The sequence below is a fragment of the Thermobia domestica genome, chromosome 13, assembly GCF_964235325.1.
Source record: "Thermobia domestica chromosome 13, izTheDome1.hap1.1, whole genome shotgun sequence".
Classification (NCBI taxonomy): Eukaryota; Metazoa; Arthropoda; class Insecta; order Zygentoma; family Lepismatidae; genus Thermobia; species Thermobia domestica.
In genome coordinates, this window is record NC_137466.1 from 179,776,769 (window position 1) to 179,884,495 (window position 107,727).

Consider the following 107,727-nt stretch of genomic DNA (forward strand, 5'->3'; position numbering starts at 1 on the left):
AAAGAAGGGCCAGTCAATGAAGAGTGTTCTGTGAGAAGACAGAAGCTCTCCAGTAGCCAGGTTGGGGAAAATCATAGTGACTGGTACAGCAGTTTGAACATTAGTTCCAGGCCTGGTCAGAGTGACTTTAATGGCTGAAATACCGCGGGGTGGAAGGCAACGAGAAACCACCACTCTATTTGTCCCTAGTGTGCTGAGGGCAAAAAGAGAACATATGTACAATGGTCTTTCGCAGGTCAAAATATAGTTCCGGAGGGAAAAAAATCCCCATTCGTATCTCCGAGAGGGAGACATTGTGGGAAGTACTAGTAAATGAAAAAGTAACTATGTGAGGAAGATAGGCAGAGAAAGAAAGACAAGCAAGAACAGCAAAGATCTAGGATAGGGACATGGGACATAGTACATACTATGTGAGACTTGAGCTTTTCGGTAGAAAGCCGTTCTGAGAAGTGTGAATGTAAGGTGAAGTGAAGTGAAGTAGTCTGTCTGTAATTATTTTTTCGTAGATAATTGATATTACAGAAAGAAGAGATATTGATTGGCTTACAAGAGGATACATGATCTTTAAGGCCAGGCTACAGGGAAGTAAATGAGAAAGTCTTGAAAAAATGAACAGATATCTGAATCACACCTTCAATAGACATTTAGACATTTAAAAATATATTAGCATCTTATAACTTGGTCATATTTGACCCTTAAAATGTAGGTAGTCAAAACGAGAGTAATAGGTTAGGGTTTCTGAAGTGATACAAACTAATACATGACACCAGGGATAGCATTAATTCATATAAATCCACAAGTCACACTGAAGACGCACGAAACACAGTAACTATTGTTGATGGACGTGAAGTCAATTGTTCTATTGAAACATATATTTATACTGGTAACGAAGCACAAGTACAGACTTAGCAGTAGTACAAAATAACTGAGTAATTAATCGGCTGTAGCAAAATACTGTATTTGATTTACAAAGTGGAGCAGCTCCACATTAAGACGATTCCTTTAGTAGAAGCCCTTGTTCGATTACGTACTGGCAAAATCACGTCTTGCGTTTAGTAGTAACTGGCTAAACTAAGAAGTAAGATTGTCATGACAAACCAAGTTGAAATTTTCGTGAGCATTTATTTTTACGTAACAGAAATGAAGATATCTTACTGAAGAGAAGAGTTTCAGTTTGGGAGAATCAAGACGTAAGTCCTTTATCGTAATAAATGATCACGACGAGTCACATTTAGAGTTAAAATCCGGAGTGATGACTCTCAAGATTCTCCTCGAATCGTTCTCGGAAATTAGTTTTAAATGAAACTAGTATTCATACCACTCATGTAAAATAATATCCGGAAATAATATCTATCAATAGGACTAGCCCATATATTCCATCTATAATGCAGTAGTAGAGATGAATACAAAAAGATGTGTAACGATTGTGTTTTATTAGGTAACTTATATTAACATAAATCGATTTTGTGTTATTGGCAGTAATGAAGACTTTTACGGGTGTTATTATTTCTTACGTATTCCTGTTACAATAAGAACCGTTTTTCTTGTAAACGAAAGGTAATTAGAGGTTAAGAGAGAAGTTGTGGTATATAATAGACTGATACAAATGTCAAAGAAATTGAGCCGATATAAATGTAAAAGTGGATATAGCTTATCCTTAGAGTAAACGAATAAATAACTGTGCATTTTACTATGATTCTCTGTGTCAATATTGAAACGGATGTGAATAGCGTGTAGTCAGAGATAGAAGAAAAATATCAAGCACAAAATGTGAGTTATCTTTGTGGGGTTAGTTTTCAACATCCTATTTGATAGAATAGGCACACTGATAGTTCAATTCTGATCATTTATGGAGCGAACCCGACGCCAAACGGTAGTCATAGATCTACCACGGGCACGAAGAATGCGAAATTATTTAAGATTCTTAGCAGCTGGGTGCCGATTAAAAGTGGAAAGAGCTCGCCGTCGAATACCAGAATAGCTTCACGGATTTCCGCAGACTACCATGTACTTATCGTCGTGAACCATCGCCTTCGTATTCTGGAATGGAAACAAGAACAATGTCAATCACAATCTTCTCGAACAAATCTACAGCAGCAAATATGGGCAAATGATAAGAAGGAGAACTGACAGCTCTCGAAATGTTGGCCAATCAACTCGCTTCAAGTTAAAGCTGGGAAGATGCAATAGATTAGTAATAGAAAGGCTGAACTGTTTCCATGGGAACAATTATGGCATAAGGAGTACTGTTTACACTTGATTTTCTTCATATTTGATGAACAGGAAACAACTTGTATAAATATCGAGATTTCAAAATAATTGACTTGTAAGGTATCAGTAATCTCCGGGTACTATTAACTAGAGTATTCTCCAAGAGTTCATTTTAGGTTATATTCTTTTCTTAATATCTATAAACGATTTACATTAATTTATGGATTACAATTGTATAGTTTTATTTGGAGATGACCTTAATATTTTAGTAAAAAGAAATACAATTTCGTAATTCAAAAGTTTAAACTAACTCTTAGAAAGACTCACATTGTGGACATCAAGTAACAATTTAGAAATAAATGTACAAGAATCTAAAGTTTTATATTTACATGTGAGACCCAGATTGTTGAGAACACGGTCCATAGAGAATGATGATTTAATATTAAATTACTCGTGTCATCTAACTTCATTATTCTCGATACACTTGTATAAGAAGAACAGATTATAAAGCTGAATAATAAACTATATATTTATACAAGGTGGTATCGTGGCGGACATAAGTCTGACGAGGTAATGGCGACTGCTTTGAAACAAATGCAGAGTATAAGAAGTAAATCTGTCATATCTGTAGTTTCGTGTGGGGAAGAAACAAACTTATGAACTAAAGGTTTAAGAACAACTCATGTTATTAATATAAACTTTGCCGAAGATTATTAACTTATATTATGATAAAAGAAATACGAAAGATTTTTTGAAACGAAGAAAAATAACACAACTTTGCAAGCGGAGACAAAGAAACCTAACCTAACCAGACTAAAGACGAATAATTTACAGCGTAGTGATCGTGGTTCAGTGGTCAAGGCGCGTGGCCAGCAGTAATCTGGAGGTTCTTGGGTCAAATTCACGTCGGGCAACTTTTTTTTTATTTATTTATTTATTTTTTTTAATACTTTAGGAATTTTGATAACGATTGATCGGCGATGACATACGTTTTATTATATTCAAAGATTTGAATACTCAGATGTTTCAATACCTGAACCATCAAATCTTCAGGAATAATAATAATTATTATCTCGTAGAAGATTAAAAATTAGAAACTTATTATCGCTCAGGTCATACCATTACAAGCAGAAACGTGATATTAGGCAAAACATATTTCGGTTTTGTTTAATGTTGCCCACGAGGAATTTCTCATCTCGATTCTAAAACCAAACAAAATCGGCATGAGGCTTAATATTTTACATTCGAGACGGGACAAGGCTCTCAAATTATCGTCTCGCTTTGGACATAAGAATCGAGACGAGACGAAAAGTATCGTAAACATTTCTCGAAATAGTGTATGGCATCTTTAAGTAACAATTACTCTGTAGACTGAATCTTATACGTTATTTTGTTACTTTGTATTTCAGAGCTCACTGAGTTATGGTCTGTGTATAGATTTTTATGGCAAAGCTTTTATAATTACATCTGCATATTCTACTAGTTAGTTACCCTGCTCCCGCCGAGTGAACGTTGTGATGGACAATCACCGTGTGCGTGGGTTTTCTCGAGGTTCTCCCGTTTCCTCCCACTTTCTTCATTCCACCATTTCATTCATTTCTCATCTTCAGCGTCTCCTTTAGCCTAACCGGCATAACCGTGGGACGTAAAACTCAAAAATTTCATTTCATTTTCTACAAGTTAGTTTATTATATGCCTTACTGTTCAATGATATTCAGTTATTTTTATTACAGTTATTTTCCTTAAAACGTACAGTAGAATACTTTCTACATGAAACTTTAGGGGAAAGCTTTCGTTTAAATGTGGGTAGTTGCAGAGGTGTCTCTTGAAGGTATGGAACCCCTTCCCCGAAACCCCTACGTTTAAGTAAGTTTTGCCAAATTTTAGGTCAACTTTAAAACTTTTAATACCACTATTATTATTATTATTATTATTATTATTATTATTATTATTATTATTATTATTATTATTACTGAAGCGTTGTTAATTTAATAGTTCACCCTGTTCCACTCAGCTCCTGCCTAGTGGGCATTGTGCTGAACAAACATCGTGTATGTAGGTTTTCTCCGGGTTCCGCTTCCTCCCACTTTCTTTATTCCAACATTTCTTTCATTCTCATCATCGACGTCTTCTGTAGCTTAGCCGGCATAATCAATACTTAAAAACAAATTTTCTTACGGCTCTTGTGAGTTCAGTATCTCTACTTTCTACATGAAATTTGCCTGGAAACTTTCCATTTAACATTTAGCTAGTTGTAGGGACGTATGCAGAGGGTATGTCCTGATGGTCCTGACACTTCTCTCCAATCCCGACAATTTTGTAACTTTTGCCTAAGGCTAGGGGCGATTTTACAGATTTTAATACAATGTGTCCTCATATGGAATTTGTCTTCTATATTATTATTATTATTATTATTATTACTAAATGTTTGAGACCTTAATATTACGTTCTATTTCAATGCAAATAAACATACTGAAGTTAAGAAAAATGAAAAGAAATATTTTGTACCCTCTATAAGGATGAATTGCCTTATAGGAGATACTTTGAAAGGAAAAGAGGGAGGAAAAGAAGGTGTCAGCTACTGGACAATATGAAAATCGAATCTTCGGATGCCTTAGCAGAAACTAAGTAGGATTTGTATTCATCACGATACGTAGTAACAGCCTTTCTTTGGGTAAAATACATTGGATTATGTATGCGTTATATTGATATTTTAACAAAATATACAAACAAATATATATATATATAAAGAATAGTTCCTATTTACCAATTTTGGTTGAACGAATATATGAAACGTGTTGAAAATGGCGAACGAAAATAATAATATTTCTAGTAAGAGTATAAGAACTTAGTAACAATTCCACAGTGACGTTTCGGACAAATTTATGACTCATACTAGGCCTGAAGGATGACCCGTTTATATGCATGGATTGTTTGCGAAACACGCGAAGTTTTCAGACAGGAATCGAGATTGTAGATTGTGATGTTACGTTGTTAGTTTTCCCCCTGTGACATGGGCGCCCGAAGGCGGGAGCAGGGTGGGGCCCGGAGCCCCTTCTGACTCACAAAAATGTATACGTAATATAGAAAATCACGTATATTAAATACCAGACTTAATATAGCAACGATGGAGATGGGCACCCTTGTAGAAAATTTTCTTCGGGCGCCCCTGCCTGTGAAGGAAGTCGTTTCAACTTAACGAGAGAAATTGACTTTTTTTTCATGTTATTATACACCAGAAATATCAACATTCTAAATTAGAAAATTTTTCTGAATATCCTCATAGGGAATCGAACCGCGGACCCCTAACTCACTAAATGAATGTTCAAGCCACTACCCTAACACTGCTCTTTTAAGTAAGAGTCAAGAAACACTCGTCTATGTAGCAAATTGCAAACGTTTATAATTCTAATATTTTATTAACGATGAAACACTGATTTCGGTCATGATAAAGTACTATATTCCTGAGAATTCAAGTTTAAATTTTAAAAAAAGACCGGAAGTATTTCCGTAACTTATCTAACGGAACATGGACCAACTGAGTTATTAATAAAAATGTTAAAGCTATAGTATATGCGTTTTTTTTTTTTTTTTTTTTTTTGCGGATGGCGGTACAGACAATTTTCAAGAATTTTTCAATACGAGGATTATTTAAAATGTTAAAATTTTGCGCTTATTTCTTACGGTACTGTCAATAGTTTCATACAATATAAGATCTTGAGAAACTTCGAAAAAGTATCTCTTAACTTGATATCTCCTAGTGTGTTTGGAATCTCTTCGAAAAAGTCATGGCTAGTCTTTTCGATATTAGTCGTTGTTAACGTGTTTCTAACACGAAAGTTAGCATCTTGCGCTAGTCGAATTCCAGTCTTGGGAAGTAACGTAACGCAAGTAACGCGTTACTTTTCAAGTAACGTTTCCTAGTGACGCGTTACATTTTTTGCAAAGTAACTGTAACGGTAACGCGTTACAAATTTTTAAGTAACGTACCTAGTTTGCGATAGTTTTTTCGCGTTACTTTTCGGTAAAATATATGTACCGGTATATTTTTTCCCTGTAAGTGAATTTCTTAGAATGGAGCATGAACTACGTATGTCAGTGACCGACAGTCACTGATACACTGAGAAACAGATAAGTTCGTAGTGCCACTTGCTGTTTTTGGAAGATGAGGGCAGCTTCAGAGAAATCACGTGTACTGTTTGCAAGCACCTGGAAGATTTTGTCCTAGATTTTAACAACTCCAAATCAATACATTCAGTGAGTGAACTAGGAGTGCAATGATACCGGTAGTCTATTTTACTTTGATTGGTATTGTTTTTATAAAGATGGAGAACGAAAATACTTTACCGTTCGAACACTTGAAAGAATACTTTTCCTTAAGAGCTAAGGATGATGGTGGACAGAATTTAAAAGTAAAGTGTCTGAAGTGCCCCGGCGGAAAATATTTATCAACTATGATGCCATAATTAAGGATATACAGTAAGGGTTAATATGAATAAACTGTGTTCTGATGAGCAGGCCTACTTTATTACTAGAAAATAGTTTACTGATGGTATGTAATATTGGAGTTCTTTCAGATCAGTTTGCTTATCCTAGAGTCCCGTTGATTATAGAGTTTGAAACCTGCTTTAAAAAGCATGTATCGATTTGAGAGTTAATGGCAAGGTTTGATTGATCCCCAGTTCATGTGTTCTCATTTTATTAGTTGTAGTGTAATGTTTCTCTATATTATGTATTTTTAATTTTACATAACAACATTGTTATTATTATATAATTAGTTTAGCAGAATAATAATAAGCAACCATTTTTTCCTAACGCACAAGGATGAGCACGAGTAAAGCTAAAACTCGATTAGACTCGAATTCAAGTCGAGTTTCGAGTCAAGTCAGAGGTAATATTCTCGAGGGTCCGGATTAACTGAGCCGAGGGCTCTAGCCGAAGGTTGGATGAGGTGTTGGCTCGGCTCACTTCTCGGTTCGGGTCGATAGTGAATGAGCTGTGAGCTGAGCTGCTCGAGTCGTTGACAATTCTAAACCCGGGCGGAGCAGTTTTGAAGATATTTGGACAGTGCCCTATAACTTTTAACAGTGTTTGGCTCGAGTCCGAATATTCAGCCTAGACCCTCAACCCAAATTCAGAAGCTCGTGAACAATGTCCTTGACTCCTAGACTTCACGACTACCGAGGTTGGTAATCAACTAATTTTTTATTATTCAAATACAAACCGCCTATCTTTCATGTTTATATACAGTGTTTTTATAATTAATAATAATAATAATAAAAGTTGTAGTAGTAGTAGTGTCATTGATAATTAATATATTGTCTATGTAATAGGCTCGACTCGACTCGAAACTCGACCCCAATTCAAGTCGAGTTGGAGAAAATTTTTCGAGCCGAGTTCTCCGGTCGAGCTCAAATATGTCTGTTTCTAGTCGAATCGAGTTTCAAAGAATCGAGCTCGTGCCCATCCCTACGAGTAACGCAGAATGGCATTTTATCAACGTTATATAAAAATGTTCATATATCAAGTAAAAATTTGTCCTTGCATTTACATAAAGCGATTCAGAACGTGCAATAATAATAATAATAATAATAATAATAATAATAATAATAATAATAATAGCGGTAGTAATAGTAGTACGGAAAATTGAAGTAATATTTTTTCCACATATTTCAAGTTTCGGACCTAAAAGTAACGCGTTACTTTCGAAATAAAGTAGCAGTTACTTTTTGGGGGCAAGTAACGCGTTACTAACTCGTTACATTTTAAGAGAAAGTAAAGTAACTTGTAACGCGTTACATTTTTACTAGTAACTTACCCAACACTGTCGAATTCTTAGTACTACATTGAAAACGACTCAGCTTAGGGTCCAATATGTCAAGATGGTTCAGGTTGGCAACCATGTAACCAGATTGGAAAAAAGTTAAAACGATTTAAAAATTTTGTGCCCTATGCATAGCCGTTCTGACGCGTGATTAGTGCCATACTAAAGAGTTCGACTAACATATGTTTCCTGCAGTGATCAGGCCTTTAGTATGATGGTCGTAAAAATGACTCTGCATAAGGCCCTTTAACTTTAAATCCTACTGGAAAAGATTATTAGGAAGACATAGGTGCACATGAGAGGACAATATTCAGATGGATTTCACAGAAATAGGAATATAAAGTAGGAACTGGATCCAGCTGGTTAAGGACAGAAGTCAGGGGAAAGTTTTTGTGAAAGACATTGAATTTCGGGGTTCCAAGGCCATAGAGTTAGCAAGTTAAATTCAAAACAGGCAAATAAATGAAATGAATGTGCCCGATGGACTATCGTAGCGAGCCATGGGCGCCATTTCGTAAAAGTTTTCTCAAAATTTTGTATACTACAACGCAAAAAAGTTCAAAAAGCCACTATAGATGTTATCCCGATTATTCTACGCTCGCATGTTCCAGTCTTTATCAGCAGTGCTCTCCCTATTTTCAGCCCAATCAATTAGGGTTTGCAACGAAAAGAGGATGTGAAGCAATTATTCATTCAACTCGAACTTTTATCAAGAACCATGAAAATTCACAGCACGTCATTCTCAAAATAGACTATAAAAATGCCTTTAATACAGTGGAACGTGATAACATGTTAAGTAAAATAAAGCAACAGCTCCCTGCCACCTCCCCTTTTTTCTGGCAAAGCTATGCTTGTCCGTCAATGCTATTTTTTGGAGAGAAAACAATACTGTCCCAGGTCGGTTGCCAACAAGGAGATCCCGCTGTACCAATGCTTTTCAGCTTATCAATCCATCCTATAGTTCGCAAATTATCGTCTGAACTAAACTTATTTTATCTGGAAGATGGTACTTTGGGTGGTTCCCCACAATCCGTCTTTCAGGATGTGAATATTTTATTAGCAGAGTCTAAACGGATTGGTTTGGAAGTTAATCCTTCTAAATGTGAACTGTTTTCACATCTGGAAAAGTGGACCCCACTAGTGTATCACAATTTCAACAGTTTCTTTCTGGTCTTCGAACAGTTAATGCGAACCAGTTATTTCTTCTAGGTGCTCCACTGCATGAAACAGGTTACGAAATAGCTTTCAATGAGCACCTAAATCAGCTTAAAACTGTTATTGAACGGTTAAAAATTTTACCATCTCACTTGGCATATTTCCTTCTAAAACTTGTATGAGTATACCAAAGTTACAATATTTTCTTCGAACTACTACAACATGGTATATGCCATCTCTACTTCTCCAAATGGATGCCTGTCTGAAAAGAGCGTTAGAGTCTATCGTAAATATATCTATGAATCAAATACAATGGACACAACCTAGTCTTCCAATTCGTTTCGGAGGTTTGAACATCCGCAGAGTCTCCGACCTCAGTCTTCCAACTTTTGTTTCCTCGTGTTATGGGGTGAGACCACTCATCTCCAACATTCTTTAACATTCCCGTTGATGATGTGGTCATTCATCACTTGATAGAGCAATTGACGTATGGAAGTTCTTATTTGGACAAGATATACCATACACATTGGAAGTACAGAAAAGCTGGGACAAAATAATCTTAAAATCAATTATTGAACAAGAGTTATTTTTGGATAATGTATTTGATATAGCTCGCTTTAAGGCCTTACAAGAAAAAGAATTGGCGCATGGTTGCAATCAATTCCATCGAGGAATAGTGGAACTTTCATGGATAACAATTCTATTCGTCTTTGTATTGCTCTACGCTTTGGCATGAACATATGTAAAAAATTTACATGCATTTGTCGGGAGCAAGTCAATGAAAAGTGTTTGCATCCATTGAGCTGTCCCAAAAGCGCAGGCAGTGTCCCGTCACGCTGAATTAAATGATATCCTAAAGCCTGCTTTGGCCAGCATATAGTGACGTCAATTTTAGAACCATCAGGTTTATCAAAAGATGATGGGAAAAGACCAGATGGCATCACGTTAATCCCCTGGGAAAATGAGCAATGTCTAGTATGGGATGTCACTTGTGTTGATACTTTTACAGCTTCTCAGATCGTATCAACATCTAAGGAAGCTGGAAGTGCGGCAGAAACAGTGTGCAGACGAAAACATTTAAAATATAATTGCTTAAAAGAGGACCATTTTTTCATTCCCTTTGCTGTTGAAACAATGGGTGTTTTCAGCAAAGAGGTAAAGTTGTTATTTTTTAAAATTTAAATTAGGATCGTAAAAATATGCATTCATATGTTCCATGGATCGATTGAATTAGTTTCAATATCCTTCAAGGTGATTGATAAACTGATGTTACAACGACTTATCAAGAATAGTCGTTAACCTGGTTCGTTTGATATGCAAATCTTAAGTGGTAGTAATCCTTTAGCATGTAAAAATTAGCTTCAATAATTATATACGATTATTCTCACCTTTACTATTAGAATCATAAAGTCGGTGAACGGTGTTAAAAATGGTTTATTAGTTGATATACTTTATAATATCTTTTCCTTAAAACTGTCAAGCACACAAACTTGCTGACTAGGTATCCATAAACATGTACATAGCAACAACTATCCCATAATAATATTTTACATATCTTAAAAACATTCTTCTGTTATTATTAAATTAACATTCTATCAAGTATAGTGCACATGTATGAGCACTTTCTGCCCAAGGTACAGGTAATTATTATTCAATCCAAAGTATTTTGTTATATAAAATGTCGCCCGACAAATGGACTGAATATAAAAGTCATGAGTGCATGGCTTTTATCTTCAAGAACCACTGGTCCGTTTACAATAGTGTTCTTACATTGCATATGTCCATCACATTTTGATCGCACCTCGTATATCCCTTCATTACATTTCCTATATATATAGATATATTTATAACAACTCTTACACTTCATCAATACTTATTTTTAATTACATTAATTATATTTATTTCATTATTATTCATTACATTATTACTATATTTTCTTATTAAAAATATCGTCGCTCATTTACTTAATCGTTGAAGGGTGCGAATTCAAAAATCGTAAAGGACAAACATGAGTTACAAATAGTCAGGGCGCATTATATAATAAATTAGATGTTTTAAAATAAACATTGGATTCCTAAGGTATCAAAACATAGAAGAATCTCATTCAAGATAGTCGTTGAATAATTAGTTTTATAGAATGGATCTTATTCTTAACATAATCTTTGACAATTAAGTTTTCAACACAAATCAATCTAATATAAATAATCTTTGCTTTTAATCATTTATGAATTAAATTATAATTCTTACATATATTAAAAACATTTGAGAATTATCCTTGATTAATGAGAATTAAAGAGAATTAAATTGAATAAAAATAAAATAAATGTTCATGAAAATCTATAGCTGATATGGGTTTAACCAAATTTCATTAACGGTAATCAGGTTACATTCGTACTTGCATACGATTCTAATAAAGTACATTGTACTGCGCAATCATGATTAGGTTCCACAATATGTTGTACATGTATTTCATCGTGATTCTGATTTTGATATGAAATGCCATCTCTTGTTCTCCAATTACGTCTATCCACGTAGTTCGTTGTATTCCTGTAATTTCGCTCAGTATTTCGATTGTTTTTATATCTACTGCTGTTGGGTGATCTGACATCATGATTACCATGATTAGTTAGGTTAGGCGGATTCCCTACATAACTTTGTCTATTTTGCTCATTTTGATTGCTAGAATATACTCGGCTTAGGTTAGGTTTCGTATTATTCACACTTCGGATATCTAAATGCCGAACAGGCACCAAATGATCAGAATTATTCTTATTTTTACCCATTCCTGCTTGTTGATTCATGGCATGGTATTGAGTTTCATAGCATTGGACAAGCATTAATAAATGGTTGAAACTCATACACTGTGTGGAAAATAAGATCTGTTGTAACTTAAATGGAAGCAAATTTCGAATCGATGCTATTATTCTCGATTCCGATTGCAATGGATTAACAACCTTTAATTCGTTGTATGTATTGACAACAAATTCTACAACAGATTTATGCAATCGAGGATTGAAGTGTTGATTTCGAATGGTGGCATCTCTATTCGCAAGCAAAAAGTCATTTTCATAATTTGCGATCAATGCCGCTTTGAATTCTTCATATGTACTGATGTGATCACCAGGGGCGGACTGGCAACCATAGGGCCCACCCTGCTAAACTGAAATGAGGGCCCACTGTATAAAAATGTAAAAAATGTACTTGGCATTCTTCATATGTATTACAGTGGACTCTTCAAATTATCCAAAATTCGAATTATCCAACAACATTCATTTTCACATATGTAACAACAAACAAACCAAAGTACTGTGCATCAAAAATATATTCATATGGTGTAGACTTTACCCTTAAAGCAGAATATTATTTGCGTGATCGAATACCTCAAACTAACAAACGACATTGACTCCACATAATTCAAACTACGTGTACAATGAAAAATATATTTACGTACAACACTACAACATACATTGAATATAGCCCAAACAATTAAACACCAGAAACAATTTGAATATTCTATTCTCACTTTTAAGAAGTCGTAAACCTAATTTCCTTAAATTTGATTGTTTTTGTAAAGTCAATAAATCTTGAATTTCATGTATTGTGTGGAATACGATATTAATAACATTTGGTTGACTTTATCAATAATTCATCTTAAATTTTCAACCAATTCTGAAACAAGATGAGATTAGCACACGTTCTCTATCTTTACTTCTTCCTCAACTCACCTTCATCTTTATAATTACGTAGATTTTCTATTTATCTTTTGTATTACTCTTCCCTATGGCTGCATCCGAATAACAGAAAACACGCTAAAACTGTATTTCTCTCTTTACATCTGTCCAATATTAAAAATTTTCAACTGTATTTACTTCGAATTATCCAAAACATAGGTTCAAAAGTTCGATTTATCCACGATTTTTTACTATTGTTTTCAATACAGTTTTCAAGGGGAATGGACTTCTGTTCGAATTATTCAATATTTCGAATTATCCAAGTTTGAATTAACGAGACTCCACTGTACATATAAAAGTCCTTCTTCGAACCCACAAATAGTATCCCATATATTCATACAAAAGCAAAACATTAATTACAAAAAATCTGAAGTAGGAACATTTTAATAGTAACTCATACAGTGTGCAATTGGTATTATTATTTTTTATTGGCATTATCATATCAAGCCTGATCAGACCCGTTTGAAAGTACTACGCGGCAGCAAACAATTCAGTTAATTTCGTGTTCGCCTGTTAAAGTTGTGTAATTTCAAGTAAAATTAGCCATAAAAGATAAGCTACAATTGACTGAAATCATCCAAAGACATGGTGTATACATTATAATTTATGAACATCTTAGACAGAAAAACAAAAAAATACCTGGCAACTGTCCTGCAGTACTCGAATGGGTTACATCACGGTCATTTGTTTCTTGGGACTTAACAGATTCAAATAGCCTACGTTGTTTTGGGTCATGTGTAGCTTTTGTAAATCACATCTTCGTTTGTGTTCTCGCTTTTTAGCACCACTTTTATATTTTTTCTTTACAGTAATCTTACAATCACTCCTACCATCCCTACTGACAAAACCACATCTATCTTTCACGACAAACGACACGTAACTGGTGTTCTAATAATTGAATTGCTGCTATCGGATTTGCTCTTCGATGTAATATACAAATAAAACACGAGCCGAGGGCAGCAACTTCATAGTAATTGTTTGAGGTTTGTATAAAACAATCGTTGATGGTGGCGACTAATTTCTTTTCGCTTTACCGCACTGAAAAAAAAAAAACGAAGCCTGATCCGATTTCTTTCTTCGAAGCTTGGTCTGAGGACAATGCAGTTCAAAAGCGTTCCGGCTCCACCTCCACTTTCCACAATAACAATATCTACGAAACTATTGTTTCTTTAAAATATCGCCACTCGCCGGCTTGTAAAGGGACCGGAGTAGGCAATGGTATCCAAATCCAATAACAGTCTGAAATCTACTGTGTTTCTTATATTTAAAAAAGTAGTAGTTAACGTGCTCGTTTTTAACAGCTGCTGTATCACAAACCCCGCAATGTTTTAAGGGCCTGATTGTTTCATAGAGGAACCTTTTCAAGTCGATAAACGTGAAGAAGAATAAGGTCTGTTCATGAAAGTTTAACTTTCTTTTTATGCAAAACACAAGTTTACGGGAGTTACCCTGCCATATTTTTGATGCTGGTAGGTTTAATTGAGCACATCTTTTTAAAATTGGTGGAGGGGGCCCACCTGTTTGGGGGGCCCACCCTGCATTTGCAGGGTAGCAGGGTGGGCCAGTCCGCCCCTGGTGATCACGTACTGCTTTAAACCATAATGAACAAGGTGGGAGTAATACGTGAGGGATTAATTTCATATATTGTGATCTATCTATACACATAATATTGCACTCGTCCTGGAATTTTTCTAAGAAAGAAGTAGCATTCTCGTTACACTTACCACTGAATTTACTCATAGCCCGTATTTCACTCATCTTAACACTTAACTTTACCTTCCTTTTATCATTCCGTGTACTTATTGGGTGATAGTTCCTATCGATGACGTGATGTGTCGTTACACCATCTATGTTTCGCCCATCTGTACCCTTCGGATAACTTTCTTCCAATATAATATCCTCATCAGACCCCGGCGAAGGTGAGTTCATCACTGGTGAGTGGGGAACCTCCAAGCGATCACTACCCAAGTTATTACGGTATGTGTTGTCCTTAACCTGTAGCGTTCTAATCTCTTCCTGTATAGTAGCTAACAATTGCGTATTTACACGTATATTGTTAGAATTGTTGATGACCTGGATCTTTTGCTGTTGAACGGAAGATTCTATTACTTCTAAATCTTTTTTTACAGCACTGATTTCTTGGTTTTGGTGATTGTGCTTCTCCTGACAATCTTCGGATATTCTTTTTAACCTTTCCTCGAACTGTGAGGATATGTCATTCACCACCTGGACAATTGTCTGCTTCGTTTCATCTGACTTCTGTTCTATCCGTCTACTTAATTCTTCATATTGCTTGTTAGATTCGTCAAACTTCTGTTCCATTCGTCTACTTAATTCTTCATATTGTTTGTTAGATTCGTCGAACTTCTGTTCCATTTGTCTACTTAATTCTTCATATTGCTTGTTAGATTCATCAGACTTCTGTTCTATTCGTCTACTTAATTCTTCATATTGCTTGTTAGATTCATCAGACTTCTGTTCTATGGTCTACTTTATCTCGGTAGACATCTGAATCAATTGTCGCTGTAAAGCTAACAAGATTCGGTCTTCCGATGTCAATCCTGGTGTTACACTAGTTTCACCGTTGTCACTATTATTTGATTCATGCTCCATTGTTTCATTGTCCATTTTTCTTACAATTATTCTACCACTTCTCAGTATGGTCAAATTTGTATTCATTAACTTAATTATAAAAGTAAATTCACCCTTACTTTTGCTTCGGGACGTGAATTTACAGTATTTCCCGGGTGAGGTAAACCAAAATTTTTACAACGACTTATCAAGAATAGTCGTTAACCTGGTTCGTTTGATGATATGCAAATCTTAAGTGGTAGTAATCCTTTAGCATGTAAAAATTAGCTTCAATAATTATATACGATTATTCTCACCTTTACTATTAGAATCATAAAGTCGGTGAACGGTGTTAAAAATGGTTTATTAGTTGATATACTTTATAATATCTTTTCCTTAAAACTGTCAAGCACACAAACTTGCTGACTAGGTATCCATAAACATGTACATAGCAACAACTATCCCATAATAATATTTTACATATCTTAAAAACATTCTTCTTCTGTTATTATTAAATTAACATTCTATCAAGTATAGTGCACATGTATGAGCACTTTCTGCCCAAGGTACAGGTAATTATTACTCAATCCAAAGTATTTTGTTATAATGTTCACTAATATCCTAAATACTTACAAATTTATTTATAAATGTATTAATTTTATGTATTGTTGCTACTGTAGCTATTCCAATTCTAATAATATCAGAAAGTTAATTGTATATATAGCTTACTAATGTTTCACGATAATTGCAGGATATATATTAAGATACATCTATTGTGTAATTTGTAATTTCGATTAAATAATATTATCGACAATAAATGAAAATAAATAAAAAAAATCCTATCCTAATCCTAACTATATGTAAAACTGCATGAACTGGCATAAATTAAAGGGATACATCCGGTTTAAATGGAAACTTGTAATTTGGCATGATTGTAGCTCTCCGGGACTGACCCCCTTTAATTTTTAGGGTGTATAAAGCTGGGGATGAAGGATTTCCCCATGCTATTGAAATTAATCTTTTTTATGGACCTATAATCTCATGTTTTAGGTACTTGAAATTAGATTAAGAACTAGAAATTCGGTATGCTCGTACGTATTCATTAGTATTACATAAGTAAATCAGTAAAAATAAAACTTTACAACTTTAGAGTGGTATAATGGGGAACTGAAAAATCTTCTCCATGTTATTTACATGGGGCACCTTTTACACCCTAAAATTATTGGGCACTTCCTGTAGAACTACAATGATTAACCCTTTCCGGATCCTGGCTTTTTGGGCTATTTTTTAGACTTTCAGTCAAGCAGCTACTGAATCGACACTATTTATCCTAGGATCATGGTTCATACCTCATTCTCTTCAGAATAGAGCTGGCTTTCAAATGGTACCACTTGCATGCTCATACCATATACCAGAAGCGGGAAAAATGTCAAAGTGAAAGTTTCGGAGGGAAATTTTTTCTCGAACTTTGGCCCCCTGGACCCCCCTGTGTCAACGTAGCAATATAAAAAAATCTGAGAAATAGTACTTGGTATACTGAATGTGTGTGCCAAATTTCAAGTTTCTATCTTGAATAGTAAGGGAGGGAGAAATTTTATCAAAATTTCCCACCATGCCCCAAATTACCACAAAACACTATGATCTCAGGGAAAAAAATTCCTGAGACATCTCTAATTACCCTAGGGTCATGTGTCGCCCATATTCTCTTCAGAATGGAACTGCCTTTCAGACGGTATGACTCACGTGTCTCCATCATGTATGTGAGGCGGGGAAATCCTGAAAAACGATTTTTTTGGTCTAAAAATCCCTTTTTTCAGTTTTTCCCCCTCTGGACCCCCCTGTTTTAACGCAGAGATCTGAAAAAAATCTGATAAATACTACTAGGTAGGCTGAATGTTTGTGCACAATTTCAATCTTCTAGGTACAAAAGTAAGCCCGCCAAAAAAAATATACCCACCATGTCCCATTTTTCCCTATATAGAAGTATATTTTTCAAAAAATCCCTGAGACGTCGCTAATTACCCTAGGACAATGATTCGACCGTCATTCTCTTCAGAATGGAACTGCCTTTCAGACGGTATGACTCATATGTCCCCATCATGTATGTGAGGCGGGAAAATGACGAGAAACGGGATTTTGGGGGGTAAAAATATCCATTTTTCCCCCTTTGCCCCTCTGGTTCCCCCCCTGTTTTAGCACTGACATCGGAACAAAAAATCTGGTAAATACTACTCGGCGTTCTGAATGTTTGTGCAAAATTTCAATCTTCTACGTTGAAAAATAAGCCCGCCAAAAAATATTGAACATAGGCTTAGAAAATGAGAAAATAAATTTTTGACTTATGACGTCATCACCTCCTATGTCTGGACGCAGGAAGGTCTGAAACCATACGTATAATGTCTTCTACAAAGCCTCTGGACTTGGAAAACAAAACAAAAAAAACGGACGAAAAAGCTCAAATAGAAGAGAAATAACGCAATGTACCATGAAAAACGCGTATGGTACAAAATTGTACCATAGGATCCCCAAAGGGTTAAATTTGACATGATTGTAGCTTTTCGGGACTAACCCACAGGAAAATTGCCAAAAGTGAATATTTTAAAGTTTTATGGGGTCTAAACATAGGCGGCGGCAGTTGCCCCCCCACTTTTTTGAAGTGACCACTTAACTCTTAAATTATATTATCTATTTTTCGGTGATAGGCTAGAATCTTCATTATTGGATTTAAAAAGTACCAAAAAAGCTTTTTACTTTTTTCCCCTCAAGCCTGTAGGCATTGTAGAACACGTTACATATGCTTTCACGCCTTTCTGCGTCGAGACGTAGAGTGTGACGACTTCATAACTTTAAAAAAATAATTTTTATGACCTTTTTATTACTTTTGCAGGGCTTACGTTTGCACCTAGAAGATTAAAATTTTGCACACACATTCAGTGCACCCCTTAATATTTTCTAGATTCTTTTCAGATTTCTGCGATAAAACAGGGGGTCCAGAGAAACAGAAAGGTTAAAAAAATCTTTTTAACAATTTTTTCGCGATTTTCCCTCCCCAGATACATGATGGAGACGTGAATGGTACCGTTTGAAAGGCTGTTCTCTTCTAAAAAGAATGATGTACGAACCATGATCCTAGTATAAATAGGGATGTCTCAGGGAATTTTTACCTGAGATCCTTTTTTATAAAGGAATCTGGAATATTGTGGAGATATTATTTTTGGCGGGCTTACTTTTGCACCTAGAAGATTGAAATTTTGTACACATTTAGTACAACCCTTAGTATTTTTCAGATTTGTTTCAGATCTCTGCGTTGAAACAGAGGGGCAAAAAAAGTACAAAGAAGGAATATTTTTAAAACAAATAATCCATTTTTTCATGATTTTTCTCACCTCAGGTACACTCATGTCCAAAATGATGGTCACATATCTATAACTGTCTTCTTGTAAGAATATGATTTGATAATAATTTTGCAGGGTACTTTTAATACTGATACTATGTGTATAATCGGGAAATGTATATTTGTGGTAAATTTCATAGGAAAAGAATTATAAATACGAAAATTAGAATGAGTAAAACAAAATATTGCTAAATAGATGTAACCAATTAAAGTTCGGGCGGCCATTTATATGTAACCGCCTGGAGTTCTGGTCGCTGTTCGTGGTTCTACCAATATGTATTCTCCTGAGACTGGAACTTACCTGGACAGGACGATGAAGGACCTCTCCAAGAAGAGTTACAAACTGTTTCCTAATCGCTCGTCGGTCTCAATAATGAGATGAGCATTAGGCACCGAGAGGTTCGGGTGTCTCGTCTCGAAGACCTCACGGACGATCAGACGGTCATCTAGACCATAACGCACACAAACATCACTCATACAAACAACGAAAACACACTGGATTAAATGACACTATACTTATTTATTAGAACACTATCAAATATATATATAAAAAAAATAAAATAGCGAAGAGGAATGAACACAACACTGGACACTGAATATGTAAAATAATTTTCGTCACTGAAATCCCACTTTGCCTTTTCAGCGCGCGATAGCCTTTTAAATATATAGGATTATAATTCGGATTTCACAGTAAATGCTTTTCGCACACCATCGACGCACTTGGGGGTTAGCACTGGGGAAAAGTTGTGTGGATCGTCCCACGATGAATCCAATTGCTGCGCCGAAACATCCTGAGGCGTAAAGATGCGTCTTCAGCTAATAAAACAAGAAATTCTCCAAAGTAGAATGCTGATGTTGGAGGGCGCGTGTATAACATTTTAAACGCACAAGGTCTGCGGACCTGAGACTTCACTAGTTGGGGCTAGCCGTAAGAAAACGTCCTTCACGGCTAAATAGCTTGTGCTCCTTAACAAAAAGTCATATCTGAAGCTCGACGCGAGATGCGTGGTTACGGCTTCCAGACCTGGAGTCAAACTCCCGGAGCATCAAAACTCAAGGTACGGGTTGCAATGATCAACTAAAAGTGTTGGCAGTTCATTTCAAAAATCACTCAGTTAACTCACCTGTATGCACATACAAACAGAATACGGAAAACAATTTATGTTAATTTTAGTCAACTGCCTATAATGCACTAGACACGGCGATAACTCTGGCGTGAGAAAGTACAGATAACGAGCTGGAATACAACGCAGTTGGTGCCACTTTGGTCACTTGAATACCTGTTCTGGTCTGGTCTGCTCTAATCTATTGCAATGTTTCATAAGCGATTAAAGAAAACAATTCAGTTCCAATTAACTATAGAATATATACTGTGCATATAATAAGTCAGGAAGAAACACTGAAATGGTTAGTCATTCGCTGAAATGTTCTCACCAAATTTAAATATATAAATGAAAAAACGATGAAAGACTTCTTTGTCCAATTGTGTGGGAAAGAAGCAATTCTCACCAAAGAAAGAATGTGCGTTGCAGAATAAAGTACAAATTGAAAATAATGATCACTGTCTTTACGATATATACAGAGTGTCCACAAAAAATCCTTATATAACCTGGTAGCGGTTATATAGACAACAAAGTTTTATTTTCGTTTTATTGTTCTTATTACTGCTCTTTTGACATGAAATTTGATAGATACATGTATTAGCTGATTACACAGATGCTAACATTATAAGAAATACAGGGCGAATTCGTTATCAAATTATAATCCTACAACAACAAATTTATAGACATACGACAATAATTTGGACATGAGTATACATGATGGAGACATGTCAGTGCTACCGTTTGAAAGTATGTTATATTCTGAAGGGAATGATGTACGAACAATGATCATAGGATAAATAAGGATGTCTCAGGAAAATTTTATATTACATCCGGGTCATCTGGGGCATTGTGGGAATGTTCTTAGCTCATTGGTAAACATTTTCCCGCGCTTAGTTTTCAAGATAGAAGCTTGAAATTTTTTATACACATTTAGTACACCCCTTCGTATTTTTCAGTTGATTTTGAGTTCTGTGCGTTAACAAAGGGGGTCCAGAGGGGATCAAAGTTTGAAAAAATCAGAAAAAATCCAGATTTCCCTCAAAATTTCACGCTAAAAAAGCCATAATTTAAAATGGTTAATGTATATTGGAAATGTAAAGTTTTCGCATATATTACTGGTTCATAGAAAAAAATGGTACCATATAATATTTGTCGTTGCGTAAGTATGTGTATTGGTTATTTGTCTTCCCGTGGAGTTAAGGCAGCTACAGGAATTGCGTTTTAATTGCAATTCAAAGGAATTAATATTACAATTGCGTCGTAGCATATGCTTGTAGTATTTACTGTCTTTCATTTTCTAAGAGTAATAACATACATTTAATAGCAAGTGTGGAATGAAAAATATAAGTTGTTCATTAATATCCAGTTTCAATACAACTTCTACAAAACAAGCCTCATTATTCATTAGTTTGATTAATAATATCCTTTCTAATTATTTGTTTTACAAGGATGTTGTTAAATAATCTGATCACACAATTTTCCAGACAGAATTTTAAGATGTTCATGAGCAAGGAATCAAGGGTTAGTACTATGTGCGTTGCTCTTGTAAATTTACTTAATTAAATATGAAACACTATATACGGTATTTTAACTGAAAAAGATAGTATCCTATTAGTTATACAACCTTTCATCAAACAGTGTTATACTGCTTGTAGACGATCCAAGAAAGCTTGAACAAGAGTCTTGTTCAAGACCATTCAAGACTATTTGATGAAAAAGACGTCAGCACTGACGTCATTTCTGTCTTGAATTCAATAGTTTCGTTCGAGGAATTTCGTTTCGGTCCTCTTCTAAACAATCCAATTCAAGAACGTTCAATAGCCAATGAGCGTTCGAGTTGAGTGCAGGAAAATACGAAAGAACTATGATGGCGTCGAGACAGAACGGCAGGTGTTGAATAAATATATTTTCATTACTCTCTTCTATAATTATCTTATGTTCAAACTGTGCTTATAATAATAAACAAAGTCTAATATTTGCGCTGGAAGATATTGTTAGTATTTTTGTTGATAATGTACACGATTTATGTAGTTACAGTGCTTGCATGCCCATAACAATTGTTGAATTTTGTGGCAATGATATAAGTGTTAATTTGAGAATTTAATATACAAGAATATCGGGTGTAGATTAGAAAGAAGAGTCCATCAAATAAAAAACATATATCTGACTTTTCTTGCTTCAATCAGACGTTTTGTACTGTTATCAATCTGGGATAATTAAAAAATAATCGCGGGTACAGATTGATTATATGCTCGCAAACTGAAGTACCGTGGAAATGATTACATGTTATCCTATCATAAGATTACAATTATTTTATTACGGAATGCATACGTAGCATTTCAGAAGTTATTTCTTACGATAGGATTTGCTTTTATGTATGCAGGTTAATTTTACGAGGTCTTTCCCGTAATTTACAAATGCGCATCCAGACATATACCACATATACGAAAGTGAAAATAAAAAAACACTAAAATCGAGAATGCTATTTAACAGAACCACGGCAGGAACATACAAAGGGGACCACGCGAGAGCACGACCGTAGAGAGCAGGCGTAATCGATGGAGGTTATACTGCAAGAAACATAAGAATAAGAATAGTGCAACAAACCCTTCACATCGTATTCACTCATTTGAACTTAACTATAGCCCTTGTAATGATTTGATACTCGTAACATTGAACTTCTAAACATAAAATACTTGTTTCCTACATTATACAGTAGGGTGTATCGAAATTTTTTTTTTCGAAATCCGGCTACGGCTAGTGCGGATTTTTGGCCAAATGCCATCAATAAAACGTATAAAAAATCCCAGCTCGATCCGACAACTCCTTCTGCTGCCGAGTCGAGCCCAAATATTAGTGAAATCGAAAAAAGTAAAATCCTACTAAATTTCGTAAAAAGGAAGAAGAAAGCACTAAATTTCTTTCCTGACAAACAAAATATATGAGCGTTAAAATTACTTTATCGCTTTCAATAAAACAAAGGAGGTTTCTGTATGCAACTAAAGAGAATTCTGCAGCTCTTCGTTTATTTCCAATTGCGGAGAATAAGTTTAGGAAATAATCCAGGATTCACCACGTGGAGGTGGCTGCATATCGAGTCACACCCGCCCACCCGTCGCGTTCATATTTTTCTTAGTCAATTGCTAGTCATGTAGGAGGTCTTTGTAGCAAATTTCGGCATTTGCTTCCGTGATTTCAGAGTAGCTAAAACGAATTTGTGTCGTTCTTCAGGGCTTCGAACAGCCGATGCAGCCTCAGTGACGAGTTTTACCATTCGTTCAACACTTTGTGTATGACAAGGAAAGTATTTTATGTCCTCATTTGCAAAGGCAGAACTTCTAATGTTCTCACGTAGAACTTTAGTACGTATATTCTTTGTCAGTGGTGGCTCCGTTAATTTACAGTTTGACCAATCGATGACTTCTACGTATGATGGGGCGTCAAATCTAATTTCTAGAGGAACAGAAAATTCTCGAATGGCATTGGTTTTACACAATGTTGTTCTAGCTTTGAGTATTCTTCTCCAACCTAATTGCCTTTTGACAGCATCAGGATCCGAAATCACTGACAAGAGTAGATTCTCTGGATGGCTAAACCAGGCATTTCTCTTGATGACGGGGTCAATAATGTTTCTTGTAACTTCGTCCAGACAGCGGGAAGACGTTATCAACTTCCATAAATGGCGTGGTCCTTCCACGATAGATGGTTCGTTCTTAATTGAAAACCAAACGAATGCGTAGACTTTCATGATGTAAACAACTATGCGCACAAGATTGTCGGATGTCTTACTGGTTGATACATAAAGACGCAATGTTCTATTCGCAAGGGTTAACCACCTTGCTTGATGCAGTTTTCCTATACTTCTTTCTGCTAAACCTTGAGGACAATCTCCTGAAGATATTGCCTTGCAAATGTCAAGAAGATACTGTTGATCACTGCTTAGACTGCTGCTTTCTTCCAGCTTCAAATCAGAGATCCAGCGTACTGAAATGGGTTCAAAACGTGTGATGGCTTTAGTTTCACAATTTTGAAGCAATGTTCCAACTGGACCCGCGTAGGTATTTGGTCCTGTACTCTTTCCGTCGAGGTACTGGAATAAGTATCTAAGTGGAAGTTCGTTGATGTGGAACATGCAAACAACTCTTTGGAGAGGCCTGTTCAAAGAGTTTTCACAAAGGGACATGGCACCATTCTTGAGGCCGCAGTTTTTTGGAGTACCATCCCCGCCAATAACACTGAGATTTGCGAGATCAATGTCCTTTTTACGGCAATAATTGAGCATTGCTTTTTGAATGCAGTCTCCTGATCCTGATTCTGAAGTGACGTGCCCCAGATACTCTGATCCAGGCTCTTCAACTAACACATGTTCCTCTTTTTTCACAACACGTCTAACACTTTTTTTTTCTTTTCTAAGGTCAAAGTTCGGTCTTGTCTACCATCAAAATACAAAGCTCTTATTCTTTTTTCTTTGAGAGCTGCATCAGCGTCGGCTAAAATGTTTCTAGCTAAAGCCCTTTTTTGTCTTTGAATTTTGCTGGCATCTATCACACTATCTGTATTTTTTGAGGTGACCATTCCGACGTCTTCTAAGAGGGAAAAGGCTAGAAGGGCCGCGTGTCTTGTTGATTTCTTAGTCCTGTATACTGTAGTACAAAAGGTGGGTAGTTGCAACTTCTGCTGAACAGCAGATTCAGGCGATGTTTTGAAATATTTTGGTGGCTGGTACTCCTCATCTGTACTTGAGTCCTTGTCTTCCACCGCTTCTTTTTCGCATTCCACTTCTTCTGGATCAAAGCTTTAAGCTGATTGTGCTTGATCTGTCCTCTTACCTATTGATCTTTGTCGCTGAAGCTTTCGTCCTAACCTCTTGATACGTCGTTTGAATTCCTGATGATCCAAGTTTCCTATAACCACTTTTCTTGTGGTTTTTTGATCTAGAAGAAAAGGCACCTCTAGCACTGGCACTTTTCTTCATTTTTCGTAGTTACAGACAAGAGGATCGGATCACTTACAAAAGGCTATATCAAACAAAGTATTTTTGGCAGACTGTTGAAAATCAGCAATTCGTTGTGCACAAGTTTGGAAACCGGACTTTGCTCACTTTTGCAAGTCACGGACAATAGTATGATACTTCAATATCATTGCAACAATCCTTCTGACACTGAGAATTGCTTCGCCGCTGATTGAGGCGTAATCCCAAATTTCTACAATCTTCCTGGCGACGATAGAAGATAAATCCTTTGTTGAAGGCTCTTTCCGGGATCCCGAAATTCTTTTTTTTTTTTTCTTTTCGCTCCCATAGGTATTGTCTCAATACATCTTCAACTGTAGGTAGCTGTGTTCTACCGAATTCCTTGAGTGTTCCAATAATGCTATTCCCAACGTCAGACCGTAACAAACTTGTCGATGCCATAACGTCAGGCAGTAGCGTAGCCAGGATGTATGTTTTGAGGGGGGGGGGGGCAAGTGCTGTTATAGGTACACATAGAAAAATTACAAACAAAAAAATATATAAACATAAAAATATATAAAAAATTACAAACATCAAAGTACCAAAGTACATTGTCGGAGTTCTTTGGCGGGCCCGGCCCCTCTGCCCCGCTTCCCTACGCCACTGACGTCAGGGTATCTGTCACTCTCTTCCTAATAAAATGTACTTAACACAACTGAAACACTGTTCTCACTTCTGCACACAGCACTCCACACGAAAACAAATTTTTAGTTAAAATTCCCTGCAGCACTAATAAATAACTCAAGCAGCAACAATCACATTCAACAGAGATGGTTGACTACTGGCGACTGATAAGACCGATCCTTTCAGCTGGGCAAGTACAGGAGAAGATGCGTTCGGGGTGGAGGGGCAGTTGACCTAGTGCGATAAGCAGATGCATAAGGCATTGGGAGCAAATTATTTATACTATTACTGCTCTTAGAATTTAGCACTAAAGTGTTTTCTTCGTTATTCAAGAGACTTCAATAATTTTATATTAAAATTTAAATGTACGATACGCCAGAAAATCAGTGCCTGTTTACAAATAATTAACTAGGTTTTAATGCTTGTGGTGCACAGAAATAACCGTAATAAATTTGTTTTATGTATTTATTTGTCCTTTCCAATGCTATTTCAATAATTTAAACGACCGAAAAATATAAGAAATTAAAAAAAAATATTTTTTGGAAAATCAGTTGAAAAGTGAATCTTTTGTTAATTTTTGTAATATTTGGGCTCTACTCGACAGCAGAAGGAGTTGTCTGATAGAGTTGAGATTTTTTATATGTTTTATTGATGCCATTTGGCCAAAAATCCGCACTAGCCATAACCGAATTTCGAAAAAAAGTTGTTTTTTTTCGATACACCTTATTATACAGGCATGTTCCGACAGTGGAAATTATTATTCCAGTCCTCTTTCAGACACACCGATACATTTTAACAGTAAAATTACTATTTGTTTGACGGGTTATTCTTAACCACTACCAAATATGGGATAGGTTTGTGAAGAAAGTGTGATGCAGATATGGGAGGTAAGTCCAGTGGCTGAAAAAAATATGTAATCATTGCTCCGTTTGGTTTTTGTGCGTTTTCAGGGTTTTCTCTAAACAGTCTTCGATGGCATAGCATAAATAATATCTAAAAGTAGTCATTGGCTCGTGATACAATTTTGGGAAACAGTTCGATTTTTTCTTTTTGAGTGTGATTCTGCCAGCACTACGCCATTTAAAAAATCAGATTTTTAAAAAGCTTAGTATAGGGATTTTATATCTAAGCAGCACTTTACTCTTAAAACTTAAGCCAACCTAACGCGCATTTAATGTAAAAGGAGCAAAATACTTAGTGAAAATTCGAAGGGAGTTGCTACAAAATCAATTGACCTGTTTTCTAAATGATTTAGTATACCGGTAATCTATTAAATTCCAAATGCTTGCAGAAAGTTAGGAAAGATATGCTAATATTGTATCTATTCGTACGCAGGTCTGAACTAAATCAGTTGGCAGTTTCGCTTTCATTTGTTTTCATAGTTTCAGTCACTTGTTTTGGCCTGCCACCTATCAACAAGCATATAAAACATGATTCAATATCTCTATAGGCGGATTTTCATGCCCGCGTTAGAACGGAAGCATCACATGTAGCGTATTCACCGTAAATTATTTTCGTTTTCATACATCCGTGCGTGTATTGCGCCAAATTACTACTCCCTAGCTAATGCGCATGCGTAAAATAGAAAGTTTGCGACTTCCGCCATGTTAGTCAGTGAATACAATAGTGTACGCGCGCTACTTCCGTCAGAATTGAACAAATTTCTACTCTGACGCGAGTGTAGCGCGCCATCTCCGATGCGTGATTTCATTGGCTGTTTAGCACAATCGCTCGCAACTCACGGAGGTAAAGGACACATGAAAATCCGCCTTATGATCGGTAAAAGTTGTTTCAAGACCATTTGAGACTTTCGTTCAAGTGTCTTGAACAATAATCCTTTGAACGTGTAAATTAGAGGTATTGAATGGTCTTGTTCAAGCTTTCTTGGATCGCTTTCTACAAGAAGCATTAGAAACAACCAGAAACACTAATATTGATATATACATATTCAGATCCTATCTTGTCCCCACACTTTTAACATCCCATCGCTGCCACTGGGTCTAAAGGGGGATGAAGAATTTCCCCATGTTATTTAACTGGGTCTTTTTTTGGACCCAAAATCTCATGTTTTAGGCTCTTGGAATTAGAATAAAAACTAGAAATTCGGTATGCTTGTACGTTTTCGTTAGTATTACTTAAGTAAATCAGTAGAAATAAAAATTTCCAACTTTAGAGCGATTTATGGAGAACTGAAAAATATTTCCCACGTTATTTAAATAGGACGTCTTCTACACTCCAAAATGTTCAGGCACTTCCGACAGGATTACAATGATGAAATCTGGTATGATTGTAGCTTTCCCGAACTAACCTACAGGAAAATTGCCAAAAGTGATTTTTTTTTTAATTAAACGGTTTAAAGAGCGATGAAGAAATCCCCCATGTTATTTAAATATTCATTTTCTTGGGATACAAAATCTTATCTTTTAGATAGTTAAAATAGGAAAAGAAAGTTAAATTCGGTAGAATTGTAGGTTGAAGAGATGCGAGGCCGTAGACCGAACAATGGCGAGGGTGTGGGGGTGAAGCTCCTAGCTGTAAAAATTTAGGAAATATGAAAAGCAAATGCACGAATTTCACTGTTGATGCAAAGGCTGATACGTAAGAGATCCGAAGCCGAATGCTGAGGAAACGGAAGGGGCTTGGGGCGGAGCCTCCAGCTACTTGTAAATTAAAACTGAAGTTTTGCCGCGTTGACGCAAACCATTACGGAATAAGACAACACTGACTTTGGACTATAATTGGTCTCTGTAGTGTTAAAATTACATACCGTTCTTGACAACACTGAAGCAAGAATTTGTCGCTGTGTTGTGTTAGAAGGTTGATAGAGATTTTAAGAGATAAATAAATTTGTTGCATATGGGTGAAATGTTTCTGATGTAAGTACAACAACTTTATTATGTTAAAAATTTTGTTAATTTCACTTTAATTGCAGTTTTCGTTTCATGTGAAATGAAGCTATTGACGAACTCTAGTAGGTTTACGTAGCTCGTCGCCGCCATAATGGCTGATCCAAGGAAAGGGATTGAGTTTGTCAGTGGGTAAGTCAAACATTTAATTACGTATTTCTTACGTCTGTTTTGAAGGTTTATCATTGATTTAGGGTGATTGTTTTTGATGTCTAAGTATATGAAATAATGTCTGTTAGAAGATAATACGTGTCTACCTTCATAGTGTTTATACCGGCTGTGTTTATATTGGATACCCTATTTTAAGCAAACACCGATATTCATGTATGTGTGAACATTCGTCGTACAGTGTTTACGGAGTTAAATTCAGAGGATTGATGGCCAAAACCTGAGATACGGAGAATTGGTTAAATAAAGTAATTTGCTCTATGCTCCAAATTGAAATATACTTAGGGTGACCAGATTTTTTTAAATCCAAAAGAGTATATATATATATAAAAAAAAAATTGACAGTAAGTATAAAGACGAGATGAATTACAGTATATTATCCAATGCGCATGCAAATGAGTCAAATACTTCACCATCATTCATACTTCTGCGACGATCTTGCTTTCTTGATTAAGTTAATGTCATCCTTTATTGCCAGTCTGAACTCTTCACAGGTCATGCTTACATTAAACTTCACTTTCATCATTTGTTCCAGTGTCGACACTGTGAGTTGACTTTTTTCCTCGCTCCAGTAAGTGTTAATAGCATTGAAGAGCCTCTCACAATCAACATTAGTGCCCGGTAAAGTAAACAAGAATTGCATGAGTGGCACAATCACTTTTAAATTTGACCCAGCCCGCCCTAAATCTTTGTACATTATTTTCCATTTGCCCATCATTGTCTCTCTTTTCTCTCCCCATTGTTCAAGGTGTTCTTTAACACATCTGGGTATTTTCAATAAGTGTCAAAAACATCATTATCACTGAATTCCAACGAACTGTCTACATGTTTTACCTGCTCATAGAAATATGCAAACGACTCCTGAAATTCTTCATAGGTAACTGATGTGTCAAGTAGTAAATATTTCATCTTATTTACTTCTCCGAAAAAACGTTGTGACTACATCTCTAAGTATGTTATCACTTCAAAGTAAAACCTTGACACTGAGTAGGCATATTCCTCTTTTATATTCCCTTCTTTTACAAGTTTCGTAAGTAAATTTCTAGCAGAAAACGGAAAAAAGTTTTGTTCAATTCTATCTTTGTATTTCCTCAGAAGTTCAAAATATTCAACAGAAACTTCAGTCGCTGTTATATCCTCCCTTTCAATTTTTGTAATTGTTTCAGTGAACAAGATTAGCTGAGCATGCAGGAAATACAGCCACAACTCACTTGTTTCGTCTCGAAAGAAATTGACTATAGCTATTGGAGCATTTTCATCACTCAAAAAGTACCCCTTAAGTGGTTCATATTGACGTATAATTTTTTCTACACATGGAAGCAGAGACAAGAATCCCGTCTTTGAGTGATACAAAAGACCCTCATAATGACAGCCAATGAACTCACAAAAGGTTTTCAAATTTTCTGTCCTTACAGTAAAAATACTGAAATGGTTGTATATTTTAAAAACCAAATTCTCAACATCGATCGGTATTACTCTCGAACACGCCACAGAAATTCCATTGTGAAGGATATGAGCCCCACACCCAATAGGCAAAACACTTTTCTTCAACCTGCACTCTAGTTCGCTATGCACGTTTCCTGTTGTTTTATTTTTTATGCTTCCAAAATTTACTGGTGCATTATCAGCTACAAAACCGATGACCTTATTTTCCAAACAAAACTGACGTAATGTACCCATTAATACATTCGACACAGTTTCCGAGGTTTCATTTGACATGCTATGAATTTTTAGAAGACATGTTTTTACATTAATATCAGTATCTACTTCACAGTACCGCACTAAAATAGGCATGAGTTTGGTTGCTTTACGATTGGAAGCATCACAAGCAACAACAACGAAAGGAGCCTTTTTTAACACTATTACTTAAAATGTTTTCTGACCACACTCCCACCACATTTGTTAACAAAGCCTCCGTTTTCGTTCTCGCACATGCAAATTTTTTATTCACTGTTGATTTCAAAAGTTTGCTAGTGCAGTCCATGCTTCTAAAAGAGTTGTTTAACATTATGGTATGACCACACAAGTTCTAGTCGAATTAAATCTAGCTCTTCTGAAGATTCTGTGGTGAAAAAAACTATCCAACTTACCTGCTTCGGAAGTTGATGAACATTCAGTGTGCAACTTAGATTTTATACGTTGTTGTATATCATATTTACCTTTAATTTTTATAGAGAACTCCTTCTTACATACCATGCACCATGCTTTGTAAACATCGTTACTGCGGGCCCTTTCAATGCAAGGATAGCTTATTTCAAACGCTTGATTATACTGACATTTTCCTCGCGACATTGTTAATAAAATAAATCCTTCCAATCCTCGAATAATATAATTGATTGAGTGTACGTGCGCACGTTAATTAGAATAATAATCACTGCGCGATTCCCACTATCAAAAACTGACTCACTTTGAAGGGAAAACAAAACCCCGTGCCATGAACTGTACGAATACCAGATATAAATTCCTAAAATATATATCATTCCAGGTACTCAATCAATTTAATTAACAATTTAATAATTAAAACGTTGAAAGTTTGGATAAATCTATCACTTTAATTTTGCCGTCTTTACTATAGTTTTAGTACTAACTAATAAAAACAGTTTAGTTATATTATATATTTTTTCTTTTGCAAAAAGAAAATCTGGCAAACCTACAATGCAACGAGGACGAGAAACGCAGCACAGCGCAGCGGGTCTGCTACTACGAAGTACTAAACAGTACTGTCAAAGTTTTTACAGGGAAAAAAAAATGCGATTTTCAACGGCAAAAAGCATTAAACGTTTAAGTGAAATTGAAAATGCCATAAAAGAGTATAATTCGATATTTTTGCGAAGAAAAAAGAGTATAGAGTATATGAACCTCGAAAAGAGTATAATACTCTTAAAAAGAGTATGTCTGGTCACCCTAAATATACTATAATCGTTATCAATGGAGAACACACTGGCAAGAGAATCGAAAATTTATGGGTGAAGTCATACTTAAAGAAAAATGTGTAAGAGAAATCGTCAGTTTATAATGCACAAATCAGAAAAATACATAAACATAAAACTATGAATATTATTACATTATTCGGTTTAATTTTACAATGGCCGCTTCAATTGGTATACTCAGAAATGAGAAATTACACTATTCATTTTATAAAAATGGATCAAAACTTCCCTAAACTTAAGCTAACCCGTTCCTACCCCTACCCTATTTATCCCCATCTTACTATTCCCTCCCCTACTCTGCTATACACTTCTAAAGCTGCCCTACTTATCGATGCGCAGCTGGAGCGTGTACGGTATTGTAAAATTTAGCCCGTTATTCTCTTATTATACTACAATCGTAAGCTTGCTGAAAGCATAACTTACATGACTGCAAATAGCGTTCGTTCTTGCGCCTTCGGGATCTTGGTTTGTGTCTTTTCCCCGCTTCCCTGATGTAAAAGTCCTGTCAACACGAACAATATAAGACTCTTTGTGTGAGAGAGAGACACTATATTCACTTAAGTTTAATATCTGAAAGGGGCCGCGGTGGCTTAGTGGTAGAGTGTTCACCTTTTACACATGGAGTCAGGTTTTTTCGGGATTCTTTCAGTTTCTTCATTTCACCCATTTTCATGATTATTGTCTCCTTTAGTCTACCCGGCATAAACGTGGAACATAAGCTAGGAATATTTCTTTTTTTGTTTGTTTGTTTGTTTTCTTTATCTTCTGAGAAAAACTAGCTTTTTTTTCCGTTGATGCAAGAATATTAAGTATGTAAAAATTATAATATATTAACCTATATCAAGAAAAAAAGCAGCACCTATAAGGGACTCTATATTGTTAATGTCAACAGGACTTTCACGTTCTTAGTATATAAAAAAGAATTGCGAAATCTTCAATTCTTTGGTAAATAAATCGACCTAAAATTATTCTGCATAAATATGCAGTTTATCAAGAGGTATCATACTCTTGCAGCATATATTCATAACGTGATCCTTTTTTCATTTGAGTGACAATCTGGTGAACAAGGCTATGCCACAGAATAAGTGATAAAAAACTGCAAGGAAATATCATATATCTGGTGAACAAGGAAATCAACGAAGTGTTTCACTTACCTCTTAATAAACTGATTTAAAATGTGTCATGATCTTCCCTTTAAGTAAGTATTTCACACATGTATTTACTTAAAGACTGAAATTGACGCCTTTTAAATCAGATTATTAAAATGATAAGTGGAAACACTAACTCCGTGGGTTGCATCTGTAACATCTGTACTGGATGTTGAATTGAGAACATTGATTTGAGTTGACTGAAACTTTTCTCTCCATATATCCGATTCGGACTATTGTCGTATCTGTCCCGTTTACTTTATTTCGTAACTACCAAAATTTTATGTCGAGGAGATGTGGTAAAAATGACACTACAACGTTTCATAAATACTTTATTATGAAATGCGATTAAAGTAGCTCCTTTGGTCCACACCATATAGTGTAAATATGACAATTACTTTTGTATTATTTTGTTGCGGACAATAGATACTAACATTAGCATCTGGACGAGAAATGTACCCCACATGTATAAAGGCACACGCGCTAAGTCTAATGAAATGGGGCATCTATCAACTAATCTCGAATTGTAAACTTTGTTTTCTATTGGGAGGCGTTACATTAGAACCTCGTGATTCAGTAAAATGCACAAAGGCTATTAGAGAGAACCGTGTCAAGTGAAGAAATGAAATATTTAGAGTGACGTGGTCAACTATTGCAGGAACTTAACTTCAACTATTTATCCCAAAATAATCTGTTTTAATTTTGACAAATACCATAATAATTTTATATTACTTCTATATTATTTGCTTAAATTAAGAAAATCGGGGCATTGCTGCTGCATCGCCGGACCACACGAAAATCGGAAAAAAGGGGGAATACTATTTAGTTTCTCCCTTAAAATACTAGCTTATGATCCTGGCACACTTGGTAGTAATTATTGTTCGAAATACAGTGTGGACGTATGGCATAAAACTAGTGCACAAACACGAACTAAAACTTGTGCTAGGTGGCCACTGTAAAGCATGAATGCTATCTAACGAAGTCAGGGCAGGAGCACAGAAGGAAGGACCAAACCTTAGCGAGAGGTTGCGTCTGTAGAGAGCAGGCGCGCCACCTGCGGTGGGTATACGCACAAATGTGAATAATAGAAAAACCCTTTATATGTTATAAAATGCATGGCTTGTGTTGGTCATTCAAAATGAACTAGATTAGGTTTGCTTAGATGTTCCTCTTCTTTTCTGTAGTTTAAATTCGTTTCTACAATTACGACAAGCTGTTCGCGTGTTTGGTTGACCATGCTTTTTACACAATTTCAACAACTGACACTCCTTATTTTTGAATCGATTAAAAAAACAGAAGATATGTGACAATCTTGTAATTTCCGCACTACGTTTCCTATAAATCATAATAATTGTACCTTTCCGTCAGATAGTTCCTTCCTCCTCCACATATAATGCCGCTTACATCAAATATAAGTAACAACTATTTTCTTAACTTAAACTATTGCTCTCACCTGACTTTCACTCACTCTTCATCACAAACCCAAATAAATTCTCTAATTGATCTGGTATTTTTTTTTCCAAAATTGGTCCGACGATACGGCAGTTAACCCAAAATCTGGAACCCCTGTAAGAGTTTTATTTTAACTCCCAGTTGCCATTATTGCACTATCGGTGGAGATATTATGGTAAAGTCCCCAACCTTGTATTGTATTACATTGCACCAACTTTTGAGCAGTGATATTGCAGCTAGGCTTGTTTTAGCCATTTAAAATTGTATTTTAAAAAGTTCTCTATATCTGTTCACAAGGGAAAAAGAAATGAAATCTTTAAGTTTTGCATCCAACGATTATGCCGGCTAGGCTAAAGAAGACGCTGATGATAAAAAATGAATAAAATGGTGGAATAAAAAAGGTAGGAGGAAACGGAAGAGCCCCGAGGAAACCCATGCACACGGTGTTGGTCCACGGGAGTTGGGATCGAACCAAGGATCCCATGCACCAGAGTGAACGCTCTACCACTGAGCCACCGCGGCCCCTATTTACAAGAAAGTTATAAATAAAAATGACTGTTACATTTTATTTCTTCAGAAACAAGTAAGCAATGTAAATATGAAAACTTACGAATAGACTTTGAACTCTTAAGCCTCCATTTATTTAAAACATTTACAATCCCTGCATGTTTTGGAAAATGTAAATACTCTACATTGTTGAGTGGAAATCTGAGTCCGGATTCGTTGGAAACTAACATCTTTATACATAAAAGACCATGACCTCCTTCGTTGCTAAGCGGTTAGTGTACACGCCTTTGGCGTGGGCCACCCGGTTTCGATTTTCGGCGGGAGTTTATATGGTTCAGATTCCACGTTAAACTGTAGGTCCACGTCTCATATAGCCTCGCTGCTGAAAGGGACACTAAACTATAGAGTCAAATCAAATAGAAACCTATTTCTACATTTTCCCGGCCAATGTTATTGTCTTTTATTACAAATGGTCATGTCCATTTAGGGGAGGAGAGCGAGAAATAATCAGCTTCACCACATCAATATCGAAAAGGACGTTCCCATCGGTTATAGATTCTTTTGATTTTAAAAATTTAATGCTTTAAAGTCTTCCATAAATTGCAGTTTATTTTCTTTCCTTCCTGTTTCTGTAATTATGTCCGGTATTGTTAATATCTCTTTTTCATTTTTAAACATTTCTCATTATTTTCCCATTCAACTTAAATAATTTTCTTAATTTTTTTGGCGCAGCCATTCTTCATCGTTTTTTATCGACCTTTTTAAATCAGACTCCTCTACACGCACACAAAAGAGAATATTCTGGTATACTTTGATAAAACATTAGTCTTGATACTGTGGTTAGTTAAAGAGCACTTGCCTCTTGTGTGAGGAACACCTGGTTCAATTCCATGTTAATGTGACGGGTACACATCATCTTGAATTCGGTTTCCCCAGGGTTGTTTCTTTCATTTCACTTTTTCATCATTATTTGGGTTCGATTCCAAGTAGGAGTCCATGTGATTCGAATCCCATTAAAGTGTCGCTCCACGTCTTCTATAGCTTCGCTGCTGAACGGAACGCTAAATTCTTAATCCATTCATAGCTTTAAGCATATATGTCATGTCTGCGAAATGTTAAAGTAAATATTTTATTTGCAAAGATACTATTAATAACGTGATGAATGCATTAGAGTAGTTTTATCTTGTATATCGAATTTTTATGATTAGCTCATGCGCTTTCATTGCTCTTTGACACTTTCTTCAGGGACGCCTGAAACTTACTAAACTGAATGTATTGTTAAGGTTCCACCCTTTGAAGTCCTCCTAAAAAAAAAAGTAGATAATGTAACTCCTCAAAAACTATAGTAAACTTTCTACGTTTTGGGAAAACTTGTGTAGATCCTATTTCAGGTGTGCCCTCGGGAAATATGCGAAACATTCTTCGGTCCTACCCCTGCCTCTCTCTGATGGAGGAAACCCTTCCTTTGTTTAGAGGAAAGAAGTGAATGACCTCAGCTGTGTTGTCAATTTGTCATTCATTCGTTTGATCTTGACGAGTGAAGATCGTAGGCCACTTAGAATGGCTAACAAGACAGAGCACAGTGAAATCCGTGATGTAATTCGTTGTGTCAACGCTTCCGCATCGAACAATTGAAAGATCTTGTCCGCAGCAACTTGTCCCTTCTCTTTCGAGGGAGGTACGGAAAACAAACATCGACAGCAGTGCCATAAGGGGCACGCTTGAAATAGGCTCTAGTACAGTTAATATCAGCATTGGTCTGAGATGTGTATCCTTCCTTTGAGTAAAACGGCAAACAGAAGGATAAAAATCTAAGATTAGTAAGATACATTATTAGTCGCATTACAAACGTTTTCCCAAAAAGTAAATATTTTACTATAGTTTTTGAGGAGTGATATTACGTACTTTTTTTCTCAGAAATTTTCCACGGAAAAGGAGGAATCTTAATGCATCCAGTTTAGTAATTTTTAGGCGTCACCGAAGAAAGTGTCAGAGAATATTGAAATCGTATGAGCTAATCATAAAGATTCGAGATAAAAGATTGTTCTTATTTGAATTATGTATTTTATATCAATCAGTAAATATAATAAATGCGTAGTTTTGCGGGAAGCAGTTTTTGTTGTGACGTCTGTACGAAACACAAATGAATTATGAAATAAGAGCAAGCAGGATCATTGATTTGATGGGCATCGATCAAGCTACCATACACTTCAAGAGTGAACGCTGATATTACTAACCCGTTTTGGTATCTGTAGGATACAAAAAGATAACACGGAATTGACACTAATCAACCTTTGTTGATTAGTGAACCTTCAATTTACCGTTTAAATAAATTCATTAAAATGAAACCATTTTCTATCTTCGTTTCAGTTTTGTTCATTTACTTATGTGATAAATGAATCTCGATCAGTAGATTAGCAGAATGTTCAAGTTTGTCAAGTATAGTTGAGTTGAATGTCATCGTGTTGGTATAATATGATAAATGTAGCAAATAACCGATTTTATGCAACACGGTTTCTTCCATAGGTGTGAATTCACGTTTGATTTGGGTCTCAATAGGAACGTCAACTTCGAGGCTATTTGTCTCCCGTTACCATCAGCCTAGTTGAGTAGGCGTATGCAGTTAATATTTCCATTATTTAACCTTCCAACATACATGTTTCATTGCATCAACTTAATGTTCATTTTTAGTTGAGCAATGAGCAGTGATCTTTGAATATTACTTGATTGTTGGTCAACAACAAAATAAAACTCGCATTGGAGTCGCAAAACTTGCGAAATATTATGCCTGTCTTGTACTAAAAGAACCTCAACCAACAACGGATTGCTGCCTTTGCAGGGTAAACCGTAAATATCTAATGACTAGCATTGGAAACAGTTTTGCGTCGTCGTTTTGTCAATTGTGTTTCTCAGCTTGTATGATAATTAGAGGTGAGTGAAAAGTACCTATATTACAATCAATATAGCTTACGTCGTGTGCTTTTTTGATTCGAACTCGGGGCTACCAAGCTAATACGTTAACTGTCGCTTCTCAGTTTTGGAAACGAAGGATTTTTCGAATTCAGTCTTTCGTTCATTTGAATGTCAGCTGTTCACTCTTAACTTTGTTTATAATGTTTTTGCTCGTCGAACTAAATTAAGCAAATTCGGTTGCATTATAGATAAGTACTAATCGTCTTGTTGATGAGGAATGAGGTATACCACTTGAAACCCGTCATGTTAAATCGTAACGGAGCAGTTTTTCGTAGTGTTTGTTTTGTACTTACTTTGTCTTCATTGGAAGGGAGAATTTGATAAGCATGGGTAGAAAGAAAAAGAACAGTCGTTTGCTTGTAAATGCAAATAAAGAAGATTGGCGGAGTTACCGAGAGATTCTTTATTCAGAAGATAAGCTTGTACATGGTAAGTATTACTTTGTGTGCTCCGTTCTGAGCATTATTCCTACTAGACAAAATGCAAATAAGCTTACAGAGATTAAGCAGGTTTATATTCCATATAGTAACAGCTAGTAAAATGTGTTTTAGCTGTACCAGTTCATTGCTGTTAGATATAGATATATATATACTTCGTAAATAGAAGCGTTCGAAAGTATCTTTGACAGAGTAAACTTGGTTCAATATGTAATTGAATTCTGTTATAGAAAGAATTAGTCCGATTAATGTGGGAAATCAGACAAGGTATATGCTTTTGTCAGTATTTGGAATAACGTACAGGTATTTGTGCTTGCGGGCTGTATCGTCTCTGTTTTGTAGCTCGAAGAAAGAAAGATTTTCTTTTGTTTACATGGTGGACTCATGAAATTTGCTTTTTAACTATTAATTCGACTTGAATTTTCTGCCAAATATGTATTGCGTAGAGAGAAAGAGAGAGAAATTGTACTGTACATGTAACACAAACTCTTTCACTGAGACACTGTAAATCGCCAAGTTTAGACCACAGTTTATTAAAGAAAACTGTGAAGTATGTTTGCTAATCTCACATGTGATTGATTTATACAGTAATATATCATTTGCAATTTAATGTACGCAAACTGTGAAACTATCACAGAACATCAGTGTGAAATAGTTGTTACAAACTGTTCCACATTGATTTTAACAGATCGCAAAGAGAGAATTTGTTTTAATATGTAACCGTAAATGTGTATCGAGCTTTTCCTGTGGTTTTTATGCGTGCATTGTTTAAGTAAGTATACCTATTACAGTTTTTGTAGTTTACCTAAGAAGGAGTATTTTGAAATCGTAATGTTTTGGTAGTTTCATTTCAGTGATCAAGGAAAACCGTTGTGTGCAACGTTTTGATCTTGTTTTAGCTTTTTAATTATTGGAAACTAGCAATTGAGGCGTGTAAGGTTAGGTTTAGATTTTTGGTCGAGGGGTTTGTACTTCCTGTGTTCGATTGGGTTCGTTTGTTATGATGGCAGTTACGATCTTCACGTACTGTCAACTTACGTGAGAGAAAATGAACAAAAAGGAATATATATATTTTACATTTATTTTCATTTCTAAACTTTTCTACATTTTACCGTTGCATGTCTGAAATCAGCGAGTAATTGCTGCCAACAAATAATCCGACAATAGACATATGTAAAGGAAAAAGCAGGAGGGGAGATGTACCTAAAAATCTAAGTACTGCGTGGGTGCACTGTTTTCGATTTGTAGTAAATACATATTTAGCGCTTACGAAGGCAGATGTTAAATTTAGTCTTATGACACGAAAAAGAAATACGTTGAAATAAAGTTCAAACAAGTTCTTTCATACTAGGTCATTAGTGTGGTGGTTCTTGTTTGAGATTATATAAGATAAACATATATAATATAGCAGAATGCCAATAATAATTGGAGTATAATATATCAGGAAAGCATTCCTGGTTACCTGTTTTCAAAAATGATTTAGCTTTGAAAAACAATTAACTAAGCGTACTCAATATAATTATTGTTTCAATGTTTACAACTTGGTTCGTAATAATAAAACGAACGATGAAGTTTGGTGACGTATCATTTAGTAGAATATAAAGATTAATATGGAAAAAGGGTAGATAACAGAAAACTTGTGTGAAGGTGGTTGTCTGAATTTTTACTCTTCTTGAGAGAGGTTTCGTGTTGTGTGACCATGGTAATGGGTGAATAAACATCAGACTTCAAAGCTACACCTACATAACTTTATCAGATCATCTGAAAACTCCTACGGAGGGTAGATTTTAAGATTCTGAGATAGTAAGTAAAACTAGGCATGCAAGTCGATTATCCAGTCTATATTATGAGCATCAAATATCAATGTTGATTTGTTTTGAATTAGTGTGTTGAATTTTTGTGCTCTTTCATCGGGAATCGAACTCTGGTCTACATGCACATTCAGCCACTAGACCAGCGGGGAGACCTTTTCTACCGTTAGACATTGATACTGTCTTTCAAGATGATAATTTCATTCATTTACACTTATCGACGATATTTGAAACAATTAAACGTCTGAAACGCAAGGTGCATCCCTCTACGAGTGAGTTGATAAGAAAACAACTACTTAAGTCCTGCCGAGCCGAAACTTAAACAGAAGTTGAATAAGCTGTTTAACATAAATCCAGGAGTGGAAATATCGAGTCAGTCAACCAGTACATGTGAGCTCACTCGTGGCTATGTGGTTAGTATACGTGTCTTTGGCAGGTGAGACTCGGGTTCGATACTCGGCGGGCGGGAGATCCTGTGGTTCGGATCCCACGTTAAGGTCCACGTCTGGCCACTGAAAGGGACGCTAACTTCAAATAAAATCAACCTTACATGTGTGGAATCAGTAAATCATCGCCAGATGACTGTTCCGAACTTCTATACCATTATACAGATATTGTCCAACCACTTAAGTCGATGTTGAAAACACAGTTTCGGCCTATAATCTCATTTTAACTAACATAGACAAAGTTCGATATCAGAAAATCTTGAGAAATCTTAGTAATGTACTGTAGAAATTCATTCTGCTTACGGTAAGTGTTGTAAATAAGTGAATCTGAAATGAACGAGCTGTTTTGAAGCGTGTATTATTTTATTGATAGTACATATAAATCTGGGCGCTGGTGACTAGGTCAGTGTTGGCTGTGTGGTTCCAGGTTTCATTAACTTTTAAAGACATTTGGTTAAATTGAAAGGAAACACAGCGTTATACCAGGACTACTTTCACTGTATTTGTAGTATTTTTGAACACGGGACTTGTGTCTTTTGTTCAATATTTTACAAAAAGAAGGGAAACTGAAATACAGTTTCGAGCAGTAAAGTGCAAGGAAAATTGACGTAAAACCCGTCAACAGGTCAAGTTCGCGCGCGTTATTTCTTTGGTCTGTTATGTCGCTTATCCTTGTTGGCCTTAAAACAAACTTGTACTATTGTTGTTACGAGAATCCATGACAAGATGTAGTGAAAGTAAGTACTACTATAAGTACTTCATTTTTCTGGCTTCAGTGGTCTGACAAATTTCCGTACATATAACAAAAGAACATTTGACTAGCTACGATCGTGGTATTTAACAGTGTCGTTTTTTTTTTTTTTTTTTTTAAATCTGATTGTAAAAATAAATTTTGAAGGATATCTGAATTGAAAGAAGGATAATCCTCCATTGCTATGAAAGTACCAGAAGACAGTAAGTGTATTTCTGATTTCATATTTATCATGTAATGGTGTTAGACAAGTATTTTCTTATTTGCACTCTAAAGAAACCTGTTAAGTAAAAAGAAACATTCAGAAGTAAAATTCATGTAGTTTTCTTTTCTATTGACGATATAAGAGAAGCAGGTATGATGGTCGTGAAAAAGTAAAAATCGAAATCGAGATTTCAATAGATGTACATTTCACGGAACCCTACATGCTAAAAAAGGTTACTTATGGAAATCCGTGTGTTCGCCCAGATGCATGTACACACATACCCAGAGGCCGTAGTTTTTAATACATCTGGACTAGATTTTAAGGTTTTTAAGATTCCAGGCGGTATTCTCGAATTCTTTCTACTTCCCAAAATAAAGAGTAGTTTACTGAAGGGTATGAAAATGAACTGTGATTTTCTAAAAAGCGGTTAAAACGATTTTGCTTATATTTCTTTAACATTCTATAATATGGTGTGTGCAGTTTTCATTTTTCTGGAAAGGGTATTTTACTTTTGAGTGATTTATTTTTTCAAACTGTTTTCTCAAAAACTACTGAGACTATTTTGTTGATATTTCAGTAATAGCCCTTCAATGTGGCGTAAGCCATGATTTAATTTAAGAAATGACACCAAGAAAGTTTAGTACGATGACCGTTACTTATTTATTACTAAGAACAAAATTTAAAATTTAAAGAGTATAACGTGCTAGGGCTTAGAAATAAGATGTCCGTGGAAATTATATAGCAATGAGGCAAAAGTTCAGCACCATCCTTTTATTTTTGAAACGGCTTGTGGAAAGATGATGAAACATTGTGGTGGGGACTCAACAGGTGGTGCCTTCTGGTGTAATAGCAGCCATCTTGAAATCCGCCACTTTGAGTTCAGGTCCAATATTTCGAGTGGGAAGGGGGGCATGGCACATATGATTTTAGGCTAGAATTTCATCAGAAATACGAATCTGAAGTTATTTTTCACCTAACTTTATAATCAGTAATGAAATTTTGTAAAGTAAACATTGCATGTGGGATTCTATACGATATGCTCTACATATGTTCCATGTCGTGTGCTACACGTAATGCAAGACTTTTTTTTTTTTTTTTCAGTTCTGGCGTCATAGAGTCACAAACATGTCTGATTCGTTATTGGAGGTGTCGGAGATCAGTGATTTTTTTCTTTATAAACATGTGCTTTGAGATTGCTTCACAGATAAAGTCTAAGTGTTCCAGGTCGGGTGAACGGCGTGGCGACTCAATTATCCCTGAACGACCAATCCAGTGGCCCAGGAACTGTACACCTAAACCTCCCGGACTCATAATGCATAGTGAGGAGGCTCACCATCTTGTTAAAAGGCTGGGAAGTCACCTTCTGGATTCAGCAGTGATGGGAACACCTATTCCTACCACATATCAAGATATCTGTCTGCACTTAAGATCCCATGGATGAAAAACTGCCCGATGATGCGAGTGTTCCATATCCCACAACATACCATCATTCTACACCAGTTACCCTTAAGGCATCTGTTCGTGCTGAGTTTGTGCCTGACCAATAACAGTGATTCACACGGAACAGAGCCTTATCATAAACAACACACTAAGAGGAAACGTGGGATCCTTGTTACACTACATCGCAGCCCATTCTGCTAATTGCATTCTTCTATCTGGATCATCCTCCGTTAGGTATTGCAGTTAGAGTGTCTATGGCTGTGCAACACACGGAGTATCGATCTCTGACTTATACCTGAAACTGCAGCTAAACATCTGATATTGCGTTTCGGGCTTTTAACCAAAGATGCAACAACTGCCATTGCTGTTGCCTCATCCGTTACAGTCTTCGGGCGTCCACTGCGTTGTTTGTCGTGTACAGATCCAGAAACTTGAAATCTGCAGAATACGCGACACTGTGGTATGTATAATGTTGTCCCTCTGTGAGTGTCGGGCACTGAAGTCATCAGTGCTGGCTCTGGCACTGTGTTCCCCACTGATGAGAACAATTTCAATTCTTTCTTGGCGGGTAAAAACCATGTTACATCACCTGAAAAGACAAAACCCATTTCATGATGCAATACGCAATGTTTACTTCACAAAATTTCATTACTGATCAAAGTTAGGTGAAAAATAACTTCAGATTCGTATTTTTGGTGAAATTTTAGCCCAAAATCATGTGTCCTATTCGGCCCCCTGTTTCCTATTTGAAATATTAGATCTGAAATCAAAATTACAGATTTCAAGATGGCCGCCATGATGTCAAATGACATAATCTGGTGCGCCCCCACCCCAGTTATCCACATTGAAAGTTTCGTCATTTTTTTCTCACACCGTTTCAAAAATACAAGAATGGATCTGGACTTTGCCTCATTCTGTGTACACGAATTTTCGGCATAGTATAAACTTATATAACCTCACTCGTCGTGAAAAAATAAATGAGAAAGCAGAGTAAGTTGCAGGAAGAAAATGAGTTGGATTGCTTGGAGAGAAGAATGAGCATGAGTGAGTAATGAGTTGCTGATACGGATTTTTTCAACTTTTTTTTTCTGTGAAGTCTTATCTATTAAAATAGTACGAGAAACATTTCATAAATAATGCACTTATAATAGAAGTGCATCTTAAAACGTCTTTCTATGTTGTCTCTCTCCTTGTTAATGAGTAATTCTCCGATTCAGGAAAATGTGCTTTTCCAGTATGGTGTTGCGCATTGCGTGTGTATATGCAAATACACATGAAATTGTCATCGTAGTATGTGAAATGTTTGGTATATAATGAAAGTTATTTTTCGTACTGTTTTTATCAACAAATAACTCATGAATAATGGCAATAATCCTTTGTAACGAACTTCTACAAGAAGATGACGTTTCTTTCTTGCTGTGCAATGTAAAATACACAAATGTAATTTCTACGGGCAAAGAGTAAGACAAAACCACATGTTGTATTGTAACAAATCATGTATATAAATTAATTTCGGTAGAAGTGGAAATAGTCAGTCGAAAGAAATGAACACAGTAGGTCAAATAATTTAGTATTGACGTTGATCGGTACCTTATGACAAGAATGTGCTTACTTAACGTGATATCCGTCTACAGGAACAAAAAAATGAAATGAAATCTTTGAGTTTTACGTCCCACGGTTATACCGGTTAGGCTAAAGGAGACGGTGATGATGAGTAATAAATGAAATGGTGGAATGAAGAAAGTGGGAGGAAACGGGAGAACCCCGAGAAAACCCACGCACACGGTGTTTATTCACTACAAAGTTCACTTGGCGGGGGCTGGGATCGAACCCGGGACCCCAACCACCAGAGGTGAACGTTATGCCACTAAGCCACCGCGGCCCTCTACAGGAACAAATTCTAATTACAAATTATTTTAATCATATTAGATTCGGTAACACCTATAGAACCAAGAAGGTGCTGGACGGTATCTTACGGTTTTTCTACCCTTTTATATCAAATGTATAGTAGAAATACATCCTATTGTATGAAGAATTACATTTTAGACGTTTAACTTTCGTTAATGCAACATTTACATAAATATGCTACAGTGTGTATCACTCATAATTTTAGTGTTCCTTGTGAGAGATAGCTTCTCTGCCTCTGTTATTTCTCGATTTTTAAATTAAGCAAGTAGATAACGTTACAACTTAGGCAGTACTCTTTTTCAGTTATAATTTATTCCAGCTATATATTACAAGGGTGTTACTTCTGTTCAGGATACAGGTTAATATAATGCTATCATACATGTTTTACGTGAAACTCTAATCTGTTATAATTGTATTCGATCTTAGTCGAATGTCGTGAGAAGATTTTTATTTTTGTCCTAGTTTGGTTGCAATTTTATCACCTGTACAAAAACCAGTAACTGTGCTTTAATACCAACAATTATAAACCAAAGTACATAACTTTCAACAACAACTTTTTGTTTTAGTAGTGATAGTATCAAGTCGACTGCTCTGTTCAGTGAAGGAGTCGAAGAAATAGAAAATGCAAACTTGTTGGAATGGTTCGTTCATTTTTGATGTCACTTGCCTTTCTAACCAATTTTTATGCTACACGTGCTTGCTGAAACGAGCACTAACAAAGCCTACCGTTTGCTTGCCATTTACTTCACGCAATGCCAGAGAGTTTCTGAGAGCTTTTTTGCTACCTAAAGTTACTGTTATGATATAAATGCTATTTTCATAAATAATACCTTCAAATGCTATTTTTAAGATAATGATATTTGAAAATGGTGTACAGTACGTGTGTAACAAGCATGCATCTTCCTTATGTCCTGTCAGCCAACTGACGTTACTTATCCCTGGTATTGTTGCCACAGTGTGCGTTATTTATGAAGTGTTTCTCGTAATCAGAAATGTTCACGTTGGCTTTCGTGTAAATATAAATACAGGAATATAAATAGGAAATAGTTTGTTGGACGTACTGTAAAATCTTGAGGTTGCTTCCATATTCAGTAATTAGAAATTAAGGAAGAACTCAACAAAATCATATTATTAAATAACTAAAACCATTGGTTAATTACTTTAGGAGAAAGGTTAGCTATATAAATTTACAAATATTTCAACAATGAAAATAATGTACTTGAACGTTGATTGATAAGAAATTGTAGCGTACGCAAATCGAAAGTAGTTGAACATTTTTGATTGCTCGCATGTTGTAGTTTATGTTTAATTCCGTATTAATTACCCATTTGGGATTTGTTAAATGGGTGTTTAGTAAATTCCAAATTTAAGGAATATGGCGGAAAATAATGAAACTGTAAATATTGATGCAGGTTTGCCTCATGGTACGTAGTATTACTGTGAAGCAAGTGTAATACTACAGCATATTTTAGAGGTATCTATTTCTGATAATCAATATTGAATAATATATGAAAGACACAAAGTTTCCCATATTTTGATTATTTTGCGTGTAAATTGGTGATTTTTGAAGAATTGTGTTAAACAAGAAGAAATAGATACTCACTGAGGACTTTCCATTTAAAAATGGTAAGTTTTAGGCGCTATTGGTAACTTTTATATTCCTTTTTGTTTTTCGTCGGAAATTTGACGATGCAATATTTTACTCGGTAAAACGTTAATTTTGAAAAGTAATATTCAGTAAAAAATTTACGTAAGTCATTATTTGGTTATTTGGTGAATCAAAACTCTTTCAATGATTTTTCTTTTCTCTTCCGATCTAGCAGCTTCGATAATTTATGATCAGAGGGAATAGCGAACGTAATTCATACTATAGAAAGAAGACAAAAAGTGTTGAAGGTAATCTTTAAAATTTCAACATGAATGTTGGTGAGAATCAAATAGAAGAAAAAAGAGAAATTACCTCCCAAGAAGTAAGTAATAATCTGATTATTATTTTATTTAAAAAACACATGATTTATTTGTAAGTGTTTTTTAAAAATCCTTCTTATGTAATGTACATATGTAGTAGGGCAAAATAAATAAAACCGTGATACATTGTGTGCAACACCATTATTACTTCTCACTTGAAAGTGATTCGCGAACCCTAAATAGTGTTTCATTTATACAGTGGAAAACCTAGTTTTGTGATGAACGTGTAAATTTACAGCGTGCTTTAAAAACTGAAGAATGAGAAAGAATAACTATAGGAAATGAAAGTATGCAGGGACATAAAGTACGTACGCATCATATGCATATTTAATATGATAAATGTAAGACATCGCGTGCTGGGTCTGTGTTGCAAATGTAAATGCAGTTATGTTGATAAACATGCCTATATATGCAATTAAAATGGCTTGGATTTTCTGGAGAGAAACGTATGAATAGGCGCCTGAAATTGTATGTGCATTACCTTTTGAATGTGCAAGTATCTGGATATTTGAAAGATACCTTTTCAGTTTAAATAGTGTTACATAGTTAAGTAGCACACTAATGATGGGAAAAGCCTTTTTCAACCAAAACCTGAGCATCAGCCCTAACGGTGATCAAAGATGTATTCATTCATTGAAAGGTTTTATGCGTTGGAGCGACGTTCTAGTCTACTTTCAGTTGTAGCTTTGTAAGTAAATAGCAGATAATGAAGAAAACCGCAAAAAGAAATGCAGGCTTGTTATAAATTTTTGAGAGAAACACTGATTAGCCTGCAAGCCCGTGAACGTACAGTAAGGTAAAGTAGTCCTATGCTTTATAGAATTGACTATAAATGCTTTACAAGGCCTAAATTTTGTTAACTTAAAGTGCATATGAGCATTTCCAAGCAGGTGAAGTTGTTTCAGAGATGCAACTATTAAACCGACAGCCTTTACTCTTCTCTGGCCAAAAGTGGATCTTTTAGTGTATATGTTAAATTAAAATATACTGATTGTGTATGGATTGTTTCTACTGAACATAGTGCCAAAAGTATAATTCTAATCCATATCGTTGTCGTTGGACAAAAGACCTAAAGAAAGAGAGAAAAGTGGTTCCGAAATGAAACAACATCGTTACGAAAGAAACTCATATGTGCAAATGGTCTTGAATGAAACTCGTTTGCGTCGTAATATATCTATAAAGCACCTATAGTACAGGACAAAAATAAAAAGACTAAAATCCCCATTAAAACTATAGTTCTTTATTTTTGTCCTTTACAATAGGATTACCGTAGACTATAAGTGTTTATCATAGTTTTCTTACGTATGTAATGAATTGCATGGTTCAGGATAAGTGAGTAGTGCGTTGTTGAAAATTTAAGGACGAAAGATTATTGTAAGAATTGAATACATTTGCTCTAGGCATGACAATGGAAAAAATTGGATTAACTTGTACGTGATGTTTTAAATAAAGACTTGAGTATAGTACAAGATTTAGAAGACATTCAGTGTCATGAGGCAGTTGTTATTGAAAATAATCGTGGAGTCTCTTCTCTTATATTCTATTTTTTCTCTAGAATATGTATTTGAACGGAATCAGAAACTGTTATGTACTTGATAGCATTGTCGTCTCAAATGTGACTGGAACTGTCAACAAATATCTATTCCATGTGCAGATGTCGATTATGACGTATACTTTTCGTCCTGGAATACTCCTGTGTTACATCCACGAACAGTCTCTCAGTACAATTCCGTGATCAAATGAGACCATGTGCAATTGACATGCACGTTTTTGTTCATTACTTACAAATTCTTGACCGTATTGTTAGTGATAAAAGCGTTACGCTAATATTTACGCGATATTCCTGTTTTGAAATATGTCTTCATCGATAATTACATAATCTAAAAATATACAGTGTTTACTGAATTGTAACCACCTCTTTGCTAAATGACGTATCATACTGACCAAGATATATTGTCTTATCTTGGGGAGTGATAAGAATTTATACGTTTTGCAAGTGAAAGTGCACGTTAATTGGAATAGTAACGACCAAATTGTCATCAGCAGACAAAAGTCAAGAAGTCCAAACGTGGTGAGCAGTTCTGCGCGGCAATTGAAGTCGATGTGAAACTACAGGAGCGTAACATTAATTTTCCACATATTTGTGCAGTAACTCTTCGAACATGAGCTCAACAACAAATAATCCCTATTTCTTAGTATCTACTCTAAATAGGCCAAAATATATAATTTGTTCCAGAAACTATATGTTGGTGTGGTGGTCGAGTGTATATGTTAACGTCGAGGGCATGAAGTTACAGTTTGCGTCCGAGTAGCCAGAGCAGTTTGCACACGTGATTCTGTGTTTGATTTCTGGAAGAACATGTAGTTTGTATTCTATGTTAAATGTAGATGTATTTTGTCCTGTAAACGATCCTGATACGACCTGATAAGGTCTCGTGTATAAATTCTCCAATCTGTAAATGCAAAGAGTAAGCCTTAACATTCCTATTTTAATAGACATTATATTCATACGCTATTTATTAGCAATGCCCATGATTTATGAATAATGTAATATGATATGAAATTAAGTGTTGGTAAGGAACATAAGAAGGAATTCGGTTATCGAAAGCGAACACTTTTATTAAATGGTTTAAATATTTTATTTGTAGTAATTTTATGCTTGACGAAAAGAGTTAATTATGAATATTATTTTTTTCAATACATGCAAATATTCTCGTATAAAACGAAACCTAATAATACTAATAATACTGATGGGGATAAATACTCGAGTAAATACTTTGGGTCTGAATTAAATTCCAGTTAATCAGATAGTTATGAGTAGTAGTAAGACTTACATATTCTAGTCTACCGCAGGAGGTTGCACACCACCGATTGTGTTTGATGTGATTGCCACGGGATGGAACTATTGGTTGACAGAATAGTTTTCATTGTGATGAAACTGTGTAGAATGGAAAAGACAATGTTCCGTCATACCTCGTTGGCAACTCTCCGAAAACCTTGCAAGGTACAGGGACGACGTCGAGCAAGTGCCTGTTTTAGGAGTCCAACTCCAAATACACAGCTGTCCATTGGTGAGGCGTCCAGGAATTTCACAGAAATTGACGAAAATGGGGTCACTTGAATTCCCGTTTCTTTTGTCTTGCATAGAACGTGTGGGGTAATGGAGCGGTATGGCTGGAGGCTTTGTCCATGTAAGTATACAGTTGTGATCCGGGTACCGTACAAGTGGAACATCTGTCATTCAGAGTTCATGAACGGAAGTAAGCTGCGTTGACTTTGGTGTTGGGAGACACTTCAACGAGTGGCAGTGTTCACCGATTACAATATTGCGTTACTACCAGAAATTCCCTGGAAAATTTTTCCTTACTGCAACACAAAATCCGAACGGTTCTTATGGTGTGTTTGACGGTAGAAAATTGATCGAATTCTGATGGTTTTATCTCGATAAAACCACCCCTCATCTAGAACACACACTTATTTCGTGTAAGATGTGTTTCATACATATTTATTTATTTATTTATGTATTTATTTATTTATTACGTTTGTAAGCCTATCCTGGATGTGGCGCTGTGAGGCGATGTACGCGCACGTTATGATGCGCTTCCAGTATGAGATTTTTCCTGATAGTGGAAAGTGTCTTTTTGAGATATAGTGTCATATGGCGTACGTTGGGGAATTGTCCTTTGTCACTGTCCTCTTAATGACGCACACTATATTGGGGGTTCGACCGAGCTTTTCCCCCCCCCCCTCACAATTCTGGCTGATTACGTACTGTAGGGTCCTGTTGCGCTCATCGTCGGATAAGACTCACACCAGCTTTGCTGAAGTCAAACCCTCTTCTTTGCATCGTTTCACTACCACTGAGTGACTATAGTGGACGGCAGAAAACCTACAAATGAGCTCATTCCGGAAAGCTTTAATTTTTACCTTCATCATTCTATAGATCGTGTCAACTGATACTGTTATCAACTACAGGCACCTATGTAGCCAACAATATATCGGAGGTTAAGTAGGTAGTTCGGGAGCGCTAGTGAAAGTCGACTATTTTCATCGTGGGTAGCCTTCTGTATACTAAACCCATTTCTTTAGATATCGGGTTATTTAAATACTTATCACATTAGGGATCAAATAAATGAACCACAAGTCCGTTTCTCCTGAACTGTGTTTGTTCTTACATTTACATCATAACTGAAGATCAGTCGTACCGGCCGATTTCACTACGACATAATTGAGGCCAGCACAAAGCAGCTCCGAAAGAGAGAGAGGAAATAACTTCTGCAGACTTGGTCTGTTACGGTATTTGCTAAGTGAGACCATGATCTTTGAGCACCCAGGTCACGAGCAGACAGCAAAGACAAAATGAGCTGCGAAGAATTTCACTGCAATAAACAATATATTGCTTCTTAATCTCCGTAAGATATTTCAATTGATTATGAAATGTTATATCAATTTTTCGTAATTTAGGTTTATCCATGCTCTGCCTCGAGTTATCCCTGTACAATGGTAAATGTATGCTCACATATAATAGTAAACTGTTAACTATAGAGTTGTGAAGGTGAGAAGTAGTACCTCTTCTATTGGCCTTGCACAGTAATTCCTATTGAGTAAGTTATTCCATGATACATGTTATTATAGCCTTACGTTGTTCAAAATTTCATTGGAGGTGCTGTTGCAATATGAATGTAAAAATGTGTTTTGTGTATATATATGAGCGACTCGGGGGAAGACAATGGGAAGCGCCTTTCCGGCAAAATTGAATTAGGTAGAATGGGTTGGGATCGGACCACAGAACAGTATGTAGGTAGTTTGGAATTTTACCTGAATACTGCAGGGAAGCTTGTGTAGCATGTTTCAAGTTAGAAAATGTCCTTTATCATTATCTTCTCCGAGCCGCTCATAAATACTCTTTGGATTGCAAGCAATTGAAGTTCTTGAAATCTTCGAACTTTGTTTGTGTAAGTTTTGTGTTGTTTCACATCAGCATCAGGCCATGCTTGCCGAAAGCGAAATCAATATTGGTAGGTAAGTGAAATTAATGTTTAGGACAGTATCATTAGAAGGAAAAATCTACAAGTTTACTATATATTCTGTCAAAGCCTTCTGTGGAATGCGTATATACAGTATCAAAAGACCGTAAAGCTACAAATGGCTGTTTTTTCACAGACATGCAGTAAAAGTTACTAAAAAAATTAAAAGATGCACTGACCAACTGCCACAGGGCGACACCTGTTCTAAAATTCAGTTCAGCCTATCCCGACTCAGTAGATTTGGGGTGACTATAGCAATGGCATGTGTGAAGAGGTGTCGCATATTGTGGACGCCCTGTTGTAGGACTGGTAGATTTTTGCACTCCAAATAACCACACAAGTAATAGATGTATCAAGTCTTATGAACACCGTTATGACCTCGTGTTCAGCGTGTGAGTGGCTGATCATGAGCTGAGATGCGGTCGTTATTCCTGCGGTGTGGCAATTTCTCTTTTAGGTATGACAAACTTTGGTGCTCCAGCAGAATTATAAGGGCATATATTAGCTGCTTTTTTTTTTTTTTTTTTTTTTTTTTTTTTTTTTTTTTTTTTTTTTTTTTTTTTGGTAATAATTCTTGAGTACGTGTATGTCCCTCTGTGAAAGTGGTAAACAAATTATTTGCGATCTCATTCATATAAATTCACTATAATACCAGTTAAAAATACGTACAAAGCAACCACAATACTTCAACGTGAGAGCACTGCTGTTTGTTTGTATCATATATATATATATATATATATATATAATATTAGTACCAAAAAGAAGCTGTTTGCATTTCCATGTGACGTTATTGTTGCGAAGCATGGCAGGAAAAAAGCTTATGAGGTACTCCAAACGTGAAGAAAAATATGTCAGGACATTCGGTACGGATGTGATAATAAATGAATGGACAGTACAGTAGTAGTATATGTTTAAGAATTGCGATAAATCTCCCAGGGCGAAAAAAAAGGTATGGAACGTCCACAGACCACTTAAGACGGCCATTGTGGCCAGTAGTGGTTCAACATGTTAAGAAGTAGGAGAAACATTCAGTGGAAGTGCAGAAACCATTTTCCATCCATAACCCCCACTGGCTTGAGGAACGGTATAAAGTGGGATAATAGGGTCCCACGTAAGTTAGCTGCGGCTGGTGCCATCATCATTGGTTTGTACTACATGAACCCATAACCAAAACCATTACTATATCTGTTTTGGTGGGCTGCTCGGGGTATCGTGCATTGCGAAGTACTTCCATCCAGCTGGCTGGTCGATCAGTGCAATGTATATTCGTAAGAATTGGAACGAGTACAAATAGAAAATTAAAAACAATATAGCTAATGCTTGTTGAGTTACAAAGTTTTCCCGGATATTTCACGTGTCAGAATACCATTTGTTTGATTCATTAAGACAATCAGCAGATACAACGGTTATTTTTGATTATGAGCTTCGGAACTAACTGTGCAATTATATTGATTGAAGAAGAGAGATCACTGATAAGTTTGTATCTATTAAATCATTTACATTGGAAACTGCTCAAAGCTAAAGGGTGGGTTAAATACACAATTATTACCGTTATACAGTGCGTGTAATAGGCATAGTTTCTGACCCTGTCAGACTGTGTTGATAAGGCTACAATATACGTATTACATTTCGGTATTCACACGTGTAAATGTTGTATCTTAATTGTGATCTATATAAAGCACCGTGTGTGGAAAGTAATCTCTTTCCAAACTTTTGTAAAAATACATGGCACTTATTACTGTTTTCCATTTTGACTTAAAGTATGGAAGTGCTTTCCCAACAAGTTTTTCAATTTCGGAACAAGTGAAAATCAAAAATCTTATCACACTTTCCACCTCTCAGTTGGCAGTATTCTCAATTTCATCGCACATGTTCGTGACCCACAACTCGATAGTGTTCATGTTCATATCTTCATATCATGTGTTTGGCAGAAATTGAGGATTCGTAGGTGGAGTACGCTGTGTGCTACAGTCGAATGATCCTTTTTTCTAGAAAGCACTTTCCCCACTGCAAATGAACTTCAAAGTCGCTGTCATGCATAGTTCAATACATTGGCGACAACAGAGTACGATGAGTGTGTAGAAAAACAGATATTATGTTTTGGTAAATGTTTGAATGTGTATGTCGAATATATTAAAAAAAGTAGAGTAATGTATATAGGTCTGCATCATAAACCTTCTGCACACATTTGTGGTTTGTGTTTCACACTAAAATGTTCCTTGTTTTTTGGATGACTCATATATTATCGTAACTTTTTTTTAAAAATATATATCACCGATGCTTCTCCAACTTAAATATCCCATACACCAGTCCCAGAAGACAGCAATATGTGCAATATTTGACATGTTCCACATAAGTATCCCCAAGTAGTAAATATAATAAGTGAAAAAGAGTTGGACCTAGTTTCTAAAATTGAGCACTTTCCATGTAATTACCTGTCAAGATACCGTTTATATTAATGGCTTGCACATATGAATTGTGATTATGCCATAAAAATCTGCAAATTAAAAATATTGAATTACTTATTAAGTTAAGAATTGGGAGTTAATTCTTTTCATTTTTGACGATTCTGTTTGATCGATTCGTTTCTGTAGTACACAGTAAAAAAAGTTTACTTTTAAATAGTTGTCATTTGGGTTAATTAAAGCTTTACAAATATTCAAATTCATTTGTAGTAGTAGGTATCAGTGGAAACAGGTAAGTATATCCTTTCATAAACCTTGGTGGGTGTAATTTCCTTTCCTTCAATTACCTTAAGTTAAAAAAAAAAAAAAAAAAAAAAAAAAAAAAGCTAAACATGATTAACTTGACTTTTCTTTAGGTATATTCTTCTTATTTTTGATTGGTTATATTTAAGAAACTTTATTTTTTATTTTTTTTTTTTAATATATCATCAGAGTAAGACATAATTGTTCGTGATCCCATAAACAGAGAATTCGTTAGTCCTATGGGAAATTTTCTTTCAAATTGATTAAAGAATATGTTTAAAATCCTCTAGCTCGTTCCTTACATTTTATTTATTTATTTATTTTTAATAATATTGAAATAATTTAGATATGTTTATTGATTAACAGTTTTGTGAATTTATTAAATACAAAACTCGCCTTACTCGTATAAAATGTTTTCTCCTTAAAGACCAGGAAAAGCTCCTACAGAGGAAACAATGGATCTATCGAGTATCAATTTCAGTTATTTTTCGAACTGTCAACAGTATTATATAAAGCTTTCCTTAACTCAAATTTGAAAGTTAAAATACCAATTGAATTTTATCCATATATTACGTTGTTTTATTTATTTATTTTTTTTTATATAAAGCGAATTTTGATAGACGCATATTCAGAGTGATTTTAAGCTTTGTTTTGCGATATTTTGAGAAAGAGGATTACAACTTATGCTAAATGATAACTTGATAACGAAGTGAGTTGCTTAGTTGTACTTTCTCTAGTGGTTGTCTACATATCTCACCAACTCTTATTTCTGTTCAGAATAAAGTTTGTGCTTTTCACATATGAGAACTCTTGTCCATTCAAAACGGATGGCAAAAAGAGAGCCAGCCTTCATTTTAGGATAATTATGTTGTTATTAGATATATAATATTATTAATGGAGAAGAAAATAAGTTGGAATAGTATCTTTTTAAGCTTTTTCTTCGCATATGCGAAGGAATGTCATTTGGAATTTTGTAGAAAGTAATATTTTACTTGTTTGTGGACAACACATGGATAATACTTCAAACAAAGTATTGAAGACTTTATTTTCTCTGCTGATTAATTTCTGCTTCTCATCATCATCAGGGAATACTTTCTTCAGTGGAAACAACAATTTGTGTTTTCGTCTTTGTCTGCATAATTTTAAAGTATTTGGTAAACCTATAAATGTGATTGATATGAAACCTGTCTTAAGCTGGTAGCCCTTGGTTCAAAAGCAAGATTCAACTTAATCACTTAATCTCTATACAATTGGCAATGTTTCGGAGTAAAAAAGCACATGTTGATACGTCTCCAAGTTGCAAAAAATTATGTTGCCGATCAAGTAGGTGACCAACTTATCAGGTTATTTGTACATAAATTGACGTTGTCAGATCAAGACACTATGCTTGGTTTGGGTGCAAAATGTAGGAGTAAGGAGCACACTTAACTTGTAAATAGTATCTAATTTCCTTAAATAACGATGCTTTTTAAACTTCAAGTCTTAGAACTGACATTTTAGATCCCGGCGTAAGCATGAGGGAAGTTATAGTTGCACTCCAGGTGTGTGTGTATGTCACTCGGAAATTACTGGCCAGATCTGAGCCATATTAGTGGGCAAGTAGCTCATTGTGTAAAGAATAAAAATCACTGTATTTGGTAACCTATTTTGGTCAAGGACAGGCTCTACTTGGCGCGGCTCGACCACAACTTTGCATGCCGGGGATTTTCTTAGTTCGGTTCACCGACAGTTCCAACCACTTGCTTAAAACTACAAATTAAAGGAAAATGCAAGTTTAGTTGGGACCACATCCTACCAATAAATATGAGAATAATAATTTAAAGATAGCAGTTTATGAAATATACGTATTCAAAGTAGTATGGATAAAAGTAATCACCAGGTATCCATATCCGTTGTCCGTTCCACAGACAGAGGCTGTAGGACGTCTTTCCCCGTTCAGGAGCCGCAAGTAATTGTCTAATATTTGTCACCAAATTTTACTCCTGATGGCATTTCTGTATTAAGCTATATTTGTTGTTTCGAGCATTTTGCACCCAAAGGTAAAATAAAATTATAAAAACGAAAAATTAAATTATCACTCATTTAAACTCTAAATTAATCCTTAATTTTTCCGATTTTTTTTTTTTTTTTTAATTTTGATCTGTGCTAAATTTGGTCCTATTACTTTTTGTGAAGCACGTGACAAAAGCGTAAACGTAAAAAAAAGCAATAATGTAAATGATAATATGAAATTGCTTTTTACTGTTAAAAGCTCTTTTTAACTTTTTCTTTAAATTCGTATTATCATTCTTAATAATGCATTAAAAAAAAGATTAATTACTTATTTATTCCAAACAACATGATTACCTTAAAATTAATTATTCACGACATAGTAAAATATTGACACTTCTATTTCCTGTTGCAGCGTTATTAAACTAAATAAGAAATGCATGCTCTTTCTTTTCAGTTTCTTTAAAACGCTGCTTTTCTGTCAACCATATTTGCAGCAACTGGTCCATCATCTTCTGGACCGAAAGTTACCTATACATTCTGTAGAATTGTGTATAAATAGTAAAATTAAACATCCGCATATTCATCAGCTGTTCAAAAGATTTAACGAACTTCTGTTGACAATATGACGTCGACGGAAAACGATCAGGTATGTTGAAAAAAAAAAAAAAAAAAAAAAAAGCTGATGAAAACTACTTTATTAATTTTCTCTTACTAGCATTTTTAGTTTTAGAAGTGTAACGTTAGGAACTACTAGAAAGAGAATTGATGTCGAATAGAATTATACAGTATTTAGTCCTTACTGTTGAATAACTATTTAGGGAATGTTTATAAAAATCTGTAAGGAAAAGTTGTTTTTGGATCAAAAGATCCAATGTATTTCAGGCGAAAATTTTCTTGTAGGCCTTGTATCTGGAGAACTACATATAGTGTATCCAAACCCAAACTGTCACTTAACTCAGTATGATGTGCTTATTCCGTATATATATATATATATATATATATATATATATATATATATATATATATATATATATGTATATATATATATATATATAATATAAAACGAAAACCCGAATTAGGGGCCGTTCAAGAATTTTGTGGCCCCTGATACAAAACCTAATTATTGGCCAAAATCACAGTCTTTTGGTGCATTTTTTATATCATTCCTAAAATTATTGTTGAATATGAGACATGCTACCTTCTTCTAAAATATCAAAAACCTTGACCTTTTTCGTTCTTGAACACCTCGTAACAATTGTTCTGAACGTCTTTCAAAAGTAAACCAAAGATTTTCTTGCTCATATATTTCACATTTACTAGTAGTGAATGTAATTTATAGAAATAGATATTTTTCAATAGGAGCTACTGGTATTTGTTATAAATAAGACACTCTTGTCACTAGCAAAACAAGAATATTTTTAATGCCTCAAATACTGCAATCCACTATCATTGTCTGTCAGGTTTGGCGTAACTCATGTGTTCTTAACAAAAATTGATAGTTACTTGTTGGAGTGAGTTTTTTCAGACGATTTTCTCAAACAGTTCATTCGATTTTATTCACATTTCATTTAATACTTGACAATAGGGTACAACTCACTTGTCATGAAGTAGTCCACAACGGACAGACTGCTCTTGGGGGATAAGTTTCTTTTCTTACGATTATCTCAAAGACATTCAGGTTATTTTGTTTGTATTTTATAAATAAATATTGCCTTAATAATCTCATAATCTGTAATTACTCATGGAAAGATCCACAAGGTGTAGTTTTTTTTTTTTTTTTTTTTTAATCCTACAATTTCCTTATGTATGATCCATGCGATTTTGTTGATATTTCATAAACAACTAATAATCCTAATTTATGACATTTCTCATGAAAAATCCAGAACTGGCCATTTACTTTTGAGTTTTTTTACTCCGGAGTAAGTTTTTGGAAACGTCTTATAATTTTGTTCCTATTTACTATTGCTCATATCAGTTTCAGGAACATCTAACAATTTCTTCAAACTCTTGTTAGGGTGAGTGATCATAAATTATTCTGAGAGTATATTCGTTAATTATGAATAGAAACAAAATTTCAATATCTGTTGATATCCTGGGTGAACTATTGTTTTAATTTTATTAGGGGCCGCGGTGGCTCAGCGGTAGAGCGTTTACCCCTGGTGCATGGTGTTCCTGGTTCGATCTCAGCTCGTGGCAAATAGACTTTGTGATGGACAAAAACCGTGTGAGTAGGTTTTCTTGGGATGCACCCGTTTCTTCCCACTTTATTCATTCCACTATTGCATTCTTTTCTCATCATCATCGCCTGGCCGGCATAACTATGGAACGTAAAACTGAAAGATTTAATTTTTTAAGTGAAGACGACGACGATAAACGCAGAAGAATTATCATAAAATGACTGATAGACTAACGATGAAAATGCGATGGAACGCAAGTATTCCGAGAAATCCCATAACAAGCTTCATGCTGCGTGGGATCGGATCTGCGGTCGAATGTTAACAGAGGTGATTGCTTTATCGTTGAATCATCCTGTTGTGCGAAAAACAGAAATATTACGAGACACCCAGGCGGAGAGAGCGGGCTTTATGAAACACAAGGAAACCTGCCTGATTCTGTTATCCAGAAATTGACCAACTTACTGCCATCTTAACGTAGTAAGAACGCAGTGCCTATTTTATAAAGCTCCGCACATATCCATCCAAATTAAGGATCTGGTCAACTTACCAGATTTTTCTGTAATACAAGTGTTGAAACAGATAACCAGATACTATAGATTAAAATGAATAATTTAACTGTATAAACTTTGCGATATACATATAAGATAATATGTAATAATATATATTATTCATCTTATATATATCGAAGAAATATGATTAATAGAATGTCATGTTTTAGTTGAATGTACTAGAGAAAAGTAAACTTTTTTAAGGTATGTTAATGCTGATGAATATGCTTATTTCGTAATATTTTGTCAATTTCAGTCGTCATTATTAGCAGAAACTGAGAAGGAACATGTATTCGCTAGCAAAGTGAAACTTAGTGATGGCGCATACGGTTATGTATACTCCATCGATGTGGATCAAGGTTCCCTGCATTTTCATTGTCATGTTTGTGTTGTGGACATCTATGGCCGGAGAAACTTTGATGCACACATTAAAGGAAAGAAGCATCTCAGCAAAATGGTGCTTCCATGTCATCCACGACAGAATTTCAGCCGGATAATTGAGCACGAAGGTATGTAATAAAACTGTTATATTGCTTTTTCATTCGTAAATCCACAGACATTCTTAAGCAATTTACGCGATCTTATGTAAGAGATTTATCACTTCAAAAAATAACTTAGAGAAGTCTTCAATAAAAGTCACTTATTTCATTGTAGAAAAATTAGAACAATAACTAATAGATATTATTTGTGAAATAATTTGAAGTTGAGGAAAGGGTCGGAGATTACCTGAAACTGTTGTGTTTTGATGATTCTCCGCCCGGGATGTCCGGTAGGAGCAATTTTTGTAATAACACTCGAACAAATGGAGTTTACGCACTAGATAGTGTACACTTCGTCAAATTAACTTTTAATCCGCATTTCGTTAAAGCGCATCATCGTGATGGAACATTGATAACCAAAAAAGGGGAATTTCGCGTGCTGGGAAAAATACTTTATTTTTTTATTTTATTTATTTTTTTAATAATAGATGAATGACTTACCAGTTAAAGATAAATAAATCGTACAGATTGACAGTTTGGGGCAACCATAAAATAATTTGAGTTTCTTTCATGTATGCCAACAGCTTCAGCCTTACCGTTCCTGCAGATATTTGTCATTTCGGAACTCTCACGCGCAGATTAACAAGGGCGTAGAGCAGCGATTCCCAACCTTTTTCAACTTGTGGCACACTACGGATGTAACTTGGATTCTCGCGGCACACTTATAGATATTATTTGTAAATATAAAAGACAGTGGTATTTTTTTCTTTGATTACTGATCTCCGCACAGAGAAGAAAGCTGTGCGGTGCGATCACTGGTTTTTCGCCGTGGTAAAGCACTATGCTTATTTTTCATTCTAATTTAAAAACAGAAAACAATTGCAATGAAATATTGGACTCAGGCTTTTAAAAATACGCTTTCTTTTTCGAAAACTGTATCCAATCTTTTACCACGAAGGAAGATCACTAAATAACGAACGAACAAACGGCTTTCCTTTACTTTTAAAACACAAATGTAGGTAATCTGTCGAAAGGATTGACTGATATTTTAAATTTTCAAGTTACGAAATATTCTGCAACAATAAAGAAGCAATAATGGCCATAACAATAACAAATACTTTTTTCAACATCAGAAATGTACAGAAAAGTAACACGGCATAAAACTTAAAATTCTAGATTCATAGTAGAGGTTCATAGTAATGTGGAATACAAATATACATTTTCCCTACGTTTTGCAATTTGATTGTTTAGAATTAATAATTTTGTCTTGATTTCCTCGCGGCACACTAGCGGCCCATTCACGGCACACCGGTTGGGAAACGCTGGGCGTAGAGTGAAAGCAATAACTGTGTACATATTGTGTGATGTGCACAATAAATTCGTAAAAACCACTAAACCATTGGCAGTGTTCTTGTTATTAGGCATACTTGCACGAGGGAATATTTGTTAATCTACCGGGAGGGGAGTAGCACTGGTGGTTAGGGCGCTGATGACACTGTTGCGAAGTAACTAAGAAATTTCATTGCTAACTACATAAACCATGTAATATTTCAAGTACAGATAGATGTCTTTATAGCATTATTAAAGAAATTATTTGGTTGCTGTCCCACACTATTTTAAATTCCATTGCATACTCAGAGAACTAACAAATACGTTGTTATTTGTGTAACATTTTTATATTCCACTTGTAAAATCACTAACTTGTATATTTATCAAGTAAATTATTATAAGATCAGCTCGCAAAAATATTCACCTCAACAAACGTATTGAAAATATGCCTTTTAAAATTTTATTAGGTCATTTTGACAGTATAGTTGTTTCTATTACGAGGAACCGCCAGCTTAAGCACACAAGTGTGCGAATGTAGTGTACATCCTCGCACACTACGCACTGTGCTCTCGCAGATTTGTGAACGTGGACCTTTAGACACACTAGTGACGTCAGTTCCGCAAATAAGCGTACTTCGAATGCACACTTGTATCTTTTGGGCACGGCCTTTGTTTGTGAACTTTCAACTGAGTTTCAAATATATTTGCGTCACTTAGAATGAAAAATTCTGTAATGAGGTTTGAAATACTGACTAAAATAAAGTTGTAAGATGCTAAATGAAGCAGCAAATAATGTTTTGTAGTCATTTAATGCCAAATTACTCAATACCCAACTGACGCTCGTCTATTCTTCAGTGGGGAACCAGGCATATAGGGATATGTAATGTCGATTTCTCGATTGAAACTTAAAGTAAAAATCCTAGTTAGTTATTTTTTTGCAACTGTTCTGTATTAGTATTGCCACAGTTAGTCCAAAAAATCAAAAGCAATTTCGATACTAATATGCAAGTTTCAAGTTCTTTGTAGAGTTGTCGCACGTGGTGCTAGTGTAATAGGTACTGCGCTATAACAACCGAAATCAACCATTTTGAGATTCCGGATTTAAAATTCAAATAATGGAAAACTTATCCTAATGTGTGTGAAAAGCATGATATCTGTGTCTGAAATTGCATTTTCTTTTTCTTTCTTCAGAATAATCTGTTTTTGACATAATGTTAAAGCTCCATTTTTCGAGAGGATCTGAAGTCTAGGAAATTTTGCTGAGCTTGCAAGTAGTATGCGTCACTATTAGAATTATCTGACTTTGTTGGGAGTTTGTGAGGAAATTTGTTATTTGAAATGATAAACTACAGCAAAAGGAAATTATTTTTATTTTAGCTTATGGGGTGGAAAGTTCTTTGTAAGTACCTAGTTATACCATAAATACTGTCACAAGTTTGAATGTGAATAACACAGAGAGTATTAACACCAAGGTAATTTATTTTGGTGATGTTTTACATTGATATGTTGTACACCTAACGCACGAATTATTTTTCGAAGTGTCCCCCCCCCCCCTAGCCTTGATGCAGGCACAATGTCTGTCCGGCCACTGATCAATGGCATTACGCACCACGTCTATAGGAAAAGTGGTCACTGCTCGGGTCAAGGATTGTTTCAGACTGTCGACAGATGGATGCCGTTTATGGTAGACCTTTGCCTGAAGGACTGCCCAAAGTTTGTAGTCCAACGGGTTAAGGTCCGGGCTGCTAGAAAGCCAATCAGCGGTAGAAATGAAGTCGGGGGCGTTCCGTGCCAGCCAATCCTGGGTTGTTTCGCTTTGTGGCCTGGAGCGGAATCCTGCTGAAAGGTCCACTTTTCTCTAGGGAACATGGTAGCAGACAGTGGTTTCACTATAGGTGTTAGCACTGTGTCCTGGTACACCTTGACAGATGTTTTAACACCTTGTTCGCAAAAATGCAGCTGGATTGTGCCTGAGTAGTTCACTCCCACCAAACCATCACTGAGGCAGGACGATGTGCCCTCTGAACCCTTGGAATTGCCTCAGCAGCTGCAGTAGATGACGTGGCATCACACGGTCATTTTGGGCGTTGTAGGCCTGCTCAATTGTGAACACCTTTTCGGCAGTGAACATAATCTTTCTGTGCAGATTGTTGGTGTAACGCCACAACAGTCTCTTTTACTTAAGGACCCTCTGCGAAATTAATGTTTGGGTCAGAAAGTGACCGGTCCGCCTCTTATACGCCTGTAGATGTAGGTCACTTCTGAGCACACGAGACATGGAATTTTTGCTGATGTTCATCTCAGCAGCTATCACACTTTGTGTTCGAACAGAATTTCTTCGAATTCTTGCTGCGACTGCTTTCTGGACCTGCGGGGTTCGTACAGTTCATTGCGCAGTCAGTTGCCGTTCCAGTCTTGGTGTATCGCTGTATGGCGCGATACACGCATGTCTTGCTGATTTGTAGGGGTTTCAAGAGGTTGAAAATCTCACCTGCTGTCTTCCCGACCTTGTGTAGTGCAATTATTGCTACACGATTTTCGTAATCGCCCCACTCCATCAGAACTCAGTACAATATCAACGTATGTCATGAGCAGTCAAACACACATTACATCTATCTTCCGCTTTATACACAGATGGCAGCACTGTGCCACTCCGGATGCCTACAGCGTCACTCCAAACTTTGTGACAGTATTTATGATATAACTAGGTATAACTTATAATGGGTTTCTTTGCATTAGGGGTGCACGGTGGCTCAGTGGTAGAGCGCTAAGAACTGGTACGTGGGGTCCCTAGTGCGATTCCCTGCCAGTTAGTTTGTGGTGGACAACATCGTGTCCGTGAGTTTTCGGGTTACTTTCGTTTTCTCCCACATTCAATTTCATTTCATTACAGCATTAGGAACTACGGTATTACATTCTTAATTCGATAAAATAGATGGTCTAGTTTAGTATTTAATTTTTTCTTTGCAGACGCTGTGCCAGAGTTAGCTCCAGGAGAACCTGTTCCCCCAGGTTTTGAAGATGTTGTAAAGCAAGTAACACGCATCCAAGATGTACTTGACAAATACAAAGAGGGTCCTTTAATAGGTAAGCACATTTGCATTCACTTAAACATAAATTATAGGAAAGTACAGGATGTTCAATGTAAAAGTAACTCGCTTTCATGCACCTGAAACACTCAAAATATGAAAACCTGATAACTGTATATTACTGATTCTAGATTATGCAGAAATTCTCGCCTATACACTTCTGTGCACAGTATAAAGTGTTTTGGTACACAGCTGCCATTACGAACACATCTGTATAGTGAATGGCATTGTGGATGTTTTCCTTTAGTTCATCAAACGTTTTGATGTGACTTACACTCCGCTGGATTAAATTTAGAGAAAATGTATTTTTTGTGTGGAACCTAATATAAAATTCTGCTTTTTGTCTTTGCATGTCAAATTTTGGACTTATATCTAATATACTCTATTACAATATTGATCATTTCATTATTCTGAAAATTCCTGATAATATATAAAAAATGTATCCAGAAGTATCGGTACCGGTACACTCATGTCCAAAATTATTGTCGCATATCTAAAACTGTCTTCTTGTAAGAATATAGTTTGATAATGATTTTGCAGGATACTTTTAATACTGATACTATGTGTAGAATCGAGAAATGTATATTTGTAGTAAATGTCATAGGAAAAGAATTATAAATATGAAAATTATAATGAGTAAAATAAAATGTTGCTAAATGGACAAGAAAATTTTATTTTCGTTGTAATGTTCTTATTTACTGATCTTTCAACATGAAATTTGCCACGTACATTTCTTTGCCGATTATACACATACTAACATTTTAAGAAATACCGGGGAAATTCGTTATCAAATTATATTCTTACAAGAAGACAGTTATAGATATGCGACAATAATTTTGGACATGAGTGTACATCCCTAGGGATCATTTTTAATACTATTCAATTAAACTAATTTTTCTCATGGGTTGCTGGTCTGATATGAAACCATTTTGAGAACTGAGAACTCAAATAAAACGAAGTCGAAAAACAAAAAGCACCTTTTTATATATATAAAATGATCAAATTAGCTTATCTTATTTTGTATTTTTAGACCAAAATTTTGCACCTAAAATTCCTATCTCTAGTCGTGAATTAAACAGTGTGTCTAGTAATCCCTCTGAAATCAGGATGAGCAACCACATGAGATAAGTCATATGTTTTCCTTTCTAAGTTTCCTGGACTCACGAAGACTTACACAATCCTACTTCAAATGAAATCATCATCATTATAGCTTCGAAATATTTCACAATATTAATAAAACAAACCTGGCCAAAGGACCTAATATAATATATATTAATAAAATTTGTGTAACAGTTTCGCCTTCATCAGACATGTTAAGGAAGACCAATCCAAGAATAAGAACTTAAATATTTAAGTGCGAAATGGATTTTTTTTTTTTTTTTTAAGTATTAAAAGAGGAGATGATACATATTCTTAGAATGCTAAATTGATTGAAAAAAACCCTCGCTCTCTCTTACCGTTTTTGGTCTATGGTGATCAGTATTAAAACCGGAAGTTGTGGGTTTGTATCACTTCCGGTTTTAGTAGAAAGAGAAAGACGGAGATGAAATGTTGTCTTGAGACTCTTAATCGATTACAGAAAATCTTTCAAGCTGTCTGTTGTTGTTCTGCTTTATAGTGATCAACGTAAAAACCGGAAATGGTTTATTTCTACCTCTTCCGAATTGAATATCGCCTCCATGTGAAGTACTCTCTCTATTCCTAATTTTGACACGTACATCCTGGCCAAACTCGATTATGGTATATCAAGTTGTTCTTGAGATTTTTTAACTCCGAGGTGGACAGACAGGGTAAATATATATAAATGAGTTTTGGTAAACCAAACTTTTTAAATCTTATTTCAAACGATTCAGCCGTTTTCTTGTGATGCCACCACAAGCAGGATCCCTGTATCTTATTTATACAGATACTAGTAAAAGGGACTCGAAGGTACGGCTTCTCTAGGAAGCGATGTGTACGTATCATGTATCCAGGGGATTTAATAGGATCCTTAGGTTAATAAAATGGAACCAAGCAAGGTATCGACATACCACTGTTCTTGTAAATTATTTCAAATGCTACAAGTTCTAGTAGACACAATAATGATAGAATAAGTAAAATTTGGTGTTGGACTGGCGAGGGCTAATCTCCGATTTGCCTGGGGCTGTTCTACCAATTAGCTAATAACCATGATTAGTGTTCCTGAGTTTTGGTGCTTACTCTCTGAAACACCTCCTGACTGAGGCAATTGGTAAAAGTAAATTTTCAATTTAGAAACCATCGGCATACTATATATATATACACACAGTTATCATTATTTCAACATTAAATACCAAAAGCACAGAACAAAGGAGAAATAAACATAATTTGGACGCTGTTATTATTACAAATTACCAGGAAATACTGGCCAATAGTGGCGGAATAAAGCACTAAAAGCACATACTAGTCGTTTCACTGCAAATCAGTTGATAGAACAACTGCCCAAAGAAGGAAATCGAGGTCCAAGTGTCCGCCAGTCAAGCATTAAGATATTGTTAATATTGTTTTGTTCACTCATATGTTTATAAAAGGAATTACACTCTTGTCAGTCATGTGTGGAGATATTGAAGTAATAAAATCCACTTAACAATTTAGATGTGTTGTTATGGTTTATATTAATATATGTTCTTTTATTAAATTTGTGACTTAAGCAACGTAAAAATACTCGTAGACATTGACAGTTACGAATTATTCATACATATATTATATAATATTGAGAAATTCTAGGTATTACTAGCTAGAAATACTTATAGCAAACACCTGCTCTAAATATTTCTATTCCATTAAGGTTTGGAGTACTTGGTGGAAGTAATTCAAGATTACGACGATAAGGAGCCTATGTATGTTTGTTTGATGTGTAACAAGAAAGCTGATCCACGAATAGTTATTTCTCACCTCGTATGCTACCAGCACAGACTCAACTACATCGTAAGTTTATCTCATTTAAAAGTAATTTTATTTAATTCTGATAGAATTTTAAAATAACTACTATTGAAAGTCGCATCCACTGTTCGTTACAATTTCTTAAGATGAAGTCTTTGTTAGACTAGTTTTCTTGTTATATAAAAATAGATACATTAACTCCAATCCGTGATATAAAAGAAATAATTCGATTCTCTGTAATGTGAAAGAATCAGATTTTTTTTTAGTTTTTGAAATCAGTACTTTGTTACGTAACATACATAGTGACCGAAAAGTAGGTATACAGATATACAGTATGTACGGCTATGAAATAATAGGAAATTAAAGATGCTAAGTAATTCAACATTAAATTCAGTGAGCCGTATTCGAAGTCATTAATACATGAGATTAGCGCCATACTACGGCTTAACTAACGATTGAACCGTGCGGTAGTCAAATCTTTAGTATGCCGCTGACCACAAGTAAGAACGACTCTGAAGATGTTTAACCCTGTTTTTATCGTTTAAGTGTTCTGAATGTCTTCCATCTACGTTATAACATGTATCCAGCCTACGTTTGACACAATTGCAGTTTGCATCAATGTCCATAAATGTTTCTTCTGTAAACTCATTCATTTCGTTTACTGTTTGGAGGCCTCAAGAAAACAAGTCTGTTGGTGAAAGGTCAGGTTAACATGGTAGCCAATTAATGCTGCCTCGTCAGCTAATCCAATGCTGTGGAAAGACGTCAAAGTAGTTTCTAACCACCAACGCCTAATAAGAAATTACACCATCTTGTAGGAAATACAATTTCTTGAAGTTTGCCCTGGTTTTGAACTATGGCTCTACCACTTCGCGCAGTACATTTAGATAATAGTTATCATCAACAATTCCATCAAAGCAAACTGGTCCTACAACACCTTGACTGAGATTGTACCCAATACTGTGAGGCTTGGCGCATTTATTTGCGTTTGGACAATCAAATAGAAATTTTTGTCAGCCGAATAATTACAGTTATATTTCTTCAAATACCTCGCAAGTTGAAACAGGTTTCATGTGACCAGAAGTGAGTTTCCTTGTTCAGAGATTTGATTACTCATGATTTCACAGGATTAGAATCGCCTGAGTGAGTTATCCTCCAGAGTTATGAGAGTTGTGTGTGTGGCAGTTTTGGGCTTCAAAGTATTTTTTTCCGTAAACATTGCAGTGATGTTCTTGGGAAGGTTACATCGATCAAACTTTTTGGAGTACCATAATTTTACTTATTTTCGTTTTGTCATAGATGTTTCAGGACTTCCACATTTGCGTGAATTCGCTATTGAATTCCTTGGTTCAAACTGTGGTTTTGATACGATATATGCAAGATGTGGGTGAATATGAAACACTTTTGCCTGTGGCTCTGGGCATTTTCAGTTTTCCAATACTGCTTCAAAATCCGCTTTCTTTGTTCTTCATTTAAGTTTTCTGGCAAAATAATTTACAATATCTATAAAGAAAATAATAATAATAACACAGAGTGTACTCTATAGTTATTTTTGGGCCACCCAGTATATTTAATCATCTTCATCTTGTTTCACTCGATGACTCCTTATTGTGTATCGAGGTATTTGTAGTATAATGATATATTAATTACCGGAGTAGGTAATAATGATGGGATATTAAGGTTTCTTTCTTCTTAAATACACTATCAGCCCTTAAGGATTCTATCTTATCTAATTTTATTATTATTATTGTGTACAGTGTCCCTGCATAGCGTAGTCGCTAACGCTCTGACCTTTGGTGCGAGCGGTCCCGGGTTCGATTCCCTGTGGTGACACTCGATCGGAAAAGTGTAAAAGCTTTTTCAGGCGAGCTATCTTGAGTTAGGTTTTCTGAATTTTCCTCATTCATACCAGGCAAATGCCAAGATCGTACCTACCATAATGGTCCCAGGTTACTTCCTTTTCGAGATTTTGGGAGTCAAAAAAGGGGAGAGGGGTTCTGTTTATATTAATAGCACATCCCAAACGCTGCATATGAGTTTCGTTGTATATGCATTTGAACGGCCTTTCCATTACCTTTCAAACAAACAAACAAACAAAAAAAAAAAAAAAAAAAAAAAAAACGACTGAAATATCTTTCATAGTTCCTGAGAAACAGCCGCTTATAATTTTTGGCGCCAAAACTTGTGACAAAATAGACCTCGAACTTTGAAGCAGCCTAAGTCGGCCCAACATTTTTTTCTGCAAAACAAAAAAATATGTATCTCATAATTTTGTATCTAGAACACTATATTTCAGTATGATGGATATCTGTGACATCACCCTGACAGATTTTCTAAAAATCTGCCTGAATTGAAATGGACAGGCCCATTTCGATATGCTGTTTCCTCTTACATTTTGTTGTAACTCTGATAATAGAATTACCGTATGTCAGGGGACTTTTGAGATACCCTGTATATAATATAATATAATATATAATATATAGATATAGTATAAGCAATTAATTTCTTGAGTTTTGCGTAAAGAGTTGGGTCACTTTTCGAGCTGGAATTACAGAATTCCATGTTATATGTTATTTATAAACCATGCATTTGTGTCAGTGATGATAAATTGTTAACTATATTTAAATTTCTTACCTTTTAAGTGCTACAAAATTGTTCATACGTTATCAATTACGAGCGCTAAGCGGTCACACTTCCTCTGAGTGTTTGAGTGATCTTTTTAGAAGAGAGACTACTTGTTGACAAGGAACAATTTCAGTAGTTTGTTATACATACGCTACATGTTTCATATAGCTTTCTTTTTATATTATAATATGTGATAACAACGATTTTTTTTTTTTTTTGTTGTTGTCGTCGTCAAAGAAAACAAATAAGTTCATGTATAGTTTCACTGTAATTACGAACTAAAAGTACACAGTTATAAAGTAACAGTACTAACATATTGAAATAATTAGATTTGTTGAAAGCGTTGGAACTACTTGTTATTTTTCAACTGCTTTCGAAAGCAACTGAGAGGAAACTTTGGTGTGACTGTACAAATTAGTTTTTTTTTTTTTTTTTTTTTTTTTTTTTAATGTTGAAGACTAAAAAGAACAACTAAAATAGCATGTAATCATGTATGTGAATTATTGCTAATAAAATTTATTAAGAAAGTGCAACTGTTAACATAAAACGTCATCACTGAAAAAGTGGATTTATTTGAATCTTTTTTTTTTTTTTTTTCATCAGAGCAAAAAGTCCTGTTAAGCATACAAAATAAATATAAACGAAGACGGATTATTAGTTTGTATATTTACTTCAAATTTTTCCCTATTGGTTTTGGGTGCACTGTAAGGAAATTTTAAAATAACCCTTAACGCTTTAAACGAGGAGATCTAGTTGTTTTAATGTGTTAGCAGCGTTGCCGTTCATTGTGAATTTTTAGTATATTACAATTATAAATTAATTTAAGCGTTTTCTTTGTGAATATATAAAATTTATTCGCTGGTAGAACATAGAATAAAGAAATACGATACAAAGGGTACTAGAAAAGTTTTTACAATACGACGCAACCATGTGTCGCAGGAGTGTGCTTTTTGGTGCATGGCGACACATATTCATATTTGTACAGTAACCGCTGCGTCAAGTCAATGGCCTATTATTTATCGGAAAGAAACATTACCACTGTTAGGAAAATGTTTGATGAAGACAGATACGAGTGACCTACCAGCAGATTAAGGATACCTTAGACCTAAATGAACCAGCAATTCGTTCAATTCTGCGTACCATTTTCACGTGAAGAAAATTTCCTGTCTCACGGTGCAGGGATATGCGGAAAAATGTTTGATAAGGGACAGTCTCGATATGTGAACATCACTATGACAGATGACGAGACTTGGTTGCACTATTGTGATGTGCCGACCAAGACTTAGAACAAAGTTCGGGTCTTTGATGATGAGGATACACCTGTAGTTGTCAGAAAATCCCGATTAGTAAAGAAAAAAAAATGATAGCTGTATTTTTCAGATCGAGTGGAATTTTGGAACGTGTTATTTTGGACACACAAAAGACAGGCACAGCTAAGTGGTACAGTGAACAGTGACTGCCTAAAGACATAGCATCTATGAAAAACCTACGACCAAATTCAAGAATGGACACCTTGTTCCTCCATCATCAGTGCTCCAGCTCACCGCGCGAAAGCCTGCGCCGAACATTTGATCACTACAAAACTGAAACTTCTTGAGCATTATCCTTTCAAACTAGACCTTGCTCCCTGCGACTTTGCACTGTTCCCATATGTGAAAATAAAGCTGAGATGGATGCTGTTTTCCAGCAATGAGGATCTTCTGAGGGCTTGGGACGAGTGTGCCTTACTCCATAGTGAAACTCGGCAGACCTGATTTAACGATTAGTTTCGGAGGATAAAGAGGTGAATTGAATGTGGTAGGAAATTATTTTGAAATACATAAATAAATAAATAAAACTGTATTGCAAAACTTTCCTAGTACCCTTTGTACAAGTAGTATAGTGTATGTGTAGTAACTTCTTGTTCCATGTTGACAATATGGCTTTGAATAGTAACGTTGACTACATCTGAAATAAATGTGTTCCATCAATTTTAATTATCGTTTATTGTATTTCAGTAAGTAAGTGGTTAATTTGAGTCATTTCTGTGCGGTATAGAAAAACAGTGTGTCTTTTTCTTTCTTTCTTTTTTTTAAAAACAAACTGAGAAGTGTAGCATTCTGAATTACTGGTGATGGATAACATCCAAAGATGAGGTACGAAATTTAAATACAGTAAATGTTCTATGCCCTTTGTTTCTAATGCTAATTATAATGTTGAAATCAGGCTGGTATTGTAATTTTGTTAATATTAATTTTAAAACTTTATTTGCATATGCTTTGTTATTTTGTACTTTTTATAGGCACGATTTTTTCCAAGCTGCTACAGGGCTTTAAATGACTTACCAAAAACAAAAGATTCAAAGAAGGGTTTAACAGAGATAGTGTTACGACTTGCTAGAAAGATTGAGGAGAAATTTGGGCGACTTCAGCCCAACTCCGCTGATGGTTCAAGCTTCGAAAATGATAGAGAACAGATATTGGCACAAATTGAAAGAGAACCACATTTCCAGTAAGTACAAATGGTATTTGCGCTAAGATCATTTATCAATATGATGGTATTGAAATCGAGAATTTAAGTCGGTGATAATATAATTTCTCATTGCTTTATATAACAAATCAATAATCTTACGTAAGAAATCCAAGCTGTGATCTGGTTCCGTAGATTTTTCGTTATCACTATGTGTTAGAGCTTAGTAGATATGAAAAATCAAACAGCGGCGATAGTAAAAGATGCAAATCCACTGTTTTCAAATTCCTGGTGTAGAACGATGTGTATTATATTGTTTGGGAGATTTTTTTTTTTTTTTTTCACAAAGATAATTAATTATCTTTTAATGTTTGTGTGTCGTGCTCAACGCTGGTCATGAATACATCATAGTAGCAACTTAGGTAGTTGTGAGAGAACAGGGACTGACACAACACTGAACTTTTGGCCGAATTGAATAAACACAATGATACGGATATTTTTAACACAGATTTCCATGTTCTCCGAGGACAGATATTTGTGAACAATCACCTCCTTTATTTCAAGGACTAATCAGTCTTCTTCTGCTGGCCGAATTGCTGCCAGAAGACGACTGATTAGTCTCTGAACAACACTTGACCAATTGCTTTTAATGCGTCAAAAACCTTATTAACCACAACAACTCACCCAAAACAATTTTTCGTTTAACATGTAAATTTGAAATATGTAATTTTCTGACGGAATGCCATTTAAAAACATTAAAGTTGGAAACACTGTTAATGTGATGGCATTGCAGAGTATGGCGAACAACTCCCCCTGTCGATATTTGCATCATAAGTTTCAACGTTTCTTATTTATTAATTGAAGAATGACGAAAGCGTTTCAATGTAAATGGCCCACCCTGTATGTGATTTGTTTATGATATATCCCAATAGTTTTTATATTGTGTTAAAGAATGCTCAATAAAGATGAAAGTTACTCAATTTCATAATTCCAGTTTGTTTTAAGCCTGGTCTAGTAGCAATCGTAATTTAATGAATTTACCGCGTCCCACACATGGGACCGAGGTGAGTTCTACACAAACAATTAGTGGATCCTTTAGTTTTTATCTCAATTTTTTCGGATCTCTTCGTCAACACAGAAGGGGGGTTCAGAGGGGCTAAAGGGTAAAAAAGATATTTCTTGACCAAAAATCCCACTTTCGCAATTATTGCTCCGCTCGGGTATATGATAGGGACATTGAGTGATACTTTCTGACAGCCTATTCGATTCTGAACAAAACGACGTAAGAATCATCATTGTACAATAATTAGGGACGTGTCAGGGATTTTTTTTTTTTTTTTTTACATAATATCCTTTTTGTTACTACTGTAATTTGGAGCGCTGTGCGCGCTTTTCTCACATGGGAAAATATTTTTCCCGCCCTTAGTATTGAAGACAGGAGATTAGTACTTGTCACAAGTAATTAGTACTACAAGTACTATTTTTGCAAGTGATTTCCAGATCTGTGTTTATCCAGGGCTGTGCCAGAGGGCCCGAAAATGGGGAAAAAAGGGATTGTTTACAATATACAAGCTTCCTAATATTTTAATTCTAAGAACTTGCAGGAATATTAGTATTAATAGATAGTACATAAAAAAAAATCGTTGAAGATGCGTACAAAATTTCACAAATTTCTGGTAGTTCGGAATTGATTTTTCAACAAGTTTTCAATTAATGATATTCTTCTCTTATAGTATAGTTCTTAAGTGAGAGGGTACATAAAAATAAATTTAGCATAAGTGTTAAAGAAGTTACTGATAAAGATAGCAGAGATTACTGAAATTATTTAAAGATAATTTACTTTCAATACGAATACAAAATTAGTACCATTCGTATTTACAAATATTAGCAAAAATACGCGAACTACTTTCACTGAGGACACAAAACGCTGTAATTGTATATACATCTGAAGGTATATATACAACTAAAGCAATATTACAGTACGCGATGAACGCAGAACCATAAGTTTCTCTTGAATGTATTTTACTAATGTTTTCTTTCTTTCTTTTTATTTTTTTTAAACTATGAATTCCCACAACAGTGACACGAAAAGCGCTTAAGTAAGATTATGAACTGAGGGAGAATTGAAATTGAGCAATATTTTGGATATTACATTTAAATAAATACCGTGTTTACTCGCTTAATAGTCGCACTTTTTGTAGCAATTTTTTAACGCGAAAATCCAACTGCGACTATTACGCGAGGAAAGGTGCCATTCAACTATAGCTACGATCAAAATAATTTCAAATTTTGATACTGTGTCAACATAAAAAGTAAAATATAGCCTACATACGTAAAATATTAACTTGTAAAAAATAAACTCGTAACTTACCAATTCGTAGGAGACAAAACTGTCTTCTTGGCATTGGCACAAAAGAATGATATATTTACATAATCTGGAAACACATGAATAACAACTATGTAACACCACAAAGAAGAAACATACGCACAAGAAATGTCAGAGCAGTCCATATATGCGAAAGGCACGATTCACAATTCATCCGAAGTTTCACTTTGTCATATCTGCGTCAGACGAATCTGGGTAATTCTTCTACAGAACATCATCTTCACTTCCGTCCAAAGCGTGAGATATGATGGTCTTAAAGCCTTTTGACACGGTGGCACATGTTATCAAAGGCCAACTTTGTACTATCCACTTGCATAAAAAAAGTTCTTTTGCTCGGACTCGCGCAAGAAAAAAAAAAATTCAAAGAAAGTCTTATTCACAGACAAAATACCGTAGACTGCGACTTCTGTGCGGGGAAATTTTTTGGGCTAATGTTTTCATTACAGACTTAAGGTGCGACTACTACGCGAGAAAACACGGTAATTAAAAACTTCGCAATAATAATTCGTTGGTGTCAGTAATATGCTATTTTAATTTTATCACCTTTGGTGACAAAAAGCCGTTATAAATCTACGAAGTATCAGTGAAATCGATGTAAGTTAAATGAAGTACGGATGTGAAACACTAAAAACTGTTTCAATGAATAGAAAACATTTTTTTTTTCTATATTCACTTTGATAATGTCAGAAAAAATATGGATAAAGTAATGCCTTATATAATAGAGTAGAACTTTATTTCTGTTCATATCTTGATGACTTTTTTTCCCCCACTCTTCATGACTCTTTCTCATGTTGCCTTGCCCTTTGCTTTGTAGCGAACCATCTGATGAGGACTTTACAACAATTGTGGATCCGAAAGTTTTGTGTGAAGTATTATTGGAGAAGAAAGAAGAGGAACCTAAAAAGGAGGCGCAGCCTTCTATTAAAGGTTTGTTTCCGATTGTTTTTGTTCTACCATCTCACTTGTATCGTTTAGTTAGGAAAACCGAAGACAAAGAGAAAGAGAGAGAAGTAATTCGAGTTTGTAGATTAATGTAAACTACATTGTAATCTATAAAAGCTTCGGTATCTTGAAAACGTAAAATTATTTAATATATATATCTTGTACTGTTTATTTGGTAGAGACAGTAACAGTCCGGGATTACACCCTTCACCAAATTTATTGTATAAAAAGATTACTTTTTACAAAGAGAATTATATCAGGGTCTTTCCTTATTACAAGGTCCGCGGTTGTTCAGTGGTAGAGCGTTCACCTCTGGTGCTTGGGGTCCTGGGTTCGACCCCAGCCCCCGCCAAGTGAACTTTGTGGTGGACAAACACCGTGTGCGTGGGTTTTCTCGGGGTTCTCCCGTTTCCTCCCACTTTCTTTATTCCACTATTTCATTCATTACTCATCATCACCGTCTCCTTTAGCCTAACCGGTATAACCGTGGGACGTAAAACTCAGATTTCATTTCATTTTTTTCCTTATTACAAGTACGGGTGAAGGAAGGAAATACTTTTGCACGGGAACCCTTTCTCATGGCAGCCTTCAGGGCGTCTGTAGTGACTTCAGGATACGGTGTTTTGGTAACCTCCTTAGCTCATGACATCATCTAGAGATTCAGGTTGGGAATCCCCTTAGCTCATGGCAACCTCCAGGATTTTGGGCAAGGTAATACTCCTTCGTCCAGGGAGCTCCTCCGTGGCTAAGCGGTTAGCGTACGCGCCTTTGGCGTGGGAGACCCGGGTTCGATTCCCGGCGGGAGCTCATGTGGTTCGGATTCCACGTTAATCAGTAGGTCCACGTCTCATATAGCCTCGCTGCTGAAAGGGACGCTAAACTAAAATCAACTCAACTCCTTCGTCCAGGGTGACCTCAGGAGCAGGTGTTGGTTATGCAATCAGTCCGATACTTCTGTCCTCTTCGGGTCCGTTTTTTAGAGGGGATTTCTGGGTGACTCGTTCCTCCTCGGGTGCCGTCGTGCTGGCTTTTTGTCTTCCTGTTTATTTCATGTGTATCGTCTGCTTGATGATTGTAAACAATGGCACATGTTTAGAGACACGATTTTTTGGTGACGTGAAAACGCGAAATGTGCGAAATGTATCAGTTTTGTATGAAAATGTTGTGTACCTAAAATATATAATTTTTCACTATTTGTTAAGCCATATTACGCTCGCGATTAAATACGAAATTCTGTCGAATTAGGGAAATTTGCAACAAGTCTCGATATTCCATGAAATTTACGCAAAAGTGACAAATTTTCGACACTTTTAGATTTATTCATTACCATTCTTTGGCAGTTACTAGCAACGTGATTTTTTTTTTTTTTTTTTTTTTTTTTTTTTAAAGAAAATAGACCACTATGTTTTTTTGAAATTTTACGTGCAGTTAGAAAATGAGCTCCAAACGGTATCTACTGCTGAAATGGATAGTGTGGAAGGGTGTTGCGGGATTTGTTAGATGAGCATTCAGAAATCGTTGGAAAATGTCTCCCAACTAATGTACATATCATTTTCGAATGTTGATGTGGAGAATGCTCCCTCTTCTTACAATGACATACTTATCGTCAAAAGAACCAATTTAACACCAGAAAACATTGAAACAATGCTTACGTGTTATTTGCATAAGTAAACTGTGGACACTAAAGTTATTATTTTTCTATTAATGTTCTCTCTCTGTGTGTTTACTTTTTCTTTAAGTTATACTTTTATTCAATAAGGATGCTTAGTGTTATTTTTTAAAACTCAAATATTGTTTAATATAGTCATGCTTGAGCTCATGTCATTGATGATTGATAAATGGAAATTGAGGTAAAATACAAGGTTAACTAATTGTAATTACCAAGGAAAATAGTGTTCTTACATTGAATTTTTATTCATCGAATTTATCCCACTTTACGCATATTTTTATAACGAAATTACGAATTCGTATTTACCACAAAATCATCTCTCTACACATGTTGTATGAATATAACATGTGCTCGCACTGAAAGGTGGGGGTCCTTACACCCCTACACTGAAAAAAATAAAATGATCTACAAGATTATTTTTGAAAAACACACTTATAATTCACTAAGGTGTGGTGACACAAAAACACTGATACATTGTAAAAACACAAATAATGTAAACACGGTTATAGTTATTAGACACTAAAACGGCATGAATCACTTAAAAACACTTGTATTGAAATATAGGAAAAAAACAAGAAAATGGTAGTAATACTATAGATGTATTCCGGAAGCAGGATCAAAACATTGTTATCACTTTCCTCAAAGCAGTCAGAAAGTGCTATCACTGTATTTAGTATATATACTAAATCATTGATCGTGGTTATGGTGTCCAAGTTTCTTGATGACTAAGTTCGATGTAATTTTAGTGTCATGTTTGGTAGTATCTACACTACGTGATCAAAACTATCCGGACACCTGGCTGAAAATGACTTACAAGTTCGTGGCGCCCTTCCATCGGTACTGCTGGAATTCAATATGGTGTTGGCCCACCCTTAGCCCTGATGGTAGCTTCCACTCTCGCAGGCATACTTTCAATCAGGTGTTAAAATATGTTTCAACTAATATGTGGAGTGCAGATGCACAGTAGAAGTAGAAATGGTCACATTTTAATTAAATTTTAGTAAGTAGTTGCTCAAAATACTGTTACGTGTCCTCAGTAAAGAAATAAAATCAATAGAAGTGTGATTTCTAGGTTGTCTAGCAACTTTGAAGATAAATTAAAGATTGCTCCATCATACCTTCTGGTTTGTTTTGTACTGAATGATTCCCCACTGCTGGAAAATTACATATTTTTTTTCTGTGTAACGCAAAAAATACTTTACAATGGCCAGGACAAGTAGGTGTCGTCAGTGTTGCAGTGATAAAAATATGATGTGTGCTTTGTTCGAAAGTTCTTTTGATGAAAGTATATTTTATTAGATGGAACAAATATTGAATTGGGCCTTGTTTTTAAAAATTACGAATACGATTATGCAATTTCTTGTTCTGAGGTTGAATTTGAGAATTCTGTCCATAGTGTGGAAATTATGTGAAATTTAGGGATGGAACTCGGTGGATCGACAAACCGTCAAATGTGTATCGGAGAAGAAAGAAAACGTTATAAAGAACAAGTATGGTGAGAACTGATACAGCAACAGTTTTGAGAAAAACTGGAAGCATTTCGAATATTTATTACAGATGAAATAATAGATGTGACAGGAATGAACCGTAAAGCGGTTTTCTTTAATGAAAGTGAATGGAATTAGAAACACCTTAATGATATGGGATCATGGAAAAACAGATTTCGATGAAAGTTTGGCCTATAGGTTTGCAGATAACACAAAGTGCATTAAAAAGTGTACCAGAAGAAACCAGATTGAATTGAAATGAAACGATGATGATGAGAAACGAATGAAATGGTGGAATGAAGAAAGTGGGAGGAAACGGGAAAACCTCGAAGAAACCCACGCACACGGTGTTTCTCCACCACAGAATTCACTTGGCGAGAGCAGGGTTTGAACCCGGAACCCCATGCACCAAAAGTGAACGGTCTACGACTGATCTACCGCGGCCCCAAACCAAATTGCGTTGTACTACCGATTTGTCGTACTTCCGACCCATTTATCCAGCAATAATGCCAAAAAAAAAAAAAAATGTCAATGTTTATGGATTTGATGATTTCATGTCTCGAGTCAGACAAAATTGATAAGCTGACAACAATAAAAAAATTGTTCGAAATTTTTGTGAACGTTGTAGAATTTTGATGAATCCAGGATCATACCAACTTGTTGGGTTTCGGGGACAGTGTCCCTTCAGAATTTACATGAAGGGTAAACCCGATAGGTATAGTATTAAGATAGAGCACTTTGCGACAATGCCAATTACTATATATATAAAATACAAGTGTACTTACGAAGAGGAGAGACATAATGTTAATAATAAATAATAATAATAATAATAATAAAAAGCTTTCAGTTTAACTCGTACGATTATGGCCTTTAGATTAAGAGATACGGATGAATAGTGATTAAATAAATGGTAGAATGAGGATGTAAGAGGAAATGAGAGTACCCCGAAAAAAACATGGACACAAGTTGTTCACCACTAACTTACTTGGCCGAGGATCGATTCAGAAGAGAAAAAGACCAAATGATGTATTGGCATTATAACTCAACTATAGGAGCAGTTGATACAATTAATAAAATGGCGAAGGCGTACAGTGCGCGAGAAACTACTCACCGTTGGCCCATGGTTATTCTTGGCCATCTTCTTAACATAGCAAGCATTAATTCTTAACGTTTTTTGGTGCCTAAAATTTCCGAATTTTGGTAGCAACGCCAGTGAACAAAGAAAACTATCTTTGTGAGCTGTGTAAATAACTAAGAAACCATGTGGTGAGAAGGGCATCAAATCCCATTGGTCTGCATAACGAAATAGTACATAAAGTAAAGGTAATTTTTCGACAGTTAGAATATAATCCCCAGAAACTTATATGTAATAGAAGCTCGAAAGGTATTACATATGCTAAAGAAATGAGGACAGAAAGCCAAGAAGAATGTGCAGGAAGTATAACAGGTCTGTATGTGTAGAGCACTCAAAGCGTAGGCAAATGTGAGGAATGTGTCACTGTACAGAATTATTTTTAACTGAGTCACATGAAGGCAAGAAAGACAAAATTCCAGATACGTAATATATGTAGAATGCTGTGAAACATTTTTTTATATATATATATATCTGTATAACATGGGGAATAGTTTACCATAATGTGTGGTGGGCTTTATTCTAGAAAGTCAGTAAATAAAAATGAAAAGTTCAGAAATTCTGAGTAACAGTGTATAACAAAGGTATATGTTCAGCCAAATAAAAGTATAAAAATATTGTAAATGTTCTACATTCTAAGTGAAGGAACTCCGAACTCAAAGATCGGTAACAATTTTACGGCTCCCTAACCTAACCTAATCTAACATACCTATATTATCGATTCCATACATAGGAAATAGAAAGTGTTTATTATCCGAACAAAAGGTATTGGAATAAATTTATACGCCCGTTGGGAATCCGAAGTGAAAAGATACCTTGGGTACACGAGTTCTAATAACTTTCTTACATTTGATTGACTATTTATATTGGTTATGACTAACGATCGTACTTGTTCTTTCAGAGGAAAGGAAGGCACCTGAGCCGCCATCTGTAAGGAAAGAAGTGCAAGTTGTAAATCTTGAGGATGAAGAGAATAAAAAACCGGAGAAGTACGTATATTTCTTTTGGTTTACTTTTAGGAGCATGTTAATATATTCAGTCTGTCTTATAAACGGCAAAGCAGTGATAGCTAGTTTGTAACGCGTTGTGGCCCAGAAGAAAAATAAGAACCATACTTAGGAGTAACCGTAAGAACCATTGCTTTTCCATTTTGCTTTCCCCCTTCAGGCGACAGTTCGCTGAATGTGCGTTATATATTTTCTGAATCTTTGTTCTATTCTGGATATTGTGCTTGTTTCACATGTTTAGCCCAGTTAGTAGGGCCTTAAAGCAAAGAACATGTGAAAGCAACTGTTTGAAAATGCACTTTTTCTTAAAATTAGCTTTACCTACGTTCTTACCTTACAGAATGGCCTTGTTAACCAAAAGATTGAAGAATATACGAAGTGTGGCAATTAAATAACGAGACTAGTGTCATAAGTGTGGTGTATTGCAAAGAAAGTTACAATTGACTGTGATCCCCTTCAATATACTCCCCTCTCCTATCTATACACAGCTGCATACGTGCCTTCCATTGTTCAAAGTAATGCTGTAGGTCATCAGATGTCACACTGTTCAACAACTGTGCCGTTTTTCATTATACCTCTTCTACAAACTGAAAATGTGTTCCCTTCAATGCACTTTTCACTTTTGGGAATAGATAAAAGTCACAGGGAGCCAGGTCTGGGGAATACGGAGAATGGGCGAGCACAGAAATGCGCTTGGCTGCTCAAAACTGCTTCACAGAAAGGGCATTATGGGCAGGCGCATTGTCTTGGTGGAGGATCCATGCATCGTTCTTCCACAAATCCGTTCTTCCTCTTCTTCCTTATTCTTTCCCTCAGCTTGATGAGGACTTGTTTGTAGTAGGTCTGATTCACCGTTTGCCCTAGAGGTACCCATTCAGTTATGATGATATCCCTGATATCGAAAAAAACGATGAGCATTGCCTTCACTTTCGACTTGCTCATTCGTGCCTTTTTCATTCTTGGCGATGTGGGAATCTTCCAATGCATGGATTGACGCTTAGTCTCGGGGTCATACTGGAAAATTCATGTTTCATCACATGTGATGACACGTGTTAGCAAGTCTGGTTTTGCTTTGAGTCGTTCCATGACGTCACAGCAAATGGTCTTTCGAATGTTTTTTGTTCCTGAGGTTTTTCGGGACAATTTTTGCACAAACTTTTGTCATGTTTAAATTGTTATGCAAAATTTGTCTTACTGTCTGTCAATGTTCGTCATGTCTGCGATCATCCGAATGGTCAGACGCCTGTCTTTCCGCACAAGTTCATTAATTTTTTTGAACATCTTCGTCCGTTCTTGAACTCAGAGGGCGGCCGGGTCGTTCATCATTTTCAACCTCCTCCCTACCGTCTGAAAATCGTTTGTGCCTTTCGAAAACTCGCGCACGTGACATAGCATTATCACCATACACATCTTTTAACATTGCACAACATTCCGTCGGTGTTTTGTTTAATTTCACCAGAAATTTGATGTTAATGCGCTGCTCAACTTAACTGTTCACCATGATTCCTGCACTACTGCAGAACACTCTCCTGTTCATGAAGGTGGCTGTTCATGAAGGGTGAAGATCAACAACACATCATTAGCTAACCCCCCTCCCCCCACGATCCTGCGCGACAGGAGTGGGCAGTCTCGTTATTTAATTGCCACATCTCCTATTTTCACAGTTAAAAATCAAATCTCGATTCAGGTATATCCTTAGAACTAGGTGCACTCTTCTGTTACATATAGGTGGGGTGTTTGAAAAAAAAAAAAAAAAAATATTCAGAGGCTGGATAAAAGGTACTGACCATTTGACAATTACTACTACAATGATTTTACCGATACAGAATAAAAGTCTGTTAACATATTCCAGTTAGGAGTGTTACTACTATCTACCGTCCTAAGATAATTTCCATTTAGATCTGTCCAATTATTTTCCTTCCTCATATACGATTTAAGCATATTATTTATATGATAGTCGGTGACCTATTCCTCCGAATAAGCTCTATGTATATAGAAAGAGAGAGTGGCAAAAAAATCTGATCTTTGGTCTTGTGGTCAGCGGGACATCTTGTTCGAATTCCCCTCATCGAACAATAAATGTTTGTTATTCCAACATTGTTACATACCTAGTCTTCGTAGTGTTACAGCCATGAAGGGTTATAGCTGGCCAGATGGCTTTCAGTTGGGATGAGTGGTTAGCATTAGCACAACGATTTCCACCATTGTTACTTCTAACATTCTAGATCGGAGTTCGTACCTCCGAGTTAACATAGGTTATAGTCAATATTGATGAATGTACCTCAGCCGGAAATCGAATATGGGACCACGCGTATAAAAGGTACTTGATTGGCTTTTAAAGCAAGGAGGTATTACGTATTGCCATTAAGTAGGTACAGTATTGTAAAACTGTTCATAAGTAAATGTTTTCTATTCGTGCTGGAAAATATACTTCAATTTTTTGATTCCAAGCAATGACTACAAGAGACAGACCACTTCTCTTTTCCTTTACATAGTCCTCCTCGCTGGTCTAGTTACTAGCACGCTAGCCTTTGGTGCGCTGGGCCCAGGGTTTGATTTCCGATGGAAGAGCATTCAATGCGTTACGGTGATTCAGATTCCAGAACTGTAGGTCAACGTCTCATATCACCTCGATCCAGAAAGACATTCTAAACAACAGTCCAACTAGTTTTTTTTGCTTTGTAATTTCTACTAGGGCATTGGAGAATTTTGGTCAAAATGTTCGATGGCTTTATATATATACAGTGAGTCCATAAAGTATTCGTACACCTCGTAATTTTGTAAAAATCGCGCCAGTGAAGCGCTATTTCATATGAAATGCCTGCAGAAAATAACACTGTTGCTGCAGTATGGCCCAGACAATTTATTCCATACAAAAAATCCACAACAAAAGTATAACATTTGCTAGAAAAAAATATAAAACAACAATAAACAATTTTAAGGTCCCAAACAAGTATTCGTACACCTAGCATTTCCTTGGAAGTGTGCTTGTTTTTGAACGAATCTCGGTTCGCTGGCTACGCGGGGAAGGAAAGGGTAGATGTGAATGACGATAGATGTCTCGTCACTTCGGCCACAACGGTCTTGGTGCATTCACTGAACTGCTGAGCGAGTACTACAGTCAACGCTGTCAACATGGGCCGCAAAGGAAAGGAAACGTCACTGGAGGAGCGGAGGCTCATTCTACGCCTCCACAACAAGTGCAAATCGCTGTGGGAGATATCGGAGCTAGTCGATAGGCCACGGTCAACAGTACAAAGTGTGATAGACCGTTTCTGTGTGACAAAATATGTGCGCAATAGGAGGAGGACTGGACGACCCCATCTCTCAGCGAGCAAGACAAGCGTGTCATAGTCCGCACGATCAAGGAAAACCCCCGAACTAGTGCCCCTAAAGTTGCTGCAGAGCTAGAGCGACTCGGTACCAAGGTGTGCAACGAAACAGTCCGCAAACAGCTACGGGCCGCGGGGTACAATGGACGGACTCCCCGTAGGAAGTTTTGGGGAACGAGAAGAACCGGAAGAAACGCCTCGCTTTCGCGAAGGAACACTTGGCAGACACCCCAAAGCAGTGGGAGCGCGTTATCTTCTCGGATGAAAGTAAATTTAACATTTTTGGATCAGACGGTAGCCAGAAAGTGTGGCGGCAAAAAAATGCAGAAGTTGAACCTCGCAATCTGTTGCCAACAGTGAAGTATGGTGGTGGTAGTGTGCTTGTGTGGGGGTGCATGAGTGCCGCTGGGATTGGAAACCTACACTTCATTGATGGAATCATGGACCACAAAATGTATATAGACATATTGAAACAAAATTTGGATGCTAGTGTTGCAAAACTAGGACTAGGCAAAAATTATGTATTTCAACAGGACAATGATCCCAAGCACACAGCTCAAACTACTAAGCTGTGGCTTCTGTACAATTGCCCTAAACAACTACATGCACCTCCCCAATCTCCTGACATGAACCCAGTTGAACATTTGTGGAGTTATCTTGAGAAGCAGATTAGAAAAAGAGTGATTTCTAATGCATGTGACCTGAAAAATGCTTTGGCAGAGGAGTGGGATAAAATTCCATCCTCAGTGACTGCTAAGTGTGTTAAAAACGTCCCCAAGAGGCTGCAAGCAGTTATCAAGGCCAACGGTTATCCCACCAAATATTAGAATAGTGAAAACGGCTGTGATAGTGATGATATGTGGGAAAAAAACCTGACAGTACGAATACTTGTTTGTGATCTTAAAAATGATTTATTTTTGTTTTGTAATTTTTTCTACCAGAAATTTTATTTTTGTTGTGGATGTTTTGTATGGAATAAATTGTCTGGGCCATAGTGTTATTTTCTGCAGGCGTTTCATATGAAATAGCGCTTCACTGGCGCGATCTTTACAAAATTACGAGGTGTACGAATACTTTATGGACTCGCTGTATATTGTGTGTGTGTGTGTGTGTGTGATTGATTGCCGTATTGGTCAATGTTACTATGTTGAAGAATATTTTTACGTGTAGATTTTCTGGGATGCATATTTAACAGAAAAAAAAAATGGCCTGGCATCTTATACTTCTATATTTCTGTTCAAACTTCATACTGTTCTTCGATACTTAGGCTCGCACTGGAGCCATGGACGCGTAAACTCCTACCACAAACTGGAAGGAATTATTGAGACGACATGTAGTTTTTGGTGCTGCAATAAAGAAGGAACTCGAGTATTCAAAAAGCACTAAAAACAATTTGTAGTACGCCTATTTACTTTTAAGGTGTGAAAATTCATAAAAACATCAAATTCAGTATAAATAAAGAAGCCAACAACGGAATAAATTTTCTAGACATTCACATACAACTCAAAAATAACAAATTTTGCACGTCCGTATGCAAAATTTCCTCGCAAATGTTTGTCCATAAAGATTCAGTACATTCCCATCTCATCAAGGCCAATATTTGGAAGGACTTTTTGAGGACATTCAGATACACACAGAAGGAAAGAAGGATCTCCGAAATCATATTCATAAATTATACATTCTAGAAAAACTAATTTGATTACTGCACACTCAATTTTATATATATATTAATCGGTGTGGGAATACATCAGTTCAGTCAGGAAGGCTTACAACACTATCCATGGCTTTGGATTGGATATTGTAACAAACATTATATGATGAAGGATATGTTAGATACCCGTAATCGTAACACATTATAGTTTAAAATATAATGTGTGTTGAAGCTTTGGTCAGTGTTCCTTTTGTTACAGTAAGGCTAAAATGGACAAGTGGGTTTCAATCCACTTTAGTCGGGACTTTCGGACAAAATTTTAAAAAATCGATACTCTTCTGGAATAAACTTCAGTGAAATCTGGAACAAGTTTTGAAAATTCACTTTCGGAATATAAAAAATTGTTGCAGAGATAAATTGTCATTACCTGACATTTACTCCTCGTCTTGTTCATGGAGTAAGGTCTACAAAGGAATGATAAAAAAGAAGTTTCTCGACAAGGGTAAAGGAACACGTCAGGGATGCTAGAAGAGAGGAACTTCCCAAAATCTTTCAAGGCACTTGAGCAAGAATCGGGATATATATGACATCAACAGAATTGGCATGCTAGACTTCTGTTCTAGTAGCGTTGAAAGGAATATATTTGAATCGTTTTTCATTAATACAAAGAATGCAAATCTTAATGTAGAGGACGAAAATTTAGATCACCGATGGAATTACATAATAAAGAACTAAATAGAAGACCAATTTAGAACATAATATAATTTTATTCTTCATTTGTAATATGTAAAATTATGTTACTTAATTTGTAAAGAGCCTGTATATCATCCTCTGGCAGTGCATATAATGAAAGATGTTAGTAAGACAGAATCTCCTACGAATTCTGTTTCACACCTTAAAAATGAATGGACAAAGTTCAGACGTTGAAGTGTTAAAAAAAAAATTTAGTTCTTTTTGAATACTCGGAGTGTTTTCTTTATTACAGGACCAAATATATGTTGTCTCAGTAATTTGTTCCAGTTTGGCGGTAGGTGAGTTCTAGTCCATGGTTCTAGCGCGGGCCGAAATATCGAAGAATAGTAACAAAGTTCTAACAGAGATATAGTAACAAAGATTTAAGATGAGTCTTCTCTGTGTCGAGGGTTTTTTATTTTTATTTTATTTTTTATTTTTTTTTATTTTTTTTTTTTCATAGAACAAGCACGAGTATAGACTTCAATCATTACAGCAGTTGAGAAACTAGGAGAGTCCCGTGGCTAATAGTGTAAGCCAAAAACTATTTTCGGTGCAAGGGAGATGGGATCCTGTTTTTTTTTTTTTTTTTAAAGTTTCATATTTATCAGTATAAGTCTTGACTACTTTCACGTGAGGTCCAAAATGTTGTACATGTACTTGAGGGATTAGATCTGGGTCCCACTCAACGAAGTAGAATGCTAAATATGTAAGCACGGGATAACTCAGTAGTTAGTGGAACTCATTACCTTCAAAGTAAAAGTACAAACAACAAGTAGAAAAAATAACCTTTTATAAATGTTGAGTGTGTGTAATTTATAGGTATTTTTTCTTTTTTAAAAAAAATATGATACTAAAATCAAGAATCTAATGCTTTTTAAAGAATTTTAAAGATGTGTAATGTGCAACTTGATTGTTCTTTCCTCTCGTTATGGAACAACAGTTTGTGTGTAACAAAAATCTCTTATTTATTCTAAAAGACTCATTGATAGAATGTTTACCTGTGTCAGGTAAACTTACGGCGGACAACATTGTGTCTGTGGGTTTTCTTGGGAGTACTCTTGTTTTCTCCCACATTGTCACGTCAACCAGTTCTTCCGTCATCATTCACTTGCCTTAATCAACCTCCCTTAGCCTAAAAGGTATAATCGTGGAACGTTAAACTGAAAGATTTAATTTCATTTTTTTCTTACTTATTCTACTCCTTTTGTATGCGAGACATACAGATGGTGATCAGAAAAATGGAAACACCTGTAGTTGGCAACACATCAGATGTATGGGTTGGCAGTGGTGTCGTGGCGCCCGCAGCGCCGGACCGCTGGTGGTGGTGTGCTAGGTCGGTCTCCATACTACGTCAGGCGCAGTGGAACAGCAGTGTACACTGGCTGCAGTAGACGGAAGTAGTGTAAAATGGGAGACCTCTCAGATTTTCACAGAGGGCAAATTGTTGGTGCGCGGTTATGTGGAGTGAGTGTGACGGCAGTGGCTACTGTGTTAGGTGTGTCGCGTGGGACAGTGTCGAAGGTGATGACGGCCTACACAACACACGGGAAAACCACATCGGGGAAGCGGAACAGTGGGCGGAAGAAAATCATGAGTGACAGGTCACTCCGGGTATTAAAGCGCATTGTCACGCAGAACCTCGTGCCACTGCGGAGCAAGTGACGGAGGAACTCAATCAGCACCTCCCCCACCCTGTTTCGACAATCACAGTCCGCCGCGAATTACATGACATGAACTTACGGGGTCGTGTTGCACGGGCCAAACCGCTCATCAGGGACCATAACGCTTTCGCACGCCGCAAATGGTGCCGCGACCATGCAACTTGGACCGTTGAGGACTGGAAACGTGTGATATGGTCGGATGAGTCATCCTTCACCCTATTCCCAACCACGGGCCGTGTTTATGTGTGGAGAACGCGCAAAGAATCTTATAATCTGCAGTGTCTCCACCCAACTGTGAAACATGGCGGCGGCTCGGTGATGCTGTGGGCCGCCATATCATGGTTTTCATTGGGTACTGTGGTCACACTTAGTGGACGAATCACTGCCAACGATTGTGTCGCAATTTTAGGAGACCACTTGCATCCTATGGTCCGGATGTTGTTCCCGGACAATGACGCCATCTTCCAGGATGATGATGCACCCATTCACACAGCTGGCGTTGTTGCAGCGTGGTTTGAGGAACATCGGGATGAAGTTCAACACCTCCCCTGGCCCTCCCAATCCCCAGATCTCAACATAATTGAACATCTGTGGTCCGTCTTGGAAACACGACTCCGGCGACGATTTCCACCTCCATCCTCTCTCTCAGAAGTGGCCGATGCCCTGCACGAGGAATGGTGTAAAATTCCACTTGCTACCATTCACGACCTCTATGCCTACATCCTACGTCGCATCAAGGCTGTTCTGAAGGCGAAAGGTGGCCCGACATCATATTAATCTGGTAAGTCGCAATTTCGTTCAGGTGTTTCCATTTTTGATCACCATCTGTAGTACTGCTGCAGGCTTTGAACCTGCAAACCTACGAATCTAGTCATGAGACTGGGTGACGGCGGAAGAGGTAAGGGCAGTAAATGCTTTCAAATGTTTCCTTTGCTTCCTAGTTAGTAGGAGATAAATAGTAATGGAATAATAATTTATAGAATTTATAGATTTTCACAATATATTTTTTTAAATTTCTTTTAGCAAAATTAATGAAGCATCGACTGACAAGCCAAAAGGATCCTCGTTGGAATCCAAGGAACCAGGTAAGAAATACTTATTACATACTGGAATATCATTATGTTGTAATATACTTTTAGTCAAAGTAAACATTCTGCTTCTGCTGCGAAATAAATTAGAAAGTATATATATATTTCTGGGCTTTTCGATATCAATGTCCATCACGTCATGAGGATGACGTCCCTCGGCGATCACTCTGTCCGAGGAAGTAGGAAAGAAAGGAAGCGGCCTGCATGTTAAGGACCGTCCCGGCATTTGCCTAATTTGAATGAGAAAAACTCAGAAGAAATCTCACTCAGGATGGCTGGCATGAACAAGCTTTTACACTTTTTCGACCAAGTGTCTCCACCAGGAATGGAACGCGGGACTACTCGCACTAAATGTGTTAGCGATATCAATTTTAAAGTTTTTAATGTTCTTTCTTGTCTTTTTAAGAAAAAAATATAAATAGCAAGAAACCGTTGTACTATTTGAGAGTTGTGTGTAACTCGATGGATTACTTAAGTTGTCTTTGGTGTGTATGATCTTGGTCTATTCGGTGTAGAATTTCGTTATTTTCCTGTAGACACAATCGTAATATCGCAAATAAGTAGTTAATTCGTAAGACTAATATATATAAATGTAGATTGACGAGAAGGTCCGGGAAAGAATATAGAAAATAAGCTTTGAAAAAAAAAGAAGTATAGAGTTCATGAATTGACCGCAATCACTTCCTAATTGCTCTTTTGCTGGGCTGATTTTCAGTCAATGAGCTAACAGCAAGACAATACACACTGTGGTAGTTGTTGCACTTCCACTGATTGAGTTCTAGTGGGTTATTTGCAATGCTCATAGAAAATTTTCTGTTATGCTTACAAGCTCGTTCTGTACACATCATTGAATTGGGCTTTTGTCTATTAATACGAATTGTTCGGAAATCCTCGCGCAGAAATTCACGATATAGAAACATTACTTTTACTCAGTGTGCAATATAAGTTATTGATATGGGGTAGGGGCAGATAGAATGAAGCCCAGCGGGACATCAGAGGTCTGAAGGTGCAATAAGTCATAATGAGACAGTGATACCGCTACTCCTTATCCCCAAAAGAAACACATACATGATTATCTGACAACATTAATAAAACAAGAAATTGATTAAATCAATCAACTTACAACAATAAGTAAATTAACTTGATATTTCCTGAGATATCCGCATCCAACTTGTCCAAATGTATCTTACATTGATATTGATTGGATTGAAAGTATCTTATATTTTATATGTGCAGTCTTGTACAAAAATAACTTGATACTCACCTCTCTTTGAAAAGATTTACTCTTTTACCTACAGGGAATTAAATTAAACAAATGTGGATTGTCAGAATATGACCTAAAGGAAAGGGATGACCAAAATTTTTTGAACGAGTCTGCAAATCCATGCATGACTTCGTCATACATAGTTACTATAATGTCGTCATACATAGTTAGTCGTTAGTTAGTAGTTAGTCGTCATACATAGTTACTATAGTGTCGTCATCCAAATTCATCTCCGACGACGAACTTACTGGTATAAGGATACAGTTGCAAATGACAACTAGAGGCACAATGAAATAGTTAAACTTGGAAAACATTGAAAACAAGGGAGAAGAATGTATATTATGGTTGTTTGTGAATATAAAATTAGAAGAAGCCAAATCATTTCAAAATACAGCTAGCTGATTAAAATTATATGAAAGACAAAGACCAGTGGAATTTGACAATATACTCAAACTTTTTATCACTAAACAAAATTTGAGGAAGGAAAATAAGCATCCCTGGGAGGATCAAAATGAGATTGAGGGGCAAGGTCCCCATCATCCGCCCGGTAGTTCGCACCTCTCTTACTTGTGATTAAGTCTGATTTATGGTTGTTCGAGAACACAAAAACCTAACCAGTGACACTTAAAAGCATGACCCCCAGAGATTGGGTTTCGGGATGGGGTGATTGGTTTGTGCACACTAGTAATATGTGGAATCAGTTCCATTTGATAAAGGCGATTTTGTAGTATAATTTCGCGTACCGTATACTATTGGGTGAACTGTTAGGAATAATTTACGCCTACTAGCTATTGGATTTCCAAGTTTTATTGTTTTGACTTTTACAGTCGGTATAGACGTCACTACCCGCCCATATTTTACGCAGCAACTATAATTATTACTGCTTCCACGAAAGATTTAAGGTGTTTAGATGAATTGGAGTTCTTTACGAGATAATTTTCTAGTTTTAGGTTAAGATTTTCTTTGATACCTATCGTCATTTTCTGAAATATGAGGATTAAATTTTGCCATACTATTCGTGTAACGTAAGACAAGATAATAGTTTCTCAGAAGGAAAGGGACAAGATTTTAAGTTCCATAGCACAATATACATATATGAAATATCTTAAAACAGCATTAACTATGACATTTGTAACTTATTTGTCAATATTATAGAAACGTTGATATCTCAGATCCTATATATTTAGTAGATAGTGGCTGTTAACATTAAGAACAAAATCCAGCGCAGCGAAATTAATCGCGACAGATGAAAAATAGAATTGAATACAAGTAGTGGTGATGGAGGCATGAAGCTGTAGTTTTACGAGTGTTTTGTGTGCTATTGTGTCCTGAATGTTACTTTTATGTAAGCTTCTGTTAACTCTTTCTGATAGAGAGAAAAAAAAGTGCAAATAAAATTTCTTCTGAGTGCAATTATTGATTTATGTAAATATTACAATAATACGTTTTGTTCTCTATGACCAGATCATTAATAGCATTTACTATAAATATTTTCTTTTGAAGTAAGTTTAAAAGTCAAAAAATTAATTATAAAATATCCAGTGTTCGTTTTAACTAATTTTCTTCAAATCCAAAAGTAAAGTGTAATTCAAATTGGTATTTGGTTACTAGAAACTATCTTTCATTATTAGCTTAAAACATGTGGAAGTCTGAGTTAAATTAATACATACAGTTGCGAAAGCGCACTTAAGAACACACAATGGAAATTCATATATTTGGTCCAAAGTTAGTGCATAAGAAGTTAGAAGTGATCCCAACATAGTATCCGTAGAACATTCCGAACATATTATACAGATGTTCAAAAATGTAGAGTAGTTATGGTAATTACCTTAGTAGCGCGTGTAACCACCTTGAGCGGTCACACAAGCAGATCTTCGGATAGGTAACTGAACGTACATATTCTGAATGTCTGACTGGGTATGGTATCCCAGGCGTGCTACAGAACGTGGCGATGGTCGGTGTCGGAGTCGGGTTGGCCGTTAGGCGCTTTTCCACCATGCCTACAAGTATTCCGATAGGTCGTAGGACTGGAAACATATGTTAGGATGGAAGGCGCATACCGACTAGAGTCCGCCGTATTGTTCTGACAGTATGGGAATGCTCGTTGTCCTTCTGGAAGATGGGATCCTGCAAAGTCTCGAAAGAAGTTAAGAGGACAGAATTGACGACGCACTAATCATACTTACTTTGATGATAAACTGTATGTGTAGTTTATTGCCTCCCATACCAGAATGAATGTTATGGTCCTCTACGGGCGGAGTGCGATTGTGTTAGATTTTGCCTCTCGTTCTCACTTCTACGGATGTCCGTCTTGAGATCACTAACAAGAATGTATGTCTATGTGGGAATCCTGTGTTTGCTTTGCCATCGTCTACACTACATTACACGCACACGAACGACATTGTTGTACTTCTTATAGCCCACACTCGAAACCACCTAATTGCACAACAGACATTCTCTGGCGTCGTCTTACTAGGCAAGTATTTTGGGTTCGAGCAAACATATGTATGAAATTTTATTTATAGGATCATAACATACTTCTGAATATGCTGGTGAGTGACGTTTCTCGCAAGACTGTAGGTGTTCATTAGATGCCACTGCAGCCATCATTATAGAAGCTAAACGCAGTGCATACAACTTAACTATAAATACAAGTGAGGTCTGTCAATACAGTGCTTGACAGATGAAATTATGAAATTACATTCTGAAATTTAGAATCAACTATCTGCGAAAGTATATAAACCAATGTTTCGTTACGCGTGGCAGAATGCTTGTACGATATTAGGAAAATTGAGGTAGTCTTCGTGGTGTGATATTCAGTTGGTATTAGAGAATATTCAATTAGAGCATGTAACTAACTTCCGTTTCTTAATTGTGAGCTTTGTAGTTACTCATATTGCTTTGAGCATTGTATTGACAGCCCTCACTTCCATTTATAATTAAGGTACCTGCATTGCGCTTCTCTTCTAGAATGACCGCTCAGTGACATGTAATGAACATTTGTAGTCTTGAAGAGAGCCACTGGCACATTCAGAGGTTCGTAATGGTGCTATAAATAAAATTTCATACAGGATATTTGTTCGAACCCAAATATTTTCTTGTTAATATTGGAAACACTGAGGGGCCGCGGTGGCTCAGTGGTAGAGCGTTCACCTCTGGTGCTTGGGGTCCCGGGTTCGATCCCAGCCCCCGCCAAGTGAACTTTGTGGTGGACGAACACCGTGTGCGTGGGTTTTCTCTGGGTTCTCCCGTTTCCTCCCACTTTCTTCATTCCACCATTTCATTCATCACTCATCATCACCGTCTCCTTTAGCCTAACCGGCATAACCGTGGGACGTAAAACTCAAATATTTCATTTGGAAACAGACTGTAGTGTACACACAATTACAATTACACAATTAACGACCTTCAAACTACTAGTAGCATACTTCCTTCTTACATTAAAGTCAGCACTCATTGGTGCAATTCTCGTTCAAATCAAACGATATATACATGTATTCTTAAGTGCGTTCCTACCAGTGTAGAAGGTCTGACCTACAATTGTGCCATGAATGATGATAATAAAAATTCCTCTGCGGAAATCAGACATCCGTTAACACACAACTCAATTCAAAGGTGAATTATTAGGGCTGGGAAATTTTTTGTGTATTGTTTGAGCGAAAATGAATACATTACTTGAGTGTAAAATATTTTTTTTTTTTTTTAAATTTCTATTTACAGACAGGAAGAAACAGAAACTTGACAGATCGTCACGGAGAAGATCGTCATCCAGTTCTCGTTCAAGATCGGGGTCTAGGTCAAGATCAAGAAGTAGATCTAGACGTTACGGAAGATCTCGACACAGATACAGTCGCAGCAGATCTCGATCTCGGTCTCGATCATACAGTCCCAGATCCAGATATAGGAGACATCGCTCCAGATCTCCACCATTCTTCCATCGTTCTCGTTCTCCATTTTACAGAGGGAATTATTATGACCGATACCGTGGGAGACCATACGATCGTCCTTACGACAGACAACCAGAAAGACCATTTGACAAAGTGAGAATGGAAGAGGCGAAGAAGCTGGCTGAGGAGAGAGATAAATGGGAAAAGTTCCGTGCCGAAGCAGATCTTTTGGAATCCCGATTAATCAAATCTCATAAATTCCATGAGAAAAATCCAGAAAAGCACCCATTGTACGCTGAAGAGTGGAAAAAGTTTTGGAACAGGAGGTACAAAGAACTTAATGAAGAAGGAAAGGATCCGAATAGTCATGATTATAAGCCTGAGTGGATCGATTTTTGGAACAAGAAGATGAAGGAACTGTTCGAGGAAGAACTAAAGACTAAGAAGGAAGACCTAAAGAATAAGTATGGATTGAAAGACGAGGAGCCTGTAAAACAAGAACCAATCAGAAGACGAGAGTTCGGAATGTCTCCCGATCGGGATCGGATGGAAGAGCGTGAGGGAAGTCGAGAATATGTTCGAACGGATCCAGTTACTGATGTGAAAAACACATGGAAGGCTCTGACAGGAAGTGAAATCAAAGAAGAGAAACGCTCTCCTAGTCCTTGGGAAAGTGATTCCGCTGCAAAGAGGCCACTTGTTAAGAATCCTTCACCTCCACCAGAGTACCGAGCAGAAGCATTCAGAGAAGGTGATAGGAAAGATTGGCAGACGTCTTCGGTAAGATCATACAGAAATGAAAACTTATTTAAACATGACAGATATGCTCGAGTTAATAGGGGAAGATACAATGATAGAGAGAAAGACCCATTGATTGTTACAGTTTTGAGATTATTGACAGCTTTAGAAGAGCAGTTAGGTTTACTAGCACCTCGTGTGCATGACCTGTTCTCTCAAGCAGTGGCTATGGAAAAAGCACGGCCCTTTTCATCCGAAAGTCTTGTGCGAGGTGAAAATGCTGTTTTGCTTGAAACTGTGAAGGAAAAATTGCGGGGACAGTTGTTCGCAGGAATAGTAGAAAGAAACAAAGTTGGAGCCACAAAAACTGTGATTGAATATCTGACCGACCTTCTCGAACAAGTACCGCCCGAAGAAATAGCACCCCCTGTAGTTCAATTTTCGAGGGGTGGTATTTCTGGTAGAGGATTTGATCATCCTCCGCCTTCAAACTCTTTACATTCCGTAAATCCGGGAGTCAGTCAGCCATCTGCGGGTAATTACGACAAAGTAGCCATTGCACAACAAATTTCAGCAGCACTGATCGCTCAGGGTAAGACAAACGTCAGTGAACAAGAATTGGCTCAGCTTGTAAATGCAGTAATTGGAATGGCCCAAGCTAACGCGGCAGGACAAAAATCATCAGGCGGTGACCAAGTAAATAATTCGATCGCAGCTGCTTTGTCGAATACTTTGAGCAGATCTCAACAAAGTAATACTGAAGGGTACAGAAACCCCTCGTCGCATATGCTAAGAGATTCATCTGCATTGTCAAATGTTCGTATGAAACAGGAATCGGGTGGACTAGAGTTACTGAAATCAGCATATGAGGATCCCATTTTATCAAAAAGAGAAGAAACGTCACCAAGGCGAAGTGATAATGAATATGACGAATTAACAGATGATGATCTGAAAAATCTGCTTCAGCATTTCCAAGATTTGTCAAAAGATGAACAGCATCGTTTAGTGTCATACTTGAAGAAACTTGAGGAGTCCTCCCCAGAAAGGGTGGAAAGATTAAGAAAATACGTAAATTTGAGACCTAAGACGGAAGTTAAGCAAGAATTTCCTGACGATCCGGTACCACCAGCCGGTCGGGTATCTCCGTTTTCTGCTCGGGGCAGTGTCTCGAATCCTGTGAAAGACGAAAGGGAAACTCAAGTGAAACAAGAATCGGATGATGATGATGATTATAGTTACGAAGAATTATACAGGAATGCTTCAGAAAGAGTGAGACAAAAACAGTTGGAAATGAGCCGAGCCCAACAAAGTAGTGCAGCAGCCCCAAAACCTGAAGCAACAGCAAATCCCGCCGTGAAGGATCCAAAAGAAATCATTGCCTCGCTTATGGGATCACTTCCATCAAGATTTAACCAGGCTTTTACTAATCAGCCTAAATCGAATGAACCGGAAATAGGCGGTCCGAGGAATCCTCCTGCTGTAGGCGGTAACAATCCGGAGAAACCTCCATCGGAACCTACATCCAATACAAATGCACAAATTCCTGGTATTAATGAACCACCCCGAACTACTATTCCACAACAACAACCACCGAGTGGCAGTACATTTCCGGCATTCAGGCCGATGCAGTTTCCAGGTTTTCCGCAAGGGGCTCCTTTTAATCCTCAAATGTTTCCGGGAGCCCAACAGTTCATGCTCAACAGCTATGGCAATCGTTTCCCGCAGCAGAACCCAGCGATGGCAGCAGGTGCCCAGCGACCAGCATACGGTATCCCATCAACAGGACAACCAGCGCGAATGTCGTTCCCAGCGTTTCCCAATCAACCCAAATACTTTTAAGAAATTCCTAGTAGTGATGAATTTGTTTGTTTAAAAAAAGTGTTTAATATTTAACAAATTAACAATCTTTACAGTTTGACATTGAAAAAGCTGAAAACGTGAGACTCATTTACTGTTCGTATAAGTACTTTTGTGTATTAGTATGTCAGTGTGCGAATATGCTCGTGTGAGTGAGAGAGAGGAACAAAAGGCAAAAGACTGTATTTCTTTCTTGTACAATTGTAATTCCTAATAAAAATTTAAAAAAAAAGAAGCAATTATTCTTTGATTTCCTGATATAGTATGGGCGGATCAGGCATTCTTTGAATACTGCTAATGACATTTTGTTTCTTACGGGTTCTAGCAAGTAGTCAGAGCAGCACTGATTATTCTTACCCTAATCAATAAACACTATACTAAAAAAGAAAATAGTAACTTTTGCTCAAATTTCTAACACAGGAAGCTTTAAATAATAAATGGATCAAGTAAATTTACGGAAGTAATTGTAGAAATGAAGAATCTTTTATATATATATATATATATATATATATATAAGTAAAACGTACCGTTCTATGCTTTCTTTACCTTGTAGCAAAGTTATTAGGGATCATAGAGTACTTGTTGCTGACGGAAGTTACAAAATCGTTTGATTCAACTATTGAAATGGCGATAAAATATTTCAAATGGATGTTTTAAATAGCTACGGACACACTTCAATCTCATAATGTTCTGAATGGAACAAGAAGTCATCATCATATTACTGACCATAATGAAATATTGGCTGAGTGACGTAATTTGATCCTTATTGAGTCAATCGTTCCGTTAATATTGTTTGTTGTACTTATAACATGGTAGCATGAGGAAGCTTAAATGCAACAAACTGGAATACTGAATAATCAAAGAAACGATGGGATGCATGTTATATATATATATATATATATAGAGAGAGAGAGAGAGAGATACCTTGTTTCAAAAAGAATATACGTATTACGAAGAATTATTTTGTCCAAACTATCGATCACTGCGCCTCGGCTCGGCTATTGGAGAAACGAATACATAGTCTAGTTTATATTAATAGCCGCTAGATGTCAGTTGTCTTCTGTTTTGCTTGGTAACCGTCATATATTTAAAATGGCTACTCCGCAGCAGAAATCATTTTGTGTTCTCGAGTTTGCGAAGTGCAATTCCGTTATTACAGTGCAAAAACGTTTCAGGTTAAATTACCAAATTGATCCTCCGAATGGGTAGAACATTCACAGATGGTATCGACAGTTTGTAGATACAGGATGTGTATGTAAAGGGAAGAGTCCTGGCCGCCCTCGTGTTCCTGAAAAAAATGTACGAATTCAAACTGCTTTCCAACGTAGTCCTTCAAAATCAATTCGTCCTGGCAGTCTGGAGTTACAAGTGCCAACAACAACAATTTGGCGTGTTGCGAAGCCGTACAAGTTACAGCTGTTACAAGCTCTGTGTCCTGATGACAAACGCAAACGTGTGGCATTTTGTAACGAGATTCTGGATGCTATTGACAATGATAACACTTGCAGAACACATCGTGTTCAGTGATGAAGCGACTTTCCGTGTTAGTGGTCAGGTAAACAAACAAAATGTTCGAATTTGGGGCCTACAGAACCCACATGCAGTCATTGAACATGTACGAGATTCGCCCAAAGTCAGTGTTTTTATGCGATATCCCGATCATCTGTTTACGGCCCATTCTTCTTTAATGGAAACACGGTTAAGAGTCAGCAGTATCTCGCTATGTTTCAAAACTGATTGTTTCCGAGACTGCACGAAGACAACTTCATTTTTCAACAAGGCGGAGCACCCCCTTACTGGAGTCGCCAAGTACGTGAATATCTGAATGAAACTCTACCGAACCGTTGGATTGGTCGAGGAGCTGGCAACTTAGCATGTCTCAGCTGGCCTCCACGGTCACCGGATTTGACACCCTCTGACCTTTCTATGGGGTTTCGTTAAAGACAGCTTTATTGTACCACGACTCCCACAGAATCTCGAAGAGTTGAAGAACCGAATCCGTACTACCATAACATCAGTGACGCAGGACATGCTTGCCCGAGTATGGGAGGAATTTGAGTATCGATGTGATATTGTTCGTGTCACTGATGGAGGACATATTGAACATCTGTAATTTGAACTTTGAACTGTAATTTGAACTTAAGAGGTTCGTAAATATGTGTGTAAAATTTCATATTCGTATGTCTTAAAGTTTAATAAATATATGCATTCGAATTTTTTTGAAACGGTGTATATATATAAAGCATCCAGCAACGCGCAATGCTTGAAGAAACAGTTTTTTACAAAATATTGGTGGAAATTTTAAGACATTTTTAGCTACATATTATTACAACTCATTTTTCAGTACCCCGCAGTTTATAAGTAAGAAGTTTATAAACTGTACAGTAACAGTTTTCTTTATATTAGTAGATTGTGATTAATTTTTGTTGTCACGCATTTGCAACTGTTAGTGAGTGTCTTTGTATTTAAGTGCATAAAAGAAGCATATATCTATTAGTCTTGTATCATAAGTTTTAAAAGTGAAAACATAAGAACAATTTTGAAGATCCGTTTTCCTGCTTATAGTTTTCACTATTACCGGATGGGAGATTTCTTCACCATGTATTTGTGTAGGAGCGAAATTTTATCATTGACGCTGAAGTAGGAGCTACTAATACTCAAGTAGTGCGCGTTGCTTGATGCTAAAGGTAAGAAAGGACTATTTTACTTATGACAAGTGGAGCATCTTACACATCCCATTCTCCTGATAGAAAGTTTTTCAAATGTCGCTGGATTGGCCACAATTCTGTAACGTTACGTGGCCCATTACCACAGTCACCAAAAAGTCTGGTTTTATTGCACCGTACAATTCTTTGCACGAAATTATCAGTTGATAAGTATCTTCACTTCACTGCGCCGGATATTGTCAACGAAGAAAGTGGAAGCAGCAATGGTACATGTACAAACTTCATGGACTACTGTCAGATCTACGATAACCACTACCCATCCTGCAATGAGTCAGTAACAACTCAAGTTGCTAATGTGACTTGAGCCCTTGTAATATAATTATTCAATGAAATATAGGTTAACCCAGCTCCTAATTATTGTAATGTTTTAAATGCCAAGCGAAGACAAAGGATATTCGTTGTGTCAAACTTTCTCGACGAAAGTACGAAATTTCTAGCTGTTTTTGTGGTATTTTGGTATTTGTGTGTTGTCATATTAACCAACTATCATGTCACTGGTTCTCTCTCTCTCTGTAACTGGATTACCGTGATGCCGTCGTATTTGAGTTAATATATATATATATATATATATATATATATATATATATATATAACTTGTATGAAGGAAGGGGTTGGCATGATCTGGTTTTAAGATTTTACAGCCCCTGCTGCAGAATTCGTGCAATGCAAACTCGCATCACATCAGGAAACACCTGATACATCATCATGGCTATGAAGCGTAGTCCTACTTAGCGGTTAATATGAATATGAACCAACTTTCACTTTACTGGGAATTAAATTCGGGATCACGTTTACTAAGATCCAGTGTCATTTACTGGCTGTTAGGAACCCCGGAAACCACTTTCTTTCTCGCCATTAATACGTCTTCATACATATATTGAAGTCCTAACAGGATCAGTGTGTTTACGAAAGGTTTGTGGTTTTATGAGAAAGGCCATATAAGTGGCGAAGTACTCGTATGCAAGGGAGAACTAATTAAAGCATATTTAGAAAAAAATCTGTATTGTTTAATAGTGTTGGGTAAATCATTTTCCAAATTGACTTGTTACTGTTAATTACATTATAGTTAAAATTTACTTTTAAAATTAGAGAATCATCTTTTTTTTTTTTTTTTTTTTTTTTTTTTAATTTGTGGAATAATTCCTTACAAAAGAAATATTTTGTGCGTTCTCAGATTTTCTTTAACCCGCATCGTACTGTAAAAGTATTCGATTAGATTTTTAGATTAGAAGAAATGTGATTTTTCCGTATTTATTAACATCACTTTGTTGTATATTATTGCTACCAATGTATTAAAAAGTAATTCAATGATAATTTCGACTTAGCAACTAGAGAAACAGAATGAACTTCAGAACTGATAAATCCTTTGGAGCAACAAAAACATACATATTTATCCAATAGTGTTCATATTCACTGGCACATTGATCGTATCTAATTGAGAAGTAGAAGTGGCACGTAACTTCATTTCCAGCCCCTTGAATTTATTTTTCAGACAGTTCTGACCTATTCTAAAAGATATAAGATTTTTCCTTACAAATCTTCGAATTTATATAATTACCAAATAGTGGAAACACCTGAAGAAAATCAGCTTGCTTGATTAATATGACTGTCTACCGTCATCCCGGAATACCTGAAGATTCCGGATCATCAGAGCCACCGCCGTACATGAAGATGGCTTGTTGGAAATAGAAAAAGGACTCGTCGGATCATATTACGTATTTTAAATCATTGGCGATACACTTTGTGTGTTACACCACTTGATACTTTTTTCCGCGCTTAAGTGTGACGATTTGGAAATTGGAGTCCGATCCGGATGTTCAGGTTGTGCTATTCGCGCTGGACTGTGATCGTCGGAGAAGGCTGTTACAGATGGTGATTTTGTAAGACGTGATTTCCTTCAGCCAAATTATTTCATTGGTGAAGGAACACTGTTGTATGTGAATAAAATATGGTTATAAGTTGAACTGGGAAAATCCCTAAAAAAGGACACCATGTATAAGGTTACATGATTCGTTCAGAACTGTTGTTAAAGAATGAATAGGTTTCTAAATGCGAACACCAGATTTCGAGTACCAAATGTAATAGAAAAGTATAACATAAGAATTTCGTACACATATATATATTGTTATGGGAGACATAGTGTGCAAGAATCAAACTCGGGCAATTTATACTTGCCATAAATCTGTTTCAGTTGACTTAATTGTGCGTACATATTTACTGGTTGATAACAAGGATCAGTATTAACAGAGGAAAATCATATTCACGAAGAAATTAAATGTCGACTAAAAGCAGGGGATTCGTGTTACTATTCAGTTCAAAATCTCTTGTCGCGAATTCTGTCGAGGAATTTGAAGCTTAAAATATACAAAACGATAATTATGCCTGTTGTTCTGTATGGCTGCGAAGCATGGTCACTTACTCTGAGGGAAGAACATAGACTGAAAGTATTTGAGAACAAGATCCTGAGAAGAATATTCGGACCCAAGAGGAACGGGAATGGGGAATGGCGGAAACTTCATAACGAGAAAGTACATAATTTATATGGTCTACCCAACATTGTTAGGTTCGTCAAGTCTAGGAGGCTTAGGTGGGCGGGTCATGTAGCTAGAATGGAAGAAAGTAGAAACGCTTTCAAAGTCTTGACTGGAAGACCAATCGGAAAACGACCATTAGGAAGACCTAGGCGCAGATGGGAGGACAATATTAAGATGGATCTCGCAGAGATTGGAATACAGAGTAGAAACTGGATGCAGTTAGCTAAGGATAGAAGTCAGTGGAGAGCTTTTGTGAACGCGGCATTGAACCTCCGGGTTCCATAGGCCATAGAGTGAGTGAGTGAGTTAGTTAGCAAGGATGATCGAAAAAAGGTTACAAGGTCTATTATGGCTTGTGTGTGAGTAGCTGGAAGATCAACACACCTGATAGAGGATACTCAATAGTAGTCCTCGATATAATCAGTTTTTGTTCAACCTCTTATCACAACGGCAGATAGTTTTGTATACCATTTGCATAGAAATCCGTGTCAAGTTCTCGTAGCCACCGTGAGGCATCGGTTGTGGACGTTCAAGCGTAACGTTAGTGGTTGAAGTACTAGGTCAACGCTGTGTCCAGAGTTGTCATTAACAATATTGGTCCGTCTTTCTTTGAAGGCGTGACATCACTTCCCTACATGTTGCTTTGAAATTTATCCCTCCCCATAAACCTCTAGAGTCTGCCTATGAATATCAGCAGCTATATCATTTTTGTCCCACACCACTGACCTCACTTCTACTCTTTGACCAATTTTCCAGACGAGTCACTAATTTTAATGTCTGCTTCTGGGGTGTACATGATCAGAATCCGAAGTCTTCAAGCCTGCACCAGGACAGACATGATTAGTCTACAAAGAAAGTTTCGTTAAGTTACAGTAAATGACATAAAAGTTTTATGCTTTTGTAACCTTTCTTTCGATCATCCCTCGTATGCCTACAATAAAAATTATTGCACTAAAGAAATTAAACTAAAGGGTACAAGTAAAATTTATAAATAGTCGCTGTGCAAGCAAAAGAACGTTTTTGTATACTCATGTTCAAAATGATTGTCGCATACCTATAACTGTCTTCTTGTAAGAATATAATTTGATAATAATTTTGCAGGGTACTTTTAATACTGATACTATGTGTATAATCGGGAAACGTGTATTTGTGTTAAATTTCATACGAAAAGAATTATAAATAACAAAATTAGAATGAGTAAAGCAAAATGTTGCTAAGTGGACAAGAAAGTTTTATGTTCGTTTTATTGTTCTTATTTACTGCTCTTTTGACATGAAATTTGCCACGTACATGTCTTTGCCGATTATACACATACTAGCAGTATGAGAAATACCGGGCGAATTTGTTATCAAATTCTATTCCTACAACAACATATTTATAGACGTGCGACAATAATTTTGGACAAGAGTGTACATGATGTTGCTGTGGTAATCGTTGGCTGCAGAGTGCTTTTTCAGTTCGCGCGCACCTGTCAATCTCTCAAAATATTACAGCTTTTATTCTTGCGTTGCCTGCATGTGCGCTTTGGTTGGCTATTAAGTCCATTGCTCTTAGTATGCTGCGTGTGAAGCGTATTATCTCAAGTTTCCCATGGTTTGAGAGAGAACTATGAAGAATGAATAAAGACATGAGAAAATCGTTCCACGGCAAAAAAAAGTACCAATGAGTCCATTTTGCTAAAATAAATGTAATACCTAAAATAACGTAAAATAAAACAATTACGAAATGTCTCCGTAGAGGTGAATGACAAAGTTCAGCCATGATTCCTGTTCTTTCAGAACTCGGGGATTAAGTATGGAACACTACTATTCAAAAGAGCAGAATATATACTGAAAAGAAAATAATCACTTAGTAACCTTCCATCACTATTTTAATTTACTATTACAGTCAAGAGTTAAACAGTATAACAACAAAACATATCGGTAGATACATCGACACTGAAAATAATCTCTGATGCTAAAATGAACGTTGATGATAAACCAAAATAACACTTCAGGCTTGATACTTGTAAAACAGTAATACACTGTGTAAATTTCTGCAAAACACACACACACAAGAGATTAATATTGCAAATAATTATTCATTTGTTCAATAATACTACTATCGACGGGTAATCTGAGCTTACCAGTCTTATTCTTTATTTTACCAATTCACAGTCCATACACAAACTGTTCGTGTACACGTTTGGTCACAAAAACTAGACCGGCTTCCAGAGTTTCAAGTCCAAAAAGTTGAACCTAGATCTTACGTCCCTGGGATCTTCATACAAGGGAACCTGTTTTCCCTCCATTCTGTTACAGAGCAACATGTGTATTCTCTAATAGAAATAGACCACCTGAACTTTGCTTCCAAGTAAATATTCAAGTGGAATGTAGAAAATAGTCATAAAATACGACAAAAAAGAAGATTGGCATACATTATATGAAGTGAAGACCTGTGGAAAGTACACCAACAAAATACTGACAGAAACAAACGGAAGAGGCTAATAGACATGCGCTCTTGGTCTAGTGGATACCGTGATGGATTTCCGTACCAGTGTTTACATGAGTTTGAATCCTGTGTACGCAAGCTTTTTAAGAATTTGCATTTTACTGACAAAGAGCATTCATGGTTGGAAGAAATTTATAAATATATTACGGCTTTCTAATATACGTAGTACATTGCAACCAATGTATCAGAGTTTATTCAGAAAGTAATGCCTTCAAGGTGATACCTTTATTTGTTTTTGACAGATAGCACCGATACAGGTATCAGTGGAAAGCTTGCAATGTCAGCTACAAATGGTGGTGGCATTTTTCAACATAGTCCCTATTACGGGCAACACGCGTCAACGCGAATCAAGGGTTTTCGTCGGCGAAGAATTGCAATGGCTGCTGGCTACACCATAGCCGAATTGCTGCTTCTATCTCCTCGTCACAACTGTAGCGTTGGCCCTTAAGGTGATTCTTAAGTTGAGGAATAGCCAAAAGCGCAGGGCGCAAGATTCAGGCTATAGGCAGGATGAGGCAGAATGTCAACAACACTTCGCCAGCAAATGAGAACTGAATTTTTTGGCGGAGGAGAGGATATGTGGCAGTACTCCGTCGACTGACGCTTCGTTTCCGGGTTGTAATGATGTATCAACGACTCGTCGCCCATGAAGAATGTTTCTGGGCACACAACCTTCCGCAGTCAGAAATTTAATGACAGCCCGCTGTTTCAACCGGACTTTACCATCTAGTGGCCATGGATTGCTCCATTACTCTGGAACGAGAAGAAATAGGAAGGTGAAACGAGTGACATTCGATAGCTTAAACATCAGTTCATTAATGATAAACAATTCAGAATCTTTGCAGTACTATTGGCCAGGTAGTGGGCTTGGAGACTATTTTTTGAATCATTCTCATAAAACAAAATCACAGCTGTTGTCTCCAACGTTTACTCCGGCGCGGAGACCCATGTTCGAATTCCACTTAAGCAGTAGGTCCAGGTCTTTCTATTCGCTAAACTCCAATACGATACAGTATAATATTTACTCTTGATCAGAAAGCAACATGGAAAGATGTTCATCCTAGAAACTAATGCACGCTATCAGGGGCGTCATTTGGGGGAAGGCAAGGCAGACTCAATCACTCTCCCTTAGTTTCACATGTAAATTCATTTTAATCGATAGTATAATAAGGTACTAATGGAAAACGTGAAACTATACAGGGTGTTAATGAACTACACCGACAAATTGTAAGAGGTGATTCCTCACATTAATATAAGAGAAAAAGTTCATATGGACGTATGGCGAAAAGTACATACATAGTTTCAGAGGTAGGGCTGTCCAAAATCGCGAAAAAGCTAAATTTCAATAGGCCCTATTTCGAATTCCAGAAACTGTGGATGGTGGTTCTTATCAGTGTAAAGGAAGCCACACATACACAATCCAAAAGTGCATATTTCATCAATTGTCAATAGGTGTAGAGGGTATTCCCTACAGGGTGTAATTCTCAGATATGTTTTCAACAGTTATCAAATATACCCTGATTTCAAGAAGGGTCCAAAGTAGGCAAGAGGTAAACCTTGACAACAATGGACATCCAATGCTTCGGAGGGAAGGCAGAAGTGTTAGGAACAGGCAGCTCCATGTTTCTTTGTGTTCGGAATAACGTGTGATGATACGTATTTCGTTACGGTATATTTCACGTTTTCTTTACTTATAAGCGTGAAAGAAAACATCGCATCATGCTTTTTTTGCGAGTGCGAGAAACCGTGGTGCTGTTCGACATCGCGCCAAAGGATTCCGTGTTCACTTCTATCAAGGCTTATCGTTTGACTGGTTTGGACCAATCGTCAAGCCAGAGCACATCTCGGAATTTGATTGATGGCATGTCTGGGAATTTCACCCTGCAGGGAATAATCTGTACACCAGGCCTGTCCATGAATTGGCTCCCGGAGCCGAAGCGTGAGCAAGCACGAGCGGAGACAAGAACAGGTGAGCACAGGTTTTGGTAGCTTCGCCCCTTCCACTGAATCCGATAAGTGTTGCCAACCACACATGATGGCAAAAAACCTACGACCAAGCCTGGTCAGAAATTCGCACGATGTTGAAGCATTGAGCAGACACAGGCGTGAAATGTGTAGGTGTGCTCTCCCCCTCCCCATTTCGAAAGCATGGTACGTTTTTTGGTCGAGGAAGACGCATGATAGAGGTTACAGTTAGCGTTGAAGTAACTAACAAATGAACAAGAAAGAAAAAGAAAGAAACTAATATTAAACATGTCTGCTTACAGACGTAAAAACGACTGCAAAAATCGGAAACTAATTGTTTCAGACCTTTTTAGCTTGCTTACACAATTTGTGATGTTGTATTACATTAGCACTCGGTCTGTAACTTGTCACTCGCTTCACGTTTTGTAAGTTGTAAACGCCTTTCGTTGCTAGATTGACAGCAGAACGACGGGAGGTTGAAAATAATAATAATAATAATAATAATAATAATTATTATTATTATTATTATTATTATTAGTAGTAGTAGTAGTAGTATTCGGATCAAAGAGGGATGGAAACGGGGATTGGAGGGAATTCATAACGAGGAATCGCATAGTTTATACCGCTCACCTAACATTGTTAGGGTCATTAAGTGTAGAAGGCTCAGGTGGGCAGGCCATGTAGTCAGAATGGAAGAAATTAGAAACGCTTTCATAATTTTAACTGAAAACCCAATTGGAAGAAGACCACTAGGAAGACCTAGGCGTAGATGGGAAGACAATATTAAGATGGATCTTGCAGAAATAAGAGTATAGAGTAGAAACTGGATCCAGTTGGCTAAGGACAGAAGTTAGTGGAAATATTTTGTAAACGCGGCATTGAACTTTCGGGTTCCATAGGCCATAGAGTTAGTTAGTTAGTTATTATTATTATTATTAAAAGAAATGTTCAAATGTTGTTAAGAGACAATTACACAGAAGAACTGAGTTCCGACCAAACACTAATTTGCCCGAAGGAAATTCCAGTGCAGTCCAGCCCATTTTAAGCGTTATCCGTGCAACCCACGTTTCATGTTCAAGACATTGGGAATAATTGTTCGTATCATTCAGTTGGAACGTTTCCTTCCAAGTTTACGCTGTTACAGTAGGTCTACAACATTGTGACTTTCAAAATCAGTCAG

The 107,727-nt window shown here is 36.3% G+C and overlaps 1 protein-coding gene across 5 annotated transcripts; it reads left to right on the top strand.

Annotated features, from left to right (window-relative positions):
• The first annotated feature begins 28,353 nt into the window (after nucleotides 1-28,353).
• Nucleotides 28,354-97,067, top strand: LOC145668820 (uncharacterized protein CG7065-like). 5 transcript variants are annotated; one of them, XM_081736992.1, is made up of 10 exons: nucleotides 28,354-28,500; nucleotides 46,530-46,676; nucleotides 59,383-59,635; nucleotides 63,904-64,020; nucleotides 66,829-66,968; nucleotides 71,830-72,038; nucleotides 75,197-75,309; nucleotides 80,514-80,601; nucleotides 89,022-89,083; nucleotides 94,071-97,067. In XM_081736992.1, exons 2-10 carry the CDS (start codon nucleotides 46,623-46,625, stop codon nucleotides 96,812-96,814), a joined length of 3,780 nt encoding a protein of 1,259 aa, XP_081593118.1. In that variant the 5' UTR covers nucleotides 28,354-28,500; nucleotides 46,530-46,622; the 3' UTR covers nucleotides 96,815-97,067. The 5 variants fall into 5 exon arrangements, with proteins under 5 accessions (XP_081593118.1, XP_081593122.1, XP_081593119.1 ...); XM_081736993.1 differs by having other exon boundaries at nucleotides 28,369-28,500; nucleotides 46,527-46,676; XM_081736995.1 differs by lacking the exon at nucleotides 46,530-46,676 and adding an exon at nucleotides 56,856-57,047 and having other exon boundaries at nucleotides 28,393-28,500.
• The last annotated feature ends 10,660 nt before the right edge of the window (nucleotides 97,068-107,727 follow it).

What these genes read in the sequence shown, in the direction of transcription:
- LOC145668820 (XM_081736992.1), top strand. Translation starts at nt 46,623, where the DNA reads ATGAATGTTGGTGAGAATCAAATAGAAGAAAAAAGAGAAATTACCTCC. An exon ending in GAAAGAGAACCACATTTCCA is followed by an intron (nt 72,039 to 75,196) that starts GTAAGTACAAAT and finishes TTTGCTTTGTAG; the next exon opens with CGAACCATCTGATGAGGACT. An exon ending in GTTGGAATCCAAGGAACCAG is followed by an intron (nt 89,084 to 94,070) that starts GTAAGAAATACT and finishes TTCTATTTACAG; the next exon opens with ACAGGAAGAAACAGAAACTT.